Source organism: Xenopus tropicalis, chromosome 5, assembly GCF_000004195.4.
Source record: "Xenopus tropicalis strain Nigerian chromosome 5, UCB_Xtro_10.0, whole genome shotgun sequence".
NCBI classification, from domain to species: domain Eukaryota; kingdom Metazoa; phylum Chordata; class Amphibia; order Anura; family Pipidae; genus Xenopus; species Xenopus tropicalis.
Window position 1 is genome coordinate 59060243 of NC_030681.2, and position 144179 is coordinate 59204421.

The 144179-nt window shown below is 39.9% G+C and overlaps 1 protein-coding gene across 5 annotated transcripts; it reads right to left on the reverse strand.

Moving 5' to 3' along the window:
- Positions 1–7202: 7202 nt before the first annotated feature.
- ust (uronyl-2-sulfotransferase) lies at positions 7203–102881 on the reverse strand. Of its 5 annotated transcripts, none has more exons than XM_031902123.1 (9): positions 102046–102876; positions 65846–65889; positions 40055–40210; positions 33613–33692; positions 31076–31244; positions 28002–28099; positions 18222–18290; positions 12859–13016; positions 7203–10014 (listed from the first exon to the last, which is right to left on the reverse strand). In XM_031902123.1, exons 1-9 carry the CDS (start codon positions 102284–102286, stop codon positions 9725–9727), a joined length of 1305 nt encoding a protein of 434 aa, XP_031757983.1. In that variant the 5' UTR covers positions 102287–102876; the 3' UTR covers positions 7203–9724. The 5 variants fall into 5 exon arrangements, with proteins under 5 accessions (XP_031757983.1, XP_031757984.1, XP_031757985.1 ...); XM_031902124.1 differs by having other exon boundaries at positions 31076–31229; positions 102046–102871; XM_031902125.1 differs by lacking the exon at positions 40055–40210 and having other exon boundaries at positions 102046–102881.
- Positions 102882–144179: the final 41298 nt, after the last annotated feature.

The following is a 144179-nucleotide window of genomic DNA, read 5'->3' on the forward strand; positions in this document are numbered from 1 at the left end:
AGTACCCCCTCCCCCAGGGGTGGCTCCATCCCACCATTACCAAGTTTCTCTTCTTCAAATTTACTTTAGTGGGATTCCAGATTGTGGATATATGGGCAACATGGTCATTAGCTAGGACATCAGAAAGGAGGACATCCTGGAGAAAATCTTGGAGCTGTTAACCGAAACACATAGGAAAGGTGACCTTTCAGTGGAGGTGTGAGTAGCATTGTTATGAGAAGAACTCATAGGAAGATCTGACCAGCCATCCTGGCAGACTAATGTTTTTTATAAAAACTGCTCAAGAACTTGATTATGCAGTTTAAATGTGCCTAATCACCTCTTGTAAAAACTTGTAAATTACGGTGACAGGTTCACCAGACTTCATTATAAGCAAAGAGTGAGTTTTTGTTTGAGGAGGCTAGTAGATATCTTCTACTATTGGTTTTATTGTCAAACTGCATGAAAATTCACCCATGTACAATAAACACAGTATCAATTTCATACGTAATGCCCCAGAATACTGCAGTGCCAATGTCATGTGTATCAACCTTTAAACATAAAGGTTATAAACAGAATATATGCAGTTCTAATGCCATGAATAATGTTACCCGAATATACTGCAGGATAAACACTATATCATTTTCAAGCATAATGGCAATAAAACATGAAATATAAAGCGCCAGTTAAATGTTTATACCCCCAGAACACATGGCAGATAAATATAGTGCCAATTTCATGTATAATTCTACCAGGACACATGGCCGGATAATAGATACATACAGTGCCGGTTTAAAGGACACCCCACACACAAAAATGTAATCAGTGAACAGCCTCTTTGAAAACTTTCAATACCTGCCACACTGGTTGCCCAGAGGTTAATCGCTTACATTTTCTTCTCTTCCTGTAACCCACTCGGCCCCCATCCTCAGGAATTTGCTTTGGCTGTTGGCTTGTCAGACATGCTCAGTTGTTTTAAGCTCAGATTACTAAACGGGCCCTCCAGTCTAGCAGCCAGTAAAGAGATGGCATTGCTGGTTCCCATAGAAACTCAGCTCTAGCGGTCTGCTTCAATTTTTTTCTCCCAACCAACTCTCCTGAGCTCAGCTCAAACAAAGCAGAACTTTTAAGACAGTTGTGCCTGTGTGAGCCTGTATTCCTGATGAAATGTATGCTGAATAAGGGTCTGTGTGTGTATGCTGTTTGCAGATTTAAATGTATCTGATTATGTATCAGAGGAAAAATGGCCACCAGGTAAAAGCTGCTATTTGCTTTAGGAAAATGGTGCTGGCAAGCGGTGGGGATATATGCAGTACAAATAATGCCATTTGGGTGGGGGAGGCATGCCCAACTAATATACATTGTAGGCAAATGTAGGCTTTACATGTCCTTAAATGAATAACACTATCAGGACACATGGCAGGATAAATAAATCAATGCCAATTTCATGTATAATACTACAAGGACACATGGCAGGATAAATAAATACAGTAACAATTTCATGTATAATACTACCAGGACACATGGCAGGATAAATAAATACAGTAACAATTTCATGCATAACACTACCAGGACACATGGCAGGATAAATAAATACAGTGCCAATTTCATATACAGCTCTACCAGAACACAGGCAGGAAAAATAAAGCAGCTCCCCAGTTGCACAGTAGGGAGGAACTTCTGTCCCAGCCATTTTTGGTTTCAGTGCTCCTGAACTGCTGCTAGCAGCTTGAAAAAGCCAGCCCCACCCCTCCTTCCTTCTCAGTGGCAACCAGGCAGGAATCAGGCAGTGAAGGCAGTAAGAGAAAGAGCAGCAGGTAGAGCAGGAATACAGCACCAGCTCTTAGTATGGGCTTAGCGGGCATTTTCTTTATCTTGGGAATAAATATTTGGGGGGCCAGGGCCCCCCAGTTCCAATGCCTATTGCATAAATGGTCACCATATGAGATGATTTAACAGATTCCAGTGTACAACTGGATGACCGGATTGTTTGGCACAGTGGTCCTGCTGTATAACAGAGTTTGAATATAAATCATACCAGTGGGAATGTCTGGAGGAGTGGAAGACTGAGCAGACTAAATCTAAGAAGTGACTTGTGGATGCATAAAAGCAATAATCCTGCTAGGGGGAATAACTGGATTATCTTCCTCACTGTAACAGTCCTCAGGAATGAAGGTTCTAGAGCAGTGATCCCCAACCAGTGGTTTGTGAGCAACATGTTGCTCACCATCCCCTTGTATGTTGTTCCCAGGGGCCTCAAAGCAGGTGCTTATTTTTGATTTCCTGTGCACTGAGCTTGCTGAGGATTCAATCTCTTGAGAGACTGTATGTACTTCAGATTCATATGATTGGTAAAGATGGTGATGGGATGTGGTGTTCCTTCAAGAAGATGTTGCCATTCTTCTAGGGCTAAGTTGACAGCGAGTACCTCTTAAGGAGAGGTGTAACTTCCCTTCTGATGCGTGCCTCTGGAACAAAATAGCACCTGATCCAGTACTGGATGCGTCAACTTGAAGGGGGTCAGGATGCTTGAGGAGTGGAGCAGAAGCAAAAGACTCTTTCAAAGATTTTCAAGCATCCAAGGCTTGCAGGGGTCAAGCATTTGGTTTCCCGCCCTTGTAGATGAGACCCAGGATGGGAGCAATGCAAGAGGAAAATCCCTTAATAAAATTGTCTGTAGTATTTGGCAAAACCAATAAATATCTGTATGGTCTTTGTGCTGATAGGAAGGGGTCAATCCTGGATTGCAGAGATTTTGGCAGGACCTATTTCAAACCCTTTCTGAGAGATAATACAGTTAAGGAGTAGTTAAGTAGCAACCAGAAGTTTGATTGGTGGACCAGTCAATTAATCGATACACATACAATTATGGTTGCCACCCTCCTGTAATATCATCACCCAACCCTTACATAAAATATAGAAGTCTATTATTGCTAACATTTTCGGGCAATAAACACAAGTTTATTTTTAAAGGCATGCAGAACTTTATGATAAGCTTTGGAGTGCATTCCCTAGACTGTATTATATATATATATATACAGTGGCTTGCAAAAGTATTCGGCCCCCTTGAACTTTTTTGAACATTTTGTCACATTACAGCCACAAACATGAATCAATTTTATTGGAATTCCACGTGAAAGACCAATACAAAGTGGTGTACACGTGAGAAGTGGAACGAAAATCATACATGATTCCAAACATTTTTTACAAATAAATAACTGCAAAGTGGGGTGTGCGTAATTATTCAGCCCCCTGAGTCAATACTTTGTAGAACCACCTTTAGCTGCAATTACAGCTGCCAGTCTTTTAGGGCATGTCTCTACCAGCTTTGCACATCTAGAGACTGAAATCCTTGCCCATTCTTCTTTGCAAAACAGCTCCAGCTGAGTCAGATTAGATGGACAGCGTTTGTGAACAGCAGTTTTCAGATCTTGCCACAGATTCTCGATTAGATTTAGATCTGGACTTTGACTGGGCCATTCTAACACATGGATAAGTTTTGTTTTAAACCATTCCATTGTTGCCCTGGCTTTATGTTTAGGGTCGTTGTCCTGCTGGAAGGTGAACCTCCGCCCCAGTCTCAAGTCTTTTGCAGACTCCAAGAGGTTTTCTTCCAAGACTGCCCTGTATTTGGCTCCATCCATCTTCCCATCAACTCTGACCAGCTTCCCTGTCCCTGCTGAAGAGAAGCACCCCCAGAGCATGATGCTGCCACCACCATATTTGACAGTGGGGATGGTGTGTTCAGAGTGATGTGCAGTGTAAGTTTTCCGCCACACATAACGTTTTGCATTTTGGCCAAAAAGTTCCATTTTGGTCTCATCTGACCAGAGCACCTTCTTCCACATGTTTGCTGTGTCCCCCACATGGCTTGTGGCAAACTGCAAACGGGACTTCTTATGGTTTTCTGTTAACAATGGCTTTCTTCTTGCCCCGACTAATAGTTGTCCTATGGACAGATTCCCCCACCTGAGCTGTAGATCTCTGCAGCTCGTCCAGAGTCACCATGGGCCTCTTGGCTGCATTTCTGATCAGCGCTCTCCTTGTTCGGCCTGTGAGTTTAGGTGGACGGCCTTGTCTTGGTAGGTTTACAGTTGTGCCATACTCCTTCCATTTCTGAATGATCGCTTGAACAGTGCTCCGTGGGACGTTCAAGGCTTTGGAAATCTTTTTGTAGCCTAAGCCTGCTTTAAATTTCTCAATAACTTTATCCCTGACCTGTCTGGTGTGTTCTTTGGACTTCATGGTGTTGTTGCTCCCAATATTCTCTTAGACAACCTCTGAGGCCGTCACAGAGCAGCTGTATTTGTACTGACATTAGATTACACACAGGTGCACTCTATTTAGTCATTAGCACTCATCAGGCAATGTCTATGGGCAACTGACTGCACTCAGACCAAAAAAGACTGGCAGCTGTAATTGCAGCAAAAGGTGGTTCTACAAAGTATTGACTCAGGGGGCTGAATAATTATGCACACCCCACTTTGCAGTTATTTATTTGTAAAAAATGTTTGGAATCATGTATGATTTTCATTTCACTTCTCACGTGTACACCACTTTGTATTGGTTTTTCACGTGGAATTCCAATAAAATTGATTCATGTTTGTGGCTGTAATGTGACAAGATGTGGAAAAGTTCAAGGGGGCCGAATACTTTTGCAAGCCACTGTATATATAGTATAACCAATTGTCTGCACTCCCTTTAAACATCAAACTCTCACCAGGAACGAAATGTCGACGTGATGTATTTTTATACTGCAAAAAATTGAATTGGACATTAATGGAGTGTGCAGTACTCCAAAAAAAAAAAATAATAATAAATATCCAAAAAAAAAGACCAGCAACACCGAGTTATATTCCAAAAAGATCAATCGTGTATTAAAAACGCATGAACAGCCAACGTCACGTTTTGGTCCCCATCAGGACCTTTCTCAAGGCAACCATGCTAACCAACCCCATGTTCTATTTATCCATAGTGAACAATAGGAAGTGACATCAGTGCACACATGCCATAAAGTGACTGTTGCAGTAAAGCCCCCCCCCCCGATGGGGACCGAAACGTGACGTTGGCTGTTCATGCGTTTGTAATACACGATTTATCTTTTTGGAATATAACTCTGTGTTGCTGGTCTTTTTTTTTGGATATATACAGGTCCTTCTCAAAAATTAGCATATTGTGATAAAGTTCATTATTTTCTGTAATGTACTGATAAACATTAGACTTTCATATATTTTAGATTCATTACACACAACTGAAGTAGTTCAAGCCTTTTATTGTTTTAATATTGATGATTGTGGCATACAGCTCATGAAAGCCCAAAATTCCTATCTCAAAAAATTAGCATATTTCATCCGACCAATAAAAGAAAAGTGTTTTTAATACAAAAAAAATCAACCTTCAAATAATTATGTTCAGTTATGCACTCAATACTTGGTCGGGAATCCTTTTGCAGAAATGACTGCTTCAATGCGGCGTGGCATGGAGGCAATCAGCCTGTGGCACTGCTGAGGTGTTATGGAGGCCCAGGATGCTTCAATAGCGGCCTTAAGCTCATCCAGAGTGTTGGGTCTTGTGTCTCTCAACTTCCTCTTCACAATATCCCACAGATTCTCTATGGGGTTCAAGTCAGTAGAGTTGGCAGGCCAATTGAGCACAGTAATACCATGGGCAGTAAACCATTTACCAGTGGTTTTGGCACTGTGAGCAGGTGCCAGGTCGTGCTGAAAAATGAAATCTTCATCTCCATAAAGCTTTTCAGCAGATGGAAGCATGAAGTGCTCCAAAATCTCCTGATAGCTAGCTGCATTGACCCTGCCCTTGATAAAACACAGTGGACCAACACCAGCAGCTGACATGGCACCCCAGACCATCACTGACTGTGGGTACTTGACACTGGACTTCAGGCATTTTGGCATTTCCCTCTCCCCAGTCTTCCTCCAGACTCTGGCACCTTGATTTCCGAATGACATGCAAAATTTGCTTTCATCCGAAAAAAGTAATTTGGACCACTGAGCAACAGTCCAGTGCTGCTTCTCTGTAGCACAGGTCAGGCGCTTCTGCCGCTGTTTCTGGTTCAAAAGTGGCTTGACCTGGGGAATGCGGCACCTGTAGCCCATTTCCTGCACACGCCTGTACACGGTGGCTCTGGATGTTTCTACTCCAGACTCAGTCCACTGCTTCCGCAGGTCCCCCAAGGTCTGGAATCGGTCCTTCGCCACAATCTTCCTCAGGGCCCGGTCACCTCTTCTCATTGTGCAGCGTTTTCTGCCACACTTTTTCCTTCCCACAGACTTCCCACTGAGGTGCCTTGATACAGCACTCTGGGAACAGCCTATTCGTTCAGAAATTTCTTTCTGTGTCTTACCCTCTTGCTTGAGGGTGTCAATGATGGCCTTCTGGACAGCAGTCAGGTCGGCAGTCTTACCCATGATTGCGGTTTCGAGTAATGAACCAGGCTGGGAGTTTTTAAAAGCCTCAGAAATCTTTTGCAGGTGTTTAGAGTTAATTAGTTGATTCAGATGATTAGGTTAATAGCTCGTTTAGAGAACCTTTTCATGATATGCTAATTTTTTGAGATGGGAATTTTGGGTTTTCATGAGCTGTATGCCACAATCATCAATATTAAAACAATAAAAGGCTTGAACTACTTCAGTTGTGTGTAATGAATCTAAAATATATGAAAGTCTAATGTTTATCAGTACATTACAGAAAATAATGAACTTTATCACAATATGCTAATTTTTTGAGAAGGACCTGTATATATATATACAGTTCCAGTAAAGGTAGCACACCACCTAAACAAGAGTCAATGCCTGGGTGCTACTGCAATCAAAATAGCAAAATACAAATACAATAAAGGCTCGCACTCACAGGACTTTGATAAGTATATGTCAAAAGAAAAAATAAAAAAAAGTTTCACAAAGCATATTCCTTACATGGTTTTTATTAATCTGATGTTTCAGTTCCTCACAGGAACGTTTCCTCAGGGAGTCTCCTGTTTCTTTTAATTAAGTTTGAGAAGCATTGTATCTTGTTTAGCATTCAGCACAGGTTCAGTGCAGGAGATCAAAGGGAAATGAGGGACGTTTTAAAAAGAATCCGAGACTGAGGGCATAGCTGTCAAAATCAGGAATGTCCCGGGACAGTTGGGAGGTATGAATGATTTTTGGCCTTCTGAATGCGAAAGAGCACCGCTAGCAAACATGTATAACATCTTCTTTAAGCAAGTTAAATGTACAAGTTTTATTAGTTGATAATGTTATTGATCATTTACAGTTACATAAACTAAAGTATAATGTCAGTGTCATAATAACAGTCCAATAAACCACTGTGTTTGATAATATGAAAAGTATTTTCTGATTTTGACATTTGTTCAGCTTCCTATAATACAGGTATAGGACCTGTTATCCAGAAACCTGTTAACCAGAAAGCTTTGAATTACAGGAAGGCTATCTCCCATACACTCTATTATAAACAAATAATTAAATTTTTTTAAATAATTTCTGTTTTCCCTATAATAGTAAAAATAGTACCTTGCACTTTATCCCAACTAAGATATAATTAAACCTTATTGGAAGCAGAACAATACTATTAGGTTTATTTAATGTTTAAATTATTTTTTTAGACTTAAGGCATGGTGATCCAAATTATGGAAAGTCCCCAGGTCCCAAGCATTCTGGATATGATTAGGGTTGCATTTATTAGTTGTATTTGCATAATACATTTTAACACTTCTTCAAGTAATCTGATAAACAAAGGCACTTTACTAAGATTTGACTATTAAGATTTAATGCAAAATGCTGTACTGCAAGAAAAGGCTGGCTCCTGGTGGCAACATTCATGGTGGCTCCTGTCTATCTATGTGATGACATGCTTATGCAATCTAAAAGGCTAGTTGGAGTACTTAGCAATTTGTATGCACTTTCCATATATTTTACATATATTTTGCACTATTATTTTGAGCTGTGTTTCCGACAGCATTAATTCATTTTATCAATTTTCAGGAATAGGGATTTTTTTAATGATGCATATGAGGCAGAAAAATTATTTCTCCAGTGTATGTGTGTATACATGCCACTTAATCTTTGTTATTCATGTATATTATTGTTACTGTGCATAATTATTTTTATGAATTTATAAAGTGTGATATTTCACCCCATTTGTAGTTACTGTACTGTAAGAATATACCACTCTGCGTATACAGTAGCACTGAATAGAGATTACATGCATGCACGAGTAATGGCAAAGAGCTGAATCAAGCAAGGTGCAGCACATTAATCCTGCTAAGGTGAACATAAGTTGGTGCGCTACTGGAGTTGACTTAATAGACAGAGAGTAGTGGTGAAATTAATTTTTTGGAATGTGTCATGGCACCTATCACTAAAAGAGCCTGTAATCCCTACCCTTTTGCTGTTCATGGAAGGTGTCTGCACCCATGTGCATGCACATATTGGTCATGTGCATGCACATATTGAGTGTCCTGGGCTCTGGCATACATTCAGTATGTGTATATATGTGCCTCAGCATGATTGCCCACACTCATATTAGGCACCTAGTGTGGACTGTAGGGATGAACTGAATCCAGGATTCGGTTCAGTATTTGGCCAGGATTCAGCCTCTTTTGGCAGGGTTCTGTTTCTTCCGAATCCACGGTCCCGGCGGAACCGAATCCTAGTTAGCATATGCTAATTAGCATTCAGAATAGTTACATTGCGCGTGCCAATTTTATCCCTTGCTAATTTTAATTAGCATATGCTAATTAGGATTAGGTTCGGTATCCATTGGGTTGGGTTCGGGGATTCGGCCAAACCCAAAAAACTGGGTTTGGTGCATCACTAGTGGACTGCCACAGTACTTGGTTGGACAAATACTCTTTTTCTTTAGCAAGAGCTAAAGCATATCTTTGGATATGTATTACATGCACCATATTACAGAAGCTCTCATTAGTTTAATCAGCCAAATGCAAAGATTTTAAATTTTTTATCTATAGCTATATGTTATATATATTTGTTAATTCCTTGGGTTCTTTAGAGAGTAAATAGTTGACAAATTGGTCTGGGAATCAGACTGATACACTTACTAAGATAAACATTTATAAAGCTGTGCAAAATATTTTTCATAGTTATACCTCTTTTTTACAACAGAGCACTTTGCTAATATTCACATAAAATCATTACACAGCTTTATAAATACCTGATTTTACACAGCATTCCATACTGAAAATTTTTTAATTGCGTTCTAATGCCACTTTTTTTTACCGTTTACCACGTGCAATTGAACAGGGCAAGTAAGGGGTATACACAGTAGTGCTTGATGCCTGAGTTGGCCTTTTAGAGTATGTGATGTGAAACTAACACAAGCAACATCCAGCCAGCGGGTACATTTAATATAAGGCTTACGTAAATGCAACAGTATGCAGAAAATGTAGATTACTTTTCTGCTTTTCTTAAAGTGAACATCCAGTTTTAATTCTTTTCTTTTTTGGTAAACCTTTCTCCTGTAATGGATGTACATAAAATCTGGCATTCTGTTGTGTTTTAAGCACCCATAGAGCAAAACTGAAAAATTTTTGGAAATACAGGCAATAATGTGTTAAATTTTATATATGTATTTCTTTCTAAAAATAAAACATTATAACGTAAACAAAATAGGGGTGCAGTATTCCATAATTCCACTTTGAGTTCATTTTTTGTTAAAAAAAACAGTTTATACATGGACTGTCAACTGTGATGCAGGAAGCAGTGCATCACCTTTTATAAATATCTTCTAACCACTTCTCATCATCTTGGTCCTCTTCATCTTCTATTGGTTCTTCTGTTTCCATTGGGTTTGAAATAGTAAATGAAGCTTCTTCACTGGGTTGCAGCTTAATGTGAGACTTCAGTCCAAACTTGTGCTTCAGCAGATGGAACTGCTCTTTAACATAGTAGTAAAATTCATATTCATATTTCATGCGCTGGTATAGAACCTGAAGTGCAGCAGGTGAAGGAAAAGTTTTCTTTACAGTGACAGTCAGGTTTCCAAGTTTTCTGTGTTCTGGAAATAGAATTGAGAATAACGGTAAAATTAAGGTTTACCTAACATTTACTGTGTAAATGTATAATCTCTCAACCTAACATTTACTGTGTAAATGTATAATCCCCTGCTGCCATGAGGTGAGTTGGGAAACTTGCCTCAGGGAGCGCCCCTGAAGTTACCAAGGGCAAGCAAAAATAATTTCGACTCTCCTAGTATCATCCTAATATACATACTCGAGTGTTTAACTGAGCATATGTAGATAATAAGGAGAAGAAGGGATGGCCGGGTAACTGTGGACTAGGAAAATAATTAATGAAAGACTTAAAGATTAGAGGCCTTATACACAATGCCCCACGCAGTGTGCAAAGTGCAAAAAAGGCAGCAATCTGCAATTTTTTTGCACTTTGCCCACACAGTGGTCAAGACTGTGTTTTGAATAGAGTGCTGCCTGCATTAGGTGGCACTTGATTTAAAAAGAGGCAGGCTGGGGGAGGCACATACACACTATTGCAGCCTTTAGTACTCTTGCATTTATGCCCGGAGGCTGGTAAATTACCCTCAGAACTTTAGTTGCACAAAGCAGCTAAAACAATACGAATGATACAGACACACACATGACACAACATTTTCTATAAAAACATTGTCTAATTTCCTATTAATTAAGGCAGTCACATTTCTTTCCATTTCAGGCCCAATACTGCACTAAAGGGCTCATTAATAATCTCCTGTGCAGTGCAATACTGTGTTCTTCCATTGCAGAATTGTATCATATAATTATAGTAATACATTGTAGCTATGACAGAACTAACCAGAGAGCAGTTGCAAGTTGGAGTAATATCACCCCACTCCCAGCAGCCAATCAGCATAACAATGGGAAGGGAGCAAGATAGCAGCTCCCAGTAGATATCAGAATAGCGCTCAATAGAAAGAAATCCAAGTCTGGCTTGGGACTCCTCCATTTATATGGGAGTAGGAGAAAGCAGTTCTAATGTGTAGGGCTGGCGCCTTCTGAAAGCTCAGATTCAGGCACAATGCACTGAGATGGCTGCCTACATACCAATATTACAACTATAAAAAAATACATCTGTTGGTTGAACAATACAATTTTAAATGGTATTACAATGGTGAATTATTTTCTATGTAAACAGTTTAATTTAGAAATAAAAAGTATACAATAAAAATCAAGACAGTATCCCTTTAAAAATTAAATTAATTAAATGTCTTCTGTTTTTTTTTCTTTTTTCTTTTTTCCCATCTTTCTTTATGATATACAAAATGATATACATGTAACATGTGAAGTAACTGCACCAACGAAACATGTGAAAAACCAATAAAAACAAAGTTTACAAAAAAATTTAATTAATTGTAACAGTACAGAAGTATTATATTTAAGTGCCACACAAAGTGTCCTTTACTTCTTGTGGCCCCACCCCTCAATCCTAGCCATTATGGCAGCCCTCCTCCAGATCTACAAGTTCTGACTGCCTGCCCATCTGCTACAAGTATGTGTCACACACAGAAACACACAATCTTTACATAATTTACTTTTAAGGTTTTGTAACAAACACATACTTCTACATACATCCATAAAACAATTCGCTTAGAATATACATATACACAGACAGGGGGGAGAATTTTTTTTTAAACTCCTGCCTATCCCTAGTACAGGTATGGGGCCAATTATCCAGAATGCTCGAGACCTGGTGTTTTACTGATAAGGGGTCTTTCAGTAATTTGGATCTCCATATCTTAAGTCTACTAAAATATTATTCAAATAATAAATAAACCCATTAGGATTGTTTCATATCCAATAAGGATTAATTATATCTTAGTTGGGAATCTCATTTTTAAATTTTTTTTGCTTATAATGGAGGCTATAGGAGAAGGTCTTCCCGTAATTCAGAACTTTCTTAATAACGGGTTTCCGGATAATGAATCCCATACCTGTACAGCTATTTTCTTAATATTATTAATGTTATATAAGTTTAAACAACAGAAAGGGTTAAATGCAATCTACTTTCAGTTGGATTACATTTATTTTCCCATATACTTGCATTGTGATAAATGTCCTACAGTGTGAAAACCTGTTGCAACTTTTCACCTTGGTGGAAAGATTATGCAGAAGACACTCTCTTGAGGAAAACAAGGGGGTAGGGTGAAAATGCATTGATAAACGAGCAAGAATGTTAACTTTTTTCAGTTTTGAAGATAAGCCATTAAACATTTTAAATGTATGTAAGAAAAAATTTTTATAAATAGGAAAAAATCAACAATGCAATATTGTACCATAAAAACAATTATGTTTTTGATAATTCTTCCTCTTAAAGGACAAGGAAAGGTTAATATAAATTAAAAGTAAGTCTAAAGGCATTCTTTTTAAGTACTTACTGCATATCTAAATTCCCAGATCCCTGCTTGCTTCTCTGAGATATGGTGCTGGCAGCCTACAGCAGTGTGAAGACTACAGTGACATCACTGAAATATCTCTGTCCTTCCTGTAGGCTGCCAGCGGCAGCCTTCCTATTCTCTGAGCATGTGTGTAACTTGATCCTGTCTCCTGGTCTGAGCTACACATGCCCAGCAGCCAATCAGAAGCAGATCTGCCAGAGGGTGGGGGGGGAGGGAATGAAACACATGTGCAGTATGAAGCAAGGAGGGAAAGGAAGGGAGAAAACCTTTTTAGAGATGGCTGCCTGTTCTAGAAAATGTAAAGTAAGTGTGACTGAGTAAATATTTGATTAGGTGAGCCAAAAGTGTGGCGTTTTTACTAAACAATAGGAGGACTATTGGGCAGTATGCTTTTTAAATTTTGACTTGCATTCTCCTTTAAATTTGATTACAAAGCAAAAACAATCTATGTACCTGGATTTTTATAGATGCTCATGACATCCTTGAAATAATGAGGTAAGAATCGTTCCAGCAAAAGAAGCACATCTTCCAGCTCTTCTAGAATTCCAACAAGTAAGAAATTCTCATTTACATTCTGTTTAGCTCGTTCCAATGCCCATTCACCAGGGTCCCTTTATAGAAAGCATAAAATACAGAGCATAATTTTGTATTTGCAGACAACAGGATCAAGTGAGGTGATATAAAACAATGCATTTTCTTATCAGATGAAAACTGGAAACATATTTTAAACTACTTCTAAAATATGTTAAAGGGGTTTTTAACCTTCCCAACTTTTTTGGGAGTTTTCAGATAATAGACCAAAGATAAAGACTTTTTCAATTGCTTTCAATGTTTTTATACCATTTTCTTATATTAAAGTTGAATTTTTCACCTTATCATAACTCCCTTAAGCAGTTCTGAGAGAAGGGGTGACTGGCTCTGTAAACTGGTCTAATTCAATACATCAGTTGATACATTTCTGATTTTAGACCCCGTTGAGCATAATCTTTGTTTTATTAAATGCAGCTGTTATAATTGATACAATAGTTGCTAACATTCCACCTATGCTGCAGAGAAATGTATCAAATAATGTACCAAATGGAGGAACATTAAAGGGGTGGTTCACCTTTAAGTTAACTTTTAGTTGAATGGCCAATTCTAAGCAACTTTTCAAGTAGTCTTGTAGTATTGTTACTATTAATACCTTATTTATACCTTAGGTCCTCTTCTGTTCATATATCAGTCCCTTATTCAAACCACTCCCTGGTTGCTAAGGTAATTTGGTTCCTAGTAACCAGATAGCTGCTGAAACTCCAAACTGGAGAGATGCTGAACAAAAAGTTAAAAAATGAAGACCAATTGCAAATTGTCTCAAAATATTAGTCTCTACATCATGCTAAAAGCTAACTAAAAGGTGGACAAACCCTTTAAACTCCAGTTTTTTACCATCATGTTAAAGGACAAGGAAAGGCAAAGTCACTTGGGGGTACCAAAATGTTAGGCACCCCTAAGTGACTTAAATCGTCTACCTTTTACCCTGGGCTAGTGCCCCTGTTCTGAGAGAACAGCACCAGCCCGGGGTAGCTGCATGCGCAGTAGAGTGAGAAAGTCGAACTTTAACAGAGAAGTCGGATTTTCACTCTACTGCGCATGCGCCAGTCGTGGGGTCCTGGCAAAAAAAAGCAGGAAGCGCTTGCTACAGGTACCCCGGGCTGGAGCTGTTTTCTCCTAACAGGGGCACCAGCCCAGGGTACAAGGTAAGCGATTAAAGTCACTTGGGGGTGCCTAACATTTTGGCCTTTCCTTGTCCTTTAAGAGATAGATGTTGTGGCTATACAGTATCTAAGTTCCAATAATTTAATTTTTTTAGTTTCTTCCAAAAACATTTTCAGATTTTCAGCTGAGAAAAGTGTCCCAATGTTTTAAAGAATCTTACCGGAACACTCTACAATTACTCCCCTCCCTCTATTCCATATGCTACTGAGTGATGGATGGCATAACCTTGGACATAACAGTGAATAAGTGCATAGTTAAGTAAAAAATGAATCTTACCAGAAGCTACACCTGCATCAATAACCAGGCTTACAAGCTGGTCCACACTGAGTGGTCCAGATTGGCTGCCTTTGGTGTATCCTCCAGGTGTTGGTTGTATATTTTAGGTTGTATTTCCCAGCCAAATCCTGAATCTTTAATACTTAATTATATGATTTGAAGGTTATGGATTTGGTTTAGTCAAGGGCTTGGATTTGGCCTAATTATGTTTAAAAAAGGCTTGAATTGATAAAGTAAGCTGTGTAATTATTATGGTTTACATGTATTGTAAAAACTAATAAAAAGTAAGTTGAAAAAAAAAAAATAAGGCTTGGATTTGACCAAATCCTGAACCATATATGCGTGCATCCCTAGTAGTATAATTGTAACTTGTGGTCAAACAGTATTCATTTTAAATGGTAGACCAGCAACCTGACAAATATATTTAAAATAATGGTAGATAGATTATGCTGGAATTCAGGATTTTCCCCATATATCCACTTCTTTGTAAATTTCAGCACAGCAATACCACAAATTTCTGGGTTTTAGCAACCCTTTGTGGCTTAAAATGTGTTGCCTTCTCTCGCTCCTTTTTTGCAGATATGAACACAGTTATACTATTTTGCTATAGTTCCAAAGCAGGAAAAAACATCATGCACCCAAAAATATCACATTCTTGATATGCATTAGGCTACAAAGAAATGCACATGAGGGTCAAGTATAGTTCTTTAACTACTTGCTCTATAATGCAAAGAAATAGACCTATATGACTAATTTGTAGTTCTATTTAAACTAAAATATTGAGGACCCCAAATGGCTACATGTTTGGAAGAACAGAGGTATTTATTATAAATATTTGTACAAAAGTAAAAAAAATAAATTGTACATATTTAAAGGACCAGATGCCCGAGGCAACATATCAAGACAGACCAAGTACGAACAAGATCTCCTTCACATAGGAATATTAATAGTGGGGCTCTGAAAATAGCTCTTCGAGTGGATCTAGAAGATCGAGTGGATATATATAGTAAACAGAGAGGAACACACCCTATACAAGTTCAAATGCCCTTGGTGCAGGTCAAAAACACAAATATAATAGAAAGAGTGCCGCACACACAGGGACTTGATGCAAAAGAAACCGTGTTTTTATTGAAAAAATTCCAACGTTTCGAGCACAACCAGTGCTCTTCCTCAGGGACAAACTAACATAACATGGCGCCAAAAAACTGCCACAGTAACCATGGCAACCAGTGTACCAGTGGTTTGTCCCTGAGGAAGAGCACTGGTTGGCTCAAAACATTGGAATTTTCTTTTTCTTTTGCATCAAGTCCCTGTGAGTGCGGCACTCTTTCTATTAGATATATATATATATATATATATATATATACACACAGTATATATATATATATATATATATACACACACAGTATATATATATATATATATATATATATATATATATATATATATATATATACACAGTCGTGGCCAAACGTTTTGAGAATTACATAAATATTGGAAAAGTTGCTGCTTAAGTTTTTATAATAGCAATTTACATATACTCCAGAATGTTATGAAGAGTGATCAGATGAATTGCATAGTCCTTCTTTGCCATGAAAATTAACTTAATCCCAAAAAAACCTTGCCACTGCATTTCATTGCTGTCATTAAAGGACCTGCTGAGATCATTTCAGTAATCGTCTTGTTAACCCAGGTGAGAATGTTGACGAGCACAAGGCTGGAGATCATTGTGTCAGGCTTATTGGGTTAGAATGGCAGACTTGACATGTTAAAAGGAGGGTGATGCTTGAAATCATTGTTCTTCTATTGTTTACCATGGTGACCTGCAAAGAAACGCGTGCAGCCATCATTGCGTTGCATAAAAATGGCTTCACAGGCAAGGATATTGTGGCTACTAAGATTGCACCTAAATCAACAATTTATAGGATCATCAAGAACTTCAAGGAAAGAGGTTCAATTCTTGTTAAGAAGGCTTCAGGGCATCCAAGAAAGTCCAGCAAGTGCCAGGATCATCTCCTAAAGAGGATTCAGCTGCGGGATCGGAGTGCCACCAGTGCAGAGCTTGCTCAGGAATGGCAGCAGGCAGGTGTGAGCGCATCTGCACGCACAGTGAGGCGAAGATTTTTGGAAGATGGCCTGGTGTCAAGAAGGGCAGCAAAGAAGCCACTTCTCTCCAAAAAAAACATCAGGGACAGATTGATCTTCTGCAGAAAGTATGGTGAATGGACTGCTGAGGACTGGGGCAAAGTCATATTCTCAGATGAAAACGCTTTCCAATTGTTTGGGGCATCTGGAAAAAGGCTTCTCCGGAGAAGAAAAGGTGAGCACTACCATCAGTCCTGTGTCATGCCAACAGTAAAGCATCCTGAGACCATTCATGTGTGGGGTTGCTTCTCATCCAAGGGAATGGGCTCACTCACAATTCTGCCCAAAAACACAGCCATGAATAAAGAATGGTACCAAAACACCCTCCAACAGCAACTTCTTCCAACAATCCAAGAACAGTTTGGTGAAGAACAATGCATTTTCCAGCATGATGGAGCACTGTGCCATAAGGCGAAAGTGATAACTAAGTGGCTCGGGGACCAAAACGTTGAAATTTTGGGTCCATGACCTGGAAACTCCCCAGATCTTAATCCCATTGAGAACTTGTGGTCAATCCTCAAGAGGCGGGTGGACAAACAAAAACCCACTAATTCTGACAAACTCCAAGAAGTGATTATGAAAGAATGGGTTGCTAACAGTCAGGATTTGGCCCAGAAGTTGATTAAGAGCATGCCCAGTCAAATTGCAGAGGTCCTGAAAAAGAAGGGCCAACACTGCAAATACTGACTCTTTGCATAAATGTCATGTAATTGTTGATAAAAGCCTTTGAAACGTATGAAGTGCTTGTAATTATATTTCAGTACATCACAGAAACAACTGAAACAAAGATCTAAAAGCAGTTTAGCAGCAAACTTTGTGAAAGCTAATACTTGTGTCATTCTCAAAACTTTTGCCCACGACTGTATATTTAGTAAGCCTTCAGGACTTGAAGATGGCTTGAGTCTAAGCTTAATTAAACACCATTTTTTTGCTTCATACAAGTCCTGTGAGTGCAGTTTGTTTGGGCTTACTAATTATGTTATGTTAACCATGCACCCAGGCAGTACCTGGAGTTTTCTGTGTCCACCATTCCTGGACTTTTTATATATATATATATATATATATATATATATATATATATAATTTACTTGTAAATATTGTAAATAATAGTACAGTGACTTTCAAGAATCTGACCCCCCAGACCCCCCATTACCTTTTTTTAAAAATAGGTCACCTGAAGGCTGGAAATGGTTTCAGCACTGTATAAATCAAAATAAACTCAGGAATCATCTGCATTGCTAAAAATGATCTACTAGTGGTAGATGTGAGAATAGTACCCAAGCTGAAGGAATAGGAGCAAAATCTCTCACCACTGAGATAAGAACTGCTGCCTGAAAGAATTGTGTTGTGCTGCCTGTTTAAAAAAGCACCATTATTATAAAAAATATTTTGGTTTGAGAATTTAAATATTTTAAATGATAGAATAAATTGCTAGCAGTGTACACAGTGTAATATGGCATTAAAATCTACACCATAATAAATGACAGAACCCCATTAAAAAAGTGCACAAAGAAATCTCAGAAACAAATACAAAAGGGATATTGGAAAAGAAAGTGTATGAAATCTTAAAAACATATTGAGGGAAAATACATTATGCTCTGGTGAGCAAGGTGTGCAGTACAATTTTACATTATCCTTACTTACAAACTGATGAAGATTCTTCACCTTCATATGGTGCACTGCACACTTCTAACATCTTAATATAAGACCTAGAAAAAATGGAAATTTTATTCAGTATTTCAAAAATGGTTTTTGGCTCCAAATAGCATTCATTCATTTGAAGGCCAACAGTTCTAGGTTTCTTATTCCAAACCATTTTTCTGTAGTTTCTTAAGGTGATAACCACCATGAAGGGTAAGTTAACTTCCTGAAAGAGTCTATAAATTAGGTGTGAATGATGGTGTTTCTGATCAAAAATAGTGCCTAGAGGCAAGCATGTCAGAATAGGTACCTGGTTTGAAATTTTAAATAGCATTTTTGTGTTCCTGTATATGTAGTTTTACTTGCCCAGAAGCAGAACCAATTTTGTATGCACCATTTTAGGAGATAACTATAAATCTACATTTTTTCTTTAGGATGTTAGAAGGACACAACATATGGCCTAGCATATTCCCTACAGCAAAAAAGGGGCAGTTCACTGATTAAGTTCAATTTTTGTCCAACTGGTCCCCTGCCAGTGTAGCTAGTATGTTTCAGGCTCCTGCCAGGTCAGGAACTATGGGTAGGCAGGAGAGGCACCTGCCTAGGTCCCAACGACAGGGGCGCCAGGCAGATACCTCTCCTGCCTACCCATAGTATGTGCTCCCTTGTCATTGCCCCACTGCTTGTCATTAAGCAGCGGGGGCAATGGACCCCCCCTGCAAACTACTTACTATATAAAAAGCATTTTATGTTATCATACCAGTTGCTTCCTTTACACACTGTTTTTTGAATAGGTGTGCATTAAGTAATTAATTAATTTGTCAAAATGCCCTTTTTTCACTTCTATATAGTTGTGATCAGCATTGCTCAGTCCTTCCTGCCTTCAATTACAACTTGAGCCCTGCTACACCTATTGGGGCAGTAGAACCCTGGAGCATCCCTAGCTCTGGACCAGGAGGTAGGTTCAGGGTTCCTTTAGCACCCTACGTCAATCAACACACTTCAGTTGTGCCAAAAGGCACTCATGCCACTTGCACGCTGAATACCAGAAATTACACCAGGTAGACTTAGAAAATATAGGTGCAGCTGCACCTGATTTTCGATGAATCATGGCAGGAACAGCACAATTGCACCTACAGGTGGGCGATACCGGGGAGACCCTGGGGCAAAACGATTGAATTATATTGGCCGCAAGGGGCAGTTGGTTCGGGGACCGCACCTGATCCGACTGAATTTTCTAACCTGGCCGATCGATATCTGGCCAATTTCAGGCCAGATATCGCTCGGCCAGGCCCCTCGTTTCTGCCCCTACACGGGCAGATAAGCTGCCGATATCGTCAGCTACAATAATATATACTGCACTTATGGATGTACATGTGCCCTTTTGTCTGTTGTATTAGTGGCCAAAACCTTCTCACAATTTATTAAATTCTATTATGTAACAGGGTTTTGACAGAATATTTATACAATTAGTCCCTCCCTTGGGGTTAGGCTAAAGTAACAAAGTTCAAGTTTATAACGGTGATCCACAAATCTCCTAATAAGGATATGTGCTACTGCTTTGCAAATTTTTCTGGTGTTGAAGTAATATTTTTTTTATCCCAGATAATTTTTTTTTTAGGTATGGCTTTAATTGCTTATGGAAGGTAGCTACATGCAGTGCATGCAGCCAGAAAGTAACCTCACACCCCCCAACCCCACCCTACCCCTGTGAACATGCACGGTAATGACCAGGGAGGCAAAGTAGATGGAACTAGTAGCATTAGATGGACTAGGGTTAGGCAGAAAGAAGAGGAATGATCCTAGCACCCCCCATTGTTGCACCCTAAGCACATACCTCTTCTGCCTAGCCCTAGTTTTGCTCTGGTTGCATGCAATTCCTATCCACTGTTTTTCTGTTCCACTGATATGGTCATGTGTTATAAATATGTATTCACAAAAACTATCATAGATTGTATGACAGAATCCACCCTATATACCAATGGGTATTAAGGGGGCTTAAACAATTTTTTATGGACCTTTGGAAATAGGAATAATAGAGTTGTTGGATGTTCTGTAATCAAATATTCCTGTGTAGTTTTGTCAGTAGTACCGTTTAAGGTAAGGTAAGGTCTAAGGTTTCTGAAATAGTTATTTTACCTTTAATACCACATTTTCAAATGTCTCAACATTGTTATTTAATAGATCAGGTGCATAAATTCTTGGTTTTCTAAGGCTATGTAGTTGTACAGGTAGAGATGCATTAAATTACATTTTAGGGAACAAAGTCCTCCAAATAGATTGAAAGAAACCTAACCATTTGGTTTAAGTCCAGAGGATTTTTGATATTTGGAAGTTTGTTGAAATCACTTGTTATGGCCATACACAATAAGACTTGCCCATTTATCAAGTTCATGAAATAAGTGGATCTTTGCTCAGTTTGGGCCAACTAAGCAGATACAATTGTGTGGAACCCAGGCCAACAATGAGATCATAATGTCACCCAATGCAGGCCCGTTGGGAGAGGACTGCATCAACACACCATTTTGGTCCTTATCTGACAATATTTTTGAACCTGCCCAATTTTCGGGCAGATACCAGATAAGCTGTCAGGCCCATACATGGGCTAGTTTGCAAGTGTGTCCTAGTATACTTTTGCATGTCCTACACTAGTGATGTGCCCCCCCCCCTACGGCACAGGAAAGGTAAGCTTTGGGGGCGGCGTTGAAGGCCCACCTTAGGGCAGCTCCAGGGTAAGAATCACATATGGCTGATCATTTACTTCACATACATAGTCATACTGCACTTTTTTATGACTCATAAAATGGTTCTGTCTCGTTCATTTGGCAGTTGTTTTTGGGCCTTTTGTAGAATCTGCTTAGCTTTGTGGGCCCTTATGGTGAAATCCAGACGTGTGCTACATGGTATGAGCCCATGCCGTAGTCATCTGATGTTGAAGCGCAGGTGGTTTCTATAGGCTGACAGTTTTCTTGCTGTTTTCATATATTCCCATACAAGTTTGAGGGTTTTCTCTCCAAAATGAGTTGCAATATGGCTGTTTAGGTTATCATTCATCATGGGATACCTTTAGTAATAAGTCAAATCTAGTCAAATCATTTATTGTCTGTCACATACAATGATGTTTTGGCATCTCTCTCTGGACAGTTTAATAACACCTTATAGCTCCAATCATGCTAATACAATCAACACCTAAACTCCATGAGGTTTCTGATCCCATACTGGTTATGCTAAACAGATTGTGCTGATTGGAACAAGATTCTCTGGTATTTAACTCTAAAAAGATTTTTGTTCAAGTCATGCTGAATTGAGAAAGCCAGCTGGATGACTAGTGAAACATCCAGTTAATTTGACTTATTACTATAAATGTGTCTCAGTAGTATGACACAAAAATTTAAAGAAATTTGGTGACAATTAATAATAGAAAATCTATATACGTCAGTGGAGTGGTGATTACCCCTTCATATGCATATATATTGTGCATGATTGGTGGAGTAATGCCTGACCCTAACCTCCACGCTCCCAGCCCAAACCCTTCCTGGCCCAGCTAGTGCCCTCTATTTATAGATCCACGTATGACCCGCCGAACAATAATGTCACAAAAAGGATGGGGGTGCGCACGCGTCTAAAAATAAGAAAGCCAGAGTCAGGAGGCCGGCAGTGAAGGGTCGCGGGTGGGGAGAGCAAGAAAAAGAGCCAAAAATGTTGTGCAGAGGCGGGCCTGTACCCGCCCGACCCATGGGTCCCGTGGGTATCGGGCAGACCCACACATGACTAATACAGACATTAGGGTCCACTGAGAAAGAGCAATAGATCATGTAAATATGAGGGTATTATCATTATGTATTTATAGGGAATTGACTAAAACATATGTTTGTAGACATGATGGAATAAGGCAACACAAAAATAAAACAAACAAGTTCCCAAATGAATGCTCAGAAGAAATTCTAAAGGTTTTTTTGGATGCCACCATATCTTTGAATGGGGTATTTTCTCAACTAAATTTCATAGGAAAATAATGATGGAAAATAGTGCATGGAATCATTTACTGCATGCAGCTAGCTTCCATAATTGCCACACAATTAGGGCCATACCTAAAGGACAGTTTATATATGTCAAAAAGGGTGCTTTAATGCCAGAAAAAAATTAAGCAGCGCAGTTCTTTATTAGGACCATGGATACAACTGTAAATTTGTTTAAAAACATGTGGTAAGGAGACTAAACCCAAGAATAGGGAGAATAATGGTATTACTTTTCTGTCAAATAAGCAAGGTAATTAAACCAATTGTGAGATGTATTGGCAACTAATTCAAAAAAGACAAAACATTTGGGAGTAACTTAAAATCAACTATTCAGTAAACAATCTATATTGGAGGGTACCCCTAAAAAGGAACATACCTGTGCATGGAGTGTAACTGCTGTAGTTTAATCTTGAAAAGGGAGTCAGTCACCAACTCAGGAGACAAAATAACTCCCAATGTATATGTAATTTGCAATACAGAATTCTGAAATGTGTTTGTGGCTCTGTGCATGCTGGTCAGACTTCAAGACATATGAAATTACACAAATATGGCAAAATGCTATTAAAAAATGTCAAACCAGGTACTAATTCTGACACCACTGTCTCCAGCGAGAAGCACAATAGCTCACAGGTAATTTGTAAAGTCTTAGAGGCAGTAACCTTATACCCTTGGTGAGGTGATCACCTACTAACTACTAAGAAGAGAAGGGTTTTGGATAAAAAAATAGAAGCAAAGGCCCCAACAGAAATGAACAACAGATGGATTATTAAACCATTTTTGTGAAATAATGAATACAACTGTTCTCCAGCTTCTTATATTAAAGGACAAGGAAAGGCTTGATAATAGGAAACCCACTTATTGTACAGCGCTGCGGAATATGTTGGCACTTTATAAATAAATGTTAATAATAATAATAATAATAGGTTAGAAACACTGTGGGCTGCCAGTATGTTATGCACCTTACAGTGTATTAAATTAACTTTTTTTTCAGGGGCTCCAGTTCTAAAGAAAAACTGCACCAGTCTAAGTATGTTTCTACCTAAATGCCACACTGTGCTCCCCAAGGCTCTCTTGTCCTTTCTTCAGACTACAGATGGTGGTGCAGCTCTTATTTAGAAAGATCCCCCAAATTTTACCAAATAGGGACAGCAGAGTTAGAAATGTAATACAATGTGAATACACTGGGAATACCTTACATATTGGCACCACTAGTGTATTTGCCTTTACTTGCCCGTTAAGATAATCAGAAGTGCACAATGAAGATGAAGAATGTGATGAATCCCACCAGTTTGTAAGCAAGGATAATATTAAACTGTTCTACACACCTTGCTCAACAGATTATATTTATTCTACACGTTAATAAAATTGATATTTAATTGTTTTAATGTTTTTAACATTTTGTACACAGGTTTTTTTTCTATAAGGACACAAACTGAACTGTTTTTTTATGGTAAAACATGTTGTGGCAAAAAATATAACCCATTAGAAGTTTGTCTCCTGCCCTTTTTAGAAACAGGCGCAAATGTATTTGAGTATAATAGCCAATATAGAGGGCTATTAGTTAAAAATGTACAAAGTGGGGTTTGTATTATAATTGAAGTATGTAAATCCTGGAGCATGTTTGAGATATTAGAAAAGGTAAACATAGCTATTTATTTACAGTAGATTGGAACAAACTGCAACAATGTTAAAAAGAAAAGATAATTTTTGGATATCCTTCCTTGACATATTGGTGCTCACTTAACAGCAACCCATAGCAACAACTACAGTTAGGGTAAATCATATTAATTATATGTGTCCATTGCTAGGAGTCATAGACAAAACACTATCCAACAACATGGCCAGAGTTAGACTACGTACGCTCATATTCTATGCAAAATTAAACACTAATTATGCACTGGATGGGAGATACCCTTCCCTCCCTAACATTCTAGAGATGACTAGTAGATGGAGCTCTTCCCCTCATTTAATTAACTTACAAAACAAGGGGTGAATATGGCAAGTTTGATAAGATCTAGGGAAACTGGTGCAACCAAGATAACTTGGACACATAACTCACCCCTTAGACAGAGCATGACTGACCTGACATAACTAAACCCAGTCACCAATATTCGACAATAATCGACAACTGCAATGCCTAGCGATAGTATCCTTGCTTGTATTGAGCTAAACTTGACACCATTTCAATGTCAGTATATCAAACACTGTTTTGTATTTTATTGTTCTGTGATGTTGTAAAATTAATAACATTTACCTTTAAAAAAAATGTATGTGTCCATCATTTATATTATCTAGAATTTCTATCCTCAAAAATTTTATGTTTAATGTTATGTTTCTATTCTCTTTGAATATCCATTAACAATTTTTTTTAATGTACCTTCAAGTTGGAGGTGGCATAACTGATGACACAAAATAGACATTGAGCCACCATTTTCAGCTCTCTTGAGCTCTATGCTAGCTCTCCCCTAGATATATTGTACTTTGCCTATTTACATGCACTTTTGGAATGGCACTTGAACAAAGCACTGCATAATTTGCTGGCACTATATAAATACATGATGATGATGATGATGATGAAATAAGGACGGTGCGGGGAGTAGCAAAACAGGGGTGCCAGTAAACAAAATATTTGGACTCCAGATGTAGTAAGCTATTTTCACACTTGGTGGGAACAGAGCCGTATGTTGGTTAGAGATCTGTGATACACCTGTGATTCTTGTAAAGTTTGTGAGCATATTTTAAGAACAAGAAAATGTACTTTTTATAGGAAAACCACTGAGTCAATTTGCGAACTGCATGTCAGTATTCACCAGAGATAGCCCCTCATCCCTGCTCCCATCAGGGTCCCCCCAGATCTTTAAAGGAGAACCAAAGGTTCAAAAGTAATTCATGCCTATAAATAGGCCTCCTTATGGCATCATGAAACTCTACAGTCTTTTGCAGGAAATCCTTAAAATAAAATAAAAACAATATATAGAAGTTATTTTTCATCATCTATTAATGTGCTGACATGTTGCTTCCCCTTCTTGTCACTTCCTTCAGCCGGTGATGAAGTACGCCTCCTGCTAACTAAAGATAGCTGTTCATCATTCCAAAACAAGAAAAAACAAACAACTGACAAGGCATAGGATTTTACAACTGGGAATGTTCTTGTCCAGGGCAGCTGCGAGAATGTAACAAAGGAAGTATGATGACATTACCCAGCAATAGAAAAAGAAGACCTGGAATGCAGGGATTCATGATACACAGGACGGAATAGAGTGGTGCATATGATTTTACATATGATTTGTAAAGCACCCTTTCTGTTTCAGCTTACTTGATTATTACCTTTCCTTGCCCTTTAAATTATCAACTTATCAAGCATTTAGTGACAAGTGCTTGCCCCCCCAATCCTTGGGCCCTCCCTACCTGCCCAAAAGGCATTGAGTGGCATTGGTGTATGTTGCCCCTATACTCCTATTATTTTTACAGATGGGCAAGAGAGATGATGGTCTGAATATGGTCAGTCAGTAATTAGTCATAATTATTTAGGGGTCTGTGCCTTACTGTTGCTTTTTTGTTCCCAACTATTTTATTGCCTCTGCCCAAGTTCAGCAGTTGCTTTTGGTTACACTATTGTGCAGATACCAGTTTATCAGAGGATTCCTCTGGCTGTGCAGCATTCATCTGTAGGAAATTAAGGTGGCCCTGTTATCCAGAATGTTGTTCCAGAAGTTTAGGTATGTACTGTTGTTCTCAGTAAGCCTCAGGACCACCTTAATTTCCTACAGATGAATGCTGCACAGCCAGAGAAATCCTCTGATAAACTGGTATCATTTTTGGCTAACTATGCTACATATATTGAAAACATTTCATTTTTACACTGAATTGCAAAAAGTGGGTAGACGTCCTGCCGTAGCTTCCAATGTATTGTGTAGGTACTCATCCACAGGTAGCAGTCCCCGTGCTGGCTGTATATTTTACAATTATAATTACAAGAACCCGGAGAGTACGCTTATTTGCAGTGAAACAGTGTAGATTTATTGAGACATCTTTTTCAGTAGGCTTAATTACGGAGACATATGTTTAGGGGTATAGTTTCCCTTTAGGCCTTTGTGGGCTGTTTTAGACTTTTTTTCTGCTGTAGAGGGCAGAGCTACAACTGATTTTATGTCACTGATAGGCAAGTTCTAATTACATCTGTTTTTGTCATGCTAAGAACAGTTGCATGATGAGGTTACTGACAGAGATGATTTCCATACCGACATCAAGTTTCTGTGGAGTTTTAGGGTTTGTCCTCAATAAGGTCCAATTGCATGCCTAGTATTGTAGTACAGATGCATAGGTCTTAATGTCCAATTTAGTTGTTTGTCCATTTTCTGGTTAATTGTTTTAGGATGCAGGGCTTTTTTTCTTACATACCAAATAGGTAGCTGGCTTTAGAATAAAGGTGGCCATATGCTGTGTGATCTGCTTATTTGGCGAGGTCGAAAACAAGCAGGGCCAAAGCATCAAATTAAAATGGTGGCTATATGGGCTGTCGGACCAAGGACAGCATCAACAAGCCAATGCAGTCCCCAAACCAAAAGGAAAATCAAACCTGCCAAATATCGGTTGGGTAGGACTGTTGGGGGTGCCCATACACGGCCAGATAAGCTGCCGAATTGGTCTGAAAGATTATGGATTATGGTGAGTGATAAAAAATTCTCTTATCAGACATTGTTCTCCTGAGCAACCAGAAGTAGGGTAATCTGTTACCACCTGTTCAATTGCTTCTGGCTATAGTGTCTTCTTGACGCTTAGTGATTTGGAGTAGTCTCATTTTATTTAAAAATGTTTGCGGTTAGTACTATCTACTGCTTTTACCAGCCTTGTGGGATTTGAGGGGATGGTTATCAGGTTATCTGGGGATGGCAGGATCTGGTCCCAAACAACCAGTGTGTTAGATGGGAATGGTGAACATATTGTGCGCACTATATATTCTATCAGCCTAAGGAAAGTTTATAAGATATGTACTGATGGACTGCTACCCTATATCCCAATGTGAACCATCTAGCAGGTATGCCCACAAAATCCACAAAGGTCCGGTTTTAGAATTGTGCCATGCCATCTGCAGGCTGCGTCTTTAATGAAACTCACATATCGCTAACAATTGAAAGAATGTACCAGAGCTGGGGATTGAGCGAGAGATTCCATCAGATATCGAAATCTTACTCCTCTCCCAGTGCAGCTCTGTACTTTCTAATACTAGCAGTAGTATCAGGTTGTGAGCAGGGTGGGTTGCATTCAGGGTTGTGGAAGTGAGTGCCCTGGCCCAGGTGTGAACTGCAAGTAATCCAGTAATCAAAATATGGCAACTGCATTTTCCCATAGTGTTCTATTTAAACACATAATCCTTCATTTTTGACTGATTGGCTTTTTCTGTGTAATTATAATAAATGCCTTTTATGTGATGGTAACTACATTATTTTAAAGTTATTTTCATAAAAAAACAGTCTAATAAATGTTAGCACAAGTTACATAATTGCGTAAGCATAGGGGCCCAAGTGCATGTAGCAAAATAACTTCCAATATAAACAGCTGACGTTACTCTATAATAAGCAGTTCATGTAAATAGTTAAAATGAATAATTAATGTGCTAATTATACATAAATATGGGCAATACTGATATATTTGTCTGTTTATTAACCTTTTACTCAGGAGTCCCAAATTATGTTAGGGAACAGGTTTAGAATCAGTTTTGCAGTTTCCATAAAATATCTATTATAAGAGGAAATTTACCTGCATTTTGGATGTTGCCCACAAAAATATGGAATAATATAAAATAATCTGGGATTAGAACACTCTGCGTAGTTTTCAAGAATGCACTCGTTTATATCCTGTAGAAGAGAATACAAATACATGAAAAGCTTTATGCATAATGTCTTTAATATATAATGCATAATGTCATAATGAGTTTAATTAAATGTTGATTTATAATTCATTCTCATTATCTTAATTTTATGAATGCCCCTTAAATAACTGCACACCATAACTCTACCTTTACTCTTGAAGGGGATTTACTAGTGATTTGTAATAGGAAAGAACTACATAATCTCTGTAGATTGGAAACCTATTAAATGCAGCATGTGACATTTATTAGCATTTATTTAGCTCAACATGTTTCAACCAAAGCCCTTTTGAAGTGTTTAAATTTACACGTTTACATTTTAATCAATGCTCTAAAACTAACATTCAGATTGAAATTGTAGGATTACAGTCTAAAAATAACAATTCTGGCAATATTCTGATCATTAATAATGGTCAGGCAAAAATCGTACAAAAGTTGTGTTCCAGGAATAAGTGTTAGGTTACCCAAGGATATCATAACTGTTTGACTAAATGACCGATCGCCATGGCATAAATATTGTCGAGACGATAAGTCACAGTCCACACACGGTCCAAAATTTGCATGAAACTTTGTTATATCAGTACCTGTGTGGCCATCTTAAGACTGACAGCATAAGCCTTTAGTTCTTCTACATTCAGATGTATCCTAATTAGCTGGGGCTTTTAAACTAGAGTGTCTGAGTTAAGGCTAAGTGCAACATGGATGCTACATCAATGGCTATACCCTTCTTTTCTCACTAGAGCTCCTGAAAGGATACATGCATAGCGCTGTCTTACTATTCAGTCACAATATTTGCCGGGCATCAATAACTTTAAATGATTTTTAATTATTTTAAATGCACTACAGGTTTAGAATACTAAAAGGCAGTGAAAGAGTACAAGTACAATGAGGAGCTATGGAGTGGCACACAAGCAAGCAAGTGTGGTACTTATACCTCAGGGGTCATTTACTTACCAAACTGTAGTAGTGGACCCACATATTTCCCTACAGTGAGTTGCATGAAAATTCCTAATTATTATCAACAGGCACACTTTAGTATAGTTGTGCAGGATGCCACTGCCTTTCTCCTCTCATCTTACAAATTGAGCACCATTGCACCAGTCTCATCTTTGGAAGAGTTACTTATAAAGGTAGAAGCTGTGTATTGGCAGTCATTCTCCTTCTCTTTGAGAGCTTATTATGGATTTTTATTGTCTGCTCCAGAATGTAGGTTAGAATGAGCGCTGGCATATGGGTGCTTCTACAATGCCGGTTAGACTAAAAGCTGGAGGTTTCTTTCTTTATTTCATGTACAAATTGTAACTTAATATTGCTTATAGCCTCCATTCAGTCTTTAGGGTTCTTATACATGATTTTTGTATGTTTAAGTACACCTGAGTACAGCTTATTGATTTCATCATATTTTGCCAGTTTTACTTGTGTTTAAATTGCTTTTTGTTGCAGTTAGGTTACATTTTGTTTTTTACATGTAACAGTGCGGCAGTTTTTGTGCTTACGCATGCTTGTTAAACAATAATTTGTTACATTTAAAAAAATGCATACAAACAAAATACATGCAGTTTGACAAGCTCAAAAAATGCAGAAAACTTACCTGTGCAAAATAGTCCTTGGAACAAGGAACTCCATACACGTGTATCATAAAAAAATTAAAAAGCTTGGCACCTAAACCCGCCAAGTTTTTTTATTTTTTGTTGGGAAAAAAAACCCGATCTTCACAAAGCATAGTATTCAAATAAAGTAACCATGTGGGAGTTTGGGAACTCTTGCGTAGTTTTAGTATCTAAAAGCTTGAACGTTCTTAAATCAGCCTAAGATTCATGTGGTAAGAGACACAGTAGATAAGAGGTCCTTGCCCCACAGAACAGGCACAAAATGATGGGCAAAGGTACACAAGAATTGGGCATTGGCCCTTAAGTGCCAGGACTGGACTACATAATGTTCTAGTGCTCCAAAAGGTAGCATCTAAGTTTTTTAAGAGATTATAAGAGGAATCCAGGGATGGAATTCCAGATGTAAGAAGCAGCATGATTTTAAATGAAAGACAGCAGTAAATAAAGTTATACATACATAAAAAGTAACAAGAAATATAAATTTGACAGTGTTGACAGTCAAGCAACTAGTGTGAGATTTAAACCATATCCTTAAAAAAAATGCATATGGAGTGAACATACACCTTCCTGCTCCCTTTCCTCGAACCCCATTGACAGGCAAGGTGTCAGACTGTTCGGAGCTGCAAAGACTGGATACTGGTGTGAAAACAAAACAGTATGCATTTTCTCACTGATATCATATCACGTATGATATGCGGATCCACTTTCCTCCACCCGGGTAAAAAACACAGGTGGAGAAAATCATATGATCTGCTCTGTGTGCCCCTTGCCTAAAAGCAACTTGTCTCTACTCAGCATGCAGATAAAGGATGTTTTAAGCTTTAGTAGCAGTGAACAATAATTTTTAACACAACACAGGCAAATTACAGAATGCTGGAAAGTTAAGGTTGCCATACCCAGATGATAAGATAGTAACGTAGTAAGTTAGGTTGAAAAAAGATGTATGTCCATCACGTTCAACCATAATGCCTATATATTACCTGCCTAACTGCTAGTTGATCCAGAGGAAGGCAAAAAAAAACCCATCTGAAGCCTCTGTAATTTGCTGCAGAGGGGAAAAAATTCCTTCCTGACATCAAGATGGCAATCAGACCAGTCCCTGGAAACTGTGGACCAGCATCAGCTTGTTGAAGTGGTCCTCGCACCAACAGCCTGCATTTACCATCATTATAATCCATCAGCCCAATATCACTCAGCTTGGGGTGAGCATATTGGGGAAATAACCACTCATTTGGTGACTTTGCCAAACGAGCAGATCTTTAAGTGTATTGCCAACTTTAGTTGCAATTGTCAGGGTCACCTCAAGCAATTGTAGTTATAATAAATAATGCCACTGCAGATATTGTTGCACTTACTAAGTTTCTTTCTTCTTCTTTCATACCAGGGGTTCGTATCATATGGTTTTGTTCCCCTCTCCAGTCACCAAATCGGCGGAAAAAGTAATTAGAGAGAAATCTGCTCACAGGATCTCTAACTATATTGATATACACTGGTTGCTCAGCCCCAAACCTACAAGAAAGCAAACTGATTCAACAAATTGTTTATTTACAAGAAATCCACAAACACTGAATACATTATGTTAACATTTATACTGGTTAAGATTAACCAGAAGAATACAAAAGTATTAGCTTACCTGTGTACAACACTGCACTCAGCTGGAACCAAAGTAAATTAGAAAATAGCACAGGCAGAAAAAAAAACAGAGGTAATGTGATCATTTAGGCCCTTGGGAACAAAGTTTCATTACCTCCAAGTTTCTATCACCTCCCCTTCTTTGTTGGAGGACATGAGCAATGATTATATGGCATAATATAAAAAAAGTGAACTGTTTTGCCCCATAAAAATAAAAAAAAAATAAGATTCCCCAGTATTCAGGGCCACGTTCTGCAGCACTTCCAGGTTTGGAAGCCCCTAGGCAATGAGCAGAGGCAGGGAACAGCCATAGGAAACGGCAGGCACGTGGATACTACATGCCTGCACTTTGCTTGTCTTCTTCTTCCACCCAGCACAGCCCACTTACAGGATGAGGGAAAGAAGATGGCCTCCGGTTCCTGCATGCCCTCCAGGAAATGTGTTGAATTTCAAGTAGCTGAAGTAATTTTTGGGCAATTTGTATGAACTAACTTCATTTTGGGGTCTCTTAGCAGATTGTGTACTTTTCAAAAATATATAATTTCCTGGGGTAAACCAAATGTTCCAGGATTTTTGGCTTTGAAATCTAAGATATGCCATATTCTGCTGTAATGCTTTGAAAATTTGGCAATTTACTTCTGGAAATTTGTGAAGTCAGAAATCTCCATAAAACTATACATCCCTACATCATGAAATATAGCAATTATTTTTTTGGTAGTATTTAGAGTTCTACATCTTGTTCCAGGAGTATAAATACACCAAAACTCAGGCAGATTTGGAAAGCTTAGGTTCCTACCTACATAATGGTTATTCAGAGGCCAATGAACCTGCTTGTATGTTTTTGGAGTGTGAGAGAAAACAGGAGTATCTGGAAGAAACCAACATAGACATGGGGAGAACATACAAACTCCTTGCCGATAGTGCCCTGGCCTCAATTGAACTAAGGACTGCAAAGCAAAAGCGCTACTCACTGAACCACCATGTTACTGAAACTTTGCCAACATATGACAAGCCATAGGGACACCAAGTGTGATACGCTATAAAAGAACAAATGCATGTCTGTGATGTTCGCTTATAGTGTTGTCTTATATGTGGATGGCTAAATGTTGGTCCCTGTGTCATTCCACAGCAGTCTGGTTTTTGTAGTCCTCCCAATCAGGTGTTTGGTTTCTTGGCAGGGATGAAGTATTTTAGCACAAGCATGTCCATATAATTTTGCAGAACTTTCAAAAGATTAAATATCCACATGGAAAGTCTGCATAATTAACAAAGTATAACACAAATGTAAATTTTAAGCAATTTATCACCAACATGACCCCTGTATATCCCTCTATCTGTATGTTACACACAGAGTTAACACTTTGGCGCAAATTTCAAAATAAATAGTGCTTCTTTCTTTGTTTTGGTGCCCAAGCTGGTTCAGTAGTTCCCTCCTGAGGACTGAATCTTTGCTGCCTGACCATGACTTTTTCTTGCCTGATCCTTTTCATACAGTGTTCTCAGATTAAGCTTGGATGTGTGTAGGATCCCTGTCAACTGCACTGCAGAAAGTTCCTTAGCTCTTAAAATGAAATCTAGAAGGCAAACTATAAAACTAAAAGGTTGCTACATTCTCAAATTACCCAGGATAGACACAACTATGACCATGCAATAAAGGGCACCTATCACATCAACATTTTTTCCCCCACTGGAGGAGAGCCCACACTCTGCTTAGTGCAACTATAGTATTTATTTAAGAACACCTCCCTTGCATTTGCAATGTTGATAAATCATCACATCATCACTGAGTGAGCTGGGTCAATCGTTCATTATGTGCATGCATGTGCCACAACGTTTTGTGTGGGAGGGGATGGGTGGGTCTGAAAAATATTTTGTTAGGGGTGAGTTACAACACTCTCTACTTCCTAATGGATTTAATGTTAATGTTTACAGAAGCACAAGTTGTTGGTGCTGAAATAAATTATGATATTGGGTATGGCCACCGCAATGAGGTATGAGTTAATACAGGGGGTCCATTGGGACCAGTTTCCTGTTTATCAAAAGGTTAGGGCAATGGTACATGTAAATCTGACTGCCACAGCCGACAAAACTGTGACTTGACACTGGAAAATAGGGGTCATTCTTGATTCTAGGTGGCGAAAGTGCAAGAGCACTAAGGGACGCAAGATATCCCCTTAGTAATTGGTACTACTGAAATATGTCAAACCGTAGTGCATCTGTTGTAACAGAAATTGAGAAAACAAGAAAACAGAAAACTTACCTTGAAAAATTAAGGAAATGGACATGTCGAGTAAATAAATATGGCTGATCAGCAGTACTGATGTTTTTAATCAACTCCATCTACAAAAAAAAAAAAAAAAAAATATATATATATATATATATATATTCAACTTTGAAGTTAATATATAAAAACATTCCAATTGTTTTTATATCACCTTTAAAGGGGATATATACCATAAATTTTTACAATGCATGTAAAATAATATAAAATAGAAGTAAGTGCTTTTACTTTAATACCTTTGGGTTCAAATGTGGTTAGGATGAATATTATAACTGAATATGAACTTTATATAAAATGTCTCCTTTAAAGGAGAAGGAAAGGCTAATAAAGAGTTAATCTCAAGCTTCAGGCATACCTTCAGTTCTCTCAATAGTGCCCTTAAGTCTCCCCATTTCCTCCTGTTCAGATGATCAGAAGCCTCATAGGGAAAACGCTGAGCTGCATGAACAGTTATGTCCCATGTCCCCCCCCCCCTAAAGTCACTGACTAAGAAGTCAGTGACTTTAGGGGGGGGGGGAACATGGGACATACCTGTTCAGTTAGTTTGTGAGCATGCAGGTCAAATTCAAATGCAAACTAACTAAATAGTTATGTCCCATATGCCCCCCCCTCAAGTCACTGATTGGTTGCTGACTGCTAACAGCTTAGAGAGCTGTAAAGGATAAGTAAATATTATTATAATCTCCCCTTAAGCAGTTCATACTACTGACAGGATTTTGTAGTAAAATCATTGTGTACATCAAGTTAAAAAGATGTCCCAACCATTTTGCTTTTAGAAAGCATGCTGTTACCATGCAAATCCATCTCTTTACTGTGTCCTTAGATTGTAAGCTCTATGGGGCAGGGACCTCTTTCCTACTGTGTCTCATACCACATGGCACTTACTCCCTTTGTATTTATATATATATTTATTGTATTTATTTATTTTAACACTTGTCCTCCCTGTGTGTTATTTTGTATTTTGTAAGATTGTACAGTGCTGCGTACCCTTGTGGCGCTTTATAAATAAAGTTATACATACATACATTTTGCTGACAAACTCTTCCTACTGAGCTTGTCCCAAATAACACACACTAATTACCTCTTTTGGTATATTCATTGCATAAAAAAGACTCTTAATACTAGTTATTTACAATACTGCTGTCTTTGTTCAGTAGTTCTTACCTTTGACTTTGCTCTGAACCCATTGACTACATATACATAATCCAATTATAGCCTGAAGTCCCGTTCATCTGCCATGCTCCAAGTCAAAATTTACCTGTGGCAGTTGCTTTACTTCAGACATTAAGGGGCTGATTTACTTACCCACGAACGGGTCGAATGGAGTCCGATTGCGTTTTTTTCGTAATGATCGGTACTTTGCGATTTTTTCGTATGTTTTGCGATTTTTTCGGATTCTTTACAAATTTTTCGTTACCAATACGATTTTTGCGTAAAAACGCGAGTTTTCCTATCCATTACGAAAGTTGCGTAAAAAGTTGCGCATTTTGCGTAGCGTTAAAACTTACGCGAAAAGTTGCGCATTTTTCGTAGCGTTACGTTTTAACGCTACGAAAAATGCGCAACTTTTCGCGTAAGTTTTAACGCTACGAAAAATGCGCAACTTTTTACGCAACTTTCGTAATGGATACGAAAAACTCGCGTTTTTACGCAAAAATCGTATTGGTAACGAAAAATTCGTACAGAATCCGAAAAAACATACGAAAAAGTCGCAAAATGTTCGTTTTCAAGTCGGAACTTTTCCAATTCGGGTCGGATTCGTGGGTTAGTAAATCAGCCCCTAAGTCTTCCAGCAGTTCTCAGCCCTCAGCTTTCTCAGCTCTCTTTGTTAACAAAATCTGCTGAAGCACTTCAGCCCCATTGCCCTTAAGACTGTCCTCCTACCTGAACCTACCAACATTCTGATTCCAAGATTTTTGCTTTCCTTTCCCAAAGCAATTTGTTATCATTAACAAAGAGAGACAATCCTGCCTAAGCCAGGGGTCCCAGTGCTGCTCCACCTCAAGCCCTTACACATACCTTGCTTGCACTCAGCTTGGGTCAAAGGGTGGGGGAACTGCATTCCTTACTGGTTCAGAGAGAGCACTTGCACTATTTACACTAAAAGAGCTGATTTTTGTTTTCATGGGTATCAAGTTTCAGTTCTCTTTCCACCCTCAGTCCATTGGAATAGCATCATCAAAGTCATTCTAGCTCTGGCCTCTCAGGTATGTATGTATATCTTTATTTATAAAGCGCTACTTATGTCTCGGGTGACACATTTCTGTCACTCAGGATAACTGGTCTGACATTCTCCCATTGGTAGAGTTTCCACAGGTAAAACTTCAATCATGTTTATCTACAGGCAGCTTCGCCAATGCTTTCTTTTTATAGGATTACTCAGGTCAGGTATCTGGCTCTTACTAAAGACAATTTGTTGAAATCCTTGATTTTTTTTTAGATGTTTGCTAATACACAGGGCAGAAATTGCTTTCAATAATGGCTGGAACTAGAGGTAGGCAGACTTCTGACTTCTTGCCTGACTACAGATTACACTTGCCTACACCCCCCCATGGAACATTCTTTATTAGGCTATACCCTATTATTCCTGCTCCTGCCTTAGACTATACTATCTAACCAAAGTAAGTTGGGTAGGGTTTACACAGTGCTGTTTTTTTGTATTAAGTGCTGTATGGAAAGGACCTGAAAATGGAGCATGTACTAAGATGTTATACTGTCAATTTTGTACATTTACACACAAACTCTCTTCACCGAGATATAGATATTGATTGTGGTACTTTGTGTTATTAAAAAAAATTGAACTGGATTTTAAGGAGTTCTTACGGTTAATTGAATAACTAAAGGGCACAGTATAAAGTGCAAAAAATAAACACACTTTGTTCCATGCCACACTGCAAGTGCTTCTGGCTGCAGGTCCTTCTGCTCCAAAATGGAGCACAAAGACCTGTGATCTTTCTATAATTACAGTGCTGTCTGCAATGCTGTATTAAAGAGGATGGAAGGAGGCCTCACTCTTGTCCCATAACTGCAATCTGCACTCCAGGGTGGGATAGAAATCTGGCAAGAGATGCACAGTGGCGCTGGTGTGATCTGTATCCCATTCAAGAATATCTTTTTTCCTTGCCTCATCAAAGTAGATTCCTGCACTGGCTCTGGTACATATGGAATACCCACAAATCAGTGGGTTTCCATAAAAGTATGTTTTCCTTTCACACTTCAGAAATAAATTTGCCAGTAAATGTGCAGCACAACAGAAAATATGAAAGAAATCCAGAACTATAGATGGGCAAGCGGCACCAAATGGCTTAAAGGATATGTAAATGTAAAAATAAAAATGTTAAAAACATGAAAAAATGTTAATGAGGGTGCCAAATAAGGGCTGTGATTGGCTATTTGGTAGCTCCTATGTGGACTGGCTGCCTAAGTGAGGCTCTATTTGGCAGTACAACTGTTTGAGCAAAATTGAAGGGGAGGGGGAGCAACATGTTGCTCACGAACCACTGGTTGGGGATCACTGCTGTAGACAGTCAGCAATATTTTTGGGGAAGAGCAGTAGCTTTTGCATTGCTACCCTGCCATATAGACCACTGCTGTTTAGTGTTCTGCTGTAGGACTCATGAACAACATTCGCCAATGTGAGACAGGCTTTCATTTGCTTAGAAGTTACCCTGGCTTCCTTTGTAATTTCTCAGACTATTAGACGCCTTGTAGTTAGAGTTATCTTTGATGGTCGACCACTTCTGGGTAGGGTAATAACAGTCTTGAATTTCCCGATTGTACAGTACACAATATATCTGACTGTTGATAAATGGAGTCCAAACTCTTTAGAGACAGTCTTATAACCTTTTCTAGCTTTATAGGCATCAACAACCTTTTTTTCTGAGATCCTCATACACCTCCTTTGTTTAAACCATGATACATATCCACAAATGTTGAATTGTTAACACCTTCCACACAGATGGATATTCCTTTTTTCTGGTTATTTGATCTATGAGCTGAATGTTGTGTAAATATATCAGAAAGCACCACAGCTTTATTGTAATCAGCTTGAAAAAGGAACTAAAATGTTCTGAAAGCTTGCTATGGTTATCTTAGTTAGCCAATAAAGGTATTACCTTTATACCACTTTTGTTATTTTTTATTTCAAAAGGGTTACCCTGTAACAACCTAGAAGCCAATTTAGAAGGGAATCAGCTCCTTTCTGTTACTTCACAGTAGCTAATTATTTGTACTGCTGTTCTGGGGTTCTTATGAAAAGAGAGTGCTAACTTGCAAGCAGTGCTATGGTCCAGTGATCTAACCTGCAAAAAGGAGCATCTGATAACAGAAACTCATTGAATCCAAATGCTGCCTGCAATTTAGAGGAACAGGGGAAAATGCGTTCTTGTTATTAGTGGTACTTTAGATCACTGTACCATAGCAAGCTATAACAATTAGCAAGTTAGTAAGGTGCACTGAAAAGAGTTGATTCTCTACTTTCATTAGTCACCTAACAGAGCAGTACAGTCAACAACCACAAACCAGCACTTGTAAATGCTTACATTCCCAATAGCTGGACAGCACAAGCCTTAATCACAGTTTTCCCACCAAATAGAATGGTAAACAGCTGCAGGAAGATCAATTGAGCCACTGATGTTTTACTTAATAAGCAGCAGTCAAAATGCAAGTGTAATACAAGCATAGGAGTTTAAACATTCTTTTTAGTAGGTATATACTTTCATACTACAGTTTTAAAGGAGAAGGAAAGGCTAGTAAAGCGTTAATCTCAAGCTGCAGGCATACCTTCAGTTGTCTCAATAGTGCCCTTAAGTCTCCCCATATTTTGCTTGTTCAGATGATCAGAAGCCAAACAGGAAGAAAAACGCTGAGCTGTGTAAAGAATGCATCCCTCTTCCACCGAGACTTAGACCAGCTCTAGAGTAAGCGCATTTAACGTACACTGTGAGCACGCATAAGCAGGAGCACCTTGGGTAGAGTAGGTTGCACCCGCGTCTATGGGAGGGAGAGGAATTGCGCATGCGCTTTTTCTTATGTGGCTCCATGTTTGACTAATTTAAATATCCAACATGGCGGCCGCAATTGTAGCTAAACAATGCATAGAATAATCGGCGAGTGCTCAGAAAATACTTGCTGAAAAGGTAAAAAAAATGTAGCAATCAGCTACAGGAACATGAGGCCTATGCATGTATGAGGTCGCATTCTTAACCCTTTCCTTCTCCTTTAAAGGAACAGTAACACCAACAAATGAAAGTGTTTTATTGAAATATAATGTACTGTTGCCCTGCACTGGTAAAACTGGGGTGTTTGCTTCAGGAACACTACTATAGTTTATATAAATAAGCTGCTGTGTAGCCACGGGGGCAGCCATTCAAGCTGGAAAAAAGGAGAAAAGGCACAGGTTACATAGCAGATAACAGATAAGACACCATTGTATTCTACAGGGTTTATCCGTTAGCTGCTATATAACCTGTGCCTTTTCTTCTTTAGAATGGCTGCCCCCATGGCTACACACCAGGGTTTATATAAACTCTAATAATGTTTCTGAAGCAAACACAAAACTTTTACCAGTGCAGGGCAGCAGTACATTATAGTTTAATTTCTTTGAAATATATACATTTTTTGGTGTTACTGTTCCTTTAAGGAAGCAGTGAATATCAAGATATCATTCTACTGAACAATCATTCATCTGGAAATTTTGAAATATTAATCTTTGTGGTATGGTTCTTACAGAAGTTATAACCAGAGCGAAATACTTAGGACAAGCAAATATAATAACTTTCTGGAATGGTTTCCAATGCCATTTAAGGGCACCTATCAGTGGAAAACTGTTTGCTCCACTGGAGGAAGCAATACCATTTTGTGAAATAAATGTTGTTGGTTGTAAGAGCTATGCCACCCCCCAGATGCATGTGCTTAATGAGCTAGCCAGTATGTTTTCTAATTAAGCACATGTGTGGCTGTGGGTAGCATAGCGCCTGCTACCGGCATTTTTTTTTACAAAAATGTAGTTTTCCCTCAACTGGATTGCGGATTCAATTAGCCCACACCTCTGGTGTAAATAGTTTTACCCCCAGATAGGTGTACTTTAAAGCCGTTGATAAGTCATAAATTCTGTGTGTGCAGATTTACCCACAGGTACCTCCTGACTTGGATGGATTCTGTCTTCAATGCCATGGTAGTAGTAACCAAGGCTAGCTTAAGAACAGAATTCAAGTCTGGGGGGCTGTGGGTAAATCTGCACACACTGAACATATTCGTTATCACTGTAAATGTTTAAATATGCAGAAAAGAGCTATGGCATGGGTTACATTAATGGGAAAACTTTTTACATTAGCAGATTCTCAATGCAGATATGTTTTCAGTTACTTTAGAGAAACCTCTAAAAGGCACTTAAAATGTTCTAAAACAACCAAGCACTTACCTGCTCATTTCTGGTTAGTCTGGTTTTGTTGTGAATGTCAGACGTTACTAAGTTGAACCCATGTTTTTCAGATAAAATGCGTAGCAGTAGGACAATTGTCCTGCTTCCACACTTTCCAACTCTGTTATATACTACTTGACTAGGAAATGGAAGTATCTAAACAAAAGAAAGAATATTGGTACAGTCTAGTTATAAACCCAAAGTAAAAAAATAACTAATATGAGTACAATATGAGTACAAGTAGGGAAATAAAAAGATGAGTTTTGTGGTTGAGTTGATGCGCTCCGCCTGCGTTCAGCTCCTGGATGTACCTGTATTAGTACAGGCCAATAAGGAGGAAAGGGCTGAGATTTATTCTGCACTCCCCTATGGTAGAATGCAGAAAGAATCCCCAGCAGGAGAACGTAGGGCAAAACGCTCATGTGTAAGAGCCCTAAAAATATTGATTGTTATTAAAAGATAATGCAACTTATTTTTTCTAATGTTTCACATATATGTTATAACATTATAACCTTTTGTATAGCAATGTTACAAGCTGTAATCATTCCTCATTAATTTTTTATATTACATTAGAGATGATAAATCAAAGTAGCAGTATTTTTAACTGATAACTGAGCACATGAATAATTATGTCTTCCACTAGTATTTTGCATAATTTGCAACCAGTATCAATTGGGAATCACAAATACTTTGTTAAAACAAAATTGGGGCTTTACATGAACTCATTTAGTTAGGAAATTCTAAGTTTGAAAACTTAAATAAATAAAACTATAAAATTAAAACAATATAGTTTTAGGCTTTATAAAGCAAGTAAAACAGTTGCACTGACTCCTTCCACTTCTATTCATCTTGCCAAATCAGTCTTATATGTACAAAAAAAGAGAAAAGTCAGCCCTCTTTAGTGTGGTTATATCATTTAAATATCATAAATTACTAGTAATAAATAAACCATTTATTAATAGTAATAAACCAAGTAATTTACATTTTTGTGGATTCTATCCACTTCCATATAGCTTTCAGCATTAATAATTGTACTATAATGTCAAGATTTGAGTGGTTTTCCTACATATCTTTATGGCATGGGCATTCTATACAGTAAATCACACCTTTGGTTTTGGAGTTGATTTATCCTCCATTGCTTACTGAATCTATTGTTAAATTTTTTTACCTGTTGTTGTAGGGTTGAAAAGGTTATTTCCTTTTATCGAGTTAAACGAAAGGTAACACAATTTTTTTACATTACAAATATACATTTTAAACACTTTAGCTAATATATATAACAGACCGAAATTTAAATATTATAAGTTGTTATTGAATAAAAATCATTACCTTGGCTGTATAGGGCACAGCTAAAAAAAGACGGTGTGTTACTTGGCCACACATGATTCCATGTCACGTACACACCTTGTGCTCATTCACCCCCATCTTTTCCCAGCATATACAGATATTTCGCCATGGGGTCTCTGATCACTCTCCATTGTCTTTCACTATAACACTGACGTCCTGCTCTAATAAACCATTAAGGATTCAGCCATGCTGGTTAAATCTCCCTGATTTAATACTGTGGTGCTGTAGTCCAGTAACTCTGTCCAGAACTTTTGAATCTCTGTGCAGTCCCAGAAAATATGCATGTAGTTGCTTTGCTCAATGTTACATTTGGGGAATACATTCGGATAACCCGGGTAAATTTGGGCCAGCCTGTGAGGTGTCAGGTATACTCTGTTTAGGAACTTTGTGTGTATGTACGTATCCCTGGAGGATATATTGGTATCTGGTATTTGACTTAGAATTTCCTTCCAGGTAGCCTCGTCTAACTGAGGGAAGTCCTGTTGCCACTTGTGTGCGAAATGCCTGGGTGGATCAAAGTCATCCTGCAAAAGGATAGTGTAAAACCAGCTAACCTGTTTGGTAAGGTCAGGGCGCCTCAGGTAACGCTTTAGTGTTGTTGCCGTTATATTGGGGGCGTTACCCAGGAATTGGGTGTAGAGCGCATGCCATAATTGGAGAAACCTGAACAACATAAGGTTATGCAACCCGAATTCGGTCTGCAGTTGTACAAACTGCTTAAAACCCCCAGCTGAGACTATATGCCCAAGGTGTTTCACCCCCGCTGCTGCCCAGGTGCTAACATCTGGTATTACACAGAGATAGGGAAGGGCCTCGTTGCCCCATAGTACTGTCCATTTAGACCATTTAGATAATTAGTTTTTTGGAATATTGTCACTACTGTTTTCATGACAGGTGTGAGGGGGTATATGGATGAGGTACCTCTGTGCAATTGGTTTGCTAGTGCCTCAAAGGAGGAGATCACCCCTGCCTCTAGTACCACTGCTTGATTGTTTGGATTGGGGTTTAGCCACCACCAGGCGAACACCAGTTGACTTGCGTAGTAGTACATCTCAAAGTTGGGTAGGGACTTTTCCCAGTTCACCCTCAGTCCTGAGAATCCCCCAAACCGGCCCGTCACATGCAGGAGTTCGGACAGGGATTCCCTCGGGTCTGCCAGGTATATCAACTTTTTATCTGCGTATAGTGACAGTTTTTTCTTCTAGTTTTTGCAATTTGAGTCCCTTTATGTTGGGGTTCACAATGATTTGTATAGCCAAGGGCTCTATGGTGAGGGCAAAAAGCAAGGGTGACAGCGGGCAACCCTGCCTGGTTCCCCTTGCCAAACTGAACTACTGTGACAGACCTGAGTTTACCCGTATCCTGGCCCTAGGTGTATCATATAGGGCTTTAATCCATTTTATAAATTTTTCTCCCAAAGCATACCTTGCTAAAATTTGCCACAGGTAGGGCCATTCTACTGTATTGAAGGCCTTCTCTGTGTCCAAGGACACCACTATTCTCTCTCCCGGATTCTGGTGTACTGTGATAATGTTTGTATATAGTCGTCTGTGCTTTTGTTGGGCATGAAGCCGGTCTGATCCGGGTGGATTAACTGTTCTATTGCTGCTTTAGGCAATTGGCTAGAATTTTTGCTAGGATTTTGACATCAGAGTTCAGGAGAGAGATCGGTCGGTATGATCCACATTTTTCTGGTGGTTTGCCCCCCTTTAGAATTAGTGTGATGGTGGCTAGCTTGGAGGACTCTGGGAGCGGGGTCCCCCGGTGGATCTTATTGAAAAGGGTTGCCAGTTGTGGGTTTATGGTGTCTCCGTGCACTTTGTACCACTCAATAGGTAGGCCATCTGGTCCTGGTGCCTTACCCATGGGGAAGTCTTTTATTGCCTCTGCGACTTCATCTACCGTGATGTCTTGGTTAAGGAGTTCTGATCCCTCTCTGGGGAGTTTGGGGATTGGGATATTATCTAGGTATTGGGCGAGGGCTTCTTGGGTACTGAAATTTAGATTTATACAGTTCGGAGTAGAACTCGGTGAATTCATTTTGGATTTGGTCTAGCTCGTATAACTCATTTCCCTCTGAGGTCAGAATTCTAGGGATTGCTGTCAGCTGGGTCTGTTCTCTAGAGAGTATGGCCAGTAGGCATCCGCATTTGTCGCCTTTTTCGTACTAGTTTGCTATTCTCTTGATTTCCCTTTGAGAGTACTTTTCTGTGTATACTAGGTTGATATTGCGCTGTCGTGAGGGCCTCTCCTACCATTACTGAGTTGTTCCTAGTGTAATTCCGCTCTGCTTCGTCTAAGGCCTCTCTGGCTTCTGTGAGTGTTGCGTCTAGTCTACGCCTCGCCTCTTTAATCAGGGAGATATACGTTCCCCTGGCAAAAGCTTTGCCCGCATCCCACACCACTGGCTCTGATGCTGATCCTAAGTTAGTCTCCCAGTATGTTTTAAATTGACTTTCAAATTCCCTCTGTACAAACTCCTGCTGGATCCATCTGGGTGGTAGTCTCCACTGGCTCGCCTCCATCCCATCCGGGACTATGAGGTCCATCTGTATTGGTGCATGGTCAGAGCAAACTCTGGTACCACAGGAAATTGAGTTCACCAACTGCAGGATTGGAGGGGAGGCCAGTGCCAGATCTATCAGTGAGAGAGTGGCAGGAGAATTGCCGTGTATTTGGGTGGGACCACCTCCAGACATCCGTTAAGTTGGATGCCCAGAGCCAGTCCCCTACAGCAGCTGTGTCATTTCTACCGGCCATATCTGTCTGAGACTGTATTTTCTATTGAGGGGAGGCTGGTCTTTCTGAAGAGGATTGCCACACCCCTCAAGTAGGAGGAGTACTCTGCGTGCAGAGTGGGGTGAATCCAGTGTTGCCTGAGGGCCCTAACTCTCTGGCCTATGAGTTGTGTTTCTTGCAGCAACATGATGTCTGCTCCTAGTTTTTTACAGTGGTCTAGAACTAGTGAACATTTGATTTTGTCGTTAAGGCCTTTGACATTCTATAATACTAGTCTGATTTTACTGTTTGCCATATTCGATGTGTGTTTGTGTAATAAGGTTGTGAAGTGCAGGATAGGTACCCACAGGCTGGCCGCTGGCCCATAGTAGGGTTGCACTGGAAGCCCATAGGGTTAGGGGGAGGAAAGAGAAAAGAAAGGTAAAAACAGCAAAAGGTAGATAACAAAAAATCCCCGAAGTGCCCACCTCCCGGTATTCCCTCCCGAACATGGAGATACATTGTTCCCGTAACTGTAACTGAAGCTTTGAGGAGAGCTTGACCAGGTCAGTTCTCCTTGGTTCTTTTAACCATAAACTGGTGTCTCATCTCAGTCCAGCTGTAGAGACAGCATTCTCAACTTCAATTTGTGTCCTTTAACAGACTTGTCCGCTTTGGGTATTGGCCCCAGCTGTGCACTTATCTCTGTTGTACCCCTCTGTTTTTATTTGGGATGTAGAGGGCATTTGCACTGCGGGTTCCCTCTGAAAAAGTAGGTTTAGTGTAGGCTCCCGGGCCCTTAACTAGCCCTGGTGTTGCCCCCCCATGCCTGCATTGTAACTTACGGACCTGCGGGGTCTATTGAGGCCATTATACTCACTACTCCAGATTCTGCTTGCTTAGTTGCGCGGGGATTTGGGTGGGAGCGTGGAGGGCTCGCCTGTGCTGGCTGCGTTCTGTGCCGTGTTTCCAATCAGTGGATTGCCCCGTCCGGGTTTTTTAAATATCTGGGCCTTGTCTCCATCAACAACACGCAGTTTGGCTAGAAATATCATGCTGTAGACTATGCCCATGGGTATAGTGAGACTCTTGTTCCCTTGTAGAGTAGGTTGCCTTTCCGGTGGGCGGTCTGGAGGGCAGCGTCTCTGTCCCTGTAATTCAGCAATTTAATCAGAAAGGGGCGGGGGGAGTGCCCGGTGGTAGTGGCCTTGTAGGGACCCGGAGGGCCCGCTCAACCACAAATTGTGGTGAGAATATCTCTGCTCCCAGTAAGTCTTTCATCCAGTGTTCGGCGAAAATTTCTGGGTTTGGCCCTTTACTCCTCTCTGGTAGGCCTACTACCCTTATATTGGATCGCCACTGCCTGTTCTCCATATCTTCCAGTTTATCGGTTGTCTGCTTTATTAGTTTCTGCATTTGGGATAACTCACTTGGGACAGGAGCTGTGCGGTCCTCTAGGGTGCTTATGCGTTCCTCTAATGCCCCCGTTCTCTTATGGCCTGCACATCTTGTTTGAGAAGGGAGATTTCCACTCTTACCTCCTCTATTTTTGTCATCAGCGTGGCCGTGATGGACGTTTGGCAGGCCGCGATTGCCTCCAGGATATCTTACGTGGAGGATGCAGGATTTTCCTGGTTGTCTAGCGTGGTAGGGGGAGATGCAGGCTGTTCTGCGGGCGGCGTGGGGCTGCGGGTGCCATCTTGGCTCGCTCCGCACGCGAACTGCCCCAGCTTCGCCACTGTTTCTGAACGCACCCGGTCCAGCGGTCCAAGAGGAACTGGGGTAGGTGTATTTGGTGTCGCTTGGGGTGATCAGGGTGGGCCGTTAAGGGTACTTAATAGCGGAGCTACTGTAAGATGCGACTTAGCTGCTAGTGGAAGTCCCCACCCTGACAACCATCCTTCTAAAGGTTGTGATGATGACTTTAGAGGTAATGATTCCTGCTGTAGCTACCTCTGGCCATTTAGAGTACAAATCATATGCGACCAACAAGTACCTCTGGTGTTATGGTGCAACAGAGATTTCTCCACATATATCCAGCTGAATTGTATCCCATGGCGCTTGTGGAAAAGGCCTAACTTGTAGTGGAGCAGCAGATTTCTTCAGATATTTCCCAGTGAGTAAGCAAGATTCACAGTTTCGAATCAAGGTTTCAATTTGGTTGTCTATACCAGTCCACCATACTGCTTCTCTACAAAGCTGTTTTGTTCTCCCCACACCTAAATGCCCTTCATGGGCCATCCTGAGGACTGCTGGCCTTAGTGCAGTTGGAATAATTGCCCTGTGTCCTCATACTAAACAAACATCTTTCCAAGGTGACCATTCTGTTCTCACTTGGTAGTATGACTGAAGGTGTCCTGGTTAACCCCTTTTACTGCCAGCTGTTTTGGTCAAAGCGGAACTTGTATTGCCAGTTTTTGAACATTTTGCACTGTTTCACTTTAGGGGCATTTCCGCGGGAGGACTTTTAGTTTACCCAGGAAAACAATATATTGTTTTTTTCAGAAAAACCTAAGCTTTCAAAATATGGTAGATTTTTGTGTAATTCCAATTCTGTAACAAGATATAGGCTTCTAAATATCTAAAAATGAAAAAAAAAATCAAATTTTCCATAATATAAACACACATATTAGAAACAAAAATTATTTTATGCACGAATATACAACTGATTTGGAAAGTCCCATGTCTCCTGAACGTGCTAATACCAAATATATATAGTTATGGAGATTTCTTACTTGTGTAGGTCAAAAACTCCCAGCAGCACAGGACAAAAATTCCACTAACAGAAGGTTTATCCCAGAAAATTGTACATTTTTGGAAAGAACAGATTTTGGGGAATCCAGAATAGGCACAACTGTCTGTCTACTCCAAACTATCAAGTTGCTTTCCTAAAGTTATTGGTTTTTATCAAAATGTGTGAAATTTTTAAAAAATCGCTTCCAGTCTATAGTATCTTATCTCCTACAGGTCATAAAGTAACCAAATAAAACACCCGAAATATGAACGCCATACTTAAGTATGTGGCATGTAGGGGCCCCAATGTGAACATACCCCCATATGATCTATCATTTCTGTTATTTTAGCTCCAGCAAAATCAACACATTTACATCATTATATGTGGGATAAAGCTAGTAAAAAGTACGCTCACCCAGAAAGTCATATATTTTTGGAAAGTACACATTCCCCCGAATCTAAAATGGGTACCCTTGTCTTTCTACTCCAAAGTACCAAGCCGCACAGCTTTTCTAAAGTTAGCAATTTTGATGACAATTCCAAAAATCCCCTCAAAGCTTCCACTTTGCAGCATCTTATCTCCCACATAGTGTTAGGTACCAAGATAAAACACCCTAAATTTAAACGCCAGGGGTCCACTGAACAGTTTGATGCCCAATATGTATAGGTTTACCTAAATATTTGGCATGTAGGGGCCCCAATGGGAACATACCCCCATATGATCTATCATTTCAGCTCCTGCAAAATCAACACATTTACATCCTTTATGTGGGATAATGCTACAAAAAAAGTACACTCACCCCAGAAAGCCATATATTTTTGCAAAGTACACATCCCCCCGAATCTACAATGGGTAAACATTTCTTTTTGCTCCAAAGTACCAAGCTGTAAAGCTTTCCTAAGTTTGCAGATTTTTATGACATTTAGAAAATCGCACAAAAATGTTGCAATTTGCTGCATTTATCTCACACAATTTCTTGCGTACAAAGGCAAGTCACCCCAAATAGGAACACCAGAGGTCTACTGAACAGTTTGATGCCCAATATGCATAGATATACCAAAGTCTGCGGTATGTACTGACCCCAAAATGAAAATAGTGCATATGGATTTCTCGCCTGCCAGCTCAGCTTTTCATACAGAGACCCCTGACAGCGTATTATGTGCCGTAAGACCCCCTAACTATACAGAGACCCCCAGAAAACCATATATTTTTGTAAAGTACACATTCTGATGAATTCAAAATAGGTAGTTATTTTTGTACACCAAAGTTACACCTGGCAAAGCTATGCTAAAAACACTTATACAGGGATAAAAATGCGATAAAACCACAAAAATTGTGCAAATCAGTGAAACAACAAAATAAGTATATTAGTGGTCAGAATATCTGATCCAATAGTCACGCTGTCAAAATAAACAGTTTTTAGGTAAAAGAAACTAAAAAAAAAGTGGTAAAATAAAAAAAAACAACCCCCCCCCAAAAAAAACAAAGTGTTTGTGTATACATGTGTAAAAGTTGTGTGACAGTGTGTAAGTGTGTATATGAGTGTATATAAGTGTGAAAAAAACAAAAAACAAAAAAACAACCTGCTAAATTGTGTGCTGTAAGTGTGTGTAAATGTATGTAAGTGTGTATAAATGTATATAAGTGTGTGTGTAAGTGCAAAAAAAACCCCAACACCTTACCTGTCCTGAAGCACCGATCGCTTGGCTCTGTCCTCCAGGCTGCAGGATCTCAGTGGGCGGCAGCATTGGGGGGAAGCAGGAAGCAGCAGATGCGATGCAATCGCGTCTGTTGCTTCTAGGTTGGTCCTGTGACGATCACGTCGCAGGACCCACATGACAGCCCCCCTGGCTCATTGCCCAGAGGGCTGTCATCGCTTCAGAGAGAATCCTTCAAATGCCGACGACGTATGGGACCCGTCATACATAGTTACATAGTTACATAGGGTTGAAAAAAGACCAGTGTCCATCAAGTTCAACCCATCCAAGTAAACCCAGCACACTTAACCCACACCTACCAATCTATACACTCACATACATACACTATATATACAACCACTAGTACTAACTGTAGATATTAGTATCACAATAGCCTTGGATATTCTGATTGATCAAGAACTCATCCAGGCCCCTCTTAAAGGCATTAACAGAATCTGCCATTACCACATCACTAGGAAGGGCATTCCATAACCTCACTGCCCTCACCGTGAAAAACCACCTACGCTGCTTCAAATGGAAGCTCCTTTCCTCTAATCTAAAGGGGTGACCTCTGGTGCGCTGATTGTTTTTATGGGAAAAAAGAACATCCCCCAACTGCCTATAATCCCCTCTAATGTACTTGTACAGAGTAATCATGTCCCCTCGCAAGTCGTTGGCAGTAAAAATGTTAAACAGATGGCCATTCTCTGCGTAAGTATGTTAGTATTTCTTGAATCACTGGATCATTCTGAGATGAGGTCACCAAGTCTTTTGGAGTAACTGTAAAGACTAATGAATTGGATATCATCAGACTGTCTTCTTCCTCCTGTAAAGTCTTTGTCTCCTCAGGTTGAGGACCACACAGGACAGGTAATCCGCAACTTAATTTAATTTTCCGGGTCTGTAGCGGACTTCAAAGTTGTATTGATATAACCTGTCTGACCATCTGTGAATACGCAGAGGACGATGGCCTGATCCTGATGTAGACAGCGAGGACGTTAGGGGCGTTAGAGAGCTTGAGAAGCAAAAGCAACAGGGTGCTCCACTCCATGTTGAATCTGTGATAAGACTGCACCTATGCCAACGGCTGAAGCATCACAAGGTGCATTTGGTGAAAAATGTGCAAGGGTTGGTGCTGAAGCAATACACTGCCTCAGTGTACAGACTGCTTGGGAACAAGCTGGTGTCCACTCCCACTGTACATCTTTTTTTAATAAGGCACGTAATGGTATTGTGATTTCTGCATAGTCAGCTACAAAACGTAAATAATAGTTTGTAAATCCCAAAAAAGAAGCAATTTCTGCTCTTTTGGTCTTTTGGTTCAGGCAATTGATGTATGGCCTCAACATTGGATTGTAAGGGCTGAATTCCCAGTGATGATAATCTATGACCCACAAAGTCAACACATTTTGCTTCATTCAAGGTGAGGTTATAGTCCATCAGCCTGTGGAACATCTGATCAAGGATTGCATTGTGTTTCTTCAGAGAGGGTGCATGGATAATTATGTCATCCAGATAAATTGTTACCGCAGAGATTCCTGCAAAAACAGAGACCATGACTTTCTGGAAACAGCTTGGGGCAGAACACAGTCCGAATGGCATGTGTTTGAAAAGTCCTAGATGTGTAATGAAAGCGGTCAGGTTTCTAGCCTGACAAGACATGGGTATTTGTAAATAGCCTTGATGGAGGTTCAGCTTTGTGAAAATTTTTGACCCATGGCATTGGGAAATTAAATCTTCTAGAGTGGGCAGAGGGTAACAATCGGGTATTATTGCTTTGTTTACCTGACGTAAGTCCACACATAGCCGAATCTGCTCATCCTTTTTTTTTTTGCAATTACTAGGTTTGAGACCCATGGGGCAGAGACAAGTGGTTCTATAATATATGAAACTGCAACCTGCTATTAACCGGCCTCCCTAACTCCCATCTTTCCCCCCTACAGTCTATATTAAATACTTCTGCCAGAATTCTCCTCCTTTCATCCAGGAGAGTTCAGGCCCTTCCCCTGCTAAAGTCCTTATCGTGGCTTCCTATTAAACAAAGAATATCTTACAAACTTCTTCTTCTAACCTTCAAAGCCCTCCATTCCTCTGCTCCTCACTACATATCTTCCCTTGTGTCTCCGTATGTTCCTGGCCGACTCCTTCGTTCCTCGCAGAGCAATCGTTTGATTGCGCCCTCCACTACTACTGCGGTTTCCCGCCTTAAACCTTTCTGCCTTGCTGCCCCTTACATTTGGAATGCCCTCCCTGATTTCCTCCGGAGGGAATCCTCCCTCTGTCTTTTTAAAACTAAAGTTAAAGACTACCTTTTGGAGCACTCACCCAGCACCTGACCAGGGAACTGGCACTTATATTGTAGTGTCACCCACTGTAACCTGCAGCACTTATATTTGCCTATTTGTGTTTGTTAGTTACCCTCCCATATAGATTGTAAGCTCTACGGGGCAGGGACCTCCATCCTCTTGTGTCCTCGACTCTTAACATTGCAGCTGTATTTATCTTGTATTTATTAACACCCTGTTTGTATTAATGTATTCTACTGTACAGTGCTGCGTACATAAGTAGCGCTTTATAAATAAAGATATACATACATACATACATAATATCCTCCTGCAACAGCTTATTAAGTTCTGTTTCTACTGCAGCGCTGATTGCTAGAGGGGGCCTGCGCAAGGACTGCATCACTGGAGATACTTGAGCGTTCACCCTTGGATTGTGAGAAAATTTGCATATGCGACCCAGTCCATTAAAGGCCTGAGGGGATATTATTCCTTCCAGACAGTGTCTACAGCATTTGTCTGGTCAAGAACTTTAAATTCCAGTGCATGAAACAAGTCGAGCCCCAGTAGGTTTGCTCCTTTCTCAGTGACATAAAATGTAAAGCTTCCCTAATGCTTGTTTTGGTGTGTAACAGGTAAGGATAGCTTGCCCAAGACTGAAATTTGGGTATTACTGTAGCCTGTTAAGCAAGTTAGTGTATCTTGGAGTGGGTAATGCCAAAAATGTGCATTGTATGTAGCAGCGTTTATAATGGAAACCTTTGCCCCGGTGTCAAAAAGTAGTGGCATTGTGACATTAGCAATAACACAGTGGCAGAGTTTGAAATTTGCATTATCCTTACCCACACCATGAATCTGACTTTCATCAGGTACACAGTCATCTTGCTCCTTTTAAATTGCTCTTTCTACCGATCTCAACATCTATAAAACCGTTTAAACCATTTTTAAACCATTGCTTCTTTTGAAGCATGTGCTATAAGTATGTTCATTAACCTCAGTATTATCAGTGGGGTTATTTTTGGCTGAAGTTTCAGACTGAGTAGAAGATTTTCTGCTAGGTCCCCTGGTGGGGGGGTGTACCGAGAAAGGGAACTGTCTTTAAAGTCTCCATCCAGTTCCAACATTATTAACCAATTTCTCATTAACATATATACAGTTAGATCAGCCCAGGTTTATACTCATCCACAGAGTCTTCAATTTAAGTCCTGTGCCTTTTTCAATTCTCTTTTGGATTTCTCTTATCTGGGGTTTGTCTATTTCTTCTTATTTTGTTTTTAGGTGTTGTCACTTCCATCCATCCATCTTTTCCTGGGAGCTGTGGAATCTTCGGGGTTTGCGAGAATTTTATCCACTTTGTTAGATCTGGTTCTTCAATGTTGCAGAATCTGCAGAATGGTGCCAGGTCCTCATGTGAGTTAAGTGTTGCTGATTCCCCTTCTTTGTTCACTTGAATGTTAAAAGGGAATCGCAATCGGAACGTTATCCCTTTTTCCTGTAAATTGTTTGTTCCCTTTGTTGTAATGTATACCACGATAAATCTTGGTGTAGTATTATCTCCACGTTCATGTACTTTAATGGCTTTATTTTCCTGGCTTTTTGTAAAATCTCCTCTTTTATCGAAAAGTGGGGTAGGCAACATATTATATCTCTGGGTTTTTCTATGGGTAGGCCGCGCAGCCTTAACACCCTATGCACCCTTTTTATGCTAATTGGGTTAGTAGATTCTTTTTCCAATATTTGGTTAAAGAGTTGCGTAACAATGTTTTGTAAATTGCTCCTACCCTTTAGGTAGCCCCCTTATCCTTATATTGCACCATCTGCCTCTGTTATCCAAATCATCTAAGCATCTCTGCAACGTATATTTAATTTGATCATGTCATGTGAAGGCAGATATTAGTGCATCTACTGTATTTTCCACAGCGCCATTCCTGGTCTCAATATCAGAAACTTTGGTGTGCAGCACGGCTGTTCTTTACTCTTTCCGTGTTTACCCATGTCTGTAGGCTGATCTCTGGAGTGAATCTGGATGGAACTTTACAGAGCCTCTCTACTTTGTGTCTAGCATGCTAGGCAGCTAGCCATGCCCCAGCTTAATAATTTTATTCTTAAGCTAGTAGATAGGAATCAAACTGGGTTCCAGACTGGTAAGAAGATCACTATATCTATATAGCAGGAGGCTTTGAGCAAATTTACATATTCCACAATGAGAGTAATTTTGTCATTAGATGTTACTGAAGTGTTTGATTTTGGGAAATTGATTTTTTTTGGAAGGCTCTTCATAAGTTTGGTTTTTGAGACAAATATATAGCTTGGGTCCAATTATTGAATTCCTCCCTGCTTGGTAACGTTTGCATAAATACTTTAGTGTCAGCCCCCTTTCTGCTTGAGAGGGGCACCTGGCAGAGTTGCCTCCAATCCCCTGGGTTGTCTGCCCTAGCTATAGAAGTTTTGGCTATTATTATGTTTGCTGATGAGATAATAATTTGTAGGTATAGCACATAAATCAATTCAGTCTGCAGGATGCATCTAAATTAACTGCTAATTAGCCATACAGGATGTAGATTTAATATGTTGTTGGTATTAACGTGCTGAGGTAGCAATTCTATCAACAGACGGTAAATACATTTGGCACCTCTGTGGTTTGAACTAGCGTGAATCTCATATATCCCTACAAGATGCTGAAGCCCCATGCTATCAGAAACCCAACCAGTCACTTCAAGGGGTCATTGAGTTTCAGTACCTGATCATTACTTTTTCTAAGGATTATCGACAGTATCTGTGTGCTAAACTAAATCCAATTTACACAATTAACTCAAATAAGGGCATGGAAGGTTCTCCCTTTGTCACCACAGAGTACAGGAGAAATATGTAAAATTATTAATTTCCTAAGCACCCCCTAACATGTTCAGAAGTAAGGTCTGGGGTGCTGTAAACTGGAGGATTATGTTGTCTACATTTTGCTTAAATTTGCATATAAGACATAAAGGCAGTGGGGGGCCCAGATCGCAGGTTCTGCTTCCTCTATAATTAAGAAGTTAATGAAAAGATATGGCCCAGCCACTCTCTTACCTGCGAGGGGATATAGGCAGGTGGGGGGGTCAGAGGGTAGGGAGTGGGCAGGATGCTGAGTATGAGTGGCTGTGCACCAAACCCTGTGAAGATTTTCACATGCGCAAAAAAACACATCAGCGCTAAGCATTATTTCTAACGCATTGCGTTAATTAGCAAATAGAAATAGTACTAACACATGATTCACAAAAGCATATGAAGCGTTAAACAAGCAAAATATGGCATTAATCTGTGCGAATATTAACACCTACTTGGGGCAGGCGGTCCTTAAAAAAATTCCGGTTCCTTAGTTTTTGGCAACACAACATGGCTGTTTGCAGTCGGATTTTTGGCCCTAGAGTGATGTATCCTCCAGTTTTCAGGGAAATGGTAATTTTCAGAACAGTAGTTTTCAGAAAGTAATGGTTACGTGCGTAAATAACGTACGTGCTAAATATCGCATGCGGCAAAATATATTGCATGCGGCAGGAAATAACGCAAGAAAACCGCTTATCGCTTGTTAAATAACGCAAAGAACATCACTTATTAATTATGACGCGTGTTCTTTTAGTAAATCGAGGGTTAAGTCGCAAAAAATAAGAAGTGATAATGTTTTTAACGCATGCTATAAATAGCGCTCTTTTTATCGACCTTTAGTGAATCGGCCCCATAGTTCAGTAAGCCCTTCAATAATATTTTAAACAATCCTTGAAGGTTCTAGGATAAAAAGGTTTATAAAAAAAATTCTGAAAAATTTAGATTTTTATCAATTTTGAGAGTACACTGAAACCAAGTAAGTAGCTTTTTAGAATAGTGTAATGGTCGCCTGATCAGGGTATTTACATTCAGTTTAAAATGCAACATGTTTGTGATGGCCAGTCTTTTTTTTTAGTTTCTGTAATTGCCATATAAATGTTTTGAAAAATAAGTTTTTGAAAATTGAAAAATTGACTCATAATTTAGTCATATTGCATATCTGCATAATCAGAATTGCTGTTTTCCTTTTTAGGACACTATTTAGTCCATTTATGTTGTGGGTATTGATTTTGTGATTAATGGGTGATGGAGTCCCTATTTTGCCAAAGATACAGACAAAAAATATACTATAGTTCTTGGTTTTGTTTTACCAAATAAGTAGCTCTCAAATACTCACTCAACGGGGCCCTGTAAGCTTAGGTGAAAGTCCATCTGCACTCTACACTGCTAACCAACAATGCAAGAAAAAAATTAGCAAACAACTAACATACAGTTAAGGATCAAATGCAACAATGTGTTAATGGTTAATTTAAATAGTGCCTATATAGTTAAATCATCTGTCCATAATTTTGGTCAATTAGAAATTTACTTTTGCTAATAATTCTATATTTTGTTGTCAAGCAATCCCGGATTCAGTTCGGTATTCGACCGAATCCAGGCTTTTTCTTAAGGATTTAGTTTTGTCCGAATCCGCTGTCCCAGCCGCACCGAATCTGAATCCTAATTAGCATAAATCAGCATATGCTAATTAGCATCCAGAAAGGGTTAAATTGTCAGATGAAACATTTTTTAACTCCTTCCGATCCTAATTACCACATGTTAATTAGGGTTTGGGATTAGGCCAAATCCTTCAGTGTGGGTGCATCCATAGTAAGTAGGACAAATTTCTTTATTTCCCAAGCTACACAAGGCAGCACTTTAGCAACATGAGAGCTACCATAACAAAACAGAAGGGAGGGACAACTGGATGCCTATCTATATTTATTTATGAATTAATAACAGCTTGTAAGACTTTTCTCTTAAATTTAGCTTCTTGGGACAGCCACATATTGAGCTTATAATACCTCCACCACCCAGTCAATGGTGGATATATATCACTAAATGGTGGAAAAGAGTGTCCAGTATTGTACAGGAGAATGGTGCACAGCATAACACAGGAAAGAGTCAAAGGGGAAGGCTGATGATAGGGAGGGAACAAGTGCAAGACAGGATGGGAAAATGGGAGTTTTTTGTGGGAGCTATATTGGACTTTGCAGTTCTCCATACATAGCAGCATAATTTCACTTTACCACAGGAGACAGGTAGGACAGAATAAGGAAGGGGAGCAGGGCAAGAGAAGGTGTAGAAGAAAAGCAAATGGAGCATTGGGAAGAGTGAAAAGAAGCAAAATGGTAAAAAAGTGAAAAGGCAGGAGAACAGGAAAATAAACAGAATAGAAGAGAATATAAGGAAGAGAAGATACAGACTCTAGAGAAAGCCATACAGAAAGGGAGAGAATAGGAGTACAGAACTGTTTTGAGAGAATTTGAGAGAAGATGTGAAATATTGGGCAAAATGAAAGCATTTAAAAATTGGAAAGAAACAGCATACCTGGTAAGTTTATGACAGTTTTTTGACTACTTGCACCAAATATTGAGGGTTGTGCGGCACTTGGGAAATTTTGAAACCTTTTATAAGTGCCCTAAAGGAACCATCCCTTTAGTGAAAGTCAGTGACAACCTAGGTTTTCTAACTGTACCTGTTAGGAGAAAACCACACCAGCCTGGGGTACCTGCAGCGAGCGTCTCCTCTTCCTACTTCTGTCTTTACACGCTTGCGCATACGCAGTAGAGTAAAAAGCCGAACTTTAACAAAAAAGTCGGCTTTCTCACTCTACTGCGCATGCGCCAGCTCATGGATTCTGAAGACAGAAGAAATAAGGAAGAGGAAACGCTTGCTGCATGTACCCCAGGCTGGTGCGGTTTTCTCCTAACAGGAGCACCAGCATGGGGTTAAAGGTAAGCAATTAAAGTCACTTGGGGGTGTGGGCACTTGCGGGCTTATATATGTAAATACAGGATAATAATATAGGTATGGAATCCTTTATTCAGAGATAATTTCAGAAAGACCACATTCCTTAGACTTCATTTTAATCAAATGTGTCAATTTCTTGAAAATTAGTTCCTTTTTCTCTGTAATAATAAGACATTACCTTGTACTTGATCCTAACTAAAATATAATTAATCTTTATTGGAGGCAAAACAATCTAAACTATTAAATTGAATTAATGGTTAAATGATTTTTAGTAGATTTAAGATATAGAGACCCAAATTATAGGGAGCCAAATTTTTGCTGGCGACAAAGCAAACCAAAGTTTGTCATTGCCCTAATTGTGGAAAACATATTAAAATACAGATTGCCAAATATAACATCAATTACCTCATACATGTTTCTCTGGTGAACAAAAATTACTAACCAGCAATTATGGAGCAGACCATTTATATTTACACTGAATTATGCCAAGATGGCATACTCCCAATTGACCATGACCAGATCTCATGAAAAAGAGAAGCAACTCTTTGTTTAGGAAGAAGGTGTCATGTTGTAGCAGTGTAAAGGGTTAAAATTAGAAAAGTCTGGTTGAAATCCACATTTGAGGGAAACCCTTCCCAGTAGGGGGTAAATCACAAATATCCCCTAAAGACACAACCAGGGCTGCAGAAAGGGCGACAACTTCAACAACTTCATCAGACAATGCGGGGCCAGCCCGTGGAGGCAGGAAGCTGGTTTCTTTGATCTGTTGATCAAAGAGAGACAAAGTGTGGACCTAGAACTGCAGGAGGGAACAGCATACAGAAAATATGGATTATAGAAAGGGGTCCATATCTCCTCTGCTTTAGGGTTCCCATACTCATAAAACATATAGGGTTTATGAGGGGGCCGCATGCTTCTGAAAGATACCAAACAGGGACTACCTTTACCCACCAGTTAGGGGGGATGGTCTCTGGGGGGCTGGGACATGAGACGCCCCTCATGTTTGGTATCATTTTGATCGCCCACATATAGGTTAAAACAATTCCCTACTTTCATAATAATATTGAGTACTGGCAAGTACCAATATTATATGAAAAGAAACTGGCATGAGAAGTACAGCTCTCTAAAGAGGGTGGGTGGGGACCACCCAAAGGGGTCATGTGACCAGTTCCTGGGCACTCCCTCCTCATGCATACGGTAATGAGGGAGGGGCCCGGCGGGGGATAAAAGCATGCATGCCCCGGTATTCTTGAGCTCATTCTGGAGGCCGCAACTTATGTTGGGGGATGGGCTCAGGACTTTAAACTCTTGCCTCAGAGGACACAACAGATCACTCGGTAATGTTCTCAGGGTTTTCTCTGTGTTTGTATTCCCTTTTATTTACTGTTTGTATATGTCTCTTTTGTAACATCTGTTTAATGCACTGTTTACCCTTGTAATATTAAATATAAAATTTAATAAGTTTAGTCCTTTGGCTCTATATCAATTCCCACGTACCTCGTATGACTGCTCAGGCCTAGGTGTATTAACTGTTTGGTTGTGTGTATGTGTATTGGGTAGAGGGCAGATTCTGTGTAGATGCTAATTAACTAGTGGGCTGCTAGCAGGGGGGTGGGTTTGACTGTAATTTTAACCCTGTGGCTGCTAGTGTCCTGTTAAATTAGTGAGAATTAACCCTAACTGCAGTAAGAAAGTTTGTGTGTGATACATTTGGGTAATTAGGTTTCTATCGCCTGTTAATGATAGATGGTGGCAGCGAATAGTGTATTTGGGGCGGTGGTGTGCTTGTCAAAAATGGACGTGGCCGCAGTTGCGTCAAACAAAACGCAGGTGACAAAAAAACACGGGCACAAAAAAAATATAGCAACAAATGTGTTTCACTAATTTTTCGCCGTTTCGCAAATTTTCTTGCCGTTTTGCGAATTTTATGGCAAAACGGGACAGATTCACTCATCACTACTGCCAGGCACAAACAACTCTGGCAGCAGATTTTTACTAATAGTAAAAATAGTAAACAGCAGGTAGTGGACCATGTCAGCACAATACAGTGTCACATTCCAGGATGAAAGTTTGTGGCCTGGAGACAAAAAGCAGGCAAAGGGCCTCTTCCCCCCCCCTCCACCTCCACCTCCAGTTGAAGAGGTATGCGTGCCGGCTTCTGGATCCTATGGACTAAGAGGAGATTGACAGCAATACCTATACTGTATTGACAGTAAGAATCTTACCAAATTGGCATATATATATATATATGACAAATTTAACAGATTTTACGCGAGTGCCTGTTGGACATCACTCCACAGATCTTTACCATCTACTTCTCGAACTTAAACTACATGGGATCTACTTGTCTGACAACACATTCCCCCGGACATCAGGGTTCGCAACATCCCTACAATCAGTTGCAACAGAATTGATTTCTGCAAAAAGTGGTGCCAGATTCTGAACAAGTGCTCCATGGACCTGATGTTCCTGGTGATTGAGTGATTGATACCACTGAGTTACATATACAGACGGTGAATACAGTTACAGCAGACAATCAGAATAGACAAGTGTATAGGTTGCTGACGGGGGGTGACACTCTTACCGAGGGAGAACCACACAGACCGCATTGAATCCTCACCTTACACGACCAACACCTCTGATTCTGACACATTTGTTAGGGTACGAGGTTTTCTGATGGGGAGACCAACATGCAATCCAACTAGTCAACTAACACCACATACCCCTGGTTCTTCCCAGTTTGTTTTTTTAGGACCCAACACCCGGTCCCCCATAAGAGAAGAAGCGGGCATAAGCACCCATTTAACAAGAAACACAAAACCACAGAACAGGTAGTGTTTAACCTTAGCTCATGTACATTATCTGAGTCTTAACTGAATCTTTTATCCAAAGGTCTTTCCTTTGTTCTCACTTCATGACACAATCACTTGTTGTAATGATTGAAAACCATCAATTTCAGCGCACCATGAAACTAAAAGAACACTTCTGCAACCCACATGGCCCTATAGCAACTTTTAGGGCCCCGTGCCAGTATGACCCACCCAATACCCCTAAGTCCATAGAGGAATTCACTAGACTTTTAAAGGACGAAACCTGCAAACACCCCAAACCAGGTCCCATCCATCCAAACCTCAAGAAGGCTGAAAAAGAAGCTATTAAGAGTGTATCCCAGAACCCCAATATTGTAATCAGTCCAGCCGATAAGGGGGGAGTAGTACTACAAGCAGGAAATCTTTGGACAACTATCTGATAGCGCCACCTATCATAAACTTGACAGGGATCCTACTTGGACCTTTAAAAAAACCATTAATACTACTTTACAGTTTGGTTTGAGCAGTGGCTACATTAACACTGATGTCTTTAATTTACTCACTAAAGAACCCATTTATACACATTGCATAAAAGTCTGACTGCACCACCGGGACGACTCATAGTCAGTGCCCAGAACTACTCCAACCTCAATATATTTTGACCACTTCTTACAACCGCTAGTCAAGAACTCTTGCACGTACATTAGGGACACAGGTGACATTTTACTTAAACTACAAGAGTTATATCCTTTACCTTTAGCCAAACTATCAAAATCAATGAGGTGATAGCCAACATCAAAACCTTTTTTTTTTTTTTGAACCAGCTCCCTTCTACAATACGTTTTACAGCAAATATTGATGAACTGTCTACCTCTTTCCTGGACCTTACGCTTCTACAAAGAGTCTACAAACCACAGGACTTGGATGCTAACATGGAGCAAGCCTTAACACTCACACAAGACCAGGTGTTGAAGACCAAAGATGAGTCACATCAAGATTCCTATGATGAGCATCTTACTTTCACCACCACTTACAACCCAGATAAAAAACCTCTTATTAACTCAATACTCTACCACCTTCCTCCTATCTTCTGAAACCCCCCCCCCCATGCATTGCGTACAAAAGAGGCAAGAAACTACGGGACCTTCTGGTAAAGACAGATCCTAGTCAATATTACCAGTCTAAGGTCTCCAATACGTGGCTCCCCCTGATGAAACTGGGCTGCTATAAATGCCCCAATTGTTACATAGTTACATAGGGTTGAAAAAAGACCAGAATCCATCCAAGTTAAACCCTGCCAAGTAAACCCAGCACACACAACCTATACTTACACTCACATACTCTATACACTCACATACATAATGATACAATACACAATAATTGTACCACCTGTAACTCACTTATAACTGGCCCTTCCTTCAACCATCTGCACGGGTCGCACTATTCAAATTCAACATAGACTCACTTGCACCTCGAAGTTCATCATTTACTTCATCAAGTGTCCCTGTGGGCAAATGTATATCGGTAAGACTGTAACTACATTTCATAACCATATGGCAAACCATAGGTCGGCTATCTGCTCAGTAGTGATGTGCGGGCCGGCCCGATACACGTGGATTAACCCATGGGTCAGTCGGGTTCAGGATGACCTCAAGCACATCACATGCAGGTTGCCGGATGGTTCGGGCTGAACTCTTCCACTCGCCGACCCCGCCTGCTTTACACTGCCACTCCCGGAAAGCCCAGCCCCTTTTGTGATGCCCTTGCGGGGCGGGCATGGGTCTATAAAGGGAGGGAGCCAGGTCGAGTAGGGTTAGGGTTGATTTTCTCGACCCACACATCACTACCGCTCAGCACATGCTACAGGTAAAGCTGACATTCTGGTCGCACCGCACTTCCTGACACATAAACATACCCTGGAGCAGTGATCCCCAACCAGTGGCTCGTAAGCAACATGTTGCTCGCCAACACCTTGGATGTTGCTCCCAGTGGCCTCAAAGCAGGTGCTTATTTTAGCATTTATGGTTAGGAGGCAAGTTTTGGTTGCATAAAAAACAAATGTAATTGCCAAACAGAACCTTTTGTAGGCTTCTAGTCAACATAGGGGTTATCAAATAGGCAATTATAGCTGCCATTGGCACCTCCAGGAACTTTTTTCATGATTGTATTGCTCCCCAACACTTTTTCCATTTGAATGTGGCTCACGGGTATAAAAGGTTGGGGATCACTGCCCTGGAGAGTCTACGCTGTATGATCATTGATTTTGTGCCCCCTCCAGTTTTGGGGGGGACCGGGAGAGACTACTGCTTCAGAGAGTATTAAAGTGGATGCACAGACTGAATACAGTTAGCCCCTAAGGTTTGGACGAACTTGTATCCTATTCTTCTTTTTATCTGAAATGATTTAATTACCAGTCTGCAGTGTAAGGATATTATGACTCTATCCACTCACTACTGACTGTTACTTTTTATGAGTGGTGTTTATTAAGTTTTTACATTAGTCCCCAGAGGGACCTGTATGATTGCTACTGATTTTAATACATAATTTCTTCTGTCTTTGTAACATGTTTTTTCTGTTCCCATTATGTGTGTTGTATCTTGCTACATAGCCTCCTCTTTTCGCCATAATGTTTTCCCTTCGTATTTTCCCTCACCCTGAGAGCTAACAGGTGGATACGCCTTATTTTCTGTTACTAGCACTACCAGGACATCTTAGCTGTAGGCAACAACCATGTTTATTTCCTAGAAAAAAAGAGAATGCGACAACCCTAGAATATACACATCACATACAGCTTTATTCCACTTTTTGCTCCAAGCTTGCCCATAAGAAACCAGCACTGAAAGAGGTCATTACGGAGTTACTTGGGAACACAGTACTGACTTATGGACCACTGGCGGAGTAAGGGTTCCACAATCATACTGTGAACCATCCGTACCTCTCCCTACTCCACCAATGGGTAGTTAGTTTAAATCCCACTTATCATTACTCATGGTGCTAAGTTGCTACCAGCATGGTAGACATACACAAGGGGAGTTACATCTTTCCTGATTCACTCCAACTGCACACCTTGCAAGCAAACCTGAAGTTGTCTATTAGGGCACTTTGCCTCAGATTATTCCTGTTCCGCTCCAACCACCCCTTGAGGGAGTAGCCCAGCAGCTGGTAATTATGACGCACTGCCTGTGTCTTCTATAGCAACAACAGCCCCATACACAGAGGGCCCATGCGCTATATTTACATGTCTACAATACTCTCTGGCAGTCTAATTATCTTGGTCTCTATGCAGTAACTCTAAAGAGCGCACACGTTTCTCTGAGTATGGGAGTTGCATTTCAGCATAAGGTGTCCAGTAATCGTATTTCATTTTCTTTGTTGTCCCATTCACTTCCCTGTTCTATACTTTCTGTTTTCATTACTCTGTGGATCACTTTATTATTTTTTATTTATTTTCTTTCTATATACACAGTTGATGTTTTCACATGTACAGTTTGACATCAAACTGGTTTTTGCACCATTGTGGGTTTATCAATGGGTTCACTCTGATATGTTTCACTTTAAGAAAGGCTCCGGAGGCATCTGAAACATTAGTAGCATTGTTTGATTAAATCTATATGTAACCCCTATTTGGCTATAAAATAGTTAAAACCCAGACTAGTGTAGTTTAGAGACAGGATGGGACTTCGCTATATGGAAGAGACCATACGGAGCAAGGGTGTAGTGAAACTAAAATTCACTGTAGCTGTGTGCAGTGCAATTTAGCAAAGATGGATGCCAGAAGGTTCTTGCAGTTGAACTATAGTACAGTTTATTGTCAGATACACATGGTGATGCAGGGTTAAGTCAGATATAACTTACAATGGTATATGATAGTACTCTGAGGACAACAAGAGAGGATTCACACCGGTTTATCCCACCTCTTTTTGGGAGTCTGGGAAGGGTAAATGCACCTGGTCAGCTTGGCACCCCTTTGGAAGCAGTCAGGATAGATACCTCAGTCCTCAGGTTGATAACTCCTAGCTTGAGAGTCCTACAGCCGACTGTGGAACAGGGTTGAGATACTGCCTGTTCTATGTCTTAAACCGTGGCCCTACAGACCAACAGATATTTCAGTGTTTAATATTTTTTATTTTTTTGTTTTTTTATTTTTTACTCTTTAGCCTCATTCCCTTAATTTTCATTGTTCCATCATTATTGCATTTTTTTGGCACATTGTCTGCTTGTATAGGCCATTAAATTGACCAATTAATAACTATATCATTATTTCAATACCTAATCGGCACCCATTGTACTGTATATTGTCATTGGCACCTTAGGGTTACAATACTGAGATCTGTGGTGGTGGATGCAGTTAATACCTTGTGGCGCCTGAACTCGTGCAGCAATTTGCCCCTAAGATTGTGCCTACGCCCTAAGTGGCAACTTATACTATGGTACTCGACACCCGCAGTGGTGAAATCAGCGCCCGCAGAGGCGTATGGAGTGCCTGCAACACCCGCAGTGGTGAAAAGAGCGCCTGCAGAGGCGTATGGTGGGCCTGCAACACCCGCAGTGGTGAACTGAACGTCCATAGAGGCGTAAGGTGTGCCCATAATGGTACTGCCAATACCCCACAGTGTCCATATGAGCGTTGACAGTGGTGCCGTTGATATCTACAATATTACAATGGGGGCTTGTGATAATGTTACAGGTACAGCATCCCTATTGCTATATAGTTAATCCATTTTTGCCTTTATAATCCTAAAAGGACTCCGGGCTATACTTGTATGCTGTTTTTCTCCTGCCCAACCTGCCCAAACATGTTTTTTTGTTATAGAGTGAAGCGTGGAGTCCTATGCTTGTTTTTTACTTGCTTTTTACTTGGACTCCTGGCTTTATATTTATTTGTGCATTGGCTCTTTTCCTTTGCCCAATCTGCCTGTGTATTATTCTTTTGCTATAGAGTTAAGCCTTTTGTGGGAAGCGTTTGCTCCTCTAGCCGGTTTTTTTTCTGTTATGGTTGTCATGGCAACGGGGACACCTAGGCTCTAAGTGATGACGCTCATCTGATTACCGGTGCGACTGGCCCCGGACCTTGTGTGTTCTACCCTGCTACGATCATCCAGGTAGCTCCTCTGCAATATGCTTACGAGCTCTTGTTATACTTTTGTGCTTCTTTTGTATGCTTTACCTTGCCTTCCCTTGTTCAGTACGAGTCAGCGCTAAGTGGTTCTCACGATTGGTTACTGTCTGCTACTTTTGTTACGTGCATGTATTTCACTCCTTTTATTTGTTGCAACATTTTATCCTTTTCATGTATGTGGTGTTTCTGTTTTACTGCACAGTTTGCCCTGTCTAATTTTGATTTGTCCTGTACACTGTTTAGAAATTGTTTATTCTTGTTACTATGGTTACCAGCACTAGGTTTTGGTGCCCTTTTTCTTGGAGGGGTATATCTAGGGGGGTGGGTGTGTTTGGTCTTTTGGTTTGTCCCTGAGGAAGAGTACGGTTGGTACTCGAAACGTTGGATCTTTTTCAATAAATTTTTACACTTTTTTGCTAAGTCCTTATGTGTGCGGCTCTCTGTCCATATATATATATATATATATATGACATGGATCATACTTGGGCACTCAGTATGCACAATAACAGTTTAATAATAATTTATTGCACGGATCACTTTGCAGCATGGATTGTTCACTTTACTGCAACTATCACTTTATGGCATGTCTTCACTGATGTCACTTCCTGTTTGTTTGGTCACTACGGGTATAAATAGGTCATGGGGTTAAAAAGCATGGTTGCCTTGAGAAAGTTCCCGACACGGACCGAAACCTAACGTTGGCTGTTCATGCATTTTTTAATACACAACTAAATTTTTGCAATAAATCCGGTATATTATATATATATATACATATATATATATATATATATATATATATATATATATATATATATATATATATATATATATATATATATATATATATATATATATATATATATATATATATATATATATATATGCAGTGCTAACCTAATTGCTAATAATTTGGTGTATTATTTATATAATCAATGAATGGAAAGCTGCTAAAAGGTAAAGTTAAATATAAACACCAGAATATAACGGATATTATTCATTTAACATGTCAACCCTTCCATGCTTTAAGACAGTCTTTCTTATTTTTATACCTGGTGAACACCGTGGTTAGGTTATAATATAGTATAGCTGGATGCAGAAAACGTGAAAACCTCATGAGATTCTGTCTGAAAGGATGACATTTCTGATGTAAGCAATTGTCACATTACAAATCCCATTTACAAGTAACTTATGGGACATTCTGGGGACCTACATTTCCCCGATGACTGACATATTAATATGAAGAACTAAGAAAAAACAGTATTAGTACCTTTGGAGAAACAGGACCATGGTCATCCATGTAAGTGGAATTTCCTGCAAGTCAAAAAATAAATCTGGTTTATTAGAGCATAAAAATATTATATATAATATATTATCTAATGGCCCAGTTGGCTAATGCAATATGACTACAGATATACATTCCTTATTCCTTATGGACCATGCACCATGCATAATCATTAAATGAAAACCATACCTCTGAACAATGTAGGTCTCTATAAAAATATATGGCATAAAACATTTATATGTAAAACCATGCTTCATCTAAATAAACCATTTCATTATAATATACTTGTTAAGAAATATGCGGCATTAGGTAATCCTAACAGAAAATTGCTATTTTAAAAATCACCTCTTGGGATCAACAATTCACAGTGAACACAAACATACCAAGGGCACACATATATGTTAGGTCATTTACTCTCATTTATCAGTTAGAGCTGCATTATTTCTGGTCAGGTGATCTTTGAGGGAGCACACAGACCATCACAAAATGGTAGCTCAAAGTAAAAGATATAAAAGAGCAATATTTACTGATTTATATATTCCAGTTTGGTAAGATTCTTAAATAGGGCACATTGGGGCTGATTCATCAAAGTACCAGTTTGAATCCCAAAATGGGTAAAATTCGTATTAGATACGATAATATCGTATTGGCGATCCAAAAGTCACAAAATTTTTGTATCCGAACGATCGTAAATGGCGGGAAAACCTTTCTGACTTTCCAGTCAAACTTGGAGTTTGTCCAGGAGCAGCAACCCATAGCACCCAATCAGTAGGTACTGATCTGATTGCTTGTTATAGGTTACTGGCTCCTGGGTTTATGTTTTATTTGATATACTGTAAGTAGTTTATATAACAAAATTAGGTGCATTAACATATTTATTCCCTTCCTTTGACTAGTGTCTGGTTTTTATTACCTATTATTCCTTATTGGAATGGATTAGTTTTAAAGGAGTTGTGCTTGTATGAATAGTGTGGGTAACATGAAGTTAGCACTGCTTTATTTTACTATGTGTTCTAGAGACAATAAACAAGAATCCTGCATTGCATTGCATTTGTACCTCTATTTTTGTGGTGCGTAAACATGGAAAAAAGACATATATTTGTTAGTTGCTACCATAAATGATAACTTGGAATTATTGCTTGTTTGGATTGTCTTTTATGTGGTGTAATATTGAAAAATCACATTACACTGCAGCCTCTCTGGGAAAATATACAGATGGAAATATGTACCTGTGACCTTGTGGCTGTTGCAACTGGGGGTGAGACTAAAAATTGGGCATGGCCTTAGAACAATCTTACACGATGGGTGTGTAGGTCTCAGATTTCACATAAAAAATCTGGTGACCTTTCTTTAATAAAATTGTGGGATACAAGGTCCAAGCCTCTGTTGACAAGGCACTGTCACGGTCGGTATCCCAAAATTCAGAACTGGCGCCAAGAGTCCGGTCTCGGCTCGCGCTTCTGCCTCTAACAGCCGCCTTTCACGTCGGGAGGAGCCCTTCACTACTCGGATGCCGCCAGGTCTTATAGTGAGAGACCCAAGGAGAGAGTTCTGAGCAAGCAAGGGAACCAGAACCGTGTTGCAGGGAGAAGGGGAACGAGTCAGCGTAGTCAGGCCGGGGTCAGCAACAGCTGACAGCGCGGTATCAAAAACGGAATCCGGAAGAGTGGTCAAACAGGAAAAAGGTCGGTCCAGGCAGCAAACGAAAATAATCAGAACAGGCAAGGATCAAGACGCGGCAATACAATACAAGGAAAACACCCAGGAACTTTCAGGGAGAAAAACCTATGTTGGGCAATGAAAAAAAGACCAGGAAGCGCTTTAAATATTTGGATTTGGTGCCAAAGTGATGTCACACGCGCGCAGAGTGACGAAATGTAAGTACGCATGCGCGTTACAGGGCCGTGTAGTTCGCGCGCGCGCCTAAAGAAGATGGCGGCCGTCCCCGCTGCCCCACTAGACCACCAGGTATCATTACAGGCACTCTTAAGTGGTCAGAAAGACCCATTATCCGGAAAACCCCAGGTCCAGAACTTTCTGGATAACAGGTTCCAAAACCACTACAGTTTATCTTAAAACACTTACTTACTTCTGTATCACATCACTTACTACTGTACCACATTGTTCAAAGCCTTTTTGTTTTTAAAGGAACAGTAACACCAAAAAATGAAAGTGTATAAAAGTAACTAAAATATAATGTGCTGCTGCCCTGCACTGGTAAAAGTTGTGTGTTTACTTCAGAAAGTCTACTATAATTTATATAAATAAGCTGCTGTGTAGCCATGGAGGCAGACATTCTAAGGAGAAAAGGCACAGGCACATAGCAGATAACAGATAAAACACTATTGTATTCTACAAAACTTATCTGTTATCTGCTATGTAACCTGTGCCTTTTCTCCTTTTTTCCAGCTTGAATGGCTGCCCCCGTGGCTACACAGCAGCTTATTATATAAATTATAGTAGTGTTACTGTAGCAAACACACCAGTTTTACCAGTGCAGGGCAACAGTGCATTAAATTTTTATTACTTTAAAGCTCTTTCATTTTTTGGTGTTACTGTTCCTTTAATACCTACTGAACAGTTATTTACATGCAGGGGCAGGCCAAGCCGTCTGGGCGCCCTAGGCAACCCGCCCGCCCCGCCCCCTCCGTTGGCGCGCATGCAGTATGCATCATTGTATACATACATACATATCAGTATACATGCAGTATGTATCATTGCATTGCTTGCTTGCAAATGTGCTGTGCAGCCTCTAACTCTAACCAGAGACCAGCCTTTAACTAACTAAAGATTCAAACCAGAAAGCAGAAACAGAGTTTAACACTTAATTTGTGTTGAACGCAAGCTCAGTTTGATCACTTTCTACAGTGTCGTTATAGGCATTTTCCTAACTCTTCCTTAGAGAACTGTTAGTTCATCTAAGAAAATTATATGTTTTTTCTTTTTGTGGGAAAACCAAAGCTTTCTAAATATACCCAAATTGTTGTGTGATTCTTATTTATCAAGACATAGGACCTAAAATTAGATTTTTTTCTAAAAATATGTGTGAAAATATAACTTATTTCAAAAGCCCCATGTTTCCTGACCATGTCAATACCAGATTTGGATAGTTTTTTAATTACAAGCAACATACTAAAAATAAGATTTGAAGGTTGAAAACGGTGATTATATTATGTTTATTTTACACAGCACTTATGTATTCCACATTAATTTAGAGAGATTATATGTCATTAATTTTAGTACTTGCCCCAATGGAGCTTACATTCTAAGCCCAATCGCATACACTTACACTGTATAGTTAATTTAGTTAAAAGCCAAATATTTTTTCAAAGTGCTAATTCTATTGATTTAAAATGTGTAAATGTGTCTATTTCCAAGTACCAAACTGCAAAGCCTAGCAAAATTAGCCTTTTATATATTTCTGAAAATCCTATCAAAGCTTCCTCTTTATAGCATCTTATACTGTTGCATACAAAGTTGATTTCTGTGAAAATAAATAGTCCTTCAAGTTCAAACCCCTTAAGTCACACACACATATACAAACCATAAATAAACATATATAGTTATACACCTACATTTATAAATACAAAACTGTAGACCTAAAGATTAATGGAGCCCTGTATTTAATCACAGACTTTCCCAAGAAGTCACCATTAGTTAAAAGCATTAATGGAATCTGCCAGCACCACATCACCTGTAGGTATGTTACAACCTCACTGTCTTACTGTGAAAAACTATTTGGCCTGCTTTTCCTCAAATCTACATCTTTTTCTATGTAAAAAAAAAAAACGCTATCCGTCTGTAATTACCTCTGATGTATTTGTAAAAAGAAATCCTGCCCCTTTGCAAGTGTATTTTCTCCAGAGAGAACAACTCAGACTTTCATAGTCTTTGCTTGTAGTTTAACTGTTGTATTTGTAGGGATCCCAAGATTCGGGCCCCTTAGACTGGGTTCCCCTTTAAACAGGCAAACCAGAGGGTGGCCTTGTGGGATATGCCACCTAAGGGTGATCATAGCTCTAAATGTGTGAAAGTAGTTTCCTCTGAAGTTCTGCAGTAACCACTAAATGGTGGTATGCTGCAATATAAAAGACTCACAAGCTTTGAGGTCTTTGTTCCTGAGACCCCATCTCTATCAGAGGTTAGTTACAGGATTCAGTTAGATAATTCAGTTAGACCATTTATAGTCACTCTAGGAGTGAAAGGTTAGACAGGGTATCTAGTAAGGGCAGTCTGAAGCCCCTCCAAGGATATTAGTGAGGTTATTACCTCTCGGCATTACTGGCCATAGTTCAGGTACATTCAAGTGGCTAGCTCAGGTGGTAGCTAGGGCAACAAAGGGGAGATTTCCTAAGTGAGAGGATCTTCTGGCCGGAGTACCGGGGAGATTTCCTAAGAGAGAGGGTCTACTGGCGGGAGTACCGGGGAGCAGTCCTAAGTGTGAGGATCTCCTAAAGGAAGTAAGGGGAGAGGTACCTGGACCTGTATATCATATTACTGGATACTGTTTGGATACAATAAAGAAGTTTATTTGGCTAATCAGCAACTTCCAGTCTCCTTGTCAATTCCTCTAAGAGTGGATCCTCAACTGCCTGGTAAGCAACCACCCCAAGGGGGGCAAGGCCCCAGAAGTTGCAGGGAGTCCGCCAAGTGGAGGCCTGCACAAAATAACCCAGCTCAATTAGTACACACCTAACCCATAGAAGTTTCCCAGGGATGGGTACCACAGTCAATCTGTCCTGACCCTGGGTGGAGGCACGCTATTTAACAGTGTACCTGCTCTCCCATATAGTGGAGGCACAGGACTCCTGTAGCGCCACACGCAGGTAAATGTGTGTTAGATCTCATGCAGTAGCAGAGGAGGCCTACATATTCTTTTTAACAGTTTAGTTTCACATGTCTGCTCTCTTTCCAGGGCATTAACATATATTTTAAGGACTGGGGCCCAAAAATGCATTGCATAAGGTGAAGCCTTACAAAGGAACTATAAAAAGGCAAAATTATGTTCACAAAAATACCAGCAACACCGGGAATGTCTTATAGTCAGAAAACTGTATTAAGTATTAAGTGTATTAAAGGGGACCTGTCACCCCAAGACATAACTCCAAATTATTTTCTATATTGTTGGTTAAAGGACAAAATATAATTTTTTGCCTAATAAAAGAAACCAAAATTCTACGCAGCTTTGCAATATACATGTATTACAAGTTTGCAATGGTTTTTGAGTTATTTGTATTTATAATTGCTATTAGAAGCAGTGTTTGCCTGTCCTTTTCTATTCTCTGCCCTGGTGGCTCAGACTGTTGAAACAATGTAACAGAAGGGCAGCAGACTGACTGACCTGCCTTGCTGGAGAAGCAAGACCTTTGCAACATTGTTTAAAATATAACAACCAGGAGTTCAGCAAATGCTGCTTTCAATAGCAATTACATTTACAAATAACTTTTAAAGAGCTACAAATTTGTAATTATTTCATATTGGAAAGTTGCTTAGAATTATGTTTTCTTTCATTATGCAAAACATTATTTTTGGGGTTGACATGCCCTTTAAGCAAAATAAATGTTACTTACGCTATATAAATATAAATCTTGTTTCCTTCCGTCTTGGAATTACTCAATCAAAGCAAGCAGGCAGGCACCATTTTGTGGACACTGTTATGAAGGCAAACTTTGTATCATGCCAAAATCTTGTGTATGTGCCAGAATGGGGGGGACCAGATGCCCATACCCATGCACTGGCTACATAATTAGATGCTGAGGAGGGAGGGGGAAAGTGAGATGTGCAGCGATATCTAGGTAGTGCTGAATGGAAAGCTAAAGTTATTGTCTGCCCCGCCTCTATGCCTAAGGCATAGAGGTGGGGCAAGCAATATATGATTGACAGCTGGGATTTTTAAATGCCTTTATAATGGGTATGGATGTGTTAATATAAAAATGACTTTGGGTTAGATGTTTAATTTGAAAAGGACTTTTATTATACCGCTTTTTATGTCTGGGTGACAGGTCCACTTTAAGTATATACAGTATAGAGTATGCTATATGAATTAACTTTTTTGACTATTATAAATTCCTGGTGTTTGAAATGAAATAGTATTATGTATTATATATATATATATATATATATATATATATATATATATATATATATATATATATATGACTTTTGTTCGAATGCAAGGACTTATCATCCCATTTCTCCTGTTGTTGCACACTCTTGCCTAAATTTCAATAAATTCCTGCAATATACCTTTATGCCTCTCCACTGAATACTTTTTTACATTTGCTTTTTGATTTGTCCTCATTAAGCACAGGGGGTGCAGGGGGTGCTCTCGCGCACCTTGTGTTCAAAACTTTTTGTTTACAACTCATGTGTTTTTAACTCCACTTACAGTGGAGACCCCACTTACAGAGAACTCACAAAGAGCAGTTATCCACTAGAGCAAGCTCCACTGGAGTCCCAGAGTTTTTTTTATTAATACTGTCAGTTCATGTGCAGCTAATCAAACCCCACCCAACTCAAACTAAGGGAAATATAACTGCAATGGGAGAAGCTTTAATATGCACCCCAAAGACAAGAAATAAATATCTGGCATAGCCTCCCAATAGGACTTGCCTTATGCTGTGCTGGTTGATCCTCCAACTGCTGGGTCATGCATTATTATCCGAGCTGGCTGTCTACACACAGCATTCACCCAGCATTATTACAACATAAAGGATAAGGAAATCTGCACTCTTGCAATAACTCAGAGGGTAGGGCATAAGCAAAGTAATTGAACTAATAGGGATGAGCAGGTCCAGATCGGGGTACAAAATAGGCCCTGGTATTTTAAGTTTACAGAGGCCCAAATAGACCTCCATCAGCCCAATAAATAGTAACTGTGACTAGTATTTCACTTGCCATATGGCTACTGGTTGTAGAAACAGCACAACAGTCTTATGCCATAAAACCTTTGAGTAAATTAGAGGCAAAGTCATTTTTAAGGATTTAATGGTGCTTTTCATGCAAATAAGAATTTCAAGGGTCAAGACTTCCTCTAGATTGTATTCATATTATTTTTATGCCTTTGTTTAATCAAATCATTAAACAATATTCAAAAATAGCACATCATTTGTAGGTTAACATTTTGCTTAAAATCTATTATGTGAGAAAAAAAACCCCATTATTCCGAAATCTCAAAAAAACACATATACCATTTCCCATAGGGTCTAATGTCCCAACTTACATTTTCGCCGATGGGATGGTATTTCGGGGAGATTAGTCGCCCGTCATAATGTAAATCGTCGGTGGGATGGCACATGCGAGGCAACTTGCGCGAATTCACTGGAATCGTGCCGCCACGTATGCCATCCCACCAGCGATTTACATTTTCGCCGGTGGGATGGCAATCCAGGGAGATAAGTCGCCCGCGAACAGGGAGCTTTGTCGCGGGCGACTAATCTCCCCGTGTGCCAGAGCCCTAAAGGAAAAAAGGCACAGGTACTTAGCAGATAACAGATAAAGCCCCATTATACAAAGCTTATCTGTTATCTGCTATGTAGCCTGTGTCTTTTCTCCTTTTTTCCAGCTTCAATGGCGGCCACCATGGGTACACAGCAGCTTATCTATATTAACTATAGTAGTGTTCCTGAAGCAAACACACCAGTTTAACCACTGCTGGGCAACAGTACATTATATTTTAATTACTTTAAAACATTTTAATTTTTTTGGTGTTACTGTTCCTTTAAGAAAATAATTAATTTTTTTTTAAAATGAGTTAATTTTTCTCTGTAATTATAAAACAGTACATTGTACTTGATCCTTACTAAGCTAGCATAAATACAGTTGTAGATTAGTTGCAAAATAATCCTATTTATTTAATGCTCAAATGTTTTTTTATAGACTTAAGATACAAATTACAAGAAGACAATAGATCCCATAATTGGACTTAAAAGGGAACTATCATGAATGGGAATCTGCTTAGTTCTGACTGAGATTGTGTTCTGAGCAGAGGGAGTGGCCCAACCATTCTTGACTAATACCTAAAGTTCAACCCCCACCAGTCCATCTTTCCTATTTGATAGAAAACCTGGAAAAGACTTAGGTCTAAAACTTAGGTCTAAAAATTCAACCCAATTTACCCTTACATTGTCTGACACCTGTCTCGCTTACCTGTCTCACTCACTAACAAACATTTTGAACTTTATTTCTTGGTTATTTGTGAGAAAAACATGAAAGAAACCACATATCACTTGCTTTTTTGAGTAGCAGCAATCAAGTTATTTAGCAACGGCCCAGCAATATGAAACACTGATGCCAAGTGAGCTGGCAGGTGATGTGGGAGTTGTTGTTGAACAATAACTTTAGACCATCCATTTGCACATTCCCATAAAACTACTATTTGCCTTTTCAATAACTTATTAATAAATGTTGTTGAAACAGTAACTTGTGCTACTGTTTTTTCAGTAACATTGTAGTCACTCTATATATGTATGAAAGTTAATTGATAACAAAAAATATAGCCTGAAGTGCTATGTATATGCAGATATAAACAATAAGCTACTTTACTGTTATATGTATAATGCAGCTTCAACAACCTGCACCCCAGCCCAGCTCCATTCCTTTACTTTCCCTTTGCTCATGTATGCTGTTGAGGGGTGTGGCCTCATAATATGGCACAGCAAATCAACTTTCGCTCTGCTCTGTCATGCACAAATTTCTGCGTTGTTGATGCAGACCAGGGAGCCAGAGATTCTGGAGGGTAGGGGATGGGAGGTTGCTTCAATAATTAGCCATAACTTTCTAAAGAATTTTAACCGCTATATAATGTTTATCTAGACTTTATATTTTCAATCTTATAAAAACTTTTTCATGATTGCTCCCCTTTAATCATAATTAAGTCAGCATAGAGTTAAATCTTAATATTACTTTATATCCAAATGAATCCTACTGGTGTGTTGAGCATACTTCTTCACATTTTCTAAAGATCCCTTATAAGGGCCCCAAGAATTCTGGATTATAGTTCTCACACATGTATTAACTTTACAACTATAAGGAATATAAAGTTTAGTGTTTACTGTTCAATTTTCAGTTTCCAACACACCACAAATAACCGTAATGAGATCATTGCACTAAACAGTCAACCACCTACATGGAATGAATCATCGATGGACTATGTATACACTTGTCCTTAGGGGTTTAAATATGTTTGACAGATTCAAATTAGTCCACTCTTTCAATGCCAACCCAAACAAAATGTAAATGTTTAAAAAGTTCCAGTTCCCTTTTAAAGTATATTCTTTCTTTAAAGAAATGTATTTAAAACGTAAAGAAACAAGTTATTACAGCTAAAACACCATGAATATATATTATATATATTCATTACACACATCTTTAATAATTGCTATTGCACACTTTTCAAATAACTCACAAATTAATATACATTAACTTACTGCAAAATAAAAGGCTCTTATAGCAAAAACACCACTATGTATATATAGTGAGAACTCGAGTGAGAGTCGAATATCTGACTGTTAAACCAGAAATGTAGCTCTTCTATTGCACAGAGGCAGAAAGTGATTTTGCACTCTGTGCCACCCTTAGGAGGCAAATGAAAGTGTCACCTCAAGGTGGCAAAGGGTACAAAATTGGCACTGCACTCAGTGCTTCAGTTACTCTCAGGAGACCTTTCTCAAGATATTAAACACACAATTGTAGTAATATGTGTGGGGACATAAGTGTATGATGTTAATATCATTTAATTGTATGAATGTACATAGTGCACAGGATATCTGTGTATATTTAAACAGTGAATCAGATGTTAATTAAGTTGCTTAAGCTGGGAATGCTTTGAAGTGCCTTTGTGGTGGTTACCCTGGTATTATATGGTGATAGGTGCGTGATCAACACCAAGATATCCGAGAAACCATCTGGAGGAGGGGTCTTTTGCGTTTCAAAGTGGAACTGTTTTTACAGTTGTTATTGGTAAAAAAATATCTAAAAAAATTAGCTGGTTCAACTAAAACAATGAGATTAAGATACACTTTTAACCTGTTGTGAGCCAATCAGAACCATTCCCCATTTTGGTCAATGGGATATAAACAGTATAACCAGGGAGCTGGTTTGCCGATTTTTAGTTAGTAGGTCAGGGAGAAGTCCTTTGAAGGCTAATCCCTATAGAATAGATCCTCTGGGCACATTTGAAAGAACTCTGTATTATTTGCTGTATCTGGGCTGGACAATCTGAATAAAACTGTCTGTGGAAAAGAACCATGGTTGTTTCCTTTTACCTGGCTGTGGTAAATATTGGAATCTCCAGTATATTTGTAATAATATACTACATCTATATATATCTACACTATACAACAACAATCTCCTTGTGTGCTTTAATGTGTTGAGAAATGTCTCCTGAAAGAGACTGAAACCAACTTAAATAAATATTTGCCTTATATTTAAATCCCCTGGAGTGCTGCTTGTTTGGGACTGCATATTAAAAAATATATACTGTATATACTCGAGTATAAGCCTATTTTTTCAGCACCCAAAATGTGCTTATACTCGGCTTATACTCAAGTCGGGTGCCATGGGTCCCTCCAGACTAGCACCCTCTGTCCTTTGTGTGCAAATTAGGCCACCCGCAACCAGATCCTCCAGTGCCCTGGCCCGCTCATGATCTGTGACAGAGATCTAGCTTTTGGACACTAGGTTCAATGCAGCACTCCAAAATTCCTTGGTAAATCTGATGTTAAGCATCATGAGCAAGCCAACCCCAAAATATCTGTGAACCTTCTCCGTATGTTTAAGTTTAGGGTATGGTGTTCTTTCTTTGAAAGAGTATTTTCCCCTTTGGTTAAGATGTTGTGCTTAACCAAAAACTTAATTTCTGTCGTATCTGTCCACAGAACATTCTCACAGAAGGATTTTGGCTTCTTTAGGTTTGTTTTGGGAACTCCAGTCATACTTTATGTTTCTTTGTCAGCAGCAGGTCTTTCTGGGTCTCCTACCATAGAGCCCCCTCTGAAGGTCTCTGTCTCTGAAGGTCTGCTTGATGTGTTGCAGGTGGGCAAGGTCCTTTCCCTTCTTAAACCTTTTGATAACACGGTGCACAAATGCCATAGGTACATTTCGATCCCTGGAGATGAATTTGCAGCCTTGTCCATACTTGTCTGCACTCTTACCTTCCAGTTTGTGCCTGTATGTTACCCAACCACTTAGACTGTAAGCTCTAAGGGGCAGGGACCTCCTTCCTATTGTGTCTCATACCACATGGCACTTATTCCCTGTGCATTTATATATATATATATATATATATATATATATATATATATATTTCACATTTGTTGTCTTCTTGCAACCCACTGCGGAGTAATTACAATAGACTGCAGGACAATGTTGATCCCCCAGATTTAAGGTCATGGCAAATTGAATGTTCATAATCTGTTATTTTTTTATGTGGTTTTCCGATTATTGATTTGGCCTCTAACTTAGGAGTACTTGCTCCATTCGTTGTTTTCACCTTTGTGCGAGTTTCTGTTCTCTGATTCCTTTTTCATTGTGGTTATTAGTATGTCTTGTCCCTACACCCCATCTGAAGGCTGCTCTGACTAGAGACACTATTGGGCAAGTAACCCTGCTTCATATCGCCCGGTCGCTATTGTTTTCTCTATAATAACAGAGGACACCCCTCTGTTTAGGTATTATTTTGGCGCTACTCCATAATGGTTGACGGCAAGGAAAGCAGTGACATATCACTGTCTAACATGTTACTTAAAGCCCTGGTACACCAGCACGCGATTCTATGTAAGTCACTCATACAACGATATATTTGCAACTAAACTACTTTCATATGGTCACAAAATAGTTACTGGCACAATGCTACATTTGTTACGAAATGACCCCAATAATTTTATCTAACGGCAGCAAGTTGACACTTTATTTATGGAGATGATACCGTTTAGGATGTAAGGGTGAGACATACTAGGAATGCCCCGTTGGTTTATGTCCCCTAAAATTAGGGGGTACGAATACCACGTGTGCTGACCAGTCTCTGCCCTTGACCATTTAACCGCTATCTACACGTATTGTCTATTTTAACACAAAACGGCAAAAGACGCTGTTCCATTTTATGGCACCTTTTTATTCTAGTAATGCTGGCTACACTTATGTGATCGGTTTCTTGCATATACTGCTGGACTCCGCACATTTATCGGGCTGGTAAAATTAATACTCCCCCAAAGCGTGCAACTACAAGTAAGACGGTAGCCGCTGGACGGGGATGCCGTATGTGTACTTCGTATGCATGCAACTACAATTATGACGGTATTTGCTGGTGGTGATTCCATATGTGTACTTCTATACACTGATATTCCCCCATGCTATCCGCTAGCTTTTTGTTCCGTGCCTTTCCCCTAAGACCGTCAACTTCACCTATACTATCTGAGTGACTGCGATCGCTACCCGTACCGTCTGAGGTACGGCAACGGCTCTTCACGCTTTATGTGACTTTGACAACTGCCTATCCTAACCCTATGGATTGGAAGAAGGCTAATGTCATTACTTTATTTAAAAAGGGAGTAAGAGTTAAGCCTGGCAATTATAGGCCTGTAAGTTTGACAAGTTATTTGAAGGCTTGTTAAGGGATCACATACAAAATTATGTACTGGAGAATGGCATTATGAGCAGTAATCAGCATGGCTTTATGAAGGACAGGTGAAGTCAGACCAGTTTAATTGTTTTTTATGATAAGGTTAGTAAGAAGCTGGACAGTGGGGATGCAGTAGATGTGATCTATTTGGATTTTGCCAAAGCATTTGATACCGTTCCCCACAAAGGACTGCTTTCTAAACTAAGGTCTATTGGTCTTAGTTGTTTGATAGAAAACTGGCTACAGGATCGGGTACTGTCAGGAAAACACCACTCACAGACGCGCCTGACACCGGGACGGGATACAAAGGGTTACACTCAGTCACCTTTCACACAGGTTAGACTAACATCAAGCACCCCCAAACCAACCACCGCCCCAAATACAACTAATCGCTGCCACCATCTATCATTAACAGGCGATAGAAATCGAATTACCCAAATATATCATACACCAACTGCAGTGAGGGATAGTTCTACTACTTCCACACACACACACCAGCAACCACGGTTAATTTACATACTACTGACAGTCCACTAGCTAATTAGCATACACACAGCCAAGCAGTTAATACACCTAGGCCTGAGCAGTCATACAAGGTACGTGGGAATTGATATAGAGCCAAACAGAACTTATTAAATTTTATATTTAATATTACAAGGGTAAACAGTGCAATTATAAAAAGATGTTACAAAAGAGAAATATACATGCAAAACAGTCAAATAAAAGGGGATAAAAACACAGAGAAACGTTACCAAATATCTTGTGCTCTACTGAGGCCGGAGTTAGAAACAGTGAACTCACAATCCAAAAAGAACATGGATGCCCCAAATATGAGTTAACTGGTACCTGGGTCTGTGCCCTTTTTTATCCTACTCCTGGGACCCTCCCTCATTACTGTATTCATGAGAAGGGAGTGCCCAGGGGTGTGTCACAGGACCTCCCCTGTAGAGCTGTACTTCTCATGCCAGTTTCTGGTCATATAATATTGGTACTTGCCCGTACCCAATATTATTATGACAATAGGAGCTTGTCTTAACCCAAATGGGGGCGATCAAAATGATACCAAACATGAGGGGTGTCTCATGTCCCAGTCCCCCAGAACCCATTCCTCCTAACTGGCGGGTATAGGCTGCCCCTGTTTGGTATCATTGGGAAGCCTGGGGCCTCCTCATAAATCCTATGTGATTTAAGAGGATGTGGACCTTAAAGCAGCGGAGATATGGATCCATTTCTATAATCCATATTTTCTGATAGCTGCACCCCCTCTGCTGCTCTAGGTCCCCAGCTGACCTCTTTCATCCCAGATCAAAGAAAGCAATAGCCCCAGGTTTCCTGCCCTACAAATGGCTGGATACAGCTAGTCTGCTCCCTCTGCTGAATTTGTCACCTTCCAGCAGTCCCTGGTCACATATTTAATTAAAGGAAAAGTAACGCTAAAAATTTTTAACTAAAAAATCTATTCTACCCTCCCCCAATAATTGCCCTATCCTGAAAACTATTTGTTATTTATAATACTTTAGAAGAAAATACCTGTAAAAAACTTGGCTTCCGGTCATTTCAACAAAGGCGATATGGCCATGCAGGAGAAAGTATCGGGTGAAGTTTAACTATGCGGTGATCGATTGATCGAGTCTAGCCTGACTCCTTCCTATACAGAAGGAAGGCTAGACTCAATCAGTCGATCGCCGCATAGTTAAACTTCACCCGATACTTTCTCCTGCATGGCCATATCCCCTGAAACTTTCCCTGCGTCGCCATATCGCCTTTGTTGAAATGACCGGAAGCCAAGTTTTTTACAGGTATTTTCTTCTAAAGCATTATAAATAACAAATAGTTTTCAGTATAGGGCAATTATTGGGGGAGGGTAGAATAGATTTTTTAGTTAAAAATTTTTAGCGTTACTTTTCCTTTAAGGGCCTCTGTGGGAGACTAGATGGTGATAGTGTTTAATTAGAGGTGTCTGGTGGACAAAGCAAAAGGTTGCCAGGGTTAACAATTTCCCATGCCAGGGCCATGGTGCCTGGCATGACAGGTACAGGGGGTGGTTGTTAATGGTGCATTCCCTACTTGGAGTAAGGTTCTCAGTGGAGTCCTTCAGGGTTCTGTACTGGGTCCACTTTTGTTTAACTTGTTCATAAATGACTTAGGGGAGGGTATTGTAAGTAATGTATCAGTGTTTGCAGATGACACAAAACTCTGCAGACCAGTCAATTCTATCCAGGATGTGGCATCCTTGCAACAAAATCTTGACAAACTGGCAATCTGGGTGGGTAAGTGGCAGATGAAATTTAATGTGGATAAATGTAAAGTCATGAACCTGGGATGTAAAAATATGCAAGCCACTTATACCCTTAATGGGTCTGCACTAGGAAAATCCATAATGGAGAAGGACCTTGGAGTCCTTGTAGATAATAAACATGGCTGTAGCAAGCAATGCCAGGCAGCAGCTGCTAGGGCAAACAAGGTTTTGAGTTCTATTAAAAGGGGCATAGATTCACGGGAGGAGGGTTTAATTCTTCCCCTTTACAGAGTTCTGGTAAGGCCCCATCTAGAATATGCTGTTCAGTTTTGGTCTCCAGTGCGCAAATGGGACATTATTGAATTAGAGAGGGTCCAGAGAAGGGCAACTAACCTTGTAAAGGGTATGGAAAGTCTCAGTTATGAAGAAAGTCTGGCCAAGTTGGGTTTGTTTACACTGGAGATGAGGCGCTCAAGAGGTGACATGATAACTATGTATAAATATATAAGGGGATCATAGAATAATGCTTTATTTACCAGTAGGTCTTTCCAACTGACACAAGGGCACCCACTCCATTTAGAAGAAATTAGGTTCTGTTTAAATATTAGGAAAGGATTTTTTACTGTAAGAGCTGTGAAGTTGTGGAATTCCCTCCCTGAACAAGTCGTACTGGCTGATACATTATTTAGCTTTAAGAAGGGGCTGGATGGCTTTTTAGCAAGTGATGGAATACAAGGTTATGGGAGATAGCTCTTAGTACAAGTTGATCCAGGGACTGGTCTGATTCTTTCACTGCCAGCCGTTTTGGACCAAAGTGGAACTTCTACTGCCAGACAGTTTTTGAACATTTTGCACTGTTTCACTTTAGGGGCTTTTCCTTGGGGGAACTTTTAGTTTACCCAATAAAACTATATATCGATTTTTCAGGACAACCTAAGCTTTCAAAATATGGAGGAATTTTTGTGTAATTCCAATTCTGTAACAAGATATAGGCTTCTAAATGTCTAAAAAATGAAAACAAATAATATTTTCCATAATATAAACAAAAATTATTTTATGTACAAAAATACAACTGATTTGGAAAGTCCCATGTCTCCTGAACGTGCCAATACCAAATATATATAGTTTTATGGAGATTTCTCACTTGTATAGGTCAAAAACTCCCAGCAGTACCCTTCCAAATTTCCAAAGCACTGCTCCAGAAAGCTGCATACTTTAGATTTCAAGGTCACAAATTCCACTAACATAAGGTTTATCCCAGAAAATTATACATTTTTAGAAAGAACAGATTCTGTGGAATCCAGAATAGATAGAACTGTCTGTCTACTCCAAACTACCAAGTTGCAATGCTTTCCTAAAGTTATTGGTTTTTATCAAAATTTTTGAAATTTCTTAAAAATCGCTTCAAAGCTTCCTGTCTATAGTATCTTATCTCCTACAGGTCATAAAGTAACCAGATAAAACACCCTAAATATAAACGCCAGGGGTCCACTGAACAGTTTGATGCCCAATATGTATAGGTTTACTTAAGTATGCGGCATGTAGGGGCCCCAATGTGAACATACCCCCATATGATCATTCATTTCTGTCATTCCAGCTTCTGCAAAATCAACACATTTACATCATATTGTGTGGGATAACGCTACAAAAAAGTGCGCTCACCCCAGAAAGCCATATATTTGTGGAAAGTACACATTCCCCCGAATCTAAAATGGGTACCCATGTGTTTCTACTCCAAAGTATCAAGTCGCAAAGCTTTCCAAAAGTTGGCAATTTTGATAATATTTCCAAAAATCCTCTCAAAGCTTCCAGTTTACAGCATCTTATCTCCCATGTATCATTAGGTACCAAGATAAAACACCCTGAATTTGAACACCAGGGGTCCACTGAACAGTATGATGCCCAATATGTATAGGTTTACCTAAGTATGTGGCATGTAGGGGCCCCAATGTGAACATACACCATATGATCCGTCATTTCTGTCATTTCAGCTTCTGCAAAATCAACACATTTACATAATTTTGTGTGGGATAACGCTACAAAAATGTATGCTCACCCCAGAAAGCCATATATTTTTGGAAAGTTCACATTCCCCCGAATCTAAAATGAGTACCTGTGTCTTTCTACTCCAAAGTACCAAGCCGCAAAGCATTTCTAAAGTTAGCAATTTTGATGACAATTCCAAAAATCCCCTCAAAGCTTCCACTTTGCAGCATCTTATCTCCCACATTGCATTAGTTACCAAGATAAAACACCCTAAATTTGAACGCGAGGGGTCCCCTGAACAGTTTGATTCCCAATATGTATAGATGTGGCATGTAGGGGCCCCAATGGGAACATACCCCCATATGATCTGTCATTTCAGCTTCTGCAAAATCAACACATTTACATCATTTTATGTGGGATAAAGTTAGTAAAAAGTACACTCACCCCAGAAAGTCATATATTTTTGGAAAGCACACATTCCCCGAAATCTAAAATGGGTACCCATGTCTTTCTACTCAAAAGTACCAAGCCGCAAAGGTTTCCTAAGTTTGCCGATTTTATTACATTTCCAAAAATCACCTCAAAACTTCCAATATGCAGCATCTTATTTTCTATAGGTCATTAGGCACCAAGATAAAACACCCTAAATATGAACCCCAGAGGTCTACTGAACAGTTTGATGCCCACTGTACACAGGTCTATCAAAGCACATGGCACTTAGAGACCCCAAAATATACCTTGTGCACACTAATTTCATGGCTTACCTTTACCTAATTCATAAACACATGGCAGTTTTATGTGGGAGAGAAACTGCAGAAATATAGGGTTACCCCTGAAAACCATATATTTTTGGAAAGTACACGTTCAGACAAATCCAACATGGGTAAAGAGTCCTTTCTACACCAAAGTACCAATCTGCAAAGCTTTCCTAAAGCTAGTGGTTTCTATGAAATTTCAGAAAATCTACTAAAAATGTTGCAATTTGCCGCATTTATCTCACACAATTTCTTGCATACAAAGGAAAATAACTCCAAATAGGAATACCAGAGGTCTACTGAACAGTTTGATGCCCTATATGCATAGATTAACGAAATTATGCGGAGTACAGGGGCACCCAAATAAAAATAGTGCATTTGAATTTTCACATATGACGCTCCGGCTCGTGCAGTTTTTGCACCCGTTTATGTGTATTATGTGCCATAAGACCCCCTAACAGTATGGAGACCCTAGAAAACCATACATTTTCCGAAAGTACACATTCTGACAAAACAAAAATGGGTAAATACATCTTTCTACTGCAAACTACCAAACTACAAAGCTATGCTAAACAGAATGGTTTTTATAACATTTCTGAAAATTGTTACAAAGCTTGCATTTTGCCCCATTATATACCCCACATTTCATAACGTACCAACATAAAACACCATAAATATGAACACCAGGGGTCTACTGAACAGTTTGATGCCCAATATGCATAGATTTACCAAACTACGTGGGGTACAGAGGAAGCCAAATTGAAATACAGCAGACAAAATGTCCATGTGCAAGACCAGTAAAAAAGAACAATATGAAATGCAATAAAATCGCTAAAATCACAAAGAAAAACCCTAAAATCAATGTTTTGTTTTGTTTTTCCTAGTGATATCTGCAGTCAGAATCACAGTTTGAGTATTCTGGCTTGGGCAAATTAGTTTTACAGACAAAGTCAAGCTAACAACAACTATGCATAACTGAAAATGCAATAAAATGGCTAAAAATGCAATAAAATGACTAAAAATGCACCAAAATCACAGAAAATTTAATAAAAACACCAAAATAATACACAAAAGGTATTGCGCAGTGCGGTTAGCAAATACGCTATCCGCAATTACAAAATTACATAAGTGTGTAAGTGAGTGTGTACACATGGTAAAATGTGTTTTGAGTGCATGTGTGTGAGTGTGCAAGTAAGTGTGAGTGCTGTAAGTGCTGTGAAACCCCCCAACCCCCCTAAAATGTATGTGTGTGTGTGTAAGTGTGAGTATTAGTGCAATATGTGTGTGTGTGTGTGTGTATGTGTGTATGTAGCACTTATTTGTGGTCCAAGAGCTGAAGATCGCTGGAGGCAGACAGGAGATGCAGGAACAGCAGCTTTCTATGGTGAGTAGCCGGCACAGGAAGCGGGGGGGGGCAGAGGGGGAGTACAGGAAGTGAGGGAGAGAGAAGAAAAAGTTGGACACGTAGAATCTATGTGCCCGACTTTTTCTACGGGGCCCCTGGGCGATCGCGCCCCAGGGGCCACTGTTAACCCCCCATCGCTCGTTCTCTAGGGGGTTCTTTACTTTGCGATCGTTCTCTGCGCTCGGATTAAGCAGCGAGCGCAGAGAACGAGTGCAAAGTAAAGAAAACGTAGCTCCTACGTGCTGGGCGTTCGACGCCTTTTTATGCCAGCACGTAGGAGCTACGTGATTGGCAGGGAAAGGGTTAAATATAAGCTGATGCTACAGGTCTGATTATTACATTTAGATAATGATTGTACTGGTTTCAGAGCTGCCATGTAGAGTGGATCTAAATTAACCGCTAATCTGCCTTGCATTGTGACATTTATATTCTAATATATATATATATATATGGGCTTATTCTGTAAGACCATCGACAGTAATTCTATGCTACATGCCTCCAGTAATCACCCCCCTGCTACTATTAGGGGTATCCCCTATTCCCAATTTTTACGGACCATTAGAAACAATAGTAAACCAGAAGTAGCGGTAGAACAACTAAGGGATATGTTTGCTAGGTTCATTGAGCAGGGATATTCCGAGACTATGCTGGAGCAACAACTACAAAGAGCCCTCCAACATACACAAAATGAACTCTTACTAAAAACCAAGAGGGATACTAAAGATCCGCCACTGATCTTCTCCACTACCTTTACGGCAGCATCTGTACATTTGTCCCATAATATACGCAAGCATTGGCCTATGATTAATCCAGATGAATCTTTGTCTCTGCATTTGTCCAACAAACCACTGATGGGATACAGGAGAGGCAGTAGCCTTAGAAATCTGCTTGTGAGAACAGACTGTAAAAACCACAGGAAGGATCCTTTCAACTGGCTCTCAGCACAGAAGAAAATGGGATGCTACAGATGCCCTGATTGCATCACGTGCCGGTGCCTTCTCTCTGGCCCTGACTCTCCTCCCCCCCACACGGGCAAAAGGATCAAGATCAAACACCGGTTGACCTGTACCTCTAATTATGTCTACGTCTACATCATCACATGCCCATGCAGACTGTACTATGAGGGCAAAACAGTCAATATGCTAAAGGAAAGAATCGGAAATCATCGGTCAGCTATTAGCAAAGCCCTTAAAGAGGGAACATCAATCCAACCCGTTGCTAGGCATTTTGCCCAGCAACGACATCCGCTTCCAACATTCAAATGCATGGCAATTGACCAGCAGCTTCCTCTGTTAAGAGGTGGCAACAGAGACTTGGCCCTACTCCAAAGGGAGTCCAGATGGATTCACGTATTGGACTGTGTGGCCCCTCGGGGCCTGAATGAAATCTTACCACTTGGTTGCTTCATTTAACCTAATTTCTCATTATTGTTCCCTTGACGCAGCCGCCTGAAAGTCTATGCTACTAGGCTTGTGTTTGCATCTTTGTTGCAGTTTCTGTTCTGTATGTTTTGATCCCTTCTCTCCATTCCTTGGTCCGCCACTCCGTCCTATGCATGCACACATTTATTATGGAGGAATAATAAAAACCCATGTAAGATATATGCTTCGTTAAATTCTTTTTTGTTTTATTTTTGACAAATACTAACCAAAGTCCTGTGAGTGCTAGCCTTTATTGTAATTGTATCTTGTTATTTGATTTGCATTAGCACCCAGGCAGTGACCCCTTTTAGGTGGTGTGCTACCTTTGCTGGAACTATATATATATATATTTATATATATATACAGGTCCTTTTCAAAAAATTAGCATATTGTGATAAAGTTCATTATTTTCTGTAATGTACTGATAAACATTAGACTTTCATATATTTTAGATTCATTACACACAACTGAAGTAGTTCAAGCCTTTTCTTGTTTTAATATTGATGATTGTGGCATACAGCTCATGAAAACCCAAAATTCCTATCTCAAAAAATTAGCATATTTCATCCGCCCAATAAAAGAAAAGTGTTTTTAATACAAAAAAAGTCAACCTTCAAATAATTATGTTCAGTTATGCACTCAATACTTGGTCGGGAATCCTTTTGCAGAAATGACTGCTTCAATGCGGCGTGGCATGGAGGCAATCAGCCTGTGGCACTGCTGAGGTGTTATGGAGGCCCAGGATGCTTCAATAGCGGCCTTAAGCTCATCCAGAGTGTTGGGTCTTGTGTCTCTCAACTTCCTCTTCACAATATCCCACAGATTCTCTATGGGGTTCAGGTCAGGAGAGTTGGCAGGCCAATTGAGCACAGTAATACCATGGTCAGTAAACCATTTACCAGTGGTTTTGGCACTGTGAGCAGGTGCCAGGTCATGCTGAAAAATGAAATCTTCATCTCCATAAAGCTTTTCAGCAGATGGAAGCATGAAGTGCTCCAAAATCTCCTGATAGCTAGCTGCATTGACCCTGCCCTTGATAAAACACAGTGGACCAACACCAGCAGCTGACATGGCACCCCAGACCATCACTGACTGTGGGTACTTGACACTGGACTTCAGGCATTTTGGCATTTCCCTCTCCCCAGTCTTCCTCCAGACTCTGGCACCTTGATTTCCGAATGACATACTTTGGACCACTGAGCAACAGTCCAGTGCTACTTCTCTGTAGCCCAGGTCAGGCGCTTCTGCCGCTGTTTCTGGTTCAAAAGTGGCTTGACCTGGGGAATGCAGCACCTGTAGCCCATTTCCTGCACGCGCCTGTACACGGTGGCTCTGGATGTTTCTACTCCAGACTCAGTCCACTGCTTCCGCAGGTCCCCCAAGGTCTGGAATCGGTCCTTCTCCACAATCTTCCTCAGGGCCCAGTCACCTCTTCTCGTTGTGCAGCGTTTTCTGCCACACTTTTTCCTTCCCACAGACTTCCCACTGAGGTGCCTTGATACAGCACTCTGGGAACAGCCTATTTGTTCAGAAATTTCTTTTTGTGTCTTACCCTCTTGCTTGAGGGTGTCAATGATGGCCTTCTGGACAGCAGTCAGGTTGGCAGTCTTACCCATGATTGCGGTTTTGAGTAATGAACCAGGCTGGGAGTTTTTAAAAGCCTCAGGAATCTTTTGCAGGTTTTTAGAGTTAATTTGTTGATTCAGATGATTAGGTTAATAGCTCGTTTAGAGAACCTTTTCATGATATGCTAATTTTTTGAGATAGGAATTTTGGGTTTTCATGAGCTGTATGCCACAATCATCAATATTAAAACAAGAAAAGGCTTGAACTACTTCAGTTGTGTGTAATGAATCTAAAATATATGAAAGTCTAATGTTTATCAGTACATTACAGAAAATAATGAACTTTATCACAATATGCTAATTTTTTGAAAAGGACCTGTATATATATATATATATATATATATATATATATATATATATATATCCATAACCTCACTTTACTGACTGCAATACAAAGCATGTGTTATGAATTAGCAAGTAACTTGGATCTTCATAACTTAAGTCTGCTAAAAATCATTTAAATATTGAATAAACCCAATAGGCTTGTTTTGCCTCCAGCAAGGATTAATTATATCTTAGTTGGGATCAAGTACAAGGTACTGTTTTATTATTAGAGAGAAAAAGGAAATCATTTTAAAAAAATTATAATTATTTGCTTATAATGGAGTCTATGGGAGATGGCCTTTCTATAATTCGGAACTTTCTGGATAACAGGTTCTTGGATAAGCGATCCTATACCTGTACTTCATAAACAAGTGCATATATCTAATTGTGTTAAAAAGATTCACAGTCTATTATGCAGTAGCACATTTACAAAACCCATTTCTGTATATGACAACCCATTATAGCTATTCTATTTGCTTGCAAAAATGATTTTGTTAGGATTTTGCTAATATCATCAGTAAAGCAAAGTTTGGATTGTTTTAGTCATTCCTGGGATATATGAGTATCACCCGAATATGTCAGCAAGATGTCATAAATTGTCTGATGTGAGGTTTTTACCCGAAACATCTGCTACAAAATGAAATCAGACTTTCTTATGCCACCTTCATGCTCTTTAGCTTACAATCCAATCTTTCCTCACTTGCATTTACATTTATACAATGTATAATTAATCCATACATAGAAGGAGGATGAATTTTTTGTTTGGGGAGGCTAAAGATGGGCCATACATAGACTGACCTAAAGCTAATGTGAAACTTAGTGGATTCGCTACTGGTGTAAAAAATGAACCTCCCAACAACCTCTTGTGGTTCCCACTGACTTCCAGGAATACTGTGCAAAAGTGCGGGTGGGAGGGACAATCTGCAATTGGTCCTCTTATTTTTTTTAAACAATTGTTTGTTTATTGAGAATGTTCATACATACAGAAAAAAGAATGCGTTCAGTTGTCTACATATTCACTTTCCTATACATTTGGTAGATACCCTATGTTCAGTCACTGCGTGATGATGTTTCATTGTTTTCTCTGCAGGAAAAGGTGATGTACCGTGTTAGCCAGTCAAAAATGTTTACAGGGTAACCCTTTTGAAATAAAAAATAACAAAAGTGGTATAAAGGTGATACCTTTATTGGCTAACTAAGATAACCATAGCAAGCTTTCAGAACATTTTAGTTCCTTTTTCAAGCTGATTACAATGAAGCTGTGGTGCTCTCTGATATATATACAACATTCAGCTCATAGATCAAATAACCAGAAGAAAAGAATATCTGTGTGGAAGGTGTTAACAAAGTCATATAAAGGGGGGGGGGGGGGGGCTGCAAGGGACAAACAGATACAAACATATCCTGTACCTTATCTGTTTGTATCTGTTTGTCCCTTGCACCCCCCCCCCCCGTTTATATGACTTTGTTAACACCTTCCACACAGATATGCTGTCCAACTTCTGTGGTACAGAGGGTCAAATTTTTTGTAGCCTACATGGTAAAGGGCAGTTAATGGAAGCCAGTTTTGACCACTCCCCTTTGTTAAACCACACCCACTTTAAACCACACCCATGTTATCACAAGAGCTTTTAAGAGCATACCCTCATTAATGATGGTAGCGCAGCAAAAACCCAAATGGTTGGTGCCCACTGTAGGGATATCACTCTTCATTTATATGCTGCCTGTGTGCCCTATTCTGCCTGCCCTATGCTGCCTGTGTGTGCCATACGCTGCCTACCCTACGCTGCCTGTGTTTGCGATACGCTGCCTGACCTATGTTGCTTGTGTGTGCCATATGCTGCCTGCCCTATGCCGCCTGTGTTTTCCATACTCTGCCTGCCCTATGCTGCCTGTGTGTTAGGCGTATAAGCTGCAGTCCACCTGTGGGGTCACTGGGCCTGTAGTAATTATTGAGCCTAGTGTAAACCAAGGATGTTCCTATCCCTTCTACAATGGTTTGTAACAAAGATGCCAATGATGGGATGGGGATGGGGTAGCTTATTAAATCTTTGGGGAGGGTCCTTCTGATGGTGCATGGGGGCAGGGATATCCCAATAGTGCTGATATGGAGTCCGTCCAGGAAAGGAAAATCACGGTAAGTATGATACAATGTTCCCTTATCACATCTTTAAGGTGTGCTTGAAGGTGGCTTAATCTTTTTGAGCAAAAAGTTTAATTACATACACTGCACTGGAAAATTATTTTTCACTGGCGGAATGGTCACTAAAGAGCTTGTTTTAACAAGCTAAATTAAATTCACTCAAAATTTGTTTGCACGATGGCATTTTGCATTGCAAATATTTTTCAAATAAAGACTTTTAATAACTACTTTTATTACATTCCCCCTTGAAATATGAAATAAAACTGCATTAAGGGAAAACATTTTTTTCAATGTTATTGAAATTTGCACTTGTGTAAATAGTTAATGAGCCAACCATACAAAAGTAATAATGTGTAAGATTATTAAGATAACTAAAGTTCTACAGTATATCTTACAAATGCCAGTGCGTAAGTACCCTAAAGCCTTGTGCATGTCCATTTCATTTGTAAATGCAATCATAATAACTGCTGATATATTAAACTGGATACAGTGACAAACATGGGCACAAAATATTTGCCTTCTTTGGAATCAGAAAACTGAAAACCCAAACCATTAAAAAAATTAAAATAAAAACCAGATTAACATGGTGAGTGTGAATAGGGAAAATACCAAAAAGCACAAAATGGAGTAATTAAATTTAGTTAACCATTAAAACCAATTTAGAATTAGAATTAACTGGCCTTCTGTTTGAAAATACACATCTGATTGCTTACTATGGTTTTAAAAACCCAGTTAGAAACTTTGTATCTTTTATTACATTAGCCACAAATATTCAATTCAATATAAGCATGTTATTTATAATCGGATGTATTTTTAATTTACAATGTTATCAAATCATATTAAACATTTTTACAGCGGACTGTAAAAGTTGAACAAAAAATATGCTCAATGAGAAGATTTATGCCTGTACCTGAATACATTTAACGCAAATCCAATCTAGCTTTTGCGAACCAAGAATCAAAGAATATTATTATTTTTTTTCCATTTATGATTTTTATTCCATTTCCCCTTTAGCGTCATGAAAACAACATTTTGAAATACTTGTCATTAGTTATGCTGTACATGTTTCTTTCCACTCAGCTGTAAAATCAAACCCTAAAATAACATATTCCATTCATCTAAAACTTATGAGAATCCTTTTTCCATGTGAATGTCAAACATAAAGCTTAAATATTACATTACTTCTGAAAACCTGATTTAGAATTTAATTTTAGCAGACAAATATTACTCTTCTTTTTGAAGTGTTAAATACAATGCCTTGAAAACAGTATTTGTTTTTCAGGACATGAACAAAATTAAAAGTTCAGGACAAGGATATCTATTAAAATTTTGTTGATAATTGCAGGCTGAGAACCAGACTCTAAGCCTTCTCTTGTGTATGTTTGTGATTTTTTTTAACCTCTATATGTTACTGACTGCACAGCGAGTGTGGGAGCTGCTAAGTGAATGTTGCATGTGATCCAAGTGTTGCATGTGAATTAAGTGTTTAGCAGGAGTTAAAAACAAAAAGGCGTTTAAATCTAAAATGGCAATATACGAGGGATTGCACTCGGGAGACTGCAAGTACCCAGTGGCAATATGAGTTCCAGTATGATTGCCGGTGTTACTCAGTGTGGATCTTGTCACATGCATGTGATCCTGAAGCAGCAGTTCCATGCAGCATTTACTTGTGGGTTTTCCTATTGGAATTTGAAGTGCAGAATCTAAGGGGGGAACTGGCAGCACTGAGGGCAACTGCAAACATGGGGGAGAACAGAAGGCTCACTGAGCAACCACTGGCAGGGGCCAGTGTAGTGGGGGGTGGAGAAGGGGCAGTGGAGGTTAATGAGGGAGACAGGTTTGTGACAGTTAAGAGGGGAAGTAGGGGATGCAAGGGTAGGGTGGCTGGTTCACAGCTTGTACAAACTAACAGATTTGGTGCTTTAGGTGAAGATGCTGGGGAAGACAGCTCTGAGCTAGCATGTATGGAGAAGGGTGACTCAGAGCACCCTGGGAGCCGGCACCTCTAATACAGGTGGAGTAGTGCTAGGAAGGGAAGGCAGGCTATAGTTGTAGGGGATTCAATTATTAGAAAGGTGGATAGGGTAATTTGTTGCAAAGACCCTACATGCCGAACTGTGCGTTGCTTGCCTGGTGCTAGGGTTCGGCATGTGGTGGAACGAGTAGACAAATTGTTGGGAGGGGCTGAGGAAGACCCGGCGGTCTTGGTACACATAGGTACCAATGACAAAGTTAGAGGAGGGGGGGGAAGTCCTCAAGAACAATTTTAAAAAGTTGAGGGAGTGGACTTCCAAGGTAATTTTCTCAGGCCACGAGCAACTTTAAGAAGGCAGCGGGGGCTTAGGGAGATTAATGCGTGGCTGAGAGATTGGTGCAGGGAGGAGGGCTTTGGGTTTCTGCAGAACTGGGTTGATTTCTCAATTGGCTACAGGCTCTTTGCCAGGGATGGGCTGCACCTCAATGATGGTGCAGCTGCTTTGGGGGAAAAGATGGCTAGAGGGTTGGAAGAGATTTTAAACTAGAAGTGGGGGGGGAGGGTGCAGCGGTTAATTCAGTGGTAGACAGGATAGATGAGGTAGTGGGCATAGTAAGGAAAAATGGGGAAGGAGACTTGCATCGGGGTACTGATAATGGCAGGGAGGCCCATAAGTTGTTTATGCGACATTCTCATGCTGGTACCAGTATTAAATGTATGTTTACTAATGCAAGGAGTCTGACTGGTAAAATGGGAGAGCTGGAGGTACTATCGTTGGAGCGGAAATATGATGTGATTGGCGTTGCTGAAACTTGGTTGAATGAGTCGCATGACTGGGCAGTTAATATTGGGGGTTACACATTATTTCGGAGGGACAGGGGCAATAGAAAAGGAGGAGGACTGTGTCTGTTTGTTAAGCAGCAATTAAAAGCAAATATTAAGGAGAAAGTGATGGGGGTAACAGAGGGAGCTGAATCCTTATGGGTTGAGCTTCTCACAGATAGTAAAGAATCTACCAAATTAATTGTAGGGGTATGCTATAGACCCCCTAATGTAAGTGAAGAGGAGGAGGCTCAGCTCCTGTTGCAAATAGAAAAGGCTGCTAGTTTGGGGAAAGTGATAATAATGGGGGATTTTAATTATCCTGATATTGACTGGAGCAATAGTACTGACAGGACAGTAAATGGGAACAAGTTTATAAACTTGCTGCATGACAACTTAATGTCACAGGTGGTTGAGGAGCCAACCAGGAACCATGCTATATTGAATCTAGTGACCCAGAACATATAACAAATGTGCAAGTGCTTGAACCCCTGGGTAACAGTGACCATAATGTTATTTCACTTGATGTTTGGTGCAGGAAACAAATTTACACTGGGGCAACAAAGACACTGAATTTTAGAAAAGCAAATTTTACCCCCATAAGGGCAGAGCTTCAGGGCATAGATTGGGGCATTATGTTTTCTGATAAAAACACAGAGCAGAAAAGGATGTCATTTAAAATGATATTAAATATTACTGTTCTCAATTTATTCCATTAATAAGAAAAAGTAGAAGTGTTAAGAATCACTCTATGAGGCTTAACTCTGAGGTAAAGAAGTTAATAGGGAAAAAAAGGAAAGCTTTTAAGAAATATAAGTCAGAGGGGACAGTAGCTGCATATAATGAATATAAACACTATAACAAGTGTTGTAAAACAGCAATCCGGAAGGCTAAGATAGAAAATGAGGAGCGCATTGCGGCAGGGGCTAAAACTAACCCCAAAAAGTTTTTTAAGTATATTAATAGTAAAAAGATGCATGTTGAGGGTGTGGCCCCATTGAGTTATAGTAACAATATGGTTACAGCGGATACAGAGAAGGCAGATGTGCTTAACCAGTTCTTTTCTTCTGTGTATACAGTAGAGGAGTCAGAGTGCCAAGTCCCACCCAATAGCTGCACTGTTGCCTCAACTCCAACTATGCAGTGGTTGACACAGGATATGGTGCTTAAAGAGTTACATTAGATAAATGTTAACAAGGCACCTGGGCCAGATGGAATACACCCTCGGGTACTGAGAGAGTTAGGGTCAGATTTACAGTGGCCTTTGTTTCTGATAGTCTCAGACTCATAGGGACTGGAAGAAGGCGAATGTCATTCCTATATTTAAAAAGGGAGTAAGATCTCAGCCTGGCAATTATAGGCCTGTAAGTTTGACATCCGTGGTGGGTAAGTTATCTGAAAGCTTTTTAAGGGATCATTTACAAAATTATGTACTGAAGAATGGCTGGCATTATGTGCAGTAATCAGTATGGCTTTATGAACGACAGGTCATGCTGGACAGTGGGGATGCAGTAGATATAATCTATTTGGATTTTGCCAAAGCATTTGATACCGTTCCCCACAAATGACTGCTTTCTAGACGAAGGTCTATTGGTCTTAGTGAAGTTGTTTGCATATGGATAGAAAACTGGCTACAGGATCAGGTACAGAGGGTGGTTGTTAATGGTACATTCTTTACTTGGAGTAAGGTTCTCAGTGGGGTCCCTCAGGGTTCTGTACTGGGTCCACTTTTGTTTAACTTGTTCATAAATGACTTAGGGGAGGGTGTTATAAGCAATGTATCAGTGTTTGCAGATGACACAAAACTCTGCAGACCAGTCAATTATATCCAGAATGTGGCATCCTTGCAGCAGGATCTTGACCAGCTGGCAATCTGGGCAGCTAAGTGGCAGATGAGATTTAATGTGGATAAATGTAAGGTCATGCACCTGGGATGTAAAAATATGCAAGCCACTTATACCCTTAATGGGTCTGCACTAGGCAAATCCATAATGGAGAAGGACCTTGGAGTCCTTGTAGATAATAAACTTGGCTGTAGCAAGCAATGCGAGGCAGCAGCTGCAAGGTTTTGAGCTGTATTTAATACAGCTCAAGGTTTTGATCCAGGGACTGGTCAGGGACTGGTCCGATTGCCATCTTGGAGTCAGGAAGGAATTTTTTCCCCTCTGCGGCAAATTAGAGAGGCTTCAGATGGTTTTTTTTGCCTTCCTCTGGATCAACTAGAAGTTAGGCAGGTTATATATAGGCATTATGGTTGAACATGATGGACGTACGTCTATTTTCAACCTAACTTACTATGTTACTATGTTACCCACTGTGTTGGCCCAGATGCAGTTACACAGATGAAATCCATTCCATGTGCCTGCACCCAGCCAGACTGATGCAGTGGCTGCGGGTGCACAAAGGAGAAGGCACCCTGCATTTGTCTGCAGGCTAAGAATCATTCCCATATTACAGTAGCCTTAGAATTGTTCAATAGCCAAAGGCTATTAAATACTTGAACTTTCCCAGCAAAAGTCAATTATGCAAAAGTAGGCAATCCAAAGGTTTTAGACACCTGTGTTACAGCGTAGAATAAGGTACTATTAAAGTAGGTTGTGATTAAGATTAGGGTACTAGGGGTGCAAAATATCTGTATTTTTCCAAATATGTATAGTCTGTTAATGGGCACCACAGCCAGGGCACTCTGTGGAAATGCACATGTACATATCAAAAACAGGTACTGGATACAGGGCACCTGCTCAGTGTGCGCATTCATATGCCCCTATAAGAACACTTGGACCATGCGTTGGCACCCTGCAACAGACCTAGGTCTATTGCACCTCTTCCCACCCTAAGGGGCTGATTTACTAACCCACGAATCCGACCCGAATTGGAAAAGTTCCGACTTGAAAACGAACATTTTGCGACTTTTTCGTATGTTTTGCGATTTTTTCGGATTCTGTACGAATTTTTCGTTACCAATACGATTTTTGCGTAAAAACGCGAGTTTTTCGTATCCATTACGAAAGTTGCGTAAAAAGTTGCGCATTTTGCGTAGCGTTAAAACTTACGCGAAAAATGCGCAACTTTTCGCGTAAGTTTTAACGCTACGCAAAATGCGCAACTTTTTACGCAACTTTCGTAATGGATAGGAAAACTCGCGTTTTTACGCAAAAATCGTATTGGATCCGAAAAATTCGTAAAGAATCCAAAAAAATCGCAAAACATACGAAAAAATCGCAAAGTACCGATCATTACGAAAATACGCAATCGGACTCCATTCGACCCGTTCGTGGGTAAGTAAATCAGCCCCCAAGTGTTGATGCCATAGGTTCCCTTTAACAGGAGGTTTAACATGTATCGCTCTTCATTTTACAGTTCAAAATGTGGTGACAAATGTCGAGTTTTAAGCTAATAGCATACATAGTGTCTCTCTGCCAATGAATTTCATCAGCAGGAGAAATGTGCAGTGCCTTATGTCACTAATATAAATGGAAACTACCTGTCATTACTTATGTAAAGAGGTTTTTAGCCTGAAAACCCTCAATAGGTTTGTTTGTTTGTTTGTATGAATGCATGAAAAACAAAGCCACAGACATGGTATGACCAAAAGCAATTAATTCTTCCACCCAGTAAAAAGGCCAACAATAATTTTCTTGCAAAAAAAAAAAAAAAATAGAGTCTCCAGCAGGCAATGGTCCTGAATATTTTTTGGCCCCTGCATATAGTTTTACATAGTAAATTTGGGTTGAAAATATGACAAAAGTCCATCAAAATCAATGTTTTAAAAAAAACCTTGATGTATACAAATCTGAATCTGTACACTCACATAAATAAACTGTATATAACAATACCTATACTATGTTGATACTACATTTATCATAGCTTTGGATATTATTCTTATGCAAAAAGTCCTCCAAGTCCTTAAAGGAGACATATCCTATAAAATCCTGCTGATTTATTGAGAAATTCCACAAAAACCCCACTAGCCCCGCCCATCTGTTCCACATCCTGCTGGCTGAATCCTCTGGATGAGCTGGGGAGCCGGCGGCCCTCCGTACCCTGCACTGTAGGATAGGAACCAATCAGCAGCTAGGCTGACCTGATAGGGAACTGAAGCCTGTCTGTGCTTGTGTGAGTGCAGGGCTGTGATTGGCTCTCCCCCTCCTACTGTGCTTCTGGCAGGGACCGTTAGGACACGCCCACTCTTCATTTCAAACTCGGACAGAGAAGCGATAGGATCTATAGGGAGCTCCAATAAAGGGGCCATTGTTACAGATAGGGTTAATGTTTAGCCCAAAGGGAAACCATCACCGGATATTATTCATAACAAAATTAGGGGTTTTCCCATTTATCCAATATGTCTCCTTTAAAGCCCATATTTATATTTATATATATCACACAGAGGAGCACGCCCTATACAAGTCCAATTGCCCTTGGTGCAGGTCAAAAACAAAAATATAATAGAAAGAGTGCTGCACATACAGGGACTTGATACAAAAGAAGAAGTGTTTTTATTGAAAAAATTCCAACGTTTCAAGCACAACCAGTGCTTTTCCTCAGGGACAAAGGTTTGTGTGTGCGGCACTCTAGCCACTTTAACCCTTTACAAGCCAACCACTATACAATCTACAGAGCCATCATAAAAGGACCATAGTGCCATTGCCACAGAAAATCAATACTAAAGGAAAAAGGGTTGCAAGGACCCTAAACGCCGAACTGTCTGTTGTTTGCATGGCACTGGGGTGGTCATGTGGTGGAACAAGTAGACAGATTATTGGCAGGAGCTGGTAAAGAGCTACATTACCTGTGCTTTGGGTTTTTAGAGAATTGGGATCATTTTTAAGCTAGAGGCCCTTTGCAAGTGATGGCTCCACCTTAATGATGATGGTGCAGCTGCTTTAGGGGAGAGGATGACTAGAAGGCTGGAGGAGATTTTTAACTAGGCATGGGGGAGGGCGCAGTAAGTAATTTTGTGGAAAACAGGTTAGATGCAGTTTTAGGCAATGCAAGGGAAAAATGAGGGGTGGAGGGGGGGGTATCGATAATGGGAGAGATGATACAAATACAAGTTGTATTTACACAATTTACAAGCTGGTACCAGTATTAAATATTTTTACAAATGCAAGAAGTCTGACTGACAAAATGAGCGGGAGGTACTGGCACTGGAAGAGAAATATGATGTAATTGGCATTGCTGAAACATAGCTGAATGAGTCATGCAACTGAGCAGTAAAATAGGCGGCTATACTTTGTTTCAGTGGGACAGGGGAATGAAAACAAATTTGTCACATGACAATTTTATGTCACAGGCTGTTAAAATCATGTTGCTATAGATCTTGTAATCTTGTATAGATCTTGATCTTGTACCAACCCTGAATGTATAGCAAATGTATATAAACTTAATGTTTGTTGGGAAAAACAAATTTACACTGGGGCAACAAAGACTATAAATTTCAAAAAGCTAAATTTAGTTCCTTAAGCCAGAAATTAAAAACTACAAATCAGTGGGGGCAGAAGCTGTGTTTAAAGAATATAAATACTATATCAAGTGTTCTAAATCAGGTAGGCATGATAGAAAATAAGGAAATGATTGGCGCACAGGCTAAAACAACCACCCAAAAAATTTCAAGTATATTAATAGTAAAAAGATGTGGGTTGAGAGCATAGCTCCATTAAATAATGGAAATAATTTAGTTAAAAAAGGACACAGAAAGAATGTACTTTATCAATTCTTTCCTTCAGCATATACATTCTTTCATGACCCACTTGATGGCACACATGGCTAAGCTGAAACAAGTCAGTGGTTGACACAGGATATAGTACAATAAATATTCACTAAAAATTAATGTGAACAAGGCACCCTTGGGTACTCAGGGCCGGATTTCAAAACCGGCCACCCCGAGGCCACCCCCGGTCGCACGCCCCCCCCCCCCCGAGTGCGCATGTGCGAAGGGGGGTGTGTTTTTTAGGGGCATGCGCATGCGTGAACAGCGGGGGCGGGCGGTAGGGGTTGGGGATCCAAGCGGCCATGCGCCGTAGGCCAAACTAGCATACGGAGCAGTGGGGAGAAGTCCCCATTGCTCCGTATGGGAACACAAATTTAAAAATTTTGGTGCGGCGGGGCGGCATGCCGCCCCCAGGTTTCTGCCGCCCTAGGCCCGGGCCTTTGTGGCCTCTCCACAAATCCGGGCCTGTGGGTACTTATAGAGCTAAGTTTTAGCCAGGTCTCTTTTTTTAAATGTCAATCTCATCTGGTATCAATTGGAGTAAAGATGATATAATGTAATGTGATTTCATTAAGGTGGGCAAGTTATTTGAAAGTTTGCTAAGAGATTGTCAAAGCCTGACAGCCCAAAAAGCGGTTGAAGGCTGGACCAAGGAGGAAGCTGTATTCAGAGAGTCCAATTTGCAGTATCCAAAGGGTCAAGAAAGTTCAAAGCCAAATTTGATTTAGCAGAACTTTAGACTCATACATATAGGCCACATAGTCATTGGCTGCTCGAGCATCCCAAAGGAGGAAGTCCTAGGTAAAGAATTGGGGATGTTGACCACAGACACACAGGAAAGGTGATCTCCCCTAAGTGATGAGAGGCATTGTTATGAGTGAAATCTGCCCACAGAAGAACATCGGGCCAGTCATCCTGAAAAAGAGATGCATGCCATTGCTTGAGATCTTGATTTACTTTTATTCATACAGCAGCTACATTCGACTGAGGGTGATAAGCAGAGGAAAACTGGATATGCTGATGGATTTGCACAAGGAATGCCATAATTTGCAAATGAATCGGGATCAGACAATTTCTGCTGGAAATTAATGGAGGTGAAAAATGTGATGAATAAAGAGTTGATAGAGTTCCACAGCAGATGGGAGTTTACGTAAAGGAATGAAATATGCCATATTGCTGAAGGGATTAATAACCATCCATATGACTATGTTCCTTTTGGAATGATTCAATTTAACAATTAACTCCATGGCTAAGTGGTTCCAAGATCGAGAGGGAATAGGTAAAATTTGCAGAAGACCATATGGAAGGAAATGGTAGGGTTTAGAAGACAGCACAGGCAAAGACCAATAAAATCTCTTTTCTGCCTGGAAGGTCACTATACTAGAAAATTTAGCAAATCCAGAGTCTTTTTCCAGGTGACCCACTTGTTTAAAACTGTTGGTCTGTTATAAAATGGAAAGATGATGTTCCGGAGGAATATAAGCCATAGCAATGGGGGTGTCTCTAGGTGCAGAAGACTAAGCAGACTGAATCTGAAAAGCAAATTAGGGGAGCAGAGAAGTAACAATCCTGCTAGGGAGAATAATTCAATCTTTGTCGTCACTGCATCACTGCAATCTGCCTTTTTATTCCTGGTACCTGGACAATAATTAAGAGTAAGAAGAGTGCCCAACAAGCCTTTCAAGGATCAATCTGTTGAGAGCCTGAATATGTTCCAGGTTCTTTTGGCCAGTACAGATGGTGATGGGATGCGGTGTGCCCTCTAGAAGATGTCGCCACTCCTCTAAAGCTAACTTGACAGTGAGTAACTCTCAATGACGTAGTTCTGCTCAGAGGAGGAACATTTCATAGAAAAATCAGCTTTAATAAAGAAGGGCTGAGTTGGGTCAGGATATCTAAAGACTGGAGCTGAAGCAAAAGACTCTTTCAAAGGTTTAAAATCTTGCAAGGCTTGTGGTGGCCAAGTGTAAGATTTCCCACCTTTTCAGATGAGAACCAGGATACCATCTGTGCAAGAAGAGATTGCCTTGATAAATTACCTGTAATAGTTTAGCAGGAGCTGGTGTTTAAAGTAAATTGAGAACACAAGTACAGTCATAAAAAGTATTTTATTCAGAGACGGGGTTGTTTTAATAAATGGGCAACAGGGCATTTGCTCTGGACTCACCATCAGACTATTCATCTGCTAAAATTTGGGACTGAAGCATCCCTCAAATAATGACAAAGCTTTACTGCAAAATAATTTCCATTTCTTCTTTGTTTCTGTTGGAACAAGTGTTCATAAGAAACCTTGCTTTTCATTTATAGTGGAGACTGTAAGGCAGATTTGGTTTGGTTTGGCTGATTTCAACCATGTTGCTCAACTGCCTGGGCATGTAATGTCAGCTTGGTGTCAGATAGGACATCCTGCCTAGAACACTTTGTTAGCGAATGCATTGTGCTTCAGAAAAGTAGGAGTAAGGGGTTAAGCTGCTTCTCTTCACTTCCTATAAGATTCAATCATACAGGCTGTTGGCCAAAACACCAAAAGCACTGAACCAGTACTGTGTAGTGTCAAATCTAATGTATTGGCTTTTAACACATGACAATTGGTTCTAGGCAACCCTATAATATGACCAATTATGGCCCTTAAGTGATTAGTGTACTAAAACCTACAGGTTGCACATCACTGTGATTGAGGATGGATGAATGCATGCACATACACATAAATATAGGCAGACAGATATATAACACACAAAAAGGCATGGGATGATTGGTAATAAATACATTGAAATATAAAACCATATACATAGTTATAAAGAGAATTGAAGTAAGAAGATATCATACCCAGGACAGTACTACAATCTGAACTTTAAGTGTAAGAAAAAAAAAGTTTTGACAATTGAAAATTCAGTATTACCATCAACTTGTTATTCCTACAACTTTCAAAGCTCAGAAACACTAAACACATTCATTTACACAACAGTGTCTTCAAAGTTTTCATTTTGGCATTAGCAGTTAGTTCATAGGGGCTATACTTGGTTCAGAACAGAACTGACCCCTAACGCCTACACAAAGTACAGTTACTCATGTGGGTGCAAGTTGAAGGGACGTCACTGCTACTTATATGTATAAGGTAGACACAAGCTGTTACACAAACGTAATGTAATCCAGCGACTTACCTAAATAGTGGCGGAGCTGCAGCAGGATATGCGGGGGTCCCCCGTTTAGTTGGTAGAAAAGGGAACCCACGCAAAAAAATATAAGAGAGGCCATGCAGAAGCCATAATCACGCAGGGATAAATGCTGGGGCACGGCATAGAGACAGCCTTTGTTGACATTGTTCTTATGTACATGATTACAGCTGCTGATTTGCTTCTTCATCATATACCCTCCTTCTACTGCCCGGCAGAAAGAGGTCATCCATTCGCCCGATGAGGACACGAGCAGCTTTCTGGTTCATTGGAGAAGCTAAACACACTTTTTACTGTAGGCTTTACATTCAGATTGTTCTCTCCATCGCTTCCGATTACTCACGCTGTGTGTGTGTGTGTTTGTGTGGCATTCGGTGGGGGGAGAAAAGTTCAGCTTTCCTTTCTCTTTTCAGTCAGTCTGCACTGCATTAACCCTCCCCCTCTTCCTTTCTGCATCCCTCCCTACCCCTTTTCTTTCTATCTTTTTACTTCTCTCCCTCTATCTTCTTGCACCTCCCGTTCAGCTCTCCCATCCTCTGCCCTCTTGCATCTTTCACTCTACCCAGCGCTGTGCTGAATCTCTTTCTGTGGCACTGACGGCACTGACCCACAGGAAGATGTCTTTTCGTAGCTCAGGGCAGATGGGAGGACGTGCCAAATCAGCTAAAATCATTACAGTTTAGTTCCGTGTCAGATTACGCCTTCTTTTCTCTCTAAAACAGTAAGCTTTTTTTTCTATTGGTGGAAGTAGGAAAAAAAGTTTTCATTTGTCGCTTTCTGTACTCTCCTCCCCCTAGAATTCGATAATAATTTTTCTTATTTTCTACTCCAGCGACCCCTTTAGGCTTTGAATGGAAAAAAACAGGCAGTGTGTGTGTGTGTGACCATGCAGTTTCTGGAGGATTTCCCTATATGTATGTGGAAAACCACTGTCTGTTTAAGGACGTTTGTGTGCGAAATGGCAGTGGGTGCTGCTCCCAACTCAATCAAAAGATCAACTTTTAACTTAAAATTCTTAATCTTGCCTGTCTCCTTCAGTTAAATTCGGAATAATTCCCATATACGTAAGCAATTATTCCAGGCTGTAGAATACTTTTTTTTCTGCTTCCTACTCTCTCTGCCCACCTCCCTCTGTACTGCTCCCTGGTCTCTGTGGCAACCTCCTTCCAGCTTGCTACCTGATTCTTCCGTGCTAAATCATTCTACCCCGTTACCTATGAGAAAGTGATTAATCAGGGCTGCTCCCTACTAGTATCGGTCTGGGAACCCAGCGGCCCACCAGAAAACCGTAGACCATGTGCCCACTTTCCAAACTATTTTTCTTCCTTTCCTCACTCAACCACTTAAATCTCTTTTATTTACATGCTAGCATCTATTCTTCCATCTATTTCTCCTCTATGTTCTCATTCAGAAATAGGGAATGACTATGAAACAGGCCATATGGTCAGGACCAGAAGGGCCCACTGGGAGTTTTCCTGGTATCCTGGTAGGCCAGTCCAACACTGCTCCCTACTCCCTCTCTCCTGCTCCCTGATTTTGCCATTCTACAGCATTTTACCTGCTCCTTACTCCCCGATTCATTCCTGCTGCAACATTCTACCTGTTCTCTGATTTCTCTGGCCTGTCACACCCTCCCCCTGCAAGGTCACCCCCAAAGCCCTTGTATATCAGCTGTTAAACATATGGAATCATTGAGCTCAATTACACAGTATTATCTCTTTTTTTTTTCTTCAACTAATCAAAAATTAGAAAAGGATGTTATACAAGGATATTAATATATATAATTAAGCAATCCCTAAATATAGTTATATGCTCTTCCAGTGCTTATAGTGAACAGATCAGTTTGCGTTTAATTGTAATACACTTATGTATCTAACTTAAGTTATTTTCTAGTCTCAAATTTATTGCTGACAAAGTGCTCAAAATAAAAATTATAGGTAAATTTTAATGTGAGTGCATAAAACAGGGGCGGGCCAAGCCAACCGGGCGCCCTAGGCAACCCCGTTGGCCAACTCCGCCCACCTCCACGCCACCCCCCCCCCCCCCCCGAACGGCGCATGCGCGCCAAAGCACAGGAGGCAGTGCAGGGGGGAGGGCGATTAGATCGGTCATTGCCTCCGCCACTAATGACAAGCGGCGGAGGCAATAACAAAGTAGCACTAGGGGTAGGCAGGAGAGGTTCCTGCCTGGCGCCCCTCAATCGTTGCGCCCTAGGCAGCTGCCTCTTCTGCCTACCCCTAGTTCCGGCCCTGGCATAAAATTACTTCTAGTTAGAAACATAACAGTATTCTTATCCATTTATACATTAATAATAAACTGTCTCGCATACAAATGGAGGGTTCTGTGCAACAGTGAAAACTGAATGTGTGCATGCTGAGTTGAAGTCATATGAACATGCAGTACAAAACAAAAAATTCAGGCACTTGAGATTTTTTAAGATTTTTTAATTGCACAAGAAGTGCTGTGATGCAGGTAGCTGAATTAGTTTCAGGTGTGCTATGAGCTACTGATTAATCACGCTGTGTGTGTTTGTGTGGCATTCGGTGGGGGGAGAAAAGTTCAGCTTTCCTTTCTCTTTTCAGTCAGTCTGCACTGCATTAACCCTCCCCCTCTTCCTTTCTGCATCCCTCCCTACCCCTTTTCTTTCTATCTTTTTACTTCTCTCCCTCTATCTTCTTGCGCCTCCCATTCAGCTCTCCCATCCTCTGCTCTTTTGCATCTTTCACTCTACCCAGCCCTGTGCTGAATCTCTTTCTGTGGCACTGGCCCACAGAAAGAAGACTTTTCGTAGCTTAAGGCAGATGGGAGGACATGCCAAATCAGCCAAAATCATTACAGTTTAGTTCTGTGTCAGATTACGCCTTTATTTCTCTGTCTAAAACAGTAGACTTTCTGTACTCTCCTCCCCCTAGAATTTGATGATGATTTTTCTTATTTTCTACTCCAGCGACCCCCTTTAGGCTTTGAATGGAAAAAACACACAAAAAAAAACCTGTAGTACAGTATTAGCCAGTGTCAAAAATAATAAAAAAAACACAAATACAAGAGTATTGTAGAAATTATACCTATATTGGCTAACAATAGGAATACATTGCAAGCTTCCAGAGCTCTAAGGCCTCTTCGTTTGGTATTTTGCCTGACGAAGGGGCCTTAGAGCTCCGAAAGCTTGCAATGTATTCCTATTGTTAGCCAATATAGGTATAATTTGTATTTGTTTGTTTCGCAAAACTTTGTCGCTCATAAAAAAATTTCATTGTGCATCAAATTGGGTGTGGTCGTGTCAAAAAAGGGTGTGGTCGAATAAAAAAAATGTCACGAATTCGAGCCACAAATTTTTTGCTGCTTCGTGATTTTTTTGCCATTTCACAAATTTTATGGCAAAGGGACAGATTTGCTCATCACTATTCTGCAGCATTTTATCCGCTCCCTACTCCCCGATTCCCCGACTGCTACAACATTCTACCTGTTCCCAGATTCCTGTGGCCTGTCACAACCCCCCCGCAAGGCCATCCCCAAAGCCCTTGTTAAACACAAAAGGATGTTAAAGAAGGATATTAATACATTAATATCCTTGTTTAATTAATTAAGCAATTCCTAAATATAATTATATGCTCTTCCAGTGCTTCTAGTGAACGGATCAGTTTGCTTTTAATTGTGATCTCTGAAGAAAGCGGCTCACAAAGCACCACGGTCAGCCAGAGAATGGATAAAACTCGAACATTATTTACATTCTTAAAAACCCAGAACGCCTGACGCGTTTCGTGCGTGCCCGCACTTAATCATAGGCATACATTTGTGCTGTACAAAACAAAAAATTCAGGTACTGGATGAGATTTTTTTAAATTGCACAAGAAGTGCTGTGATGCAGGTAGCTGATTTAGTGTCTGGTGTGCTATGAGCTAATGAGGATGCTTGAGGTTTAAAATGCCGTCAGGTACTATGGCAGGAAAATATAAGGGCTGTGAGGAGTGTGTTTCTTAAAAGGGCTAAACTCCATGGGAAATTTTTTAGGATGGTGTCAGATTGACAAAATGCATCCTGCAAGTTGGATGTAGTTGTATGGATCGAAAAATAATGGGACTGATAAACTACATGTAACTTATGCCACCTGACACTGGTCTTTTGGGAATGCTTCATACTGTGTCTTTATTTGATGAGATAAAATCTGATGGTGTCTGACGGACTTTTATTTCTCATTGAAGTACATTGACTGTCACATGTAGATGCAGGAAGAAAACACACCATATGACTTTTTCTGATCCAACCAATTCCCATGTTGTTGCATGACAAGATCAGATTAAATCCGACCCACAAAATCTGATCAAAATCTTCCATGGAGTCTAGCCCTTAAGGTGGCAATACATGCTAAGATCCACTCGCTTAGCGAGGTCACCAAGCGAGCGGATCTTCTCCCGATATCCCCACCTACAGGTGGGCAATATTGGGCTAACTCAGGCTAATTCGAATTAGAACGAAGGGTATAGGTGCATTTGATCCACTACATTTTTAAACCTGCCTGATTGATACCTGGTCGATTTTAGGCCAGATATCAGTCGGGCAGGCCCGTCGTTAGCGCCCATACACGGGCCGATAAGCTGACGAATGGATCAGAAATCTGCATACTTTAGATTTCAAGGCCAAATATTCCACTTAGAGTAGGTTTATACAGTACATTTTTGTAAAGAACTGATTCTGACTCCAGAATAGGCACAACTGTCTTTCTACTCCAATTTACCAAGTTGCAATGCTTTCCTAAATGTATCAGTTTTTATAAAAATGTGCAAAAGTTTTGAACAAATCGTTTCAAAGCTTCCAATCTACAGCTTCTTATCTCCCACATATCATTATGTACAAAGATAAAACACCATAAATATGAATGCCAGGGGTCCATTTAACAGTTTGATACCCAATGTGCATAGGTTTACATAAGTATGTGGCATGTAGGGGCCCCAAAATGAAAATACCCCCATATGGTGTATCATTTCTGTCATTTCAGTTACTGCAAATTCAACACATTTACTGCATTTTATGGGAGGTAAAGCCACAAAAAAACTAACTTTACCCCAGAAAACCATATATTTTTAGAAAGTACACATTCCTCGAATCAAAAATTGGTTCTCATATCTTTCTACTCCAAAGTACCAAGCCACAAAACTTTCCTAAAATTGGCCATTTTGAGAAGATTTCCAAAAATCACCTTAAAGATTTTACTTTGCAGCATCTTACCTTCCACATACTATTAGGTACCAAGATAAAACATCCTAATTATGTACCCCAGGGGTCCACTGCACAATTTGATGCTCAATGTAAATAGGTTTACATAAGTACGGTATGTGGCATAAAGGATACCCCATACAATCTATTATTTCTGTTATTTCAGCTATTACAAAATCAACACATTTACTGCATTTTATGTGGGGTAAAGCTATAAAAAAAAGTATCGCCCATACAGCAGTTAATATTTATGCTCCAATGCCCCAAATCATGAATTTTATCTTAAGCTTCACCAGTCTCCACCGTGAAGACCCTTTTAATTGGAGGAGACTTCAACAATGTTATTGACACCAGACTAGGTAAGTTGCAATCTGTTCTTACTTAAAATCACACACAAGGGAGGATATGGATTATCTGCCAAATAATTCTCCTTTAACAGACCCTTGGAGACTAATAAACCCAATGGCACAACACTATATTTTTCATTCCCAATTTCTTAACACTTGTTCTCGAATTGATTACATCTTAAAGAATAAGTAAACCTTTTTTTTCTATTAATAAAAATACTCTAAACAGCTTCCCATAATTGCCTACCTTTGTCCCTCTGTTCTTTCTAACCTGGTTCCTCAGTTACAAGCTGCTTGATTCCTCTCCTTCCTTGTTCAGAGTGAAGCTCCGCCCCCACTTCCTATTCAGGTCTCTCATTACATTGACTACCTGTAGTCGATGTGGAGAGCCTTCTGCACATGCCTGGAGGCAGCAGGAGCCAGTCTGTTTATTAGTAGGGTTTTTTTCTTGATAAGAGACCTGAACAGGAAGTGGGGGCGGGGCTTCACTCTGAACAAGGAAGGAGAGGACAAGGCAGCTTGTAACTGAGGAACCAGGTCAGAAAGAACAGAGGGACAAAGGCAGGCAATTCTGGGAAGCTGTTTAGAGTGATTTTATTAATAGGGAAAAAAAAGGTTTACTTAATCTTTAATATCAGATGATTTGTTTCCAAGGGTCTTTAAAAGTTCTATTGGGAATATTGTAATCTGGGATCATGCTACTATACATTTAAGACTACGATTACATTCCCCATTGACTGGTGACTCCATTTGGAGATTCCCCTCATACCTATGACAACCCCTCCTTTATAGATAAGAGTGGATACATTTTGTTTGTGACAATACCGAACACCTAGAGGATGTGTTCTTATTTTGGAATACCTCTAAAGCAGTTCTTAGAGAACAAATAATTTAATATGTTAAAATTAAAAAAAAGGTTATAGGGAAGCCACATTGACTAAACTCTCTCAAGAACAAAAAGAAATCTTGAATTCACCTATTGAAGCAGAAGAAATTTCTCAAGCTATTAAATCCCTGTCGGTAAAACACTGTGTCCATACAGATTCACAGGTGAATTTTATAAAATGCTCCAACCATATCTAGGCCCTATATTGATCTAAATAACAAATATCCACAAATGCAGAATGCCCTGCAAGGCATCATTCAATGGGGATTACTATTCTTATCCCCAAACCAGACAAAGACCCCACCTTAATCTCTTCTTTTAGGCCAATGTGGATTTCAAACTACTTACAAAAATAATGGCAAACAGGATACAATTAATTCTACCACCTATTCTCACCCCCACCAGTTGGGATTTACACATGGCATACATTTGGTGAAAGGAATAAGAACAGCAATAGCAGCAACTAAACATAAATTTACTCAAGCTAATTTCCCTCCCCAAACTTCTATACCCCTTCAGAATCTACCAGCCCCCTTAATACAGAGATATATAAAATGACTTGACTCGTCTGTTTTCACAACAAGATTTGATCTTGATGCTCAACACAAACACAAACAGGAACTAGATAACTGGATTAATAACCCCCTGATATATACAGTTTGGCAAACATGGCATATTGTACATAAAGAAGAGCTATATCAGGGGTTATAGGGTACTGCTAGAACAAATCACTTATACCTCCCTGAGTAAAGGACCAAATAAAGGGTTATCTCAATTACAAATATCTGATATTCTTAAGGCATTGCAGTACGCAAACAAATGCCTTCTGATGCTGTCTGCTGACATATAGAGAAATGCACGTAGAAATATTTCATAGAGCTTATGTATTTCCTAATCGGCAATACCATTGCAAAATGACTGAGAAGCTTAACTGTCCTAAATGTAATACTCCTGAAGAAGATCTGCGTCACTGTTTCTGGTCATGCCCTCATATTAAAAATTCTGGGTATTACTTACTCGATATGTAAAAGAAAACTTGTTCAATTATGTATCCTTATCACCTGAATAGGCAATTTTCGCTATCCCTAATCTAATAAACACTAGATTTACCTGGGGGAGTAGAAAATTGCCATTTATTATGTCTGCATTGGCTCGTATAACCATTCTACAAATGTGGATAGAGAAACAACCCTCTTCATTGCCTCTCCTCAAAACTAAATTATTTAATGTGTTTCACATGGACTGGTTGGAGGCCTCACTCTAAAAAGAAAAAACACACAAATTATTTTTTTTAGGTATGGGAGAGTTTTATTGATACAGTACATGAGATAAATGACAATACATTCTAAAGTGCTTTCCATTTACTAAATATTTTGTAAATAGGTCACCTCCTCTACCCCACCTACCTACACCCTTGTATAAGTAAGTATTGTGACTTCCCTCTTAAACTGAATGCCACAAATGTATGTACACCTGCAACTGAATATTTGTTTATTTTTTACTTACCTGACTTACTGCATATGAACTTCTTTGCCAATTGTTACTTGTTGTAATGTGCTAAGCACTAAGGATAAAAAAAAAACAAACTAAAACTAAGGGAGTTTTTATCAACATTTGTGGGGGTTTTTTTTTTTATTGCAAATCAAGTTTTTTTTCTGTGTTACCAAACATGAATTTGAATAATGATTAAAAAATGTGTATTCTCTATATTTACTAAGAGAAAAAAAAGATGAAAAATCTTATTATAAAACTTTGCATCTAAAAGTTGCAAGGTCATGTAGAAGTCAATGGGAGAATTTCTACTATTAAGTCAAATTGAGCTTTTTGAAAAAAAATTTTACATTTGCGACCCATAGAAAATTACATGAAAATTATGAATTTGAGGTATTCACATTTTTTTACACTTGTATTCAATTGTGTTTTTATAATTAGATTTTTAAGAAATATGGTAACATGCATGTCTTTTTAAAATGTTTAAAAGGTTTTGTCGAAGTAGAAAAGAACACAAAAATGACACAAATATGAATTTTTATAAATTTGCCTCCCCAAGTAATTCCCAAAGATAATAAAGACTTAACTTTACCTTCATTGTATAGACCAATCTCCCTTATTAATCAAGATATTAAGATATTAACCAAAGTTTTGTGTCAGGGTCGAACATGGCTTGATGTGTTCCTGGCAACATGCAATTACCTCCTGAGCCACTGGAGGCATTTTGGACCGATTCTGACTGATTCTCTTGTTTTTCTTCTACTTTTCTACTTTTCTGTCTGCTCTCTTTCCTCTGCCCACCTCATTATCCTCATGTGTTTCCCATCTTCTAATCTTGACCCTTTATAAGCCTGTCCCTGACCATTGCCCATGGCTTGGTCATTAAGCTGTTTCCTGTGACCCTGCCGCTGTGTTCCTTGTTCCCGTGTTTATTCTCATTACCCCCTTCTGGTTCCAAGCTCCAGATTCTGAGTCTTGTTCCTGCCATTGCCCTGTTCCTGTTCTCTGGTGCCCTTCCTTGTTCTGTTCTGATTCCCTGGTTAAACCCCTTGGCCTGTCCTCGACTTCGCTTGTTTGCTGCTAGCCCTGACCTTTGGCCTGAATTGGATTTTATCTCTGCCTGCCGTTTCAACTATTCAAGTGTGTGTATATCCATTGTGTGCACTATTACCTACTTCAATACGTTCATTAAAGTTCCTTTCACTAATCATCATGGCCTCTGACACCAGTTCTGTGGGATATGGTTACACCCCGGGTTACCCAGTCTTCAGGCTCCCAGCTTCCTGGTACTCCACGGCGTCTCCTTAGGGAGATTTAAAGCAGTTGAGAAAGACACATATAAAGAGCTGGCACACCTATTATCCATAAAATCTAACCTTTATTATTGAATTATTTAAAAGGAAATTAAAATGATAGAAAAGCAAGAAAAGAAATTTAAAATCGATACCCTATGCCTTAATTGTAAATTGCACTGACTTGCCCTTGAGTAATATCACGTTCACTGCTCTTCAAGGTTTCAAAGTTCCTTGAGTCAATGTAACACGTAAGTAACAGGTATACTAAATGTATACAATTTCACTGATTGTATCAAATAAAGCCTCCACTCTGTTGCAATGTGATAGCAATTGTATCGAGTTTGTAGCATCCACAGAAGCGCAGTTATAAGGTAAGTTTATTAACCTGTTTTGTTTCACAGGGTTCTATCACTCAGATCTCAACCACCCCTTAACTATTTTGTTTTTGTTCTTCTGTGTAATAAAATCTCAACAACTCTTTTTTGTGTTTAACTTTTTATTTTTAATTATGTGTGTGCGCTGACCATGGCGATAAAATGGAACACAGAGTTTAACGCACTTTCCGTGTGTTAATTAAGTCCAGGTACTCTTTTGTATTGTGCCTTTTTTAGAGGAGGTTTGTGGGCTGACGTTTAGAATAAGCAGCGCCACGGCACAGAGAGATAAGCGCTGATCTCACTAAATTCCTAAGCTGCCAACTGATTCACTAATAATCATTTAGTAATTAATAGAATGGTAAGTGGTATGATTATGTATTAAATAATTATTATTAAATAATTAGAGTATCAATCCCCCACACATCCTATTTTTAAATGGCGATGCAACTGAGTACGACAATTTGTCCGGATCCAAAATCCATCATTACCGTTCACTGTTCCCCAAACATTGACGCAGTTTTATACATACAACTGTATGAAATAACTATTGAGTAGCATCACAACATTAATAGATAAGGATTTATACAGGAGTTATTTAGTGAAGTCACGGCGCAGGTGAGTATCCGGGTTAGTGCCAGCTTATACCAGTGAGTATCAATTTGGAAATAGTTAACGATTCACATCAAATGCCGTGACATACAACTCCCACACACTAATTAGGTAAGACTATACTCCAATTTAGCTCACATCATGGGAAATTTACTGCTCTAATTGGTAGATAGCACTGAATCGGCTCTTTACACGGACTTCAAAAGTTATATTTAGATTTAGCGAACTATTTAGAATTGTTCTCTATCCGTGGCTTATGTACCACCTCCCAACATCGACTTCACTTGGTCTAATCATATGGTTATAGATGGTTATACAAGCCACTAATTCTTTAAAGAGTAGACTTATTGCTCGATATCTCCTAGAGGGAAATGCTTGTGAATGGGCGGAATGGTGCATTGCAGAAAAGGCCAGTTTTTGGAGGATCCCTGTGACTTTTTCATTGCCATCGCAATTTTTCGTATTTGTCGCGACTTTTTCGTCACCGGCGCGACTTTATCGTATTTTGCGCGACTATTTCGTCGCCGTCACAATGTTTTTGTATTGAGCGATAGTAAATGGCGGAAAAAGCAATCTGATTTTTTCGCGACGGCGCCATAAAAGTCGCGGAAAATATACGAAAAAGTTGCGACGGCAATGAAAAAGTCGCAAAAATACCAATCATTGCGAAAAAAACACATTCGGGCGCCTTCGGACCGTTCGTGGATTAGTAAATCTCCCCCCCTAGTCTGTGACAGTTTTCAAGTCTCTCAGACATCAACCCCAGTTTGTGAGTCTGTCTGTTTACAGGGTAACCCTTTTGAAATAAAAAATAACAAAAGTGGTATAAAGGTGATTCCTTTATTGGCTAACTAAGATAATCATAGCAAGCTTTCAGAACATTTTAGTTCCTTTTTCAAGCTGATTACCATGTCTGTTAAAGTTCCTGCAGCCCAGCTTCCAGTGTCTGTTCCAGGGCCGACCGTCCAGCTTCTAGTGTCTGCTCCAGTGCCGGCTATCTCCCTGTCTGCTCCCTGTCTGCTCCGGTGCTTGGCTGCCCATCTTCTAGTGTCAGCTATGGTGCCGGCTATCTTGCTGTCTGCTCCAAGGCTGGCTATCTCCATGCCTCCTGCTCCAGGGCTTGTTACCCGATGGCTGCCCGCTCCTGTGCCAGACTCCGCTCCTGTGCCGGCTCCCCGAAAGCTATCTGCTCTTGTGCTGGCTCCCCGAAAGCTGCCGCTGCCTGCTCTAGCACCTGCTATCAGCCTGCCGGTTCCTGTACCCGCAGTCCAGTTGCAGTGAGCGGTGGTCTTGTTGCATCTCTGGGCATCTCTCTTCCACCTGTAGTGGGTGTGTATGATGGTGCTCCACCTGTAATGTGTGTCTATGATGGTCCTCCACCTGTAGTGTGTGTTTTGTGTGGTAAATTCCTCCAGCCTCCGGTTCCTGTACCCGCAGTCCAGCCTCCGGTTCCTGTACCCGCAGTCCAGCCAGTGCCTGCTCCCGTGTCAGCTACCGAGCCTCCTCCTGTGCCTGCACCCCAACAGCTGCCTCCTCCTGTGCCTGCACCCTGACGGCTGCCTCCTCCTGTGCCAGCATTCATGTCTATTCCAGCTCCTTCCTCTGTGCCTGTGCTCCAGCCGCCTGCTCCAGCTTTTGTGCCAGCTTCCCAGCAACATTTGCATCATCCAGTTCGGGCTCCTGTGTCTGCCTCTGAGGACAAAACTGCTACCGGACCTACCTTCCCTGCTACTGGATCTGGTAGTTCCCAGACTCTGCCAGTCCAGTTGCAGTGAGTGGTGGTCTTGTTGCATCCCTGGGTATCTCTCTTCCACCTGTAGTGGGTGTGTATGATGGTCCTCCACCTGTAGTGGGTGTTTTGTGTGGTAAATTCTCCGCTGTGGCTCCTGACCCTGGCTGTTCATCCGCTGTGGCTTCTGACCCTGGCTGTTCATCCGCTGTGGCACCTGACCCTGGCTGTTCATCCGCTGTGGCACCTGACCCTGGCTGTTCATCCGCTGTGGCACCTGACCCTGGCTGTTCATCCGCTGTGGCACCTGACCCTGGCTGTCCATCCGCTGTGGCTCCTGATTCTGGCAACTTCTCTGTTTTAAATCCTGACCTTGGTGGCCTACCTTGTGTTAATGATCCTCTGGCTTCGGCTTCTGACTCTGGCGGCACTCCTGTTCTGTCTACTGACTCTGGTGGCACTCCTGCCTTAAAAACATTTTTGTAAGGAAAATGTTTGAAAAATGTCCACTTGATCCTGGGATCACCCAGTGGTCGATCCTCAAGGGGGGGGGGGGTAATGTCAGGATCAGTTGGGATTTGAACATGGCTTGATGTGTTCCTGGCAACATGCATTTACCTCCTGAACCACTGGAGGCATTTTGGGCTGATTCTGTCTGATTCTCTTGTCTGTCTTCTACTTTTCTGTCTGCTTTCTTTCCTCCACCCACCTCATTATCCTCATGTCTTTCCCATCTTCTAATCTTGACCCTTTATAAGCCTGTCCCTTACTACTGCCCCTTGCTTAGTCATTAAGCTGTTTCTGCTGACCCTGCCCCTGTGTTCCTTGTTCCCGTGTTTATTCTCGTTACCCCCTTCTGGTTCCAAGCTCCAGATTCTTGTTCCTGCCGTTGCCCTGTTCCTGTTCTCTGGTGCCCTTCCTTGTTCTGTTCTGATTCCCTGGTTCTGACCTTGGCCTGTCCTGGACTTCGCTTGTTTGCTACTAGCCCTGACATCTGGCCTGAATTGGATTTTGTCTCTGCCTGCCGTTTCAACTATTCAAGTGTGTATATCCATTGTGTGCACTATTACCTACTTCAGTACGTTCATTAAAGTTCCTTTCACTAATCATCATGGCCTCTGACACCAGTTCTGTGGTATATGGTTACACTCCGGGTTACCCAGTCTTCAGGCTCCCAACTTCCTGGTACTCCAGGCGTCTCCTCAGGGAGATTGTGACATTTTGGCTACAAGACTGGCAAATATTCTCCTAGACGTATTACCTAAAAAACAAAATGGCTTTGTAAAACGTTGATTGATATTGTTACCATTCTGATTAAGAGACAGGATAACCGGTATGTGATATTTGAGCATTCAGCTTTCTTTTAGACAGAGGAGAAACTGCACACAGACACCATGTTTCTCTTTCTTCAGGAAGTCTCAACTTAATTAACACTTCTGCATTAACAAACAGACATTATGTCACATGACACCAGATCAGTGTGAGATCTGTATGAGAGCACACATATTATTGCATATTTTAACACCTCCACTTGCTCTCATACTACAGAGAGACTTATTTATCATAACTGTATAATACACTGGTTCATACTCCAAATATCTAATTTGCAAACTCTTCCAGTTTAAACTGTTACTGGTTTAGTCATAACTGTAAGGGTGTCCGCTGTCCGCATGGGCTCGATAAGCGCGTGCGTCCGCACGCAAGTGACGCAGTTCAGCGTGCATCTTGATGCAAGTGTGTCCTCGTGTATTGGCGCCATCCTGTTAGTTTAAATAGTCGCCTAGAACTCACCATCTTTGCTTGGTTATCAAGTTTACTCTTGTGCCTGGCGTTTATCCTGATCCTGTTTCTTCGTTTTTGAACCTTGCCTGACCTTCGCTTCTGAACCTGTTCTGCCCGCCTCGACCTGGACCTGTCTGCCTATTCTCTTACCTGATCTGGCTCATATTGACATTCACTGTCCATTTCTTTAAGCAACTGCACAAAGTACAAACTCTCCTGTGTAGTAGCAACTAGTGCTATATATTCAGCCTCACAGGAAGATAGTGCAACCGTAGGTTGTTTCTTTGACTTACAAGAAATCAATGGGCCATTCTTGGTTAGACTAAAACAATATCCTGTTGTGCTTCTTCTATCATTTAGGTCTGAAGCCCAATTAGCATCACTATATGCCTCAAGTTTTAGGTTGTTACATTTTCTGTAACACAACTCAAAATCTATAGTACCTTTTAAGTATGTCATCACATGTTTAGCAATAATCCAATGCTGTTCATTTGGCTCTGAAAAGTGTCTGACAGTTTGCTTATCACCCAGCTCAAATCTGTTTTTTACATGTTGTCACATAAATTAAACTGGCTTCTACCTCCTGATACCTTTTAGCATCTGTTGGATCACTATCATAAAACTCCAGTTTTTGCTCACAAGGAGTTGATCTTGGTTTTTCAAGTACCTTTGATATATATTTCTTTTGATTCATCTTTATTACTTCACCAGATTGTTCAAAATTTACAACTAGAAAATACTTGAGCTTGCCAAGATCTTTCATTTTGAATCTTGTAGTGAGCATTGCTTTCACATCATTGAGTAGTGTTTCATTACTTGCAGCAATAATAAGATCATCAACCCATATCAATAGTATTACTCTCTCTTTTACAGACTGTTTGACATATTCACAATGATCTACTGAATTCTGTATAAATCCACTTGTGCATAGGTACTTATGTAACATTTTATTCTAGTTTCTACTGTATTGTTTTAGACCATACAATGATTTATTTAGTTTGAGAAGTAACCTAACATTAGTTTCAGTTTTGACCTCAAATCCCTCTGGTTGGTCCATTTAAACCTCACAATCAATTGGGGCATGTAAATAATCTGTTTTCACATCCATTTGATGTGGGACAAAGTCATATTGCACTGCCATTGGCATCAAAATGCATATAGAAGTAAAGTTTATGGTTGGAGAAAATGTCTCCATGTAATCAATTCTGTTTACTTGATTGTAACCTTTAGCAACATATCTAGCTTTGTATGTTTCAGATCCATCAGTATTGCTTTTTATTGCATATACCCATCTACCCCCCACTGAATTTTTACCTTCTGGTAGGGTGATCAGTGTTAAAGTATCATTCTCCTTTATTGACTCCATTTCATCTTTCATTGCATTAAGCCATACCTGTGACTGGGGTGAATCTATGGCTTCTCTAAAAGTTTGTGGTACATCATGCATCATGAAATGTTTATCAGTATTTGATCATTACAATCTGACTTGAGTAAATAATCATCTAATTGCTTTTGGGGTATCGTGTACAATGGCTATCCTGTATTTGGCCATTAGCATTACCCTCTGTAATCTCAGTTTGAGAAACTGGGGCTTCCCCTGGATTTTGATTTGACATTGTGCATACACTTCTTTCCCTATAAATGTCATCATCATCATTTAACGGATCAGTTTGGGTTTGTCTCTCCGTTGTGTAAACTTTGTGATAAACTTCACTAGCCTGTGTTTAAAAATCTTTCCAGTCTCTGGGTACACCAGGTATGAGGGACTAATTTTGTCATATCCTACAAAAATTCCCTTTTTACACTTTTAGTCTAGTTTCTTTTTATCATACTGGTATGCAAAGCATTCTGACCCAAAATTTTTCATATTTGAAAGATTAGGCTTTCTCCCTGTTAGTATGTAGTTTGGGGTTTGCCTAACGATTGTTAAAACACCTGTGAATCATAGCTGCAGTCATTACTGCATATGTCCATAACTCTTTTGGTAATTTACTCTCAAGTAACATACATCTCAAATAGCGTTCTCCAATTTCTCTCAGCAGTCCCATTTTGATGGGGTAAGTAAGCTGCTGAGGTCTCATGCCATATGCTCTTCTTACTGACCAGTGATTGAAAATTCTTTGCCATAAATTCTGTGCCATGCATATGATTGTCCCATAGGGGCAGTATCAGCAATACATTTTTCTCTAACACTGTATCACTCTTATTTTTCAGAAAGTATACAAATACTGCGCCAGAATAATCATCAGTAAATGCTATGGCATATCTTAAACCATCTTTTGCTACTGTTTCTATAGGGCCTGCTAAATGAGTGTGTACTAGTTCAAGTGAGTGTTTGGCACGAATGTCATGCTCTCTGTTTCTGTTCTGAACAAATTTTCCCTGGCTACAAATTTCACAGTTTAGGTTAGACTTATCAACCTTACCCTTAATGTTCATTCCTTCTACTACACTTTGCAGTTTTAAAATATCATCGTAATTACAGTGACCAAGGATTTCAAGTTTGGATATCATAACAGCCGTGACAGCTGTCATCATTCTCATCAAAAGTGTTCAGATAATAAAGCCTATTATATTTCCTGATGATGAATTTGGCACTGTTCTTATGAGTCAATTTGCTTTTATCTTGATGGAATTTAACAGATGCGCCATTTCTTGTTGCTGCTTCAACAGAGAAAATGTCCAGTAGATATGTGGGGATATACAGTACATTAAAGGGGACCTGTCATCCTAAGAAATAACTCCAAATTATTTTCTCTATTGTTAGTTGAGCAAAATAAACTTTACTTACTCTATATAAATAATATCAATCTTGTTTCTTTCCATCTTGGAATTACTCAATCAAAGCAAGCAGGCAGGCACAATTTTGTGGACACTGTTATGAAGGCAAGCTTTGTATCATGCCAAAATCTTGTTTATGTGCCAGAATGGGGGAACAGATGCCCATGCCCATGCACTGGCTACACAATTAGATGATGAGGAGGGAGGGGAAAAGTCAGATGTGCAGTGACATCTACGTAGTGCTGAACGGAAAGCTAAAGTTATTGTCTGCCCCGCCTCTATGCCTAAGGCATAGAGGCGGGCAAGCAATATATGATTGACAGCTGGGATTTTTAAATGCCTTTATAATGGGTTTGGATGTGTTAATAGAAAAATGAGTTTAATTTGAAAAGGACTTTTATTATACAGCTTTTTACGTCTGGGTGACAGGTCCACTTTAAGTAACGTCATCTTCACTTGGTTCCCCTTGCTGTCAGTCAGGCCGCAGACCTGCCTCCTTGCGAAGTGATCGCTTTTTACCCTGCAAACCGACACTGAGCGTTGTTTTCCTGCCCGATTCCCCATGTACCTGACCTAGCCTGACTTTCATCCTGTTTTGTCTGCCGCCTGAACTGACCCACTTGCCTGTCCAACTACGATTTGTCTTATGATTATGTTTTGACGCCAGATTACCCGCAGCACTCCTGCCACTCCTCCACAAGGTACCAGTCCTGTCTCCACCTTTAGCGACTGTCCTACTCTGTGGGAGGTGAAGGTGAGGCTAACTGTCTTCTGTGTTCCTTCGGAAAAGACACACCAATCCTTAAAGGTACAATCTCATCTTGATACCAGGTTTACATAGGAACATGTCACTATGCCTATACAACCTGCTATTCTTTTCTACTTAATATGCCCTTGGCCCACTCATCCCTTACTACACTGCGTTGGTCAGCTTGCAAGTAACAGCTTTTGTATGACAATGCACTTGGCATGGGATAATGTTCTGATAGATCAGTGCTGTCCAACTGGCAGCCCACGACCCCCCTCTGTGTGGCCTCCTACCTGTCTGGCTGCTTTGATGGCTTACCTTTGTGTAAGCTTTAAATGGTATCAGTACTGGCCCCCTGCATGGTTAACACCTCAGATTCAGGCTGTAAACCCACTGTATTGTTTAAAAATATAATCCCCTGTGTTGTTCACACCTTTTAATCCCTACATTGTTCACCCCCTGCAGTGTTCCCACCTCAGGCTCTAATTACCCACATTGTTCACCTGTTCACACCTCAAAAGGAGCAGTAGAAACCCACAAACACACTATAAAAAGAACATATACTGTGGTGGTACTGCAATTAAAAAGTTTTCTAATATATAGTTATTGTGCAGACTGTAGGAGCAGTGCCAGCATTGTGTCACTGTAGGCTGCCTGTGTGTGCCATACTCTGCCTGCCCTATGCTGCCTATGTGTGCCATACTCTGCCTGCCCTATGCTGCCTGTGTGCCATACTCTGCCTGCCCTATGCTGCCTGTGTGTGCCATACACACAGGCAGCATAGGACAGGCAGAGTATGGCACACACAGGCAGGGTAGGGCAGGCAGAGTATGGCACACACAGGCAGGGTAGGGAAGGCAAAATATGACACACACAGGCAGGGTAGGGAAGGCAGAGTATGGCACACACAGGCAGGGTAGGGCAGGCAGAGTATGGCAAACACAGTCAGGGTAGGGAATGCAGATTATGGCAGGTTTTTGCTGTACTACCACCATTAATATGGCTATGGTCATGCAATAACATGGGTGTGGTTTCAAGTGGGTGTGGTTTTAAAAAGGGGAGTGGTCAAAACTAGCTTCCATTATCGGCCCACGGAGGCCGGAAAAATTCCGGCCCTCGGTACCACAGAAGTTGGACAACACTGTGATAGATAAAGGGTTATTCTTATTCACTACCCTGTGTTCTTTTTTCTTTTGTGCACAATTTTGTTGGTATATATTACATGATTATGTCAAACTATCTTAATGTGTATTGATTAAAATGTAATTCTTTTGAAACTATTCTATAAAAGAAAATAATTATTATACAATTTTTTATAATAATTAATACCACTGTGCTTTCAATTATTTGTGTGCAAACCCATATCTATAAAGTGTATTGATTTAGTTACCCTATATGGGGGTATTTGTGCACCAAATCTTTATGTTCATATTTTGATATTGGTTACTAGAGTGTTCTCCTGATCAACATTTCTTTAAAAATATTCTATTTCCCAGACCTTTTTTTTGGTTGAGACCAACTAAAAAAATCTGGAATATAACAAACCTAAAAACCGAAAGACAGAAAATTGATTTTTTTTTTAAAGCTAGTGATGAGTGAATCTGTCCTGTTTCACTTTGGCGAAAAATTTGCAAAACTTTAAAAAGATTTGTGAAACGCAGCAAATGCCGGAATTTTTTCACCGGTTTTGCAAAGCATATTAAACTTCACCTTTATTTGCTTTATTTGGTATTACAAAGGATTAATTGTTTTTGGGTAATATTAAACAGTATACCCCCACATATCCACTGGACATTTTCTCTGTTGAAGCAGCAACAAGAAATGGCACATCTGTTAAATTCCATCAAGATGAAAGCAAATTGACTCATAAGAACAGTGCCAAATTCCTCTTTTGGTAAAAATCTTAAATACTAAGAATAAGTGATATTTTACTATACCTTTACTATACCCAGAAGCTATCCAGTTTACAAAGTAGAAGTAATCATCAGCATAGGCTAACATATATGTATAATGTAACAGTACCTGGTGGACAAGTGGGGTGGCGGGGACTCCCACCTCTTCGCCATGTGCGCCGATGCACGTGTTCTCCTGTTCTGCCACGCAGAAGTGCACACTGGTGCAAAATTTGAATATTTAAAGGCACCTGTGCATTATTGCATCGTCCAACTTCAGTTCTGCTTCCTAGTTAACGATAGTGTCTATTCTGATTACCTCTTCGTGTTTTGACCCTTGCCTGAACTTGACTTTGCTGCCTGAACTGACCTTTTTGCCTGTTTACTGATTAAGCCTTTTGGATCTCGACTCTACCTCGTTGCTCGCATGGATTTGACCTCAGCCTGTTCCACCTTCGTCTCCTCTCCCAAACTTCACTTTAGGTTTGGGCATTTACTCTAGTCTCTTCTAACCCAGCTTGGCATTCGCTTGAGGCATTTTTAAGGCCACGGCTATCATCTATGAGGACCCTGATTGGGCTGCCTTTGCCGACTCGGCTATCCGTACAAGGCAGGAGGCTAGTTGAGGAGTATTGTACGGAGTTTCGCCGCTAGGCAGTAGAGACAGATTGGAATGATACAGCCCTTCGTAGCCAGTTCAGGTCTCCCATGGTTACAAAACCATAACCTGTATATTGATTGGGTCTCCAGTAAGATAAGTTGGGGAGAACACTGTGTTCTAAGAGGTCTGTTTCCCTCGCTACAACTTCTCTGAAGGGTCTCCCTCCTCAATATACAGCCTTCACTGACGTCTTTTCTAAAAAGGCGGCTGAGTCTCTACCTGCACATAGACCCTATGTTTGTGCAATTGAATTAGCCCTTGGGTTTGTTCTTCCTAAAGGTAGAACCTATCCACTTTCTCTTCCTGAAGCAATGGAGGAGTACATTAAAGGACAAGGCAACTCAAAATATAATTTTTTGCCTAATAAAAGAAACCAAAATTCTACGCAGCTTTGCAATATACATTTATTACAAGTTTGTAATTGAGTTATTTGTATTTATAATTGCTATTAGAAGCAGTGCTTACCTGTCCTTTTCTATTCTCTGCCCTGGTGGCTCAGACTGTTGAAACAATGTAACACAGGGCAGCAGCCTGACAGACCTGCCTTGCTGGAGAAGCAAGACCTTTGCAACATTGTTTAAAATGTAACAACCAGGAGTTCAGCAAATGCTGCTTTCAATAGCAATTACATTTACAAATAACTTTTAAAGCGCTACAAATTTTTAATTATTTTATATTGGAAAGTTGCTTAGAATTATGTTTTCTTTCATTATGCAAAAAAATTATTTTTGGGGTTGACATGCCCTTTAAGGATAATCTGGAAAGGGGGTTCATTAGACCGTCCTCTTCCTCTGCTGGGGCAGGTTTCTTTGTAAGCAAGAAGGATGGTGGTCTTAGGCCCTGTATTGATTGCAGAGGTTTAAATAAGATCACTGTTAAAAATTGCTACCCCCTTCCCTTGATCTCAGAACTGTTTGACAGGGTTAACGGTGCCTCGATTTTCACTAAACTCGATCTGAGAGGTGCATACAACTTTATCCAGATTAAGGAGGGGGATGAGTGGAAAACTGCCTTTTATACTCGTGATGGGCATTATGAATATTTGGTAATGCCTTTTGGGTTATGTAATGCTCCTGCAGTCTTTCAAGAATTTGTAAATTACATTTTTTGTGACCACCTAGGGTGCTATGTTGTAGTATACATAAATGACATTCTAATCTATTTTTTTAATCTAGAAGATCATTGTTGTCACGTTCAGGAAGTACTACAGAGACTTAGACAGCATTAATTATATGCTAACCTTGAGAAATGTATTTTTGAGGTTCCTTCTGTTCATTTTCTGGGGTACATCATTTCTCAACATGGTTTAGAGATGGAACCAACCACGGTAGAGAGAATTTTAAATTGGGCTCAACCCCGTTGGGTTTCGCCAATTACTGTAGAACAGTGCTGTCCAACTGGCAGCATGTGTGCCCCCCACCTGTTTGGCTGCTTTGATCGTTTACCTTTATGTAAGCTTTAAATGGTATCAGTACTGAGATTAACTGGCACCCTGCATGGATCACATCTCAGATTCAGGCTGTAATTCCCCTGTATTATTTAAACATGTAATGCCCTGTAGTGCTCACACCTTTTAATATCTGCATTGTTCACCCCCTACATTGTTCACACATCAGGCTCAGACTGTAATCACTCACATTGTTCCCCTATTCACACCTCAGACTGTAGGAGCAGCGCCAGCATTGCATCATTGCATGTACTGCCTGCCCTACTCTGCCTGTGTGTATGGCACACACAGGCAGCATAGGGCAGACAGAGCATGGCACACACAGGCAGCTAAGGGCAGGCAGAGCATGGCACAAACAGGCAGCTAAGGGCAGGCAGTGTATGGCACACAGGCAGCTAAGGGCAGGCAGAGTATGGTACATACAGGCAGCATAGGGCAGGCAGAGTATGGCACACACAGGCAGCTAAGGGCAGGCAGAGTACTCCTGTGTGTGCCATACTCTGCCTACCCTATGCTGCCTGTGTTCTATACTCTGTCTGCCCTATGCTGCCTGTGAGAGGTGAACCTGGTAGGGGTTTGTTCTGGGAGTTTGTTAGCAGTTGGAAATTAAATGGTCCCTAAGGTGTGTAATTATGTGCTGGGGGTTGCTGTGCTTTAAAAAAGGTGAGTGGTCAAAACAGGCTTCCATTAGTGGCCCTCCACTATGTATGCTAGAGAATTTCCGGCTCTCGGCACCACAGAAGTTGGACAGTGCTACTATAGACAATTCATTAAGGGGTTTTCTTCCCTGGTGGCCCCAATCACAGCCCTTACTAAAAAAGGGGTTAGTCCTAGTATTTGGTCCACTGAAGCGATAAAAGCTTTTCAGCTCCTCAAAGAGGCCTTTATTTTCACTCAAGTTCTGTGTCATCCAGATTATACTTTACCTTTCCTCATTGAAGTTGATGCTTCTGAGGTAGTAGCTAGAGTGGTATTGTCACAGTATCACCCTGTTACTAGTAAGGTTCATCCTTGTGCCTTCTTTTTTAGGAAATTCTCTCCTACAGATGCTAATTATGATATCGGTAACAGGGAACTGCTGGCAGTCAAATGGGATTTTGAGGAATGGAGACATCTGTTAGAGGGTGCTAAAGATCCCGTTACTGTCTTCACTGATCATAAGAATTTACAGTATATAGAATCTGCTAAACATTTGAACCCTAGGCAGGCAAGATGGGCTTTATTCTTTACCCATTTATCCTAACTTATAGGCCAGAATCCAAGAATTTCAAAGCCGATGCCCTTTCCAGAAGTTTTGTCTCTAGTCCTAAAGAATATCTAGAATCTGACACTATTCTCCCTAAGGAAGTAATTTTGGCTGCCCTGAGTCCTGACCTTTTGGCCTCTCTTTCTGAGGCTCAGATTAACTTGCCTGGTAATGTACCATCTGGTAGGCTTTTTGTTCTTTTTGTTTTATCTGAAACTCATGATTCCAGGATAGCAGGGCATCCTGGCCAAAATAAGACTTGTTCCCTGTTATCTCGTTCCCTCTGGTTGCCTGCTTTGAGACTAGAAGTTGGCAATTATATTAATTCTTGTGCAGTTTGCCAATGCTCCAAACCATCTAGGTCGTTATCTCAGGGCTTATTACAATCACTAACTATTCCCGAGAGGCCGTGAACTCATATTTTAATGGACTTTATTGTTGATCTGCCGTCCTCTAATGGTAATACTGTTATTTGGGTGGTAGTAGATCACTTTAGTACGATGTGTCATTTTGTTCCCCTTCCCACCCTCCCCCCAAAACCTTGGCTGGCCTTTTTGTTGCTAATATTGTCAAATACCACGGGGCTCCAATGAATATTGAACCATTGAGTTTCTTCCGTGGGCAGAGTTTGCATTCAAAAATGCCACTCATGCTTCCACTGGGGAATCTCCTTTCTTTATTGTTTATGGCCTTCATCCAAGAGGTTTTTCTTTTTCAAGTCATGTTTCTGCTGTTCCTGCTGCCAATTCTATGGTGGAACATTTTTTGCAGATTTAGCAGAAAATTCTAAATTCTTTGTCTTGGGCCGTGAGTACCCAAAAGAGAGCTGTCGATAGACATCGGAAGGAGTCACCAGAATATCAGGGTGTGGTTATCTTCTAAAAATATTTCACTTAAGGTTCCTTCCGCTAAATTGGGTCTCAAATTTATTGGTCCTTTTGTTGGTTCAAAAGTTATTAACCCTTCCTCAGTCTGCTTAGAACTTCCTCCTGAACTTAAAATTTATAATATTTTTCATGTCTCTCTTTTAAAGCCTGCCAGGGTGGTTCGCCAGCATTCTCCTCCTCCAGTTGTGGTAGATGGTCAACCTGAGTATGAGATATAAAGAATTGTTGATTCACGCATTTCTAGGGGAGGGTTACAGTATCTTGTACACTGGAGAGGATATGGCCCTGAGGACATATCGTGGGTTCCTGCCTCTGATGTCAAGGCTGATCGCCTTATCAGACAATTTTTGCTTTTAAATTCTTTTTGCTTTAAGCTGTCTTTAAGCTGTGGAAAAGTTGTTACATTTGTAACATCAATGTTTTAGTCCCTCCAGGATTTCAAATGATGCAGAAAGAGAACTGTTTTGCTGCTGGATTTCAAAGCACATAATACACACATACATAAACAACTTTGGCAAGTTCATGCAGGCGTTCTGGTGTTTTATTGCCCAGATTTGTGCACAAGTTAAATAATTTCTTTATTACTGAATGGTTTGGTATGGTCTTTAGCTATTTTTTTGCATCTTTATCTTTCATTGTTCTTGGCCATTTGTTTTTGCCCATAAAACCATTGATTAAAAATTTCATTTATACATTGACAACTAACATTTAAATTCAGGTCCAAGCCAAACTTAACAGTTCAAGATCAATAAAGGTAAGATAAAAAAAACAATGAGAAATAAAAATACTAGCAAAAATGACATAATATATTGTGTCAAAGTTTTAAATAAAGAAGATCCAATTTAGATCTGCTAAATTATTAGACATTTGCAAATAGTATGTCAAAATCTAAAACAATTTAAAGCATTATATAAATCAGCTTTATGGTAAAAACCCAAATCTTCTTGCATTTCCTTTTGTCTTCCCTAGTAATTAGGAGTCAGTTCTCTCAAGACGTTCTAAATAATTTATTCGGTTTTGTAATTTTTTTAGACTAATATGTCACGCACGGTATCCCAAACCCAGAACAAAAGCCAAGATCCCAGTCAGAGCTCACTTTTCTGCCTATAACAGCCACATTTCGCTTCAGGAAGAGCTCTCTGCTACTCAGGTGCCGCCAGGACTTAACGTGGGAGAACCAGGCCAAATGTTCTGAACAGGCTAGGGAACCTAGCGTTAAAGGGAAGTTAGGGAGAGGAGATGAAGGTGGAATAGGTTGAGGTCAAATCCGTGCAAGAAACGAGATCCAAAACACGTAAACAGGCAAAAGGTCAGTACAGGCAGCAAACAGCAAAGTCAAGGTCAGGCAAGGGTCAAAACATGAAGAGGTAATCAGAATAGACACTATCAGGAACTAAGAAGCAGAACCGAAGTTGGGTGCCGAAATTATGCGCAGACGCTTTTAAATATTTGAATTTTGCGACATGCGTGATGACGTCATGCGCTGCGCCAGTTTAAAAGGATGCCCACACACTTCTGCGTGCCAGAACAGGAGGAAGTGTGCATTGACACGCACGGCAAAGAGGCGGGTATCCCTGCCACCCCACTAGACCACCAGGTACTGTTAAGTTATTCCCCCTCTAGAGGGAGCCACTGGACCCCTAGGCTTTTCAGGAAACCTGGCATAAAATTGTCTGATAAGGTGATCAGCTTTGACATCAGAGGCAGGAACCCAAGATCTCAGGGCCATATCCTCTCCAGTGTACAAGATATTGTAACCCTCCCCTAGAAATGTGTGAATCAACAATTCTTTATATCTCATACTCAGGTTGACCATCTACCACAACTGGAGGAGAATGCTGGTGAACCACCCTGGCAGGCTTTAAAAGAGAGACATGAAAAGTATTAGAAACTTTAAGTTCAGGAGGAAGTTCTAAGAGACTGAGGAAGGGTTAATAACTTCTGAAATGACAAAAGGACCAATAAATTTGGGACCCAATTTAGCGGAAGAAACCTTACGTGAAATATTTTAAAAAGATAACCACACCCTGATATTCTGGTGACTCCTTCCGATGTCTATCGACAGCTCTCTTTTGGGTAATCAAAGACAAAGAATTTTGAATTTTCTGCCAAACCTGCAAAAAATGTTCCACCATAGAATTGGCAGCAGGAACAGCAGAAAAGTGACTTGAAAAAGAAATACTTCTTGGATGAAGGCCATAAACAATAAAGAAAGGAGATTCCCCAGTGGAAGCATGAGTGGCATTATTGAATGCAAACTCTGCCCACGGAAGAAACTCAATGGTTCAATATTCAATGGAATTTGATGATATTAGCAATGAAAAGGCCAACCATGATTCTTACTAAAGTGATCTACTACCACCCAAATAACAGTATTACCATTAGAGGACGGCAGATCAACAATAAAGTCCATGGAAATTATGAGTCCACAGCCTCTCGGGAATAGTTAGTGATTGTAATAAGTCCTAAGGTAAAGACCTAGATGGTTTGGAGCACTGGCAAACTGCACAAGAATTAATATAATTGCCAACGTCTAGTCTCATAGTAAGCCACCAGAGGGAACGAGATAACAGGGAACAAGTCTTATTTTGGCCAGGATGCCCTGCTACCCTGGAATCATTAGTTTCAGATAAAACAGCCTCATGTAAATTTTCTGGAACAAATAGCCCACATTGGCAGATGGTACATTACGAAAAATCGTGACGGCGACGAAAAAGTTGCAAAATTTTCGTTTCCAATACGATTTTTTTCCCTTTCGGGATTCGGATTCGTGGATTAGTAATCTGCCCCATAGTATTACATTAAAAATCATTTGATGTATATTGCAATGTTTTTGAAATTGTGTACTTTTAAAAAAAAACAAATTGTGTTTCAGTGGAGCTCCCATTAGGAGGAGAAGATATATACAGTATGTTGCAGTTGTGATGTCTGTATCTTAATTACTGAAGAAAAATAGTTTTGCCATCCTATTAGTGTATTAGTGTCACAGAAAATTGTGTTTATTTGTTAAAGTACCTATACTCAAAAATGAGCATGGGTAAAATGGTTTGACCATATAGAGATTTCAAAACTATAAAAGTAATAGGCTGAAAATATTGTAAGGATGAACTTCCTTTTACATTTAATTTTATAGAGGCTAGTCATTCTACTGCCATTGAATTGTTATCAGTGATTAATTATAATTATTGCAATGCAACACATACTGGTTTTATACACTAGATGCACTGGCACTAAAAGGACTTGATTTGTTTCCTTGAGCCAAGATAATTTTAGCTTGTTTATTACTTTGTAACTTTGTATATGTAAATGTTTTATCAAAAATAAGTACTGGGATTTTCCATTAGGTGGCAATATGCGTATAGGTATTTTGGGAAGTCATAACATTTTGATCTATTATTGAAGTTTGTAGCATCAAAACCTTATAAAATAACATTCCTGCACTTTAAGTATGGTGTGTCACAGGCATTTGGTTAGCCTGGGCATCATCTGTGGCATAGACGGAGGGCGAATTTTTTGTTTGGAGAGGCTTAAGATGGGCCATATATAGACTGACCTAAAGCTGATGTGAGACTTGGATTCACTGCTGGTGTAAAAAATTAACTTTCAAACTTCCTCTTGCCGTTGCCACTGACTTCCAAGGATACTGCGCAAAAGTGCGGATGGGAGTGCTTTTTTTTTTTTACCCTAAAATGCTTAGGATATAAAAGTATCCATACGTGCATTTCTGTGAGGGGTTCTCCATCCATTTGGTTTGTGATCAGTTAGCTTAACCCTTTCACTGCCAGCCGTTTTGGACAAAATAGAACTGCCAAAGTGGTACTGCCAGACAGTTTTTGAACATTTTGTATTGTTTCACTTTAGGGGCCTTTCCTCAGGGGGACTTTTAGTTTACCCAGGAAAACTATATATGTTTTTTTTCAGGACAAACTAAGCTTTCAAAATATGGTGGAATTTTTGTGTAATTCCAATTATGTAACAAGATATAGGCTTCTAAATGTCTAAAAAATGAAAACAAATAATATTTTCCATAATATAAACACATACACCAAAAACAAAAACTATTTTATGCAAGAAAATACAACTGATTTCGAAAGTCCCATGTCTCCTGAACATGCCAATACCAAATATATATAGTTTTATGGAGATTTCTCACTTGTATAGGTCAAAAATTCCCAGCAGTACACTACCAAATTTCCAAAGCACTGCTCCAGAAAGCTGCATACTTTAGATTTCAAGGCCAAAATTCCACTAACAGAAGGTTTATCCCAGAAAATTAAACATTTTTAGAAAGAACAGATTCTGGGGAATCCAGAATAGGTAGAACTGCCTGTCTACTCCAAACTACCACATTGCAATGCTTTCCTAAAGTTATTGGTTTTTATCAAAATTTGTGAAATTTCTTAAGAATCGCTTCAAAGCTTCCAGTCTATAGTATCTCATCTCCCACATATCATTAGGTACCAAGAGAAAACACCCTAAATATGAATGCCAGGGGTCCACTGAACAGTTTGATGCCCAATATGTATAGGTTTACCTAAGTATGTGGCATGTAGGGGCCCCAATGTGAACATACCCCAATATGATCTGTCATTTCAGCTTCTGCAAAATCAACACATTTACATCATTTTGTGTGGGATAAAGCTACAAAAAAGTACGCTCACCCCAGAAAGCCATGTATTTTTGGAAAGTACACATTCCCCGAATCTAAAATGGGTAACCATGTCTTTCTACTCCAAAGTAGCAAGCAGCAAAGCTTTCCTAATGTTGCCAATTTTGATAATACTTCCAAAAATCCTCTCAAAGCTTCCAGTTTGCAGCATTTTATCTCCCATGTATCATTAGGTACCAAGGTGAAACACCCTGAATTTGAACGCCAGGGGTCCAGTGAACAGTTTGATGCCCATTATGTATAGGTTTACCTAAGTGTGTGGCATGTAGGGGCCCCAATGTGAGCATACCCCCATATGATCTATCATTTCTGCCATTTCAGCTTCTGCAAAATCAACACATTTTCATCATTATATGTAGGATAAAGCTAGTAAAAAGTACACTCACCCCAGAAAGTCATATATTTTTGGAAAGTACACATTTCCCGAAAACTAAAATGGGTACCCATGTCTTTCTACTCCAAAGTACGTAGCCGAAAAGGTTTCCTAAGTTTGCCGATTTTTATGACATTTCCAAAAATCACCTCAAAACTTCGAATATGCAGCATCTTATTTTCTATAGGTCATTAGGTACCAAGATAAAACACGAATATGAACCCCAGAGGTCTACTAAACAGTTTGATGCCCACTTACATAGGTTTATCAAAGCATATGGGTGCTTTGACCCCAAAATATACCTTGTGCACACTAATTTCATGGCTTACCTTTACCTAATTCATAACCACATTTATGTGGGATATAAACTGCATAAAAATGAAAATGTAGGGTGACCCCTGAAAACCATATATTTTTGGAAAGTACACTTTCTGACAAATCCAACATGGGTAAAGAGTCCTTTCTACACCAAAGTACTAATCTGCAAAACTTTCCTAAAGTTAGTGGTTTTATGACATTTCAGAAAAGCGCCTAAAAATGTTGCAATTTGCCACATTTATCTCACACAATTTCTTGCACACAAAGGCAAATCACCCCAAATAGGAACAACAGAAGTCCACTGAACAGTTTGATGCCCAATATGCATAGATTTAACAAACTATGTGGTGTACAGGGGCACCCAAATAAAAATAGTGCATATGAATTTTCACATATGACGCTCTGGCTTGTGCAATTTTTGCACCCCGGTATGTGTATTATGTGCCATAAGACCCCCTAACAGTATGGAGACCCTAGAAAACCATACATTTTCCAAAAATACATTCTGACAAAACAAAAATGGGTAAATACATCTTTCTACTGCAAACTACAAGGCTATGGTAAACAGAACGGTTTTTATGACATTTCTGAAAATCGTCACAAAGCTTGCCCCATTATGTACCCCACATTTCATAATGTACCAACATAAAACACTCTAAATATGGAAAATACCTGGGGTCTACTGAACAGTTTGATACCCTATATGCATAGATTTACCAAACTATGTGGGGTACAGAGGATGCCAAATTGAAATACAGCAGACAAAATGTCCATGTGCAAGACAATCAACAAAGAACAATAAAATTGCTAAAATCCCCCCCCCAAAAAACTAAAATCAATGGGTTCTTTTCCCTAGTGATATCTGCAGTCAGAATCACAGTTTGAGTATTCTGGCTTGGGCAAATTAGTTTTACAGACAAAGTCAAGTGAACAACAGCTATGCATAACTGAAAATGCAATAAAATGGCTAAAAATGCACCAAAATCACAGAAAATGTAATAAAAACACCAAAATAATACACAAAAGGTATTGCGCAGTGCGGTTAGCGAATACTAGTCACCCCCTGTGCTCGTTCCCTAGGGGGTTCTTTACCTTGTGCTCGTTCTCTGCACTTGGATTAAGCGCCGAGCGCAGAGAACGAGCACAAGATAAAGAAAGCACGTAGCTTCTACGTGCTTGGCGCTTAACATCTTTTTATGCCAGCACGTAGGAACTACGTTGTTGGCAGGGAAAGGGTTAAAGGGGTAGCTCACCTTTAAATTAACTTTTATTATAATGTATATTAGGATGATACAATATTATGGGACACTTTGCAATTGGTCCTCTTTTATTTTTAATGTTTTTTCAGTTATTTAGCTTTTTGTTCAGCAGCTCTCCATTTGGTATTTCAGCATCTATCTGGTTGCTAGGGTCTTATTTACCCTAGCAATTAGGTAGTGGCTTAAACAAGAGATGGTGATATGAATAGTTATGGGGCTTGCATGGAAAAATAAGTCATAAAAAATTACAATAATAATAAAACTGTAGCCTCACAGGCCAATACTTTTTTGTTGTCGGGGTCAGTGACCCCCATTTGAAAGCTGGAAAAAGGCAGGAGAGAAAGGCAAATTATTAAAGACCTATAAAAAAAATTAATTAGGAAGACCAATAGCAAAGTTGCTAGGAATAGGCCATTCTATTACATACTAAAAGTTAACTTAAATGTGAACCACCCCTGTCATGATTATGCCACTTCAGATGCACATGACTTAGGTGTGGCTGTCTAGAGGATCCCCTGCTCAGTCTCACACACCTGACACACAGGTCAGACTAGCGTCACAGCACCCCAAAGACCAACCAACACTCACAAACTCATACACAACTTGCTGCCACCACTCACATACTTCTTACACTGGCGATGAGAGATGCCAAGCACACTGGTAGAGAAAGGGTTAATGTAAAGAACTGACACACACACTCTCTTTACCAGCAGTCAAAGGGTTAATCAGCATACAGCATGCAGAGGGCTAAGGCACACAACACAGTTACACACTCGGAGGGTAGGTACGTTTTAGAGCATCAAGGACAAACTTATTAAATTTTATATTTAATATTATAAAAGGTATAACAGTCAAATTTAAAACAAGATGTTACAAAAGGGACATACGATAAAATAAGTACAAACAGTTTTAAAATAAAAGGGAAAAACATAGAAGTCCTATACTATACCAAGCAGAGTCCTTCTATTCCTGGAGGCAAGGGGAAACCACAGCATAAACTTCCAATAGAAATTGGTCCTCCACAGAATATCAGAGTATAGTCAGAAGAGCTGACTATTTATCCCAGTTTGCAAGGGATCAGGTAACTGGACACTCCCCCCTCCCTCAGGAATGCAAGGGGTGTCACTATTAGCAGGACACAGTGTGAGTTTTATGGCCTCCTGTGTATGGACTGAGTGTATGGACTGGACCAATGGTACAAATGTCCATAACTCCTTGTGGGAACATAATAGAAAGATTAAATTAAATTCATCAATTCTAAATAATCCCACCGGTCCCATACAGACTAAAAATCACTACTGTGTGACCTGCCTCTGCCCAGATATTCCTATCTGACAAACCGAGTGCCCAAATCCAATGATGTTTGGACTTGAAAGGGCATATTACATTAAACATATACTCAGGTTTTGGTACCTCTAGTATAAAAATGGTATGGGTTCTGGGACAATAAATGTTTGTGAGTTTGGGTTATGGTGTGACCTCCACATCACCTATGATGGGTCCCAATGTGAACTCTAAGTCACCCCCACGTGGGCTTTCACTCCCCCACATGGCATGGCTCTTATCAGCCAGGGATTAGAGTTGGGCATTCCAGGTTGTGAGGCCTTTACACATGGCTGGTTCCAGACCCTAGTGACCAGAGGCCTGTTGTATATCTGTTTCTGGCACATTAGAGAAGATTTTGGGATACCTTGGCCTGCTTGATTACAGGCCTATATCATGACAACCCCTTTAGATGTGTTAGAGATGTGTTAGTTTTATAGAGAGAGAGGCAGCAGGTACTGACATCCCAGGCACATTATATACAGTGAGATGCAGTCTGTATTTACAAAACCAGCACATTATATGCCGTGAAAAGCAATGGGTACTGATGGCAGATATTCAGGCCCTTGCACTATAACACTGTCACTGATACCCAACATTGGTTGTTTCCCAGCTATGCAGTCTCACAAGGGCTCCAACTAGAAATGAACAAAACATTGACAGTTTGTGGTACATGGCGTGGAAGGCAAATCAGAATGCAGATTTCCTTTCCAGACAAGGGTTGGCGAGTCGGGCTTCAGCTGCAAAAGTCAGGGCCTCCCGCAAACAGGGAACGTATGTAGCAGAGAGAGTGCTACAGGCTGACCAGCTGGGTCTGATTAGCCTTCGGTGACTTCCACACACACTTACCTGGTCTGAGGTCTGTAACACTGCTGTTACTATGTTATTTCTGATGTCTTATTGCTGCTGGAAGCTATTTGTGTTGTTCTTGGAAGAAGAACAACACAAACTGCTGAATAATAGCCATTTTTCTTTAACAGGCTTTTCGCTGTCCTGGCATTTACGCTGCATGACCCTGCCATTTGGCACAACCACCTTCTGCTCATACACCACTATTGCATTGGACAGTTGTGATCCCCCATGTGATGAGCAGCAATCCACCCAGCTTTAACTTCAGCACTTCCTGGTGTCTACACAGTGATTCAAGGACAAATCTGAATGCCTGCTTTTTCTATTTTGTTTAAAGGCTTGAGCACATTATTGACTTAAACTGCAAGAATGCAAGTTATTTTCAGCACTGATAAACATGTGCAATTGGATGAGCAGTTCTGAACAAACTGAGTTTTAATTGCATGTCCCGAATTGTTTGCATCCTTGTTACATACATTTAGGATACTCTAACGTTCATTCGTCATAGAAGTGTCAGTAGCCTTCACCTGCCTGTTCAGTTGAATTTTTCCCCATAGGTGTCAGCCCACACATATCATATAGTAGTGATCAGAATGAAAAGGTTGTAGTTCCAGCCAGAACCTCTAGGTCTTCCCAGCCATCCCAACCAGTGTCTGCCATTTTAAAAGGGAACTATATGTTAACCCCACAGAACTATTCTGCAGCTGCGGTCATGTGATGGGGTAGCCTGGGGCGTTTTGCAGATGGAGGAAAATGCGCCAACCAACCAGTAGGAGTGCACTCAGCAGTTGGTAAAATGTGCATGGTGATCCGCTGGTACAGTATATGTATGTGGTCACAGATGAGGGCTTCCTCCTAAGCTTAATACACACGGAAGTGGTCATAAGCCTGAAGGCCAATGATATACATATGGAAATTAGATAAACTAGATACGTGGGCTTTTCTCCAACAACTAGAAAAAAAGGAAGTGTAGAGATTTAAAGCCATTGAATTTTCAGTAGCTGAAGTGATCTCTGGGGCAATTGGTATGCACTAACTTCCTCTTGGGGTCTCTAAATGCCAGATAAATCAGCATCAAACTTTTCAGTGGACCCTTGGCTTTCATATTTAGGATGTTTTTTCTTGGTACCTAAAGCATTGCAACACTGTAGTTTGGAGTAGAAAGACATGGGTACCCATTTTGAATTTACCCAAATGTGTACTTTCCAAAAATATATGGTTTTGTTGGGTCAAAGTATTTTTTTGTGTTTTTACCTCACAAAAAAATGCAGTAAATGTGTTGAATTTTTAGTAGCTAAAGAGATTTCCGGGGCAATTTGTATGCACTAACTTCCTTTTGGGGTCTCTAAATAACAGATACTTTGATGATCCTATGTATAATGGGCATCAAACTGTTCAGTGGACCCTTGGCTTTCATATTTAGGATATTTTTTTGGTACCTAATGTTATGTGGGAGATATGTTGCTTGAAAGTGGAAGTTTAGAGGTGTTTTTTGTAGAATTTTCTTTTTTTTTTTAATAGAAACTACTAAATTCAGAATTGCATTGCTGTTTGGTACAGAAATCTCCATAAAACTATAAATATCAGGTATTGGTACGTTTGGGAGACATGAGGCTTTGAATTGAATTTGTTTCCATAAAATAAAATGTGTTTTGAGTATGAATCCCTATATCATGAAAAATATAAAAAATGTTATTTTAACTTGGTGAACTACCCCTTTTAAATGAATATTTGAATTGCTTCCTGTAATGGACATGATCTGTTTTCTTTTGCAGCCTTTGAGAAGGATTAAAGGGGACCTGTCACCCTAAGAAATAATTACAAATTGTTTTCTATTGTGTTTATCAACCAAAATAAACTTCAATTACACTATATAAATTATTTTAAACTTATTTCCTTCAGCCTTGGAATTCACAATTGCAGAAAACAGGCAGGCCCCATTTTGTGGACACTGTTATTAAGGCAAGCTGTGTATCCTGCTAAAATCTTGTTTCTGTGCCAGTATGGGGGGACCAGATACCTATATCCTTGCACTGGTTACACAATTAGATGGTGAGGAGGGAGGGGGAATGTAAGGAGTGCAGTGATATCTAAGAAGTTCTGAATTGAAAGTGAAATAACTGTCTCCCCCACCCCTATATGCCTAAGGCAGGGGTGTCAAACTCAATCACATAAGGGGGCCGAAATCTAAAACACAGGCTAAGTCGCGGGCCAAGTTTTTTATTAATATACTTAGTAAGATACTAAGGGGTATATTTATCACAATGAGTAAAAAGTGGAGTAAGACATTACCGGTGATGTTGCTCATAACAGCCAATAGATGCTTTGCTACTGTTGAAATCTGATTACTGATTGGATGCCTTGGGCAACATTACTGGTAATGCTTCACTCCACTTTTTACACAGCATGATAAATATACCACTTAGTCTTAGTTACTATGTGAGGAAAATGGAAATTGATCAGGCTGGATGGTCAGACACCAAGGGCCACATAAAACAGATAGGTGGGCCGGATTTGGCCCCTGGGCCTTGTGTTTGACATATATGGCCTAAGGCATAGAGGCAGGTCAGGCAATATATGATTGACAGCTGGAACTTTTAAATGCGTTTATAATGGGTATAGATGTGTTAATAAAAAAATGACTTGGGTTACGTGTTTAATTTGAAAAGGGCTTTTATTATACAGCTTTTTATGTCTGGGTGACAGGTCCACTTTAACTTCAGAAAATGTACAAGTGAGATACAACCATCCTTCTCCCAATCAGTGTGTAATTAATACATGTATCTTTTAGTGACACAAAATTGATTTAATAATGTTTGAATATAAAGTTGAATTTTCAGTTCATAGACAATTAAATCAACATCAATAATTATGGACAACCTTCATATATTGAAAATATGGAATATGAAAAAGTCTTGCACTTCTTTGTTGATTAATACCATTGTACCCAGCTATTCTCTACAGTGGTGCAATTCTCATTCTTCATGCTCTGCATTATTGAACCTGCATTTCTTGTGTTACATCTGCTTTGTGAGTATAAACCCTGCACCGGATCATTAGTCTTGAACAAATTAAATTGTTTTTCAGTTCTATTGCAAAGAGCTTCTGGTGTCCTTAATGCTACTCTTACATTACTTTATCTGGCTGTGGGGAGGTGTAGTTTCACAACAACTGTGATGGATATGGGAAAACTACTAATGATCTGATTTCTTTCTGAGAGGATTAAGAACTTCTCCAAGGTGTGTCTGTATAGACAATAGGAATCAGATAAGCATTAATATCCCTAGTGGCTCCAGCAAATATGCGCATGCTTCCATGAAAACAATAGACAGAACCAGCAAGGGGAGATAATCCAGCTATCCCGTCTCCATCCGTCTGCATAATAACATAGGGACTTACTGGGAGGCTGGGCTAACAGGGGAGTCTTTAGAGAGAGAGGAAAAAACTGCTGCACTTCAGATCAACCACTTCAGATACCCAACAGCCATTATTGATTAGAGGTTTGTTTGGACTGTGGGTAGACTTTGGTGGGTTGTTGGAATTATATTTCTGTTATTCATAGGACAATTTGTTGCTGCAGTGTTCCCACTGGACTGCTGCAACGAAATTTTAAAATTTTGCTCCCATACGGAGCAACTGGGACCTCTCCCCACTGCTCCATATGGGTGTTTAAATGTCCACGCATGCGTGCTCATGGCGGGGGGGTCCATGACCGATCCTGTTGAAAGGGAGTCCAACATACCCCGTGCTAGATATTTGTCTGATTACAGCCAAAAAGGGGTTACACCAGTGATTCTGGGTTTTTTTTGTTTTTTTTTTACAATGGGGCAGCCAAGACTCTGAATTTTAGATCAGCAAATTTAAGTTTCTTAAGGTCAGTATTTTAGAGCATAGATTAAGGTGATATGTTAAATAATTAGATTAGATATGAAAATAAATGGTTCCCATTTAAAAACAAGTTTAATCATCACTTTTCTTAAAGGAGAAGGAAAGGTTAAAACCAAGTAAGCTTTACGTAAGGTCTACGTAAATACACCAATAAATACTCACAGTAATGCTGCTCTGCATGGGCTTGTGTATCAGATTTCCTTCTCTCAGCTCAAACCTCCTGGGCATGGGAAGGAGCCTGCGCAGCTTGCTTGTCTTTTCCCTCCCCTCCTCCCTGTAATCTGAGCCCAAAGCTATGAGCCAGCCAGAGACAAAAGAGTACAGGAGAAGGAAGTTATGCCAAGCTAATATGGCAGCTGCTTTCTTAAATAAACACAGAGCGCTTCTAGCATTCTACAGAATAAGTATAACATTCTAGCTTGCCCTTTTATCTAGTCTATTGGGACCAAACTGCATCAGTAGCTTTACTTCTCCTTTAAATTATTGCCTTAAGTAAATAGAAGAGTTTTAAGGACCACCCTATAGTTTTTAAGTGCTTTCCACTTCTTTCATATTAATGTCTTTATGTTAATAGGAAAGCATAGGAAAGCACTTAAAAACTACAATTCAGAGGGAACAGAAATTGTTTGGAATGAATATTAACCCTATAACAAGTGTTAACAGCAATCAGGAAGACAAAGATAGAAAATTAGGAACAGATTGCAGCAGAGGTAAGAAAGATGCAAGTTGAGAGTGTGGCTCCATTAAATAATAAAAATAATATGGTTATAAAGGATACAGAAAAGGCAAATTGATCAGTTTTTGTCTTCAGTATATACAATTAAGGAGTTTCAATACCCACCCAATAGGGGCACAGATTGCTCAATTTAATCTAATTAGTGGTTAAAGCAGGATGTCATCAGAAAGATAAGAAATTACTTGGGACCAATATGCCTGTACAGTAGAACAGTTCCAGATTAGATGAAAGAAGTTATCATCTGGGTTGTGACATTTAGGACAGTTAGCATCTGGCAGTCACCCCATTGTTTTTCATTTCAAAGGTGTTAAATAGGTTTAGGGGCTGATTCATCAAAGTACGAGTTCGAATCCCGAAATGGGTAAAATTCAATAAGATATGATAATTTCTGATGATCGGAAACTCCTGGAACGTCTTGTCTTTTCTCGTGTCACTCACTTCTCTTGCACCCATAATATGCTGGACCCTACGCACTCCACTGAGACAGCCTTATGTAGAGTGGCAAATAATCTCCAGACTGCCAAGGACTCAACTCAGTCTCATTCTCCTGGACCTTTCCTCTGCTTTTGATACTGTCAACCATTCTGTTCTTATGCAAATTCTCTATTCTCTGGGTATCTGGGATCAAGCTGCACCCTGTTTCTCTTCCTATCTCTCTAACCGCTCCTTCTCTGATGACCATTAACCCTGATTAATTCAGCACGCTGCCTTGGGGTTATCTTTGACCAGTCACTCTCCTTCTCTAACCATGTTGATAATACTGCAAAAAACTGCCTCTTTTTCACCCGCAATATTGCCAAGATACACCCCTTTCTTTCACAAGTAACAGCTGAAACACTAATCCATGCCCTTATCCTTTCCCGCTTAGATTACTGGAATCTCCTACTAACTGGCCACCCAGACTCCCACCTCTCTCCCCTGAAATCAATCTTGAACTCTGCTGCCAGGATCCTCATGCTCTCTTCTAAGACGGAACCTGTTCAGCCTCACTTAAACTCTCTAGCATGGCTGCCCAGTAAGAAAAAGATAGCATACAAACTCCTTCTGCTAACATTCAAAGCCCTTCGCTCCTCACTACATTTCTTCACTGGTCTCCCTGCACGTTCCTGGTCGTCTCCTGCGCTCCTCTCAGAGCCTCCATCTATTTACACTATCCACACCCACATAAATTGATTATCCACTCCAAATTTCTCAAGCACCTTCCTTAAGTATTGCCATTTGACAGTACTGAAGGCTTTTGTGGTGTTGAGTCATGCTAGGAACCTGGAGCCTGGGTTTAAGTGAGCCATTTAAAGATGGGAGTATCGTTTGTGGAGATTGAATTAGGTACTTCTGTTGAGTATAAGTCAGGGTCATAGTGGTCTGGATGTATCATAGTGATTATTACTTTGTTTAAGTGGTTGGCTAGTACTTTGAACAATATGTTGGCAACAGTGTTAATCAGATGTGGTGAAAGGAGTTGCTATAAGGTCTGGGTTTTTTCCTCTCTTTTAAAATTAGGGTAATGACTGCTAAAGGAAGGAGGCAGAGAATTGTGTCACCAACTGAGTTTCACACCTCAAGCAGATGGGGTGTCAGCTCAACTCCCAGTATACAGTACCAGGCTGAGGGCAGGCCATCCAGGCTAGGGGTTTTGTTAGATGCAGGCTACTGCTAATTCCTCCTTAGAAATTGGATTACCCAGGTAAGAGGATTCTTCCTTAGTCAAGCAGGGAAATTGGACATTATTCAGCAAGTGGTCTAGCTGGTCTGCAGTCAGGCCCGGATTTGTGCAAGGCCACAAAGGCCCGAGCCTAGGGCGGCAGAAGTTTAGGGGCAGCATGGCGCCCCCCACAACAAAATTTTTAAATTTGGCTCCCATACGGAGCAGTTGGGACCTCTCCCCACTGCTCCATATGGGAGTTTAAAGGTGGGGGTCGCATGTTCGCGCATGCGCACAGGTGAGGGCGACCTCGGGGCGCCCAGAAGACAGATCCAGCCCTGTCTGCAGTGCGCGTTGTCAGCGTGGTGTACAAATTTTTATAGTAATTTGCAAATTCTGTAACAACGGCCTCTGACTCTAGGAGGAGTTGGCAGTGAAGCACCTAATTCTGGACATTACAGAATAGGGGTTTGTTGATTTGACTGCATAGGTGAGGTTTTCTGATTTATATCACCCTTGTCTAAAAGTCTTTGGCTAGTGTAGAACTTTTTGCAAGCTGAATTAGTTAGCACTAGTTCCAGGTCTCTTTGGATTCTAAGTAAAGCCTGGTGATTACCTACTGCAGCTTGGGAGTATCTTTAGTCTGCTGTAACTCCCAACAGCTCTTTCTGGATGAAACACAAATTTATAGCACTATGATAATAAAAAAAACACAAATACAGGTATGGGGCCTGTTATCCAGAATGCTCAGGACCTGGGGTTTTCCAGATACGGGATCTTTCTGTAATTTGGATCTCCATAACTTAAATCTGCTAAAAATCATTTAAATATTGAATAAACCCAATAGGCTTGTTTTACCTCCAATAAGGGTCAATTATATCTTAGTTGGGATCAACTACAAGCAATTGTTCTATTATTACAGAGAAAAAGAAACTAATTTTTAAAAATTGGAATTATTTCCTTATAATGGAGTCTACGGGTTTCCAGATAAGGGATACCTGTACAAGATTATTGTAGAAATGATACCTATATTGGCTAACAATAAAAAAAACATTGCAACCTTTCAGAGCTCTAAGGCCCCTTGTATCAGTTTACAGTTATACCTTATACTTTATTGGTCTATGTGGTTGTTCACGCCCCTTGCAGCCTCATATAGTGTCTGGCAAGGAGGTGTGGCTTCCTTTTTGGCTGCCTTCTGACTCCCCAAGAACAGCTCCACTGAGTCTGGGATCAGAAATAGGCCCCAGTGAAGCCCAGCATCTGCCCCAGAGATATCATCCACTCTGGTGAAGTCAGAGATAGGGCCCCGTGAACGAGGCGTCCATCTTAATTTAATCTGAGCTACACAGTGGCAGTGGGAGTTATAGTTCAATAACACCATCCAGTAATTTCCTTCCATTTAGCGAAGGCCCATTCCAGAGAAAGAGAGTCACATGTAACCCATGCTCTAAATTGTAATACTAGCCTGGGTTTTGTCTAACTATAGCCAAACAAGCGTTACATAATGTTCAGCAGAATGTTGTAGGTGACTACAATAGGAACCCTGTTGATTTCTATTTTTTGTTTGTATTCCAAGAGTGTGTCTCTGGGTATTTGAGTTGCTCTGTGGATTTGATCATCAATAACCTACGGATGGTAGCCCTGATTCACAAAAGTTTTCCGTAAGGAATGGAGAAATTTATTTCTTTCATCAGGGTTTCAGCAAATCCGGTTGTACCTCAGAGCCTGGCTAAAAACAATTGATTTGATGTGGATAGAAACTGTCCCACCTAAGATATAATGGATGGCCTGTTGGCTTTTGGTATAGGGATGTTTGTATGATTCCATTTTTGATGTAGATGGTGGTACATTACATTAACATTTGGTATCCAGGAAATTGATGTGTGAAGAGGAATGGTTAAGGGTAAGGTTAATCATGGGATGAAATTGGTTGAATCTTTGCTGGAATGTCAATATTTCCTTTTCTGATGCTGTCCAAATGATAAGTATGTCATCGATATACCGTAAATAGGTCAAAGGCCTGGTGTTGCATTGAAAAATCAACAACGCCAAGATACTGAGAGACAGGCAGATCTAACAAATATTAAAGTGTATTGATCCAGTCTGGAAAGTGAGTAGTGGCAAGTGAGTGAGGCTTCTTTCCAGGTATAAACCCTTATTAAAGAATGGTGTATGTCGTTTCTGGGACAAAACAAAGACTCACTGATTCCCACTGATAAAAAATTAAAGGCTGCTCCAAAGTAGTGGTGGATAAACTGGATTAATTAAAAGGGTGGTAGGTGCCAGCGGAAATGTTATTGATTACTTGCTTTGATTTGTCATTGAGCAGTGTGTTTTTCTAATGACAAGTGAGGGGCTACCCAGCTAAATACGGAGCAGGAGGGAAAAACTGTTTGGCAAATACTTTCTTTTGTTTAAATTATTTTTTTTTTACATGACCAACATGTGTGCTAATGTTGCTAGCTGACTTCATAAGCTTTATGAGCTTTTAGAGACACTTGCAAGACCTTTCAATTCCATATCTTTCATTTAAATTCCAGTTAATTGGTTTTATTTCACAAGTATGCATTTTGGATCTGTTCTGTATATATTAATTTTGGAATTGTTGCATGGCTAAAATTAATGTCACAAGTAATTCAAGTAGTTTTTTTTAATGAAGTTGGTTGTAGGTTGGAAACAGATTTTCAATGCAGAATGCTGCCAGCTTCTAAAAGGAATGTTGGTTTACACAGGAATTAATAGATAATAACATTTCTACAGTACAGCATATTATTAATAGCAAATCAGGATAAAGCAATACATTGCAAAAAACATTTTAGATATAGAAAATGCAGATAATGAAATAAATATATTTGTTTTCTTATGAACAAAAACAATTATTTTAGATATTGTTTGATTTCTACACATTTGACAAGTTCTGAGAGACAGTACAATGATCTTTACACATACATTTATTTATTTTTTACATTTTCTTGGTTTGAAGCTAATTTAAGTGACATCAGGAATATTAAATGTACTTACAACTTCAAAATAAGTTATTACATTATGAATTTAAGTGATAAGTAAATATGTCCTGTTTTGCATCGATGAAAAATTTGTGAAGCTGCTGAAATTTGCGAAATGCGCAAGCGCACAACTTTTTTTGACTTACTTTTTCCTCACTTGGCAAATTTTTATCACTGTGACTTTTTGTGGCAGTTTTGCAAACAGTTCATTTATATCACAATAAGTGACTTATTAAAGAATCGTAACTTATTATTATTTATATCAGTTAATATTGCCCTTTTACATCTTTTACCAACCATATTGTAATGTTCTCTGTGCTCCCTTATAGATCACTTGACAGGAAATAATCCAGCTCTGACTTTAACAGGAAGAAGAGTGGGAGTAAAAGACAGAACTCTGTCTATTGATATAACCTTCAATGTAGCATGTATTTGTGCCCATGATTTATATATGAGAACAGTCAACTGTTCCTGAGTCAGAAAGCGGCCCTTAGTACTTAAAATGGCAATAATAAGCAAACATTATCCAATGTCACCTACTACTAAAAAAAGATGTATTTTAATGAAAATGGTTTAATTATATGAAGCAGTGTTTTACATTTGGCTTTATGCAATATATTTTAGAGACCTACCATGCTCAGTGGTATAATTTTCCTTTAACAGACAAT

Bases quoted from the DNA above. Each gene is read 5' to 3' on its own strand.
- ust (XM_031902123.1), bottom strand. From the start codon at position 102,286: ATGACCTCTTTCTGCCGGGCAGTAGAAGGAGGGTATATGATGAAGAAG. The intron at 40,211-65,845 runs GTACTAATACTG...TCTTTTGTTTAG, and splicing joins ATGGTCCTGTTTCTCCAAAG to ATACTTCCATTTCCTAGTCA. The intron at 10,015-12,858 runs GTACATAGATTG...TTCTATTTCCAG, and splicing joins GAGCATCTATAAAAATCCAG to AACACAGAAAACTTGGAAAC.